This window comes from Pelophylax lessonae (genome assembly GCF_965119305.1).
Source record: "Pelophylax lessonae genome assembly, chromosome: 3".
In the NCBI taxonomy this organism is placed as follows: domain Eukaryota; kingdom Metazoa; phylum Chordata; class Amphibia; order Anura; family Ranidae; genus Pelophylax; species Pelophylax lessonae.
In genome coordinates this window covers 451,119,181-451,263,359 of record NC_138770.1, presented here as the reverse complement: position 1 = coordinate 451,263,359, position 144,179 = coordinate 451,119,181, and the positions used below count along the sequence as shown (strand labels likewise).

General features: G+C 42.3%; 3 protein-coding genes across 3 annotated transcripts in view; 1 reads left to right on the top strand and 2 right to left on the bottom strand.

Moving 5' to 3' along the window:
• Positions 1–25,448: 25,448 nt before the first annotated feature.
• On the bottom strand, positions 25,449–47,600 carry ADAT2 (adenosine deaminase tRNA specific 2). The gene is made up of 7 exons (XM_082248927.1): positions 47,496–47,600; positions 41,955–42,043; positions 36,968–37,072; positions 30,904–31,054; positions 28,350–28,456; positions 25,722–25,794; positions 25,449–25,640 (listed from the first exon to the last, which is right to left on the bottom strand). Exons 2-7 carry the CDS (start codon positions 42,033–42,035, stop codon positions 25,609–25,611), a joined length of 549 nt encoding a protein of 182 aa, XP_082105053.1. The 5' UTR covers positions 42,036–42,043; positions 47,496–47,600; the 3' UTR covers positions 25,449–25,608.
• A 210-nt stretch (positions 47,601–47,810) lies between these two features.
• On the top strand, positions 47,811–101,360 carry PEX3 (peroxisomal biogenesis factor 3). Its single transcript, XM_082249938.1, has 13 exons — positions 47,811–47,935; positions 51,010–51,096; positions 62,135–62,266; positions 65,844–65,925; positions 76,316–76,359; positions 78,963–79,087; positions 82,930–82,996; positions 83,119–83,173; positions 89,068–89,236; positions 89,419–89,489; positions 93,233–93,355; positions 95,686–95,782; positions 100,798–101,360. The coding sequence occupies exons 2-13, from the start codon at positions 51,027–51,029 to the stop codon at positions 100,879–100,881; spliced, it is 1,119 nt and encodes a 372-aa protein (XP_082106064.1). The 5' UTR covers positions 47,811–47,935; positions 51,010–51,026; the 3' UTR covers positions 100,882–101,360.
• Positions 101,361–123,007: 21,647 nt separating this feature from the next.
• FUCA2 (alpha-L-fucosidase 2) overlaps positions 123,008–144,179 on the bottom strand; it is a 22,218-nt gene continuing 1,046 nt past the window's right edge. Inside the window, exons 2-7 of the mRNA XM_082250009.1 lie at positions 136,429–136,616; positions 134,610–134,949; positions 133,244–133,454; positions 131,564–131,754; positions 126,790–126,895; positions 123,008–123,179 (exon numbers count right to left, since the gene is read on the bottom strand). Of these exons, the coding sequence (XP_082106135.1) occupies positions 123,045–123,179; positions 126,790–126,895; positions 131,564–131,754; positions 133,244–133,454; positions 134,610–134,949; positions 136,429–136,616 (1,171 nt within the window). The 3' untranslated portion in view covers positions 123,008–123,044. The remainder of the gene's footprint in view (positions 123,180–126,789; positions 126,896–131,563; positions 131,755–133,243; positions 133,455–134,609; positions 134,950–136,428; positions 136,617–144,179) is intronic.

Genomic DNA, 144,179 nt, shown 5'->3' with positions numbered 1-144,179 from the left:
TTATCCATCTTTTATCTGGGAGAGAGATGAACTAGGAAACTTAAGTTGTAGATGCTTGCATCTATCAGGGTGCTGGGATATGAGTAGTTTTCTAGGACTAGGTGATCCAGTTGTAAAGTAGACTAAACATTGAAAGGGAAATTTTAAATTATCTGCAAGTAAGATTTTAGCATGGGCCCAGAGTACAATTTTAAAGTGATTGTAAATTTATTATTTTTTTTTTTACTTACAAACATGCCTATATGTACCTGCACTGTGCAATCGTTTTGCACAGAGCATGCCCAATCCTCTTCTTCTGGGGTCCCCTGCTGGTGCACCAGGCCCCTCCTCTTAATCGGGTGCCCCCATGGTCAGCTGCTTTCCATGGGGGGCACTCATGTGTGCTTGCTCCAGAATCCTGTTGCTGCATCCATTGACACAGACAGTGGGACTCGGCCCTGCCCTCTGCTTCCATGTCACAGGATTTGATTGACAGCATGTGTTCTCAACCCTCTAACTGCCACTGTTAAAGAATAACAGACTTACTAGCAGGATCAAAAGGTGCAGAGGTTATGGGAAAAGTAGTTAGGATGTAATTCACCCATCAAGGGTACATGAAGATTATTCAAATATTACTGTGCAAAAACACAGTTAGGAAATATATAAACGTTAGTCTAGAGCTCCCAGGTCCTGCTACATCAAACCTTTACCCGGAAGCCATTACCCAAAATCCTTGTACATGGTTATTGTAGCACAGGTGTGCATTCCTATTCCTTGGCAAAAAAAAAAAAAACAGGTGCCTACACTAAAAGAACGGTTCCTGCATTTGGACAGAGTAACTAAGTATCCAACAACATAGACATGAAGGCTAACATTACTAAATCTACCCCATTGTGTTTAAACTAATGTCTTCAAAGTAAAGGCAAATAGACTGTGCACTTTGCAAGTGCACTTGCTCCATAGCTTAGTAAATGAGGCAAAAGTTCACTTTGCAAAGAATATCCTATCACATACAAGGAAAATTAAAAAAAAAAACTGAATTATTACTTGCACATGATTGGATGATGGAATTCAGCAGATCTTCTCCTCATTTAATAAGCTCTCTCTGGAGCAACTGAACTTGCAAAGTGTACAGTCCGCCTTCAGTAAATCCATCCCAAAAATTTTCTAGCCCATTTTTGTCTCCCTCCCTCCCAACCTTCACCCACCCCCACTCCCACTCCCACTCCCACTCCCACAAGCATACACCTATTTTTTTTTCTCTTGTTGCTATCTGTCTCCCTTCCTATCTTGCGTCCAAGGATCCCCACGTGGTCTCTCTTTTGGTCACCTGGAGATCCACACTTTCTTTATTTCAAAGCATATAGCCTCACTCATTAAGAGGAGCAGCTGTAGGGAGTGGTTCCCAGGAATTAGAACCTTGGGTTATCTGTTAAAAGTTTCCAGTGTTCATTTAACCACTTCAGTACCATGCTAAAGCCAAAAGATGGCTACAGGGAGGTACTATAGTTCTGGGAGGGCATCAATAGACCTTCTTCCAGAACCCTGCCCCCTGTGGTGCACATCAGGCAAGCTCTGTGTCCTACAGAAACCACTGATCACAGATCAGGGTAAAGGGCCAATCAAAATGACCATGTGATCAGCTGTGTTCAATCACAGCTGATAACACTTAAACAGACTTGCCAATTATCGGCAGTCCTTTTCTTACACGCTGTGTCTGTGTGAGGAAAGGAGTACCGATAATCAGCAAGCTTGTTAGCACACTATTCTCACTGATAATCGGGGCACTGATCATCAGTGTCCTGATTGTTAGTTCAGCCCTATTAGTGCAGTCTATCAGTACCCATCAGTGCTGCCAATCAGTGCCACCTATCAGTGCCCATCAGTACCACCTCATCGGTGCAGCCTCATCAGCAATGAAGCAAAATTACTTATTTGCAAAATTTGAAAACAGAAAACTAGAAAAAAATGTTTTTCTTTCAAAAATGTCTGTCTTTTTTCATTTGTTTAGTAAAAAAAATAATAAAAACCTATTGGTCTGTCTCAAAAGAATGATACAACTTTTATATGTTTAGTAAAAAATTAAAAACCTAGTGGTCTGTCTCAAAAGAATGATACACATTTTTTTAAAGGTACAGTGTTGGCCTGAGCAGGAAGGGGGAGAAAGTGCCCAGTATTGAAGTGGTTAATGTATGCCTCTTGGAAACATTGCGTAGACGATTTTCCCTAATCTCTCATTTCTGTCCTCCGTGGTTTCCCTGTTTTGCTTTAATGCAAATAAAAACTCAGTAAAGACCCTTTCACACGAGTAACCCGATAGGTCAGCCTATCAGTTTTTTGGGTGGGCCTGATCAGAGGCCTATGGTGTGCTATTCACATTTTGCTGGTGAGCAAGGCAGTTTGACTCTCTGGAGTGGGGGATTTTAATACAGCGGAGACAGCCCAATTTAAAAAAAGGCTTGTGAAAAAAAGCAATTGCACCCTGTGTTCCCCACCACTTCCAGTGGTTCTTCCAACTCCTTTATCACAAGAGCCAACAGTTTACAGAGGATGGAACACAGGGTATGTCAGGGGACACAGGTATCCAACATTCCCGGAAGTATTGAATGCCCAAGACACTGGCAGAGGCTGCAGTGCTGTGACAAAATGGAGATAGAGTACATGGGCCACTGGAGTTGTGTGTATAAAGATGTGTGGTTTTCTTCTTTTGCATGGTACTTTCATCCTATTGTTTTTTTTTTTTTTGGTAAACTGACTGGATCTGTTTAATTGATCTCAGGATACAATGTACAATCCTATCTGGGATCTCCTTGGTGAGTTATTACTCAATGTTTGAAAACCTGGAAATTAGAACAATGTAGTTAGGAAAGATTTCAGTTCACAAATATCTATAAACCATAAAATATATCAAATCATCACTATGATTGACTTTAAATCCAGCTACACACTACAGTTTTTTTTTTTTTTTTCATGCAATCCAGTGACAAATCCAAACCTGACAGCTCCAGTCGGAGCCGCTGTACTAAGCATGCGAAGTTAGTTCAGCAATCTCCCGCGCTGAGCTGATGTGTTCTGACAGGGGGACGACCCCCCCTGCCAGAACACTCCGATCAGCGCTCTCTGCCATTGGGAGTCAGCCGGATATTGGTTTTCCGGCATGCACGTCTGAAAAAAGTCGGTCAAATGGCTGACTTCTTTCGAATAGACCGACATACACACGGGCCAATTGTCGGACGTTTTTTTTTTAAATGCCCGTCATCTCCTGACATTCGGCCTGTGTGTACGGGGGTTAAAGTATAAATAAAGGCAAAACATTTTTAGGGAAGAGTGAAGAGGGAATAGAAATCGCGTTCGTTTTTTATTCATGCCTGTTACCCCCATTAGGGAGATCTACCCTCTCTATTTGTCCTGTTTACCATTATCATTCAAAGTGAAAGTAAAAGAAAATTCCACATTTTGGGTTGTCCCCAAAAAAGTATTAGAGCGGAAATATTCCAGTGGGGACACTAGTTCTGCTGACCTGAGGGTCTCCAAGGGATTCCCTTAGTTTGCAGGGATTTCCTCTCACTTCCTGTTTGACTATGGGACAGAAAGTAAAAGGAAATCTCTGCAATGGGACACAGATGGTGAAAAAAAAATCTGACGGGTTATAATCCTCGCTTGCTCAATCTAAACTAAAAACAAAAAAGTTTTGCCTATAGTTCTACTTAAAAGGCTTGGTCCAAACACAATTCTGATGTAACCTTGGCTGTTCGGGCATTTGGCAGGAGCCTAACCTCATGTATAATAGTGGTATTACTTTGATACATGGCAACTTACTGTTGTCAATGGTGGTTAATTAAGGAGGGAACCCAATGCTGTTTTTTTTAGTGTACAGGTGTCCCCAATTAACATCTTTACTAGACCCTCATCTAGGATGAAGGTTTTGTATAGATGAAGGGATCCCACCTGCTTTTTTTTTTTAACCAACAGAACAGGTCAGGTCAGGGCACCCCCTTTCTTTCACTTTTCTTTCATCTTTAACTTTAAAGCGTAACTCCATTTTGTTGAGAAAAAAACATTCTTCTCTGGGTGATCTATGTACATTACAAGGATTTTAACAAACTGTTGCAGATTCCTACTTTTTGTTATTCTGAAGAAATCCATGTTTTTTCCTCTGTGCCTCTGTGCTGAGTGGGTCTAATGAGAGTGGTTTCATAATTATCTATCGGCTGTGGCACCTGCAGGGCTCTAATGAGGAAAGCTGCTGGGCCTGCTTCCTTTTAGACGTGTTCCTGTTGGAAGTATCTCACCAAAAATGTTTTTTGTTGCAGGGGATGCCAGAAATCTGACTTGTATCTTAGGCAGACTCCTGGGAAAATTGGTGAGCCAATCACACAAGCAGGAAATTATGTTTCTGGGGTGTGGTCAGTATACATTCTGTGTACAGAACAACTCCAGGTAGCCATATTGCATTGCAATTTCAGAAAATTACAACAGTTGCCGATTGAAAAGGAAAGGTAATTTTTAATAACATTCATTTACAATACGGCTTGTGTTGCAATCGTATACGCTATATTGTTTTCTCCTTATTTGCTACTTTTTTCCCCCATGAAAGTGGAGTTACCCTTTAACCACTTTACCACCGGAGGATTTTCCTGCTAAAAGACCAGGGGTTATTTTGCGATTTTTTACTGCGTGACTTTAACGGACAATCGCGCGGTCGTGCGACGCTGTACCTAAACGAATTTCACGTCCTTTTTTTCCCACAAACAGAGCTTTCTTTTGGTGGTATTTGATCACCTGTGCGATTTTTTGATCACGCGCTATAAACAAAAAAAGAGCGTAATTTTTGCAAAAACAACAATATTTTTCACTTTTTTTTATATGAAATTCCCCCAAAAAAAAATGTAAAAATCAAAATTTTTTAAAATTTTCGGCCAATTTGTTTTACGCTACCTATGTTTGGTAAAAAAAATCGCAAAAAGCGTATTTTGATTGGTTTGCGCAAAAGTTATCGCGTTTACTAACAAAGGGAAAGATTTTTGTCATTTTTGGTGTTTTTTTTTTTTTAACGAGTAATGGCGGCGATCTGCGATTTTTTTTGCGGTACTGCGACATTGCGGCGGACAGATCGGACCCTTGACTGACATTTGTGACACTTTTGGGGGTACCAGTGACATTACTGCAGTAATCAGTGCTATATATATGCACTGTTACTGCAAAAATGACACTGGCAGGGAAGGGGTTAACAGTATTGGACAGGGAGGGGTTAAGTGTGTCCTAGGGGCGTGATTCTAACTGTGCAGGGACAGGTCTACTAGTGTAAAAACAAAGATCAACAGTTCTACATAGTAGAACTGTTTGATCTTCACTTTTACACAGGGAGAACTGACAGGTGGCTTGTTTACACAAGCCGCTCTGTCTTTCTCCCGCTGTACCGACGATCGTAGTGTGACCGGCGGACATCGGGTCCGCCAGTCACACTCCCGCACTCCTCCGTGAACGACCTGAGGCGGGCGCGCGCCTCAGCGGGCGCGCGCCCGCCCGCTATTGGCTCTGGAAGGAGTGACAGGCGAGCGACGTAGACCTACGTCACTCTGCCTGGCCGGGGCCGACTGCCGCAGTAAATATACTGTGCGCAGTCGGCAAGCGGTTAAGCATTATGAAAACTACTGCTAGCCAAACTAAATTATTTTTGCTTTGGTACATTGCTCACCCTCCATGCCATTTGTTAGATAATCTCTTCCCTTTTTAGCCTAGTAAATAGCCATGTTTGTTTTCTTTTTTATATATACATTTAGCTCCCATTGACTTCAATGGGGTTTGTATATGCCACCCAAACTTTGATCACATTTGTGGAACTTCTCCCAATCAACATTGATTATGTTTAATCTTCATGCTGCTGGCATTAGTAATAAGATAGGAAAATATATCACATGTACTTGTTTTCAACTTTTTTTTTTTTTTTTAATTTCTTTAGTTACTTCCTGGTTCCTTGCCTAGGCAAATAATGTAGCACATCCCACTAGTCTTCAAGAGGGGAGGAGAGGAGATAAGGACAGATGGATTCCAGGAAGTAAATGCTACATGAATCATGTGCCTTTAACTGAAGCTGGCCATGGCTAGAAATGCTGTTTTTCAAAGTGATTTATCAACAAAATAAAGCATAGAGACATGGATGGGGGAATTTGCTTTGAATATTAAAGTTAATTAAATAGAGTTTTTGGTTTGTGGTGCTCAGATGTAGTGCAGATCCTCTTTAACTACTTGCCGACCATCCGCCGTACTTATATAGCAGCAGCTCGGCTCTGTCCCGCGAAATGACGTACATGTTGTTTTTCGCGGGACAGCCAGTGGGGGCGCACGCACACGCCGTTTAGCCACAGGGGGAGCCAATCAGCAGGTTCGGCGGCCGTAATGTCTGCCAGGCACCCACGAACGCTACCTGGGGAGACAGAGCGGCAGTTTGCCGATGTAAACATGGCAGACCGCTGTTCTGTCAGTTATGAACACAGGGATCCTGTGTTCTTCCTATTTAGGAACACCAGTCTGTGTTCATCCAGCAAGCCTATCCCCCACACAGTTAGAAAGCACCCCCTAGGGACACATTTAACCCTTTGATCGCCCCTGGTGTTAACCCTTCCCTGCCAGTGTCATTAGTACAGTAACAGTGTATATTTTTAGCACTGATTACTAGAGTAATGTCACTGGTCCCCACAAAAGTGTCAGTTAGGTGTCTGATCTGTCCACCGCAATGTCATAGTCCCGCTAAAAATTGCTGATCACCGCCATTACTATTAAAAATAAATAAATAAATAAAAATTACATAAATCTTTCCCCTAGTTTGTAGACGTGATAACTTTTGCGCAAACCAATCAATATACACTTATTGGGATTTTTTTTACCAAAAATATGTAGCAGAATATTGGCCTAAAATGATGAAAATTTTTGATTTTAAATTTTTTTTTATTGGGAATGTTTTATAGCAGAAAGTAAAAAATATTGTTTTTTTTTTCAGAATTGTCACTTTTTTGTTTATAGCACAAAAAATAAAAATCACACAGGTGATCAAATACCACCAAAAGAAAGCGTTGCACGACCGCGCAATTGTCAGTTAAAGAAATTTTTCACAGAAGGAGAATCTACAATTTTTTCACTCTTCAATCCAAAAAATATTCTCCTCTGTTTTGATTCTATAAGTGTCAGTTCATTTCGAATATGTGTCTCTGGTGATACCAAAGAACAGATAAGACAGTTTGATAGCTGTTCTTTGAAACTAAAGTGAGATGACAAAGTCATTTTCAATTTTCAAAATATAAACCTGACTTGATCATCTACTAAAGCAGATGAACCGATGAAAATGAAATTTGACAAAGCGTTATTTCATTCAAATTAATATCAATTTCATAGCTTTAGTTGCTATGAGCCTTATAATGGTCTCTTTTAATAGACATAAAATGTTCCTTTAACTGTTTTCCTATGTATTTAGACAAATCTGGGTTGATATACAATCTAAAAAATGGTGATGCTGATGGGAGGTTAGTTGTATAAAGCGAATAGATCAAATCCCTCTGTCAATGCAAAATGCCTTAATAAATGAAAAATAAATATTGTAATTTAACTGTCTTCAAAGGGGTTACATTCTGCATGGAAGCTACTTGCATGAACACCCTACTAGTGGGGAGTCGGTGTGTATGTACATTGCATCGGTTTTGATCAATGACACTGAAACATACATACAGTAAACAAATGCTCCCATCTGTTAGTGCAGCACACGTACTGTACTGAGAACCACATGTTGCCTTGTGGTGCAAAAAAAGTGAACGGGTATAGTTTTCTTCGACATGCATGGAGGGTCCACTTAACCACTTGCCGACTGCTCACTGAGCTGCTACTGCGGCAAAGTGGCTCGATATCGTCTGGCGACGTAGACCTATGTCACCAGACTCTCCCCTCTCTCGGCAGCGCACAAATGCCGCCGGAGGCTCGCTCCCGCTGTATTTATGAAACAGCGGGAGTCGGGCCAGGGGAGGAGAGGCGGTGATCACCGTCGCTCTTCCCCGATTGTCGGGGATCGAGTGAGGAAATCCGCCCGCTTGTGTAAACAAAGCGGGCGGATCTCCTATGTGACAGGGCAGATTACAGGATTCAGCATAGCTGAACCTGCGATCTGTGTCTGTGTCACACAATCCCCTCCCCCCACACACGTCAGTAAGCATGAGGCATACATTTAACCCCTTGATCACCAACAGTGTTAACCCCTTCCCTGCCAGTGTCATTATTACAGTAACAGTGCATATTTATAGCACTGATTACTGTAGTAATGTCACTGGTACCCCCAAAAGTGTCAAAAATGTCAGTTAGGGGTCCAATCTGTCCACTGCAATGTCACAGTCCCGCAAAAAAAATCACAGATCGCCGCCACTACTAGTAAAAAAAAATAAACAATAAAAATGACAAATCTTTCCCATAGTTAGTAAACGCAATACTTTTGCGCAAACCAATCAAAATACGCTTATTGTGATTTTTTTTTACCAAAAATGTGTAGCAGAAAACAAATTGGCCTAAAATGTTAAAAAATTTTGATTTATAAATTTTTTTGGGGAATGTTATATATCATAATGTAAAAAATATTGTTTTTTTTTTTTTCAAAATTGTCGCTCTTTTTTTAAAAAAATTAAAAAATCGCACAGGTGATCAAATACCACCAAAAAAAAGCTCTATTTGTGGGGAAAAAAAGGACTTAAATTTAATTTGGGTACAGCATCGCACGACCGCGCAATTGTCCGTTAAAATAACGCAGTGCCGAATCGCAAAATATAGCCTGGTCAGGAATGGGGTAAAATCTTTCGGTCTTAAAGTGGTTAAAAATACGCTCACTGAGAATTTTTTTGTCAAAGACATGTAGCTAAATACATTTTGGCCTAAATATATGACAAAAATTTAATATATTGGATATTTTTTAAATGTAAAAGTAGAAAATGTCAATTTTTTCACAAACTTTTCGCTCTTTTTTTATTAATATCGCAAAAAATGAAAAGAGCAGAGGTGACCAAATACCACCAAAAGAAAGCTCTGTTTGTGGGAAAAAAAGGACGTAAATTTTGTTTGGGTACAGGGTTGCATGACCACACAATTGTCAGTTAAACTCGTGCAGTGCCAAGTTGCAAAAAGTGACCTGGACGTTAAGCAGGAAAATTCTCCGGTGGTAAAGTGGTTAAGTCAGTGGTGTATTTTGGTTTTGTGCTGCCCTAGGCAAGACTAAAATTGGGCCCCCCCCCATGTAAATTTGCCCCACTCCTTTTTTAACGGATATGACTCCCTCCAAAATTGAAGGGCTACAAGTCCCAGCATCAACCTCTGAGATCTCACAAGGGGGGGGGGAATGTGAGGGGGTGGGAGAGAGAGAAGGGGGTGGGAGAGGGAGAGAGAGGTGGGGGATGAAAGAGTGAGGGGGAGAGAGAAAGAGAGAGAGAGAGGGGGGGATCAGAGAGTGAGATGATGAGAGAGGGGATGAGAGAGAGAGGGGGGATGAGAGAGAGCGAGAGAGGGGGGGATGAGAGAGAAAGAGAGAGGGGGGATGAGAGAGAGAGAGAGGGGGGGGAGAGAGAGAGGGGGGTGAGAGAGAGAGAGAGGGGGGATGAGGGAGAGAGGGGGGATGAGAGAGAGAGGGGGGGATGAGAGAGAGAGGGGGATGAGAGAGAGGGGGAGATGAGAGAGAGAAAGAGGGGGATGAGAGAGAGAGAGGGGGGATGAGAGAGGGGGGGATGAGACAGAGGGGGATGAGAGAGAGAGAGAGAGAGGGGGGGATGAGAGAGAGGGGGGATGAGAGAGAGAGGGGGGATGAGAGAGAGAGGGGGGATGAGAGAGAGGGGAATGAGAGAGAGAGAGAGAGAGGGTGATGAGAGAGAGAGAGAGCGAGAGAGAGAGAGAGAGGGGTGTGATAGAGAAGAGGGGTTAGAGAGAGAGGGGGGGTGGTGAGTGAGAGGGGGTGAGAGAGGCGACTCTAGCAACCAGTGGACAATAGAGTCTCAGGTGGAGGGGGGTGGCTTTTTTGCTGCCCCCCTGCAAAGTGCTGCCCTAGGCCTGGGCCTTGTTGACCTAGGCCAAAATACAGCAGTGGGTTAAGTAATGGGCAACATGCTGCAACTTGAATTAATGTGAGCATAAATTTGAATATGCCCTTTCCCTAATAGGCTTTGCCAACTTTTGACTTTTTTCTGATATTACTTACTAGCACACTAGATCAGTGAAAATGCCCACTAAAAATTGAATAAATTGCATTCAGTGCATTCATTTATTTTATTATTTCACATGCTTTTATGCATACAGTTCATATCTACAGCAGACCTAGCCATCCAGCTGTCTGCTGCAAGGGGTGTTTGAATGGGTACCCTTGATTCTCATGATTGAAATCTTTCTTAAAAGGGAACACTTAGTAGTTTTGAATAAATTTCTTCCATTATTATATAAAAATAGCATTTTTATTTTAGTCAGGTAAATATGAAATATTGCACGAATATTTTAAGCATTTCATTTTTTTAGTATTTTACTTCCAGCCAGCATACAAGCTAGTTTTCACCAGTTGTCCATGCTATCCTTAAAGTGTAACTAAAGGCAAAACCTCTTTTATTTTTAATTATTTTTATTTTTAAATAATTTTTCTCTTTTTAGTTTTAGTTTGGTTTAGTAGAGAGGGATTAGAACTGTTGGTTTTTATTGCTGTCTGTGCCCATGTTAGCGAGATTCGCCCTGTCACTTTGTCCTGTTTAACGTTATCATTGAAACTGAAAGTAAAAGAAAATCCAAAATTTGGGATTGACACCAGAGCAGTAATAGAGAAGAAATCTTCCAATGGAAACACAAATTCTGGTGACACCCAGTGATTCCTTCACTTTGGAGGGCTTTTCTCTTACTTCTTGTTTTGGCTATGAAACAGGAAGTGAAGGGAAATCTCCCGAATGGGACACAGATAGTTTTTTTTTTTTTTGCTAACAGGGGGGTATAGCCCTCCTTTACTCTATCCAAAATGAAAAAAAAATGCCTTTTGTTACACTTTACCGGTTTTACTAAAAAGCCTTTCTGCAGAGGTCAATAATCCAAGCTCAAATTTACACACATAATTGAAAAACAGGTGACTGCTGTGTGTAGAGAGGGCTAAACAGTTTCAATCTGATGGATCGAAATTTGGCTAGTTTAAGAGGAACCAAACGAATATTGATCTATCTATGGGTAGGCTGGTTGTACTGAAGTCGATCTATCGATCAACTTTAGTACAACTGGCTGGTCAAGTTTTTTTCATGCGATTACTGTCAGGGCCTCTATCAGAATACAATAGAGCAGCAGGAGGGATCCCCCCTAAACACGTAATGTTTTGATGGAGGAATTGTGTGATTTTCTTTCCTTCAACCCATGGCATGATCTATGGCTTCCTTAAGACTTCATTTACACTTGCAAATGGTGTAATTTACAATTACCAACGGGAATCTATGTGAATAGGTACAGGATGAAAACCCCATTAAAAGCAATTGGAGCCTGATAGCACCTGCATCTATATGTGGATATTTGCATGTAATTGAGTGTTTGCTTTCAGGGACTATTATCTGCAGGTAATCATAGCTTGACCAATCATAAATGGCCCCATTTTCAGGGGCATATCAATAGTGAAATAAAAAAAGGTAAAGTTGTCAGTTTGAATACTAATAAAATAATATTTAAATAACATTGACCCAAAATCTTTATAGCAGCCTTTCTCAACCAGAGTTATGTAGAACCCTAGGGTTCCTCCAGAGGTTGCTACGGGTTTATTGAACAATGACAATTTCTGCCTATCAGTTAAGTAACCATGGATCCCAGTGATGTTTTAAGCTTTTCTTCCCACTGATCATCGATGTAAGAAGCATTCTTCCCTTTGTCCACCAATGTAAGAAGACTTCTTTTCCCCAGAGTAAGCAGCATTCTACCAACTAACCACCAGTATAGGGGGGACCTTCTACCAAAATAGGTGTTCTTCTTCCACCAGAGTAAGGAGCATTCTTCCCACTAACCAACAGTATAGGGGGGGACCTTCTACCAAAAATCGGATTTTTGTAAGATCTTACCGTAAAATCCTTTTCTCTTAGCTCATTGACAGACGTAGTCCTCTTTGATTCACATCAATTGGGTTATGTTGTCTCCGCAGGAGTAGGACTAGGCAGAAAGAAAAAACGTTCTGGCTCCACCCTAGGGGCAGTCCCAGAGGGTATATCCTCCCTCTCTCTGCTACAGGAAATCAGTTCTGTTGTAAAGCAGTAACAGAGAATTTAACCCAACCCAACTCAATGATAGAGGGGCGGGTACTACGTCTGTCAATGAGCTAAGAGAAAAGGATTTTACGGTAAGATCTTACAAAAATCCGATTTTCTCTGTCGCTCATTGACAGACGTAGTCCTCTTTGATTCACATCAATTGGGACATCCAGAAGCAGTGCCACAAATGAGGGGTGGGATTGACAGAAATCAAAATCCAATCTAGAAGGCCCAACCGGTGCCAACTAGAAGCTTTAAAGGCTCATTATAAACAAAGAATGAGACTCAAATAAAAATTTCCAACGGAAAAAAACCCTCGAGGTAGACCACTGGTCTCCTCAAATTGCGGCCTGCAAAGCCTTGCGGCCAAACGAGGCATCCGACGATGCCATTACATCAACTTTATAATGTTTTGTAAAGGTATTTACCGACGACCAGGTAGCTGCCTTGCACACCTGGACCACTGACGCCTGATGGCGAAAAGCCCATGACGCACTAAGTGCCCGAGTGGAGTGCGCCTTAACAGGGAACGGGGGCTCCCGACCCTTAATAGAATAAGCCTGTACCACCGTCTGCCTGATCCATTTGGAAATAGTCGCAGCAGATGCAGGCAACCCCTTTTTGGGTCCATCCGGGACCACAAAAAGTGAATCCGTCTTGCGAAACGAGTCTGTCGTTTTCAAGTATACCCTGATCGCCCGGACCACATCCAAGGAGTGTAAAGCAAACTCCCGAGGATGACTGGGCTTAGGACACAGGGAAGGTAATACAATTTCTTCATTCAGATGAAATTCTGAAACCACTTTTGGTAGGAAGGATGGATTCGGACGAAGAACCACCTTATCTCTATGAACCACCAGATATGGGGAACGACGAGATAATGCAGCCAGTTCTGACACCCTGCGTGCAGAAGTGATAGCCACCAAGAAGGCCACCTTCTGGGACAACGTAGGTAGAGGAATCTCCCTAATATCTTCAAAGGGAGGTTTCTGAAGAACCGACAATACTAAATTAAGATCCCAGGGTGGTAACGGCACGCGCACTGGCGGAGCCAGATGTCGCACCCCCTGGATGAAATTCCGCACCAAGGAATGAGTAGCCAAAGGCTTCTGAAAGAAGATAGCTAATGCTGAGACCTGACCCTTGATAGTGCTCAAGGCCAGTTTCTGCTCAACCCCTTGTTGCAGAAAAGCTAATATTCGACTAACCGAATAAGATTGTGGGTGGAACCCCAGGGGTTCACACCATGCAATGTAGGACTTCCATGTGCGATGATAAATCTTTCTGGAAGTCGCTTTCCTTGCTTTAACTAGAGTAGGAATAACTGAAGCTGACAAACCCTTGTCCTTCAGCACCTGGGTCTCAATAGCCAGGCCGTTAAAGCCAGCGATCGTAAAGCAGGATGGAAGATCGGTCCCTGAGACAGTACGTCCTCCCTGAGAGGAAGTCTCCACGGGACGTCCGCCACCAGTCTGACCAAGTCGGCGTACCAAGCTCGGCGAGGCCAGTCCGGAGCTACCAGGATTACTGGAATTCCTTCCTCCTCTATCCTGCGAAGAAGTCTTGGCAGTAACCCGAGAGGAGGGAAGGCATACATTAGCTGGTATTGCCCCCACGGGGCGACCAGCGCGTCTGCGGTCTCTGCTAGAGGATCGCGGGAGCGAGCCACAAATCTCTGTACTTTTCTGTTGAATCGTGATGCCAACAGATCCACATCCGGGGTGCCCCAACGTAGGCACAACTGGTGGAAAACTTCTGGATGGAGGGACCATTCCCCCTAATCCAGAGTCTGACGGCTGAGATAATCTGCCTGCCAATTCTCCACCCCCGGAATGAACACCGCAGAGATAGCTGGAACAAACCTTTCCGCCCAGCGAAGAATGCAAGCCACTTCCTTGGCCGCCCGGACACTCTTGGTGCCCCCCTGGTGATTGACATAAGCCACAGCCGTGGCGTTGTCCGACTGGATCCGAACCGGGCTGCCCTGGAGCTGCTCGGTCCAGTGAATCAGACAAAGTCTGATCGCTCTCAGTTCCAATACATTTATCGGTAACCTGGATTCTTCCGGGGACCAAAGTCCCTGAACGGATAACTGACCAAGAATTCCTCCCAATCCGGATAGGCTGGCATCTGTGGTCACTATCGTCCAATATATTGGCAAAAATGACTTTCCCTGGCTGAGCATCGGAGACCGAAGCCACCAGACCAGAGACTCTCTGGTCTGTTTTCTCAATCGGATCCGATAGTCCAGGGATTCCGGATTCCGATTCCATCTGAGAAGAACCTCTTGCTAAAGGATTCGGGTATGGGACTGGGCAAATGGGACTGCTTGGAAGGAAGCCACCATCAACCCCAGAACCCTCATGCAAGTCCGAAGGGAAGACCAGCTGTTGGATAGTAACAACTAGACTGCTGATTGAATCTTCCGGAGTTTCCCTACCGGAAGGAAAACTCTTGTCCTGAATGTGTCTAGAATTAGACCCAGATATTCGAGCCTCTGGGTGGGAACCAGAAATGACTTCTGCTGGTTCACCAGCCACCCGAATTCCTGTAAAGAAATTATAGTAATTTCTATGTTTTGTAGCAGGGTCTGTGGAGACTCTGCATGAAGCAGGAGATCGTCTAGGTAACCTAGAATCGATATGCCTCTTTGGCGCAGTAGTGCCAACATTGGGGCCAACACCTTCGTGAAGACCCGAGGAGCCGTGGCAAGACCGAAAGGTAACGCCACAAACTGATAGTGGTTCTCTTCTACGGAAAAACGTAGAAACCGCTGATGTCCTGCGTAAATGGGAATGTGAAGATAGGCGTCCTTGATGTCTATGGACGCTAGGACATCCCCTGAATGCAGGAAGGCTGCTACTGTGCGAATGGATTCCATTTTGAATTTTCTTATGTTGACAAAGGAATTGAGTGCCCTTAAGTCCAGAATTGGACGCACTTTGCCCTCTTTCCTGGCTATTGTAAATAGGTTTGAATAAAACCCTTGAAAACGTTCTGTCCAAGGAACGTGGACTACCACTCCTTGTTGTAGTAAATCCGTGACTGCTCTCCGCAGATCTTCTAAACGATCCGGGGATAGTCGGATATTGGAAGGGAAGAATCGCGCCGGTGGGAGAGATCGAAACTCGATCTTGTACCCTGACCTTATGACTTCGCAAACCCACTTGTCCGGGATTCTGGAGAGCCATGGATCCGGGAACCCGCGAAGACGTCCCCCCACCCCAGTTATGGGTGGGGGCGCACCTTCAGGGTTTAGTAGACTTATCGTCTTTGATGAGGTCCTTTACCCTTAGCATTTTGCGGTAAAAAGGTGCTCTTTCCTCCCGTGAGATCCTTAATGATCTCATCTAAGTTGGCTCCAAATAAACGCTCTCCTGAAAAGGGGATATTAGCCAATGCTTTTTTGGAACCTTGGTCGGCTAACCAACCTTTTAGCCACAGTGTACATCTGAGAACCACTGCTGAAACTGATGCTCGCGCCAATAATGGAGTGGCGTCTAACGCCGCATCACACACAAACTGTAACCCCTGTATCATCTGTTCCAACAAATCTGATACCGCCTGAGGGACCTCTTCTAAGTCCCGGCGTAACCATTTGGTCCATTCAGTTACAGTCTGTGAAACCAGCCCAATAGCAATTATTGGTCTGAAAGCTGATCCAATCAAGGAAAACATGGTGCGAGACATAGCTTCTATCTTGCGATCCACCGGATCCTTAAAAGACGGAGCATCTTCTAATGGAATAACCGTGGCTTTATTCAATCTAGCAATCTGTCCATTTCTTAATGAGGGTTTCCTCAAACGGATAACGCCTGTTAATGCGTTTAGAAATAGCAGAAGTGCGTTTTGGCAGATTCCATTCTTCTTTGATCGGATTGCCAAAACATTTGGGCAATGGAAAAACCTTCGCCACTTTGATGCGTTTTTTAGTCCCAAAAGGGATCTCAGTCTCAGCTACTTCCAACGGAAAACCCTGTAATCTTAAGGTTTCTTGAACAGATACAATTAGCGCGTTTACCAACGCTTCCTCTCGGGCTATGGCTGATGCCGAAACATCCTCCTCACTGTCTGAAGAGACAGTACCCGAGACACCAATCCCAGATGAGGTACCTGCAACTGCAGAAATAGGCTCAGATTCTGAATCCGAAGTTTCAGATAACATGGGGTTAGGCGGGGGTCGCTTCCTTGCGCCCTGTCCCTGACAAGCCACTTCCACCCGGGACACAAAGGTCCCCATAATAGCTGACAATGATTCAATCGTAAGCGGGGTGCTGGAGGATCCTGCAGACACCTCGAGGGGATCCGGTGGAGATACATGAGTGGCAGGGTCCATGTTAACCCAGGACACTTTGCCAGAAAAAAACTTTTTTTTTTTTTTTATATGTATCCCCCTAGCGCAATAGCGCCCCTCAGTGTACCTGCTTCTTGACCCCCACAGAGAGAGAGAGAGAGAGGGACCCTCAAGGCTCACCACCCGATGCAGAGAAGTTTCCTAACAACTGCAGTCAGCGTTTGTCTCTTACAGACTGGGAAGAACTGTGTTCGTTTTCCCGGGTAGAAGGAAGTGGCTCCGCCCCCTGTGTACGCCTTCCGGCGTTCCCAGCTCTCCTCGAGGTTAGCTGGGCTCTTCAAACATGGCCACCCCCATACGGGAGACAATAGACTCCAAAAAAATGGCGGCCAGCGTGACCTGCGGACATTCGTGTACCTGGTCTACAGCAAAATGGCGGCGGATTGCCGAAGTATCGTCTTCCCAGCACATCCACCTGCATACCACGCTAATGGCGGTTTATCGCTCTGCAGGAGGTCCACTACAGTCAAGGTAGGATTGTACCTCCTATGTCTGCTGTAATACTGCAGTCTGCTGGGTAGAGTGTTAGCTCCCAAACCAAGTCCGCTTGCCCACCAAACACATGCTGTATTTACAAGGGGGACTTTTAGTGTTAGAAAGATACTGACCATGTATGGAGGGGCCCATATTCCAAAATGCCTCATAACGAGGAAAAGGAAACATTTACTCACCATACCGAACCGACAGGCACCCTCTCTTCACAATACCCTCTCCACCGGGGTGGGGGGTTGTTGACCACTCCGGACGCCTCGACTCTCTGGTTCCTGGCGTCCAAGCGAGACTTTTAACTCGCAAGGTCAGTCCCTCCAATGGGACTCTGTCGCGGCCGACCCAGCGCGGAGCTCTGGTCTGCATGCGCTCGTAGGCAGAACCGGGGTGACCACTGGATCTCAACATCCAGCCCGTCGCCCGGCCCCGCATACTTACTTGAATGTGTCGCGGCCGACCAAGCGCGATGCAATGGTCTGCGCGCGCTCGTAGGCCGGCTGGGGTGACCACAAGTGTCGCCCAGATCCGGCGTAATTTGCTTGAAGATCTCACAGGAAAAAACACTGGAGAAACTACCTAAAAAAATATTTTTTCTAAAAAAAAATCTTGCCAGGACCAGAGATCCCAGCAAGGAACTTAGGTCCTTACTCCTGACTAGACAGAAAAAAACTGATTTCCTGTAGCAGAGAGAGGGAGGATATACCCTCTGGGACTGCCCCTAGGGTGGAGCCAGAACGTTTTTTCTTTCTGCCTAGTCCTACTCCTGCGGAGACAACATAACCCAATTGATGTGAATCAAAGAGGACTACGTCTGTCAATGAGCGACAGAGAAATAGGTGTTCTTCTTTCCCCCAGAGTAAGGAGCATTCTTCCCACTAACCATCAGTATAGAGGGGACCTTCTACCAAAATAGGTGTTCTTCTTCCCCCAGAGTAAGGAGCATTCTTCCCACAAACCATCAGTATAGAGGGGACCTTCTACCAAAATAGGTGATCTTCTTTCCCCCAGAGTAAGGAACATTCTTCCCACTAACCACCTGTATAGAGGGGACCTTCTACCAAAATAGGTGTTCTTCTTCCCCCAGAGTAAGGAGCATTCTTCCCACTAACCATCAGTATAGAGGGGACCTTCTACCAAAATAGGTGTTCTTCTTCCCCCATAGTAAGGAGCATTCTTCCCACTAACCACCAGTATAGGGGGGACCTTCTACCAAAATAGGTGTTCTTCCCCCAGAGTAAGGAACATTCTTCCCACTAACCACCAGTATAGGGGGGGGGACCTTCTACCAAAATAGGTGTTCTTCTTCCCCCAGAGTAAGGAGCATTCTTCCCACTAACCATCAGTATAGAGGGGACCTTCTACCAAAATAGGTGTTCTTCTTCCCCCAGAGTAAGGAGCATTCTTCCCACTAACCATCAGTATAGAGGGGACCTTCTACCAAAATAGGTGTTCTTCTTCCCCCAGAGTAAGGAGCATTCTTCCCACAAACTATCAGTATAGAGGGGACCTTCTACCAAAATAGGTGTTCTTCTTCCCCCAGAGTAAGGAGCATTCTTCCCACAAACCATCAGTATAGAGGGGACCTTCTACCAAAATAGGTGTTCCTCTTCCCCCAGAGTAAGGAGCATTCTTCCCACTAACAATCAGTATAGGGGGGGACCGTCTACCAAAATAGGTGTTCTTCTTTCCCCCAGATGAAGGAACATTCTTCCCACTAACCACCAGTATAGGGGGGACCTTCTACCAAAATAGGTGTTTCCCAATCTAAGAGTCCCTTTCTCCACTGACTGCCAATGTAAGGAAGCATTTCATAGGCACTAATAACGTAAGAGGAAACTTTTTCATGGCACACCAATTCAAGGAAATTTCATTTCTGGATATTATTTTTGTTTCAATATGGTTACTAAAAAATTTGCTGTATAGAGTATCCCTGGGATTTGAAATATGAGAAGTGCATTTTTAAATAAATTCCTACACCTTAAAATATGCCTAATGCCAATGCACCCTGCACATATACTAATCATTAGAAGTGGTTCCCTGAGACCTTAAACTTATTTCAAGGGTTCCTCAATGTTTAAACTTTTGGGAACGCCTGCTTTATGATTTCCATTAAAAAATATTATCCTGTAAACATTTACGAACCCCTGGCAATTTGTCCTAAAACCTGTCACTGTCTGTATTTAAACGTGAAAAAAGGCATCAGGAATAAAAAAAAAAAGTCACAATGTGTACACTAATAAAACACAATCTTTACTGGAAATGAACAGGGCTTCAATAAATGTTTTATACAGAAGTAACCGATTTATCTTTTGCACATATGCCCTCCCTGTGTGTCTGGGCACTGTTGTGTGGATGCTCTGCAGGTCAGTTAGAAATCCTTCTGTAGCTTGTGTTTTTCTGTTCTGATAGCAGTAAACCTAGAAGTGACAGCAGCCCCTGCTATCTGCCGGAAAAAGGTGTCAAGCTGCATCTCAGCTTAAAATCCTATGTGCAGACTGTCACTCACAGCCATCATCCACAGCCATAACTCTGTGTGCTGCTCCTTCAGGGTGAGAGATGCTGTGACAAGGACATGCAAGTACAATGAGCAATGTCAGCTTAATAGGTGAATATATAAACAGAAAGCATTAACATTCATAGACTGAGATTTCATTTCCCCCAAGGACTTAAAATGAAATAGATTTTGTTTTTGTGCAGAAAATGTGTCTTATTTTAGATCAGGATGGAAGATGATACTGTGCACAAATGCTATCTACTCAGTGGAAAATTAAATGTCCAAAGAGCCGTGAGTGATATTTAAGCTTGATCCTTACTCCATGCATTACTTGTGAATTAGAGTCCTTCATTAACCTATAGTCATGTGATTATGTCTTGCTAATACAGTAAATAAGCATTTTCAGAAGGATACTTTTAAGATGAGCAAGAGACTTTTCAAGTATAAAATATCTGGGCTTCCAACCTTGCATCTTTGGGTCCTAGCACATTGCCTGTCCATTTTGTGAAAAAATAAATAAATAAATAAACAAACATAGTACAGTTTTCAAATGGTGTGAATGTTGGGTGATAAAAAGCAACATCTGACTTAAAGTAGTACTCCAGTGAAAACCTTTTGTTTTAGAGTGGGGAAGAATTAGAACCTGGGCCAGATTTCTGCCAAAGGCACATACACTATATTACCAAAATGATTGGGACCCCTGCCTTTACATGCCCATGAACATTAATGGCATACCAGTCTTAGTCTGTATGGTTCAATATTGAATTGGCCCATCCTTTGAAGCTATAATAGCTTCAACTCTTCTGGGAAGGCTGTCCACAAGGTTTAGGAGTGTGTATATGGGAATGTTTGACCATTCTTACAGAAGCGCATTTGTGAGGCCAGGCACTGATGTTTGAGAGAAGGCCTGGCTCGCAGTCTCCATTCTAATTCATCCCAAAGGTGTTCTAGTGGGCTGAGGTTAGCACTCTGTGCAGGCCAGTCAAGTTCCTCCACCCCAAACTCTCTTATCCATGTCTTTATAAACCTTGCTTTATGCACTGGTCCAAATCATTTGGTGGAGGGGAGATTATGGTGTGGGGTTGTTTTTCAGGGGTTGGGCTTGACCCCTTAGTTCCAGTGAAGGAAACTCTTAAGGCATTAGCATACCAAGACAATTCCATGCTCCCAACTTTGTGGGAACAGTTTGGGGATGCCTACTAGTGCACAAAGCAAGGTCCATAAAGACATGGATGAGCGAGTTTGGGATGGAGGAACTTGACTGGCCTGCACAAAGTTCTGACCTCAACCTGATAGAACACTTTTGGAATAATTTAGAGCAGAGAATATGAGCAAGGCCTTCTCCTCCACACCAGTGCCTGACCTCACAAATGCGCTTCTGGAAGAAGGGTCAAACATTCTGATAGAAACACTCCTAAACCTTGTGGGCAGCCTTCCCAGAAGAATTGAAGCTGTTATAGCTGCAAAGGACGGGCCAACTCAATATTGAACCCTGGCAGGTTGGTGCCTGGCTGACCTGCCCACATGAATGCATTCAACTCTCACATTTTGTCTGACTGTTCTAATTGTTATGACTTCTGCTGCCTGGACCTGAACACTGCAACTCTATGGCCCCTTTCAGATGAAGCGGATCGGCCTGCTCAGCAGGGGTCTCTTTGCCGATCCCCACTAAGCAGGTGAATGACAGGTCTGTGTTTATTCCACTATGCAGAGTGGACACACACAGCCCACTCTCCTCTATGGTGCAGCCAGATGGAAATGGACTGCATGTCTGTTTCCATCTGATTGTCATCTGATCTGATCCGCCGGAAGGATGGCAAACCTATCGCCCATATGTCTATTTTTAGCAGATTTTATCAGGTCAGATGCCTGACGGGTGTCCACTGACATCCACCACCCCACAGAGAACAATGGGTGGTCTGATCAGGCCTGCCTGAAAAACAGACAGGTGGACCTGATCGGTCCGCTCGTGTGAGAAAGTCCTATGAGTTCTATCTCTTGTTCTTTGTTTACAGTGACAGAATTCTCTGCATGCCCTTACCCTAATGATGAAAAAATGGAGTGGTGCAAGCACAGGCTGTGCTTTTTAGCCTGCAGATTTGCCAGCATAGTGACAGAGTAGCTGTCTGTTGTCCAGGACCTGGTCTGAGAGTGTGGAGGAGAGATCTTAAGTGCAGGGTATGAGTGTGAAATTGAAATCAACGAGGAGGGAAAAGAAGTCCCAGGAGCTGCAAATCACACAAAATGGGCCCTGTGGGCATGGAAAAACATGTCAGTGGTGTGACCTGGATGAAGTTTAGGCTGAGGCTGCTTCCACTCTTTACATAACGGTTTTGTTTGTCAGCATATAATGACCTACTAGAGCCTGAAGTGGCACCCTTAATTTCTTTGTATGGAGTCACTGTGAAATTTAAGTGCATCTGTGAAATGTTTCTAATGTTCTACATTTCTGCTGTGGTGCTGCAGTACTGTTTCAGGTTATGTCAGTACCTAACTGATCTTAGCAGTGCAGTCATGTTTTAGATTTTGTTAGTAAAGTGCTGATGCTGGTACTGTGGTCCTATTGCTGGTCATGTCAGCACATTACTGGTCATGGGGCCACTGTTATATTTCTGGTTATGTCAGTATAGTACTGATTGTGGCACTGCTTTTACGGTTCTGAATAAGTGATTATTACACAGGATTTATATAGCGCCAACAATTTGCGCAGCGCTTTACAACACAGGGCAATTCAATACAGGACGAATCAAGATGGCCCTGCTCATTAGAGTTTACAATCTAAGAGGGAAAGGCAAGTGATACAAAAGGTAATTAACTGTGGGGGTTGAGCTGATGGAGAAAGTAAAAGTACAGTTGTTAGGTAGAGGCAGGATAGGTTTCTATGAAGAGAAGGGTTTTCAGGGATCATTTGAAAGTAGACAGAGTAGGCCAGATTGGGGTAGGGAGTTCTGTAGGATAGAAGAGGCTAGGGAAAAGTCCTGGAGGCGAGCATGGTGACAAGAGAGGTAGAGAGCAGGAGGTCTTGGGAGGAACAAAGAGGATTATTTGGTTGGTAATTTGAGACTAAGTTAATGATGTAGCTGGGGGCCTAGTTGTAGGTGGCTTTGTAAGTTGTTGTTCGTATTTTGAATTCAATTTATGGAGTGAGTAAAAGCCAGTGAAGGGATTGGCAGAGAGGAGTGGCAGACAGTGAGCAGTGGGTAGGGTGGATGAGTCTGGCCGCAGCATTCATGATGGGCTGAAGAGGGGATGACCTATGTAAAATAAGCTAATGAGAGAGTTGCAATAGTCGAGGCAAGAGATGACCAGGGAGTGAGTTGGAGGCTTTGTGTTGTCATTGGTTATGAAGGGGCGTATTTTAGAGAGGTTGCATAGGTTGAGGAGGCAAGCTTTAGACAGTGATTGGATGTGGGGCTGAAAGGATAGTTCAGAGCCCAGGATTACACCTTGCAGCTTGGCATGTAGGGACGGGTTGATAGTTGTGCCATCGATCGGGGGAGGAAATATTATGAGCTCAGTTTTGAATAGATGGAGTTTGAGAAAGTGGTGTGACATTCAGGTGGATATGTCGGTCAATAAATTAGTGATGTGTGTGGAGACCGATGGAGTAAGCTGAGGGGTACAGCGAAAGATTTGGGAGGCATCATCAGCGCAGAAATGGTATTGGAAGCCTATCAACTGACCCAGGGAGGAGGTGTAAATCACAAAAAGGAAAGGTCAAAGAACAGAACCTTGGGGGACCTGGATGGAGGAGAAGGGAAGAGGAAGTAAAATTGTAAGTGACGCTGAAAGTGCATTAGAATAAGTAGGATGAGAACCAGAGAAGAGTACAGTCAAGGAGACTAAAGGAGTGGAGTTTTTTGAAGGAGCGGGAGGGGTCCACTGTGTCAAAGGCAGCAGAGAGGTCCAGAAGTAGGAATACAGAATAGTCTCCATTGGTTTTAGCCATTAGTAGATCATTTGTGAGTTTTAGAAGAGCAGTTTCTGTGGAGTGTTGAGGACGGAATCCAGACGGAAGGGGATAAAGGCAGCCACTATACGGTTTCCAAACAACCCCAAGTAACAGCTGCGTGCCCCTGCCACATATGCTGGGATGGGTAGAGGGGAGGAAACAGAGCTAACATTCATCTGCTCCCTTTCCTTTCTTCTGGCTGACTCAAAAAGTGATGTGCGTTCTGGGTCCCCTTTCACTTTCCCCAGCCTGTATGGTTGGGGCAGAAGCTGCATTCCATCATCTTCACTGGTGAACAGGTGAAACATCAGGGGTCTTTTAGACTATAGTGTCTCATTAATGAGAAACAGTCACCAAAAAAATCATCACATAGGGGACTTTGCCCCTCAAGTGATACATTTTATTTTATTTTTTTAAATTAAAAGTTGCAAACACAAACTTGAAATCCCCTCCAAAATTTTTACAGGCCCACCCAACCCCCACAGTATGCACATACAAACTTAAATGCAAGTGTCAGGGGCACCTATGCACAAAAACGTTGATGGCGCTACACATTACATATCCCCATGCATGCAGGATTAACAGCAATAATTATAGGCCCATTATTAGCTCTAAACTGACCATGTGTATGGGGCTTTTAAAGCATCGCCTATAGGGAATAATGAGTATTAAGGCTTGTTGCCATTTCACGGGCGCACGCATTTTTAAGGTTAATATTGGGTATTTACTCATCTATTATATTTTACCAACAAATTGGGTAATTTATTGTGTTTGTGTGCCCTACAGTTATTACAATTAAATAAACTGGGAAAACCCCTTATATCAACAATGATACATACCTAAAATGTACAAAAGTGAAATGCAGAGAGGAGGGAAAAAAAGTGTGAAAATGTATATACGTATTGCTAAATGGGAAGTCATTTATGTATAACACTGAAGTAAAAGTAAATAAATAAAAACTTAGACATGTATTAAAATATTTTATTCCATAGAGAGTAAACTGTAGGCAGTTCCTTACGCACACAAATCATATAGAAATATACACAAAATAATTTTTCCCCAAAAAAATAAGACATATGATCAGTAAAGTTTTGGCTGAAAACAACTTCTGAAAAAGCTAGTTGCCTGGTTGTCATGCTTACCATCCTGCTGAAAATTCGAGTCACTAACCCTAAATATCTACATAGACAAGGGCCTCTAGATTTTTCTATCAGCCACTAGGCAAAAAAAAATAAAATTATATATATATTTTATCAGATTCTCCTATCCACACAGTCGAGATCGGTAGAGTTAATCTTCCCACTGTGCCATTGTATTCTGACAGCGGCACTATCCACTGTCAGAATACATTGACAGTGGAGTGCAGCCGATGATCAACATAAGTTTTTCAACATTACCTTTCAACAGAAGTCGAAAGTTCAACTTCTGGCAAGCGGAAATGGCCAGGGGATTGAAATTCAACTGGTCCTTGCTGAACTGGCTGAATTTCGATCCATCTATGGACAGCTTAACTTTACTTTCTAGGTGTGTTCCAGGTCAGTGACACTATATATTAAAGCCATTGGTTACAGTAACAGGTAAGATTACATTTTCAGAACAAAGTCAACATTTCTCTTATGGCAGATTTCCTTAGTTGTATTTCTACTGCTGAACGGTAAAATGCATACTACATGGTTCACTTCAGGATAGGAATGTGTAGCATCCAGAAACCAGTTTCCTCTGTGTTGCTGTGTGTGTGCTTGTAGCTGTGCTGACCTCTTCTGGTCTGCTTTGTATTACTGAATGCCTTATGCAGAACATAAATTTGGCTTTTCAAACACAAGCACAAGAGACACTATTTGTAAAAAAACAAAAAAAACAAAAGTTACTTTATATCAGAAACATTAAATAATACGAGTTTAATGATTGTTTCTTAATCAAAAAACACTTGTTAATCTGCCAAGTAGGCAGCTTGGGTCAGTAGGTCCTAATGAGGTAGATAAGATTATACACTTCTGCTCATCAGGTTTTACTGGTGGTGTGATGCTGCATTGCAGCTACAAAGCAATGGTTATATGTTTTCAGTTGAGGTTTACTCTTTTTTGCGAACTTTTGATTTTGGTGCTGAAAAATAAAGCAAGAAAAATGTTAATTCTGGAACGATCTAATGTACTTGCTTACTGAATATAGAAATGAGGCACTAACCATTAGGGTTTTCCTGCCTATAGAAGGTTTTCAGCATTTCCACTGCTTTCTTAGCACTGTATCCTTTAATACACTGTTTTTGAAAAGTAAATATAAATTTAGAAAATGCATGAGTAAAAACAGGTATCTGAAATCTTAAAACAGGAATATACATCAGTGTCTTTATATGAAGGTAAACTTCAAGTATATCTCAACAAAACAATATATGCTCATCAGTGTGCAACTAATCAACAGTGATAAAACTAAGAATACATAAAAAATATACAGAATATTAGACAACATAGCAAATTGTGATTATAATGATTGGAAACCAATTTTTCAAAGTGATTGCAAAGTCTCTTTTTTTTTTCCTAAGAAAATAACAAACAAGTTATACTTACCTCCTCTGTGCAGTTGGTTTTGCACAGAGCAGATCCTCCTTTATCTTGGGTCCCTCTTCTGCTCTCCTGGCCCCTCCCTCCTGTTCAGTGCCCCCACAGCAAGCTGCTTGCTATGGGGGCACCCGAGCCGAGTCACAGCTCACTGTGTCCATTCAGACACGGAGCCCCGACCTGGCCCCACACCCCCTCTCTTCCTTGAATGGCTAGGTGATTTTGATTGCCATCAGGAGGGAGAATCTCGGGCAGCTGAAACACTCATGGGCATCGCTGGACAGAGAGAGACCTCAGGTAAATGTTAGGATAAAAAAAGCTTCCGCCTTTACAACTCAACAAACGTGTCATACTTGCAATGGTTTTGCACAGAGCAACCCAAATCCCCCCCCCCCCAGCTGCCTCCAGAGCAAATTGCTTGTTATGGGAGCCCTTGTGCAGGCTCGATCCCGAGCAATGGTCTGTGTGTACATTGACACACACAGTGTGGTTTGGCCCTGCCCCCTTCTCTCTGTTTACTTGCTGTGATTGACACCAGTAGGAGCCAATGGCACCCGCTGCTGCCTCTCTGTCCAGTGAGGAGAGACAAAAGAGAGAGACCTACTGCTTTTGGGCACAGCATTGGATCGAGATTGGGCTCAGGAAAGTTTAAGGGAAGGAGCTGCATGCAGGTGTTTTTTTTTACCTTATTGCAGGAATTGCAATAAGGTAAAAAACCTTCTGCCCTTAGAACCACTTTAAGTACATTGCCAATAAATCCTGGTATGTTTCATGTAAACTTAAAAATAGCTTTGATCATAACTACATTGGAACAAACAAGTGGCCTCAGATCAGCAATAATTCAGAAATTCCATAAAAGCAGCAACGGGGTTATATAGTTTTACTGCATTGTGTGTGTAAAATGTTGGGGGTATTTTCATTCCCTTTAATAAATATTTAGTGAATATTTGCTTTTTTACAAATAGTGAAAACCTAGCCCTTTACTTTTCTGAAGGTTATCTTTAGCTCACATGTTCTACTGTATAACAGATGTTTTTCTTTAAGAGATTCCATCGCACATCTGAGCAATTCAAACTAAACACTTAATGCACATAATACAAAGGCTGTACAAATACAGAGGTTGTTTACAGTACAAACCACACGCTTGTACATCCAGAGATGTAGCTGAAGTTATATGGAAAACTTGACATGTACAATAAAAGTCGAGCTTGGCCCTGCCACCTCCCAAGCCTCTCTATTGATCATTGAGGTCAACCACATTAAAGAACCCATAGAGAGGCAGGGGGTGGCAGAGTCAATTTCAACCAATTTTCTGTGGTCTTTCATCATATGCCCAGTTTAAACTGTCTACATTTTAATACCAGTTTTAACCACATCCAAGAGCAGCTGATATGTTTATGCTTCGATAGCTATAAGGCAAAGTTAGGAAAATCTGAAATCATATGAAATAATATCACTTATATCATAATAGGGTACATTGCCAAAACCTGGCCTGGTCATTGACAGCAAAAATATTAGATCATGGAGGAGCCAAACATCATTGTAGCTCTGATGTGAAATTTCATGTTATAATTAGGTCAACCCTCCATTTACCTTTCTGAAGTTCACAGTTTACTCTTTTGGGAACACCTAAGATTTCACTTTAAGAGAACTCATTGCCTTGCCATTAAAATTCTTGACAGCCTTCTAACTCTCTTATGCGTGGCTATTCTTGGTGATGATCATATTATTGACATCACAGAATGACTTTTGCTTCAATGCTTTTTTATGACCAACGATAAACGATCATTTCTTGAACATGGGAGTTTTGTTACCTTTTTATTTCAAGTAAACCCTGGTTCACACTATAACCCATACGTGAATTGCACAGGAAACGCAATGCATTTCTGTGCAATTCACATGTGATTCAGCATGATGCGATTTGAGCTCATTCATTTTGAATGGGCTCAAATCGACTCAAAGACATGCCGGCACCTTTTTTGGAGCTGCACTGCAACCGGATTGCATAGTGGTTTTGTATCATGCGATTCCAGTGCAGGCAAACCGCACCAAGTTTGCAATACATTTGGGTTGTTGTTTGCCGTTGGATGCAGGTGTCAATACAAAGCTAACACAGTGCGATTGCAATACAGTGCGGGAAACGTGCAGGGATTGTGGCATTTTCCACACCGCATGTGTGAACCAGGGCTAAATTAGAGGGTTTTAGTTACAAACGCAAAGTTTCATTTATAACAGTTAAAAAAAAAAAATTCCGTACCTTAAAATGTTCCCCTGTAGCTGGAATGTCATCTGCAGCCACATTCAAAACTGACCCACATCCACCAAATCGATCATTGTGGCAACCGTATACTACCAATGGAATTCCTAATTCTTTGTTAAGGAATGAAATATGAATATTTTATAGCATTCGGATTCATACATGAAATAGCTACATAAAAATTACTGAGGGCATGCTCTTGCCAAGTATCCCATTGAAGCCTAAGGACCCTTTCACACGGGCGTTCCGTTTTTTTTTTTCTCCGATCGGTTCATTTTTTTTTTTTTAACAGACACGGATGACACATTGGAGTGTCCGTTCCGTATGTCCGTTTATCATCCCATCCGTTTGCGGATGATAAACGGACATAATGTATGTCTATGTAAATGCAGATCTCAAACGGATGACACCACTGACATTTTGCGTCCGCTCCTTTTTTTAAATGGAAGAAAAAATAGGGTTCTCTTCCGTTCAAAAAAACGGAACTGAACAGAACGGACCCAAACGGATGTCAGCGGATGGTCATCCGCTGACATCCGTATTTACATAAACATGCATTGTGTCCGTTTTTCATCCGCAAACGGATGGGATGAAAAACGGACATACGGAACGCCCGTGTGAAAGAGGCCTAAAGCTGGGTACACACTATCACAATCGTCTGGTTTTCTTTGATTGTTAGTAGAAGGTTAGTAATAAATTTGACCTGGTGCAAACTGTAAAAAAATTCTCTTACGACGAAGGCATTTTTTGTGTTGACGTAGGAACATTGTAGCATGAATGAGGGAGTGATGTAATGTACATGTGACCTTGTAGCCATGCCTTTCAGTGCCATACGGTCTGAGTGTTTAAGATTATTCCTTCTCTCGCTGTCGAGGGGGGTGGAACCACTGTTCACTGACATTCATGTCTTTTTGATTGCTATTATGTTTACGAATATTTCTTTGTGTTTATTTTATAGATGTTCTTCCGGGTCGTACACTGCTTCATGATCATGCGCAGTCTTTCGTATCTGATTTTTCTTGTACGAATACAGTACACATTAAAAGAAAATCGGTAGTTCTGTTCGTGTACGAGAAACATTTTGGCGTTTGTTCCTTTGAGAATTTTCGTTTGGGAGGTCTGAATTGGATGTCAAAAGTTGTGTACGCACTAAGCGAACATTGAACGATCTGTCCGAATACAGAATTGTTCGTCCGATTTTCTTAGATAATTTGTACCCAGCTTTACAATGACTTAATATTTGTTACTTTCGCTAATTTAAACATTTTTGTTTACTTTTGTTTTCAGTAGAATAGATGCAGAGTGAGCATTCAAAAAGCATCACTAAAATACATCAAATTACAAAACATATGCAATATTTTAATCGCTGTGTATTATTTGCCAGTGTTTTAATTTCTTTTTTTTATTCATCAAAGTTTTTAGCTCACAGATCTGCTGAAACGACTGCATGTACAATACATTTATCAATTTTGTGGTATTTTGTATGTGAAATTTACAATAACTAGGTATCAATACTGGTAGCTTCTGACAAAACAGTGGTCTGTATCAGGGAGAGCAGAAAAACGTTGCTGTTTGAGATAGACATGCAGTAAAATAGCAGTTCATTAGAAATTTACATTTCTATAACCATGAGAAATGTTATTGTAATCTACAGGTATCTTTCTATATTACAACCTAGCTATTCCTACCTAAAGAGGAACGTCACACCCCCCTCCCCATTTATTTATTTTTTTTCTTATATCCCTGTTTACCCAATGCTGGTTTTCCTCAACTCAGATACTCACCCACCCAGCAGATCCAGCATTTACCTGCTGCATCCCATTTTTCTGCTGATGCCACTAAGGGATCCTGCACCGCCATCTTCTTTTCTATGAAGTCATCAGGAGGCAGCTATCTCTTCAGGTTTGGGAAGCTTTTTTGATGACATGCTGGTTTTATGATGACATGCTGCTTGGCCGCCCTTCTCCTCCCGTCTGCTATGAATAAGAGTGATGCATATCCAAGGAGTCACCAGGAGCAGGGCAAGTAGATTTTTATGTTGTTGAGGGGGGAAAGGTATGAGGGGAGGAAAGTAATCTTGATGTCGATGCCCACAATATCAAAGGAGACTTGCATTGTATAAATGTACTGTAATATAAAAAATACAGAGGGGTTGATTTACTAAAACTGGAGAGTGCAAAATCTGGAGAAGCTGTGCATGGGAACCAATCAGCTTCCAATTTTTTTTGTCAAAGCTTAATTGAACAAGTTAAAGTTAGAAGTTGATTGGCTAAAATGCACAGCTGCACCAGATTTGGCATTCACCAGTTTTAGCAAATCAGCCCCACAGTTTTGTAAATATTTCTTCACTGGTTAGTTCTGACTGCTAATGCTCTGTAATAAGTTTCACGTACTAATTCTGTCATTACTACTAGACCGATTAGGGAGTTAAGAAGATTACAAAAGCCTTATCACTTAATCATTCAGTACATATGCACAGCACGCTTATTTTGCTTCTTATGCATGTCATTCATATCTTATTACATGGGACATACCAGTCCAATGAGAAGGATACTGAGTAGACGCAGAGCCCCAGCACACATGATGCATGGTTCAACTGTCACATATAAAATGGTGTTTTCAAAAACCTGTGCCGAATTCTTGTCATTCTTCCTGCACCAGTCCAGAACCTGATCCACCGCAACCATTTCTGCATGGCGTGTAGCCTGTAACAGAAAAGAAGTTTAAAATCAGAAACACATTATTTTCCCTGAGCTTTCAATGCTGGCAAATTTACCAATGAAAATAACCCTGCAAACAATTACATCAACCCAACCCAACTACACATAAAAAAATATGGTGACCTTTGAGAATATAAAGCAGGTTCCAAAACCCATAGCAATGAATCAGAATACTTTATATAATTACTCTACTAATGAACTGCTGCAATCTTGATGGGCTGCTTTGGGTAACTGTATTATTATCATTACTTAGGCTAAGACAATTGGGCATTTTATTAAGGAAAAGAAAATTGTGCATACTAAAGTAATCCATAGCAACCAACTGCTGATCTTATTCCAGTTAAGCGAAATCTGATTTGATGCTAAAAGTTACTGCACTTTACACTGCATATTAAGTCTGAATGTGTGAGTCAAGCATACCTACTTCAGATATAACGGGAAACAGAAAAGAAAGCATAGAAATAGTTGGCATTTCCATAGCAACCAAACAGATTCTGTCATCTTCTCGAGCAGTGTAGAACATTAAAACAAATATCTGGTTGGCATGGTTACCAATTTTCATAAATGACTGTAATGTATATTTGAGCTATTAGAGAAAATGAAGAATTACTATGTAAACTAAAGGAGCAAATAGGGGTTTGTTGAAAGTTGCATGTGAATTTACAAAAAGATAAAATCAGGAGATAATCTGTTTTACTATTCTTAAAGTGAACCTTTCCATTTCCCAGTCATATAAACACAATGGTACCTTGAGCAGAATCCACTCTCCATCAGCTGAATTAAATGTCATTTTCCTAAAATGCAAAGCCTAAAGGGCCGTACACACTTGACGAAAATCGGACGAAATATCCTCAGATTTTTCTCTCTCCTGCTCAGCGTTCATTACCGTTTTTAGTTGACAGTGCATAAATAGTCACTAAATTTCTCGTCTGATTTTTCTTTTTTTGGCACATTTGTTCCTAGACTTCCGGGTTGTCAGCAACTTCAGATCATGCGTGGTCTTTCGTATCCGATTTTTCACGGAAGTACTGCATACACATTAAACGAAAATTGGTCGTCTGGGGACAGACGATAAAAATTTTGGTGTTTGTCCCTCCGTTTCTTTTCGTTGAAAATGTCGGCATCGGCTGCTGAAAGTTGTGTACACACTAGGCGAAAATCGGACGATTTTACCTCGGACAGGAATTTTTTTCGGCAGATTTTCTACTAGTGTGTACCCACTTAAGCAGACTAAATAACTCTGCTACTGGTGTCCAGATTTTGAAATGCTGTCAAATGTCAGCAGCTAAGCCCTCTCAGACTCCTGATATGTGCCGAAAGCAGTCACAGCACCAAAAAGAGCAGAGGTAACTTTGATATGCAAGGTGTGACAGAAAACATGGCTACAACTATGCAAGAGTAACAATGGCAGCACCCAATGGGTGAACAACTGGGTCTGTGGGGGCAGGATATGCAATGTTCAGTTATATAAAATGTTAATGGTTCACACTTGGCAGTTATTTTACTCAATTCCCAGGAAAGAAGAAATGTAAAGAAGATGAGTAACCTAAAGTGACTGGCCTCAGACGACGCACAGAGATGAAAAAAATCCTCCTACATATGTTGTACCTGTTTATCTGGCGCTGTCTTTCCAGTACATCCATTAAAAGTGCAGAATTTACACAGGATCTCTCAGCTCTGGAAAGCAGGGGCAGAGAGCTGAAATTACATCAATGATAAAAGCTCTGAGAGCTGATTGGAGGAAAGGGACACACCCCTCTTCACACAGCACACAGGAACAGAGATGAGGCTGTCAATCAGCTGGAGTTCCCTCCCCTGTCACGTTTTTTCTCTTGGTGTCAGGAACACTTGTCTCCAGTAAGAGCACTAAGTGTAATTTCTGTCCATGAGTCACTTCTGACAAGTACACACTATTGAGGGATATGCTTTGCTCATATTTCACGTCTGAGGTTTACAACTACTTTATTTTTTTTTGGGGGGGGGGGGGGGAGAGTATGTTTTGAACCACCAGAGCCTACAGCAACCGCATGTATTGAATTTGCAGGCCCTGCTTTTTGTTTTATATTAGAGTTGTGTATTTATCATCAATTGTTGCAATTGATTGGCTGAAATGGTGCATTTATTTAGCAAAATGGAAGTTATTATAAACCATTGTTGTCTCTTTTTACTTCTGCCAAATTAGTTTTATGGTAATGATTGGGAAAAAATGTTTATACACTTCTTCACAATGTATATATTAATCATTTGATAAAAACTAGGCTACAATGCAAAATATAGTAAAACTAAGCACCTAGCTAATATATCGCTGTTTAGGGGCAAAACAAATTGTCATAAATTAGCTGCATGTATTGTTTATTTTCCACTGTCTTGTACTAATCACTTGAGCTAACATTAAACACTGCAACTTCAGATAAGGTAAGTTAAACATTTAAAAAACATTTATTGTCGCACACTCCTTTTTTACTGAATGTTCCTTTCCTTGTAAGAAATCATTTGGCAAGAGCAATGGCGCTTTTCCACTGCATGGAACCGAACAGTTCGGCTCGCTTTTGTGCTTTTCCACTGCTGGTACCGCATGGTACGGTGTAGGAACGGTTCGGTACAGTACGGCGGCGCTTTTCCACTGCATGGAACCGAACAGTTCGGCTCGCTTTTGTGCTTTTCCACTGCTGGTACCGCATGGTACGGTGTAGGAACGGTTCGGTACGGTACGGCGGCGCTTTTCCACTGCATGGAATCGAACGGTACGGCTCTCTAAAACAGTACCACCTCGATTGTGGTTCCAAGAGGTACCATGCCCGGTACCATATCCCACAATCCTTTGCATGCAGTCACTACTAGCCACTGATTGGTCAGAGAATCCCACCCACCCAGTTGTTATCCCACCCACTTAACTTTAGTACTACTTTAGTGGAAAAGAAAACCATACCATACCGTACCGAACCGAACCGTTCCAACACCGTACCATGCGGTACCAGCAGTGGAAAAGCAAACCGGGGCAAGCAGGGCCGAGTAGAGCTGAGCCGGTACTTGCAGTGGAAAAGTGCCACAAGAGTCTATGGTGCATACTAGAAGGTCCAATCAAGCTGAATCCCCTAAAGTGTCATTAAACCCACATCATAAAAAATTATCAATAAATGCTGTACTACATGCTATTCATACTCAGTCAGTCACTAGGGGATTATTTTGTGTATTAATGCGTTATTATATTATATATAGAAACGTAGAAAAGGGATGGCAGAAAAAAGACCAAGTAATCATCAAATCAGTCCATTTTTTGTTTTGTTTTCTTTTTTTTGTTAGTTTTTTTCTTTTTTTTCCATTTAGGCTCCTTTCACACATACTGTACGTTTGTCCGTTTTTCATCCATCCGTTGACGGATGAAAAACGGAAATCAATGCATCTCTATGTAAAAACGAATGACAACGGATGATCTTCCGTTAGCATCCGTTTTCATCCGCTTCAGTCAATGTCTGTTTTTTGGAACGGATGAATTCCCTATTTTTCATCCGTCAAAAAAACGGAGTGGACAAAAAAACGGATGTAAACGGACAAATGGTCCGTTTTTGCATTGGTAGTGGATGTAAAAAAAACGGATGAAAAAAACTGATACATTTTGACATGACTGAACGGACCGTATGTGTGAAAGAGTATAGAACTATGTTTGTCCCAAGCATGTTTGAAGTAATTTACTGTCTCACTACCTCTGCTAGAAGTCTATTTTAAGCATCAACTAACCTTTCAGTAAAATAATACTTTCTAAGATTAGTTTTGAACTTTCCTCCAGTTAGTTTGAGGTCATATCCCGTGCTCTTGATTTTGGATTCATATTGAAAAAACTGCCCTCTTGAATCTTATTTACCCCCTTGATGTATTTAAAGGTTTTAATCATGTCTCCCCTTTCCCTTCTTTTCTCCAGATTGTACATATTAAGTTCCTGATATCTTTTCCCAAAACCTTTCACCATTTTTGTTACTCGCCTCTGGACTCGTTCTATTTTATCATCATCTTTCTGTAAGTAAGGTCTCCAGAATAAGACACAGTATTCTAAATTAGGTCTCAATAAAGATCTATATAGGGGAATCAGAACCTGTCTCCTCCTACTGGAGATCCCTCTAGTGATATAAAGATCTACAGGTGCATCTCATAAAATTAGAATATCATCAAAAAGTTAAATTATTTCAGTACTTTAATTCAGAAAGTGACTCATATTTGATATAAATGCGTTACACACAGACTGATATATTTCAAGCCCTTATTTCTTTTGATGTTGATGATTATGGCTTACAGCTAGTGAAATTCCGAAATTCAGGATCTCAGAAAATTAGAATATTACAAGTCCAAAGTCAGCACAGCCCTCTATCAGGAGATTCTAGAGCACTTCATGCTTTCCTCTGCTGACCTTATGAAGATGCTGATTTAATTTTCCAGCAGGACTTAGCACCTGCCCACACTGCCAAAAGTACCAATACCAGGTTTAATGATCATGGTATCACTGTATTTTATTGGCCAACAAACTCGCCTGTCCTAAACCCCATAGAGAATCTGTGGGATATTGTCAAGAGAAAGATGAGAGACACCAGACCCAACAATGCAGATGAGCTGAAGGCCGCTATCAAAGACACCTGGGCTTCCATAACATCTCAGCAGTGCCACAGGCTGATCGCCTCCATGCCACGCCGCATTGATGCAGTAATTTATGCAAAAGGAGCCTCGACCAAATATTGAGTGGATACTATACTGTACATGGACATACTTTTCAGTTAGCAAATATTTCTGAATTAAAAATCTTTTTTTTTTTTTTTTTTTTTTTTTATATTAGTCTTCTGTAATATTCTAATTTTCGAACATACTGAATTTTGGGTTTTTACTAGTTGTAAGCCATAATCATGCACATACCCATAACACTACATTTTTATTTTTTTAAGAGAATCTTTAACAACTTAAAACATTGAAGGTAAAAGCGTAAAAACTCAAGTATTTTAAATGCTTACTTGCAGCATTTTTCTTTCCATACAATTTTTTACCCACTTGCAATGTGCATTGGAATTTCTTAGAAAATGTAATTCCCTAGCACAGCCCCCTACTTCCTAGGACAAAATTCAATTCCCTCGCACAGCCCCTTCCCTCTTTGCACATCACAGCCTTCTCCACTTTTAGAGTCTCCAAATTCTATCTGGGCTGGCCTTCATAACCATTTATATAGCAGCTGGGGGGAGAAATGAACACAGTGGAGTGACACCCAGAGTCCGCTGGACCTGCTCTCATCACATCCAAGATGGTGAAGTCCAGATTAATTCTCATGGCTTATGAAGGCCTACACAAAGGGGATTTAAAGGTAAATAATGTGCAAAATGTATACATTAAAGCTTTTTTTTTTTATATATATTAAAAAAAGTCAATACTCCTGCTTTGGAGTCCCTAACCTCCTCATCTGGATTCCCCTGTTGACACTCTCTGCTCCTTCCTGCTTGTGACCCAATACCAACCTGTGTGCTATAGGAACACCCCCATGCGGATATGCTAACAAACTAGGCTGTGCGTCCATAGGCACACTCCCCACTTCCTCCACGCAGGATCAGGAGTCTATGGCTTCTGCCTGTCTCTCCTATGAGACAGCACTATATCGCTGACAGGACTCAGATGAGAGTTGGGGGTGGGGGTTAGAGGAAACAGTTATTGGGGAGGTTTTTACCTTAATGCAGGAAATGCACCAAGGTAAACTGTTAGACTTTAGAGCTACTTTAAATGAATATAAAATATTATTGGAAGACTTTTGTTAAAATCTGGGCAACAGGGTTTCTTTAAGCCGTCCAGCATAATTTCATATCCATTCAGAGGAAACCCACAATCTTATGCTATAAAAACATATTTACAGTCAACATTATCTAAACTTACATTCTTGGTCTCATTAACTTCATTTCTTCCTTGTCCTACAAGCTGATTGTCATATACCATGAGACATCCAACAGGGACCTCACCATTGTCCAAAGCATCTTGGGCCTAAAACAGAAAATATATAAATGACAATTCAATTAAAACAAGTAAACCCCACCTCTCATACTCCTAACTATAATTTTCTTTAGTCTGCACATGTCTAATTACTTCTTTGGAGACTTCAGTAAAATCTGTGCCACCATTTTAAAGTAGATGTCATGAGTGACTGTCTTCTTCCATGTCTGAGCTGACCCACCAATGATATATATGCTATATGAGATCTGGTGCTTAGTGCTATTTATTACACCTTGCCCTAGCTTTAACCTGAACAGCGCCAAACTCAAGTTGCTGCAGCCATTACAAAATAAAAATAATGACTATGACTACATGTAAATAAAAAATACAAAAAGAAGCTCTTTGTCCTGAGTTTTTTGGGATTCTAAACAGAATATGTGAACAAGCACCTACAGTAGAGGTGCCAGGTACATAGACCTGGGTTCATCTTACAAAGCAGGGTTTGTCCATAAGTTCTCTTTACTGTACCTGTGTACAAACAGGAAAATTAATTGCAAACTGTTCTCTTTAACACATTCGTTGGCCATAATTTTAGGAATATCTGCTTGCTATTGCAAAGAACCAATAGCAAGTTATGTGGTTCCAACTCAATACATAAAAACATACAGATATGGTCAAGATGTTTAGTTGTTTGACCACACATCAGAATGGGACGAAGTGTGATCTAAGCAACTTTGACTGTCAGCACTATATATGGTTGTTGCATTAGATTCTAGAGTTTGCAGAGGATGAGAAAAGAAGCCCAGTAAGTGGCAGATCTGTGAATAAAAACACTTTAAGGAGCAGAGAATGGCCAGTGTTGTGTAAGCTGACAAGAAGTCAAAAACTGTTCAAAAAGGAAAAAAAACACAAACGCACTCTATACCACAGTAATACACAGACAGGCATCTTTTCTTTAAAAGTACGGCAAACCAAATTTGAGCAGGACGGACCACAGCAGCAGAAGACCATGCATGGTTCCATTCTTGTCAGCCAAGAACAGATAACTGAAGCTAAGCGGCCACGAACCACTAAACACAGTTTCTCTGATAAATTTCTGCTTTCTCTTTAAAAGACAGGGTAAGGTTAAAATTTGGCAGAAAAAATGAATCCATGGATCTATCCTGTTTTGTTTCATTGGTTAAGGCTGGTAGCATATTATTGATGCTTTTAAGTCAGCATGGACCAAAAGGTAAATTTCCAGAACTTTGTTGAATCAATGCCATGAAGAACCAAGGTTAATCTTTAGGCAAAAAAGGAAATTCCCAGTACTGGGAAAAGATGAGACACTACATCAGGCACAGTAAAATAGCAAGTGATTGGGCATTATATTCCTGGTAAACAAAGACAATATGATAAAATGACCCATGTATGAAACATTGGTAAAAATTCATTTTACCCCCTGGACCCAGGAACTCCACCAGCTGGCTGTAGCCCGGTCCAGTGCTCACCATTTCTGGGGCCCCTGGTTTCTGCCAAATCCGTTCTGGCTATTACCGGGTTAACATTCGGCTGTGCCTTTACAGGGAGTGCAGAATTATTAGGCAAATGAGTATTTTTGAGGATTAATTTTATTATTGAACAACAACCATGTTCTCAATGAACCCAAAAAAACTAATTAATATCAAAGCTGACTATTTTTGGAAGTAGTTTTTAGTTTGTTTTTAGTTTTAGCTATTTTAGGGGGATATCTGTGTGTGCAGGTGACTATTACTGTGCATAATTATTAGGCAACTTAACAAAAATCAAATATACAGTATACCCATTTCAATTATTTATTTTTACCAGTGAAACCAATATCACATCTCAACATTCACAAATATACATTTCTGACATTCAAAAACAAAACAAAAACAAATCAGTGACCAATATAGCCACCTTTCTTTGCAAGGACACTCAAAAGCCTGCCATCCATGGATTCTGTCAGTGTTTTGATCTGTTCACCATCAACATTGCGTGCAGCAGCAACCACAGCCTCCCAGACACTGTTCAGAGAGGTGTACTGTTTTCCCTCCTTGTAAATCTCACATTTGATGATGGACCACAGGTTCTCAATGGGGTTCAGATCAGGTGAACAAGGAGGCCATGTCATTAGCTTTTCTTCTTTTATACCCTTTCTTGCCAGCCACGCTGTGGAGTACTTGGACGCGTGTGATGGAGCATTGTCCTGCATGAAAATCATGTTTTTCTTGAAGGATGCAGACTTCTTCCTGTACCACTGCTTGAAGAAGGTGTCTTCCAGAAACTGGCAGTAGGACTGGGAGTTGAGCTCGACTCCATCCTCAACCCGAAAAGGCCCCACAAGCTCATCTTTGATGATACCAGCCCAAACCAGTACTCCACATCCACCTTGCTGGCGTCTGAGTCGGACTGGAGCTCTCTGCCCTTTACCAATCCAGCCACGGGCCGATCCATCTGGCCCATCAAGACTCACTCTCATTTCATCAGTCCATAAAACCTTTGAAAAATCAGTCTTGAGATATTTCTTGGCCCAGTCTTGACGTTTCAACTTGTGTGTCTTGTTCAGTGGTGGTCGTCTTTCAGCCTTTCTTACCTTGGCCATCTCTCTGAGTATTGCACACCTTGTGCTTTTGGGCACTCCAGTGATGTTGCAGCTCTGAAATATGGCCAAACTGGTGGCAAGTGGCATCTTGGCAGCTGCACGCTTGACTTTTCTCAGTTATTTTGTGCCTTGGTTTTTCCACACGCTTCTTGCGACCCTGTTGACTATTTTGAATGAAATGCTTGATTGTTCGATGATCACGCTTCAGAAGCTTTGCAATTTTAAGAGTGCTGCATCCCTCTGCAAGATATCTCACTATTATTGACTTTTCTGAGCCTGTCAAGTCCTTCTTTTGACCCATTTTGCCCAAGGAAAGGAAGTTGCCTAATAATTATGCACACCTGATATAGGGTGTTGATGTCATTAGACCACACCCCTTCTCATTACAGAGATGCACATCACCTAATATGCTTAATTGGTAGTAGGCTTTCGAGCCTATACAGCTTGGAGTAAGACAACATGCATAAAGAGGATGATGAGGGCAAAATACTCATTTGCCTAATAATTCTGCACTCCCTGTATACCATGAGTTGCCGTCACTTTCAGCAGATGTCATATCCTGTATGAAATGAATTAGTCCCTGAAGAAGCCACTTTATGAGGATTTATACCTCGGTGAAACATGTAGGACCTATGTGATCCATATCACTGTTTATCTTCCTTACTATGTTTGGATATGTAACCTCTTGCCCAATTATGTTTTTAACATTTGTATGTGTACATTGAATTAAAAGATCTTCTTTTATAACTGTTTTTTTTGTTACAATTTCTTACCAAATTCACAGACCATATCATTGCCCTTGAAAATCCCATGCTTTTAGGGAGGTGCAGATCTGGTAGCCCTCCAGCCCTTGGTTTGGTCGAGTGCAAAGGCTGCCCCTAACTCCTTTTATTTATTTTTTGTCCATGTATGAACTAGACATATGCCGGTTTTCGGTAATTCGATATATCGCGGTATTGCATAGCCACGGTATTGTTATTGTGGCATTTTTAAAATACCGAGTTTCTCTGTCAAGTCTGCCTGACTTGTGAATTGATACATTTCAGTGAGCTGGATGACTCATTCACTCACACAGCTAACCCCTTTCAGCATTAAGTCTCCCAGTTAACTATAAACAAAAATGATTACATTTGTATCTTTTCCTTCCCTCTGCCAGGGAGAAAGGAAGTTTAACCTCTTAAAGACTGGATCTTTTTCTGACACTTGTTGTTTGCAAGTTAAAATCAGTTTTTTTTGCTAGAAAAGTACTTAGAACCCCCAAACATTTTAAATATTTTTTTAGCAGAGACCCTACAGAATAAAATGGCAATTGTTGTAATATTTTATGTCACACTGTATTTGCGCAGCAGTCTTTCAAACGCAATGATTAGACTTTAATCATTTAATAAAAAAAAAATCGTAACAGTAAAGTTATCCCAATTTTTTTTTTTTGTTACACAGAGAATCGTGAGAGAATCGTGATCTTTATTCCAAGCTAAAAAATCGTGATTCTCATTTTGGCCAGAATCGTGCAGCTCTAATAAATATATACACACACGCATAGCAGCCCACATTACATTATTATATAGCCATCAAGCAGTGTCTACAAAAAATGCAGAAAGCTTGCCAGAGCAGGAACTGCAGGTTAGTCGTATGGTGCAAAAGCAGGATGGATTTCAAGGCCACTGAATTTTAAAAAAATGCTGCATGCACCTTTTTTCTGCGGAAAATGAGGGCATAGCAGCCCGTTCAAATCAACGGGCTGCTATGCCTGTGCAAATGTGGGCCGCCAACCCGCATACATGTGAACCACCAACCCGCATACATGTGAACCACCAACCCGCATACATGTGAACCACCAACCCGCATACATGTGAACCAGGCCTAAAGCAATAGTAAAGTCATTTATAAACAACACCTCCTTCAGGTTTAACCACTTCTTGACCACAAGGATTTGCCCTCTTAATGACCAGGCCATCGGATCGGAGCCGAGCGCCAGGACCAGTTATCACCAGTTAGGCCAGACACTGCTTGATGACCTATTTTAGGCCTGGTTCACAGAGTCTGTACTGACTGACTATATAATAATGTGCATAAGTGAACCAAAGCCCCTAAATTCAGCAATGAAATTGAAGTGAGGTGGAAATTTAATAATTTAAATTTAATAATAGAATACCGTGATAATACCGTATACCGTGGCAAAACCTTAATCAATTAATCGCAGCATGAAAATCTGATACCGTCACAAGCCTAGTATGAACACGGAGGAAAAATTACATGCATTGCAAATCTGAATAAAGTAAGTGAGCGTTAAATAGAGAGGTGTTAAATGCCTTTTGCATTTGTTCCTACCATCTGAAAGGCCTTCTCCATCCAACTTTTCATCTCTTCAGTCATATCGGGTGGCTCCTCCAAATATTGGGTTGTATCCATCTGGACTTCTTTTCACAGCAATACCACTGAAAACAAATCAGAAAAATAACAATTGTATGTCCAAATGCAAAAACCTCCCATATAATGCTAAAAGCCAAGGGTAAGCATTTCCATTGTTTTCAAGATCTGCTTCTAACCATGGAGCAAATCGTTTCCAAATATAATGGGGTTGATTTACTAAAACTGGAGAGTGCAAAATCTGGTACCAACCAATCAGCTTTAAGGGTTTTAGTGTAAAAGCTTAATTGAACAAGCTTCATTTAGAAACTGATTGGTTACTGTGCAGAGCTGCACTAGGTTTTGCACTTTCCAGTTTTAGTAAATCAACCCCAATGGGTCCTAGCAGTGCAGAAAAGCGATTGTTTAAAGAACTTTCACATCACAGGTGGGGCCAGCTTCAATGATACCACTAAATTGAAGTAAGCCAGAACAGATCATACCAGCTGTCAGATGGACTTACACTGCCTTGCAAGAGTCAATTATCTTGGTTTTTAGATCCATGCTATGCGGCTTAGTAAAAGCCTATAGCAGTTAGGGGTAAACCAAAGCCTTGTACTCGTGCAAATGCTCCAATACTAAAACCGATACCTTTAAGTCTGCGATTTCATTGTGACTTGCATTTGCTTCTGTTAAAGGGTAACTCCACTTTCATGGGGAAAAAAAATAGCAAATAAAGAATAATAATAAAGTGTATACAATTGTGACACAAAACATATTATAATTGAATGTTATTAAAATGACCTTTCCTTTTCAATCTGTAGCCGCTGCAATTTTCTGAAAAAGCAATGCGATTTGGCTACCTGGAGCTGTTTTGTATACAGAATGTGTACTGACCACACCCCAGAAACATAACTTCCTGCTTGTGCGATTGGCTCGCCAACTTTCCCAGAAGGCTGCCTAAGATACAAGTCAGATTTCAGGCATCCCCTGCAACAAAAATGTCATTTTTGGTGAGATACTCCCAATAAGAACACGTCTAAAGGGATGCAGGCTCAGCAGATTTCCCTCATTAGTGCTCTGCAGCTGCACAGCTGATTGATAAATATGAAACCACTCCCATTAGACCAACTTGGCACAGAGGAACAAACAGGGATTTCTTCAGAATAACAAAAGATAGCAATCTGCAACAAAGGTTGGGATAAACCTTGCAATGTACATAGATCACCCAGAGGGGAATGTTTTTGTTTTAAATCAAGTAGTAAGCTGCAATGAAATCGAATGTCCAGATCTCACTTATCTGCGGCTTTGAAATTGTGCTGTAGTAGCATGAATTTAAAGCTGCATGCAATATCAATTTCAGTGCACTGCTATATATATATATATATATATACATACATATATATATATATATATATATATATATATATACACACATACAGGGCTTTTTTTCAGCGAGAACGTGGGGGAATGCAGTTGCGGCACCTCCAGCACTGAATGTATTGTTGTAATGGTAAGGGGTAATGGGGTGTACTGGAGGGTCGATTGATGCGGACTGCTGGGGGATCTATTGTTGCTGGAGGGGATCTAGTTTTTCATTGTAGTCTATTGTTGCTGGTTTGCTGGGGGGCAGGCTTATGTTGTTAGGGGTCAATTGTAGCTGGAAGGGATCTGCTGGTTAAGGGAGGGGTCTATTGATGCTGGCTGTTGGGAAATCTGTTGTTGCTGCTCAAGGTCTTTTGTTGCTTAGGTGGCATTTTTTCAGGGGTCCATTGTTGCTGGAGATGCTCTATTGTTGCTTGCTGCAGGGGGTCTATTTTACTGCTAGGTGGGGGTGGAATCAAGAACGGTTGCTCAGAGGTGGATAGGGGTGGAGACAAGCATTGACTCACAAAGGGGGAGTTCCTGCACCTATTCATTAAGAAAAAAAGCCCTGTATATATATATATATATATATACACACACACACATATACACCAGCCACTTTTATTAGGTACACCTGTTCAAATGCTTGGTAACAAAATCTGCTAATCAGCCAATCACATGGCAGCAACTCAATGCAATTAGGCATCTGGATGTGGTGAAGACCACTTGCTGAAGTTCAAACCAAGCAGGCATTGTTGTTGGTATCAGGGGGGCTGGTCTGAGTATTTAAAAACTGCTGATCTACTGGGATTTTCACAAACAATAAAAAAAAAAGGGAAAATATCAATTGAGCAGCAGTTGTGTGGACAAAAATGCAATACTGATGTCAGAGGAGAATGGGCAGACTGGTTTGAGATGATAGAAAGGCAATAGTAGCTCAAATAATCACTCAATACAACCAAGGTATGCAGAACACCATCTCTGAACACACCACACATTGAACCTTGAAGCAGATGGGCTACAGCAGTAGAAGACCACACCGGGTGCCACTCCTGTCAGCTAAGAACAGGAAACTAATGCCCCGTACACATGTGCAGATTGTCGGCCGAAAAGATTCGGCCGATTGTAGGCTTGTTAGTATGATGCTTCCGAAAGCCGACAGCGCACTTTCGGCCGAAAAGAATCTGTCGTGCAAGCATTAAAATTTTTGTATGCCGACACCAGAGCGGCCGATTGTTCGCCAGTCAATACAGAATTCGGCCGACAGACAGCAGATTTGCAAGACTGGGCATGCTCAGAAAAGAAAAAACACAGGGAAAGTTAACCATTACATGACATCACTTCTGCAGTCGGCTGTAGTCGGCGGACAAAATTCTTGTGCAGTCTTTTGCACTTTTCAACAGACACCGACAGCCCGGGGACAAAAGACGGCCGATCTGCACGTGTGTATGAGGCATAAGGCTACAATGCACACAAGCTCATCAAAATTGGACAATAGAAGATTGGAAAAACGTTGCCTGGTCTGATGAGTTTTGATTTCAGCTGCGAAATTCAGATGGTAGGATCAGAATTTGGCATAAACAACATGAAAGCATGGGTCCACCCTGCCTTGTATCAATGGTTCAGACTAGTGGTGGTGTAATGGCGTGGAGGATATTTCCCTGGTGTTCTTTGGGCCCCTTAGTACCAATTAAGCATTGTTTAAATACCACAGCCTATCTGAGTATTGTTGCTGACCATATCCATCCCTTTATGACTACAGTGTAGAGTCCTCCGCGGGACTGTTTTATTAAACCCGCACCCGCTGAATGTATGACCAGGACCGCCCGCACCCGCAATGTTTGTGTCCACTCCTGCGGTTTTGTCCTATACGCACTGTATAAGACTACCACCTCTTCTGAGCCAACACCATTTCATAACATCAGTGGAGCCATCACTTCCCTATTAAATATTTTAGCCCGCTGGATGTGCCCTAATATGTACTGTAGCTTCTGCTACATACAGAACTTCTCTATTATTAATATTTTAGCCCGCTGGATGTGCCCTAATATGTACTGTAGCTCAGGGCTTGACAAACCCTGGGCGCCAGGTCACATTGGCGACTAGAATTAGCGACCTGGTGCCTAGGGTGCACTGCAAGAGATGTCCTGTCCCTTTTGCGTCCCCCCCCCCAACCACTCACCGAGTGCACGGACTACCGCGCCGTACGTAAACTGAGGCCGCGGCTTTTCGGCCTTCTTCAGTGAGAGAACGGGGAACTGGCGCCCTCTTGTGGTGGCCGGGAGTTTGACAAGCAGTAACTAATGGCTGTTTCCCCTGCCTGTCCTCAATGCCTGTCCATCTCCTTCCCCAAGAGGAGATCAGAGGGAAGTTTTTGCAGGCTTCATCTCCCTGTCCACTTACCTTTGCTTAAAAGGTAAGTGGACAGGGAGTGTGTTTTTTTTTTATTATTATTATTATTCATTTATTTTTTTTAATTATTAAAAAAAATAATTATTATTTTTCTTTTTTTTAATTATTATTAATAAAAAATTATTTTTATTTTTTCAATTATAAAAAAAAAATGTATTTTTCTATTTTTTTTTCAATTATTATAAAAAAATTATATATTATATAGTAATATATCATTTTTTTTTTTTTTTTTCCTCATCGCCATGCCACAGCCGAAGGCCCCTTTCACACGGGCTGTCTGATCAGGTCTGCCTGTCAGTTTTTCAGGCAGATCTGATCGGACCCTTCAGTCTCCTCTATGGAGCAGTAATCTGCCGCCATCTGATCCTGTCTGCCAAAAACAGACGGATGGTGGTTCTATTTTCTATCCATCCTGTGGATCGGATCAGATGGCATCGGATGGAAACAGACAGACAGTCTGTTTCCATCTGATTGCGCTATAAAGGAGAGCGGGGTTCTAGTCGTCTTTATGTGTAAATTTAGTATGTTATTTTTTTGGAAATAAAGCTTGGTTGTTTGTTAAAAAAAAAAAAAAAACTAACTCCTAACTTTTTTAGCTGGCTCCTAGATTTCAGGAAAATTTGTCAAGCCCTGCTGTGGCTTCTGTTACAAACAGAACTTCCCTATTATTAATAGTTTAGCCCGCTGGATGTGTATACAGTAAGCTTTGGCTACTTACAGAACATCCCTGTGCTGTAATACTCGATGTACCACGCTGAGCCAATCACGGCAAGTTGTGTATTCTATTATTGCATACAAAGCCTGCTCGGATTGGCAAAGGTTGTATAAGCCCTCCTCTCTGACTCAGCCAATCCGAGCAGGCTTTGTATGTATTAATAGAATACACCGCTTGCCGTGATTGGCTCAGCACAGGGACATTCTGTAAGTTGCCAAAGCTTACTGTAGTGTATACACATCCAGCGGGCTAACATTTTTAATAGGGATGTTCTGTAACTAGCTGAAGCTACAGTACCTGGCGTATAAGACAACCCCCGATTTTTGGGGTATATTTTTTTATTATAAAAAAAAGTTGTCTTATATGCCGGAAAATACGTTACACCAAATTGCACTGTTCCCTGCGGGTCTCCACAAAATGTTTTGACTCCCACCCGCAGCAGAGGTAAAACCACCCACACCCGCAAGATTTGCATTGGGTCCCGCGGGAGCCCAAACCCAATGCAGCCCTCTACAACAGTGTACCCATCTTCTGATGGTTCCTTCCAGCAGGATAATGCATCATGGCACAAAGCTCAAATCACCTCACCACTAGTTTCTAGAACATGACAATGAGGTCACTGTACTCCAATGGCCTCCACAGTCACCAGATCTCAGTCCTATGGAGCACCTTTGGGATGTGGAATGGGAGATTCGCATCAAGGATGTGCAGCCAACAAATCTGCAGCAACTGCATGATGCTATCATGTCAATATGGACCAAAATCTCTGAGAAATGTTTCCAACACCTTGTCAAATCTATACCACAAAGCATTAGAGCAGTTCTGAAGGCAAAAGGGGGTCCAACCTAGTACTAGCAAGGTGTACCTAATAAAGTGGCCAGTGAGTGTGTATGTGTGTATGTGTGTGTGTGTGTGTGTGTGTATATATATATATATATATATATATATATATATATATATATATATACACACACATATGTGGTCTTTTTTATCATTCCCTGCTCTCTTAAACAAAATGTAACAACTACTACCTCGTCTCCGGATTATTTCTCTATTCTCAGGTTCTCTTCCACGCCTCCAATATCTCCCATGCCTCTCTCCTATTTCCTGTTTCTGCGTTCCACGCCTCGTTCTCGTTGTTTCTCCTTCCACATTCTGAAAATATAAAAGGAAAATATTTTATCATCCTGCTTGCTATATTGGAATTATGATTTAATACTTACACATCTGAAGAAAGTTTTGTTTTGAACCCGCACAAGGTTGCAGGGTTTGGGGTAAAGGGAGAGGCGAGACAGAGTAGTAGATGGAAGATGAAAGGGAGGTGTGGAACGCGGAAATAGTCACCACCAGAACGAGGCTTGGAGCGCAGAAGGAGGCAAGAGAGGAGACACACTGGAGTAGTGGAAGAAAGAAGCTGCTGAATACCAGATTAACTAGTCAGGGGAGGGAGAGGAGAGAATCCAGAGAGAAGGTATTGTTACACGGCTGTATAAGAGAGCAGCAGGGGGTGTAATGATAAGGTACATGAATTGCCCAATTCTGCACACGTGTACCCCCTGTTCACCTGCTGTGACCTGGGATAATGGAAAGCTGCTCTGAGACCAGGGTGTTGTCCTGCTTTCAGACCCTGGGGGACAGAGAGCTAGGAGCTATGTGTGACACTTTACACAGCACCATACCTTACCAGTATCTGCAACCTGGCAGTAGTATGTCTGCATACAACTTAGAGGCTGGGTATACAGCAGCATTGCCATCAACACTCATTGCAGGCACTGTGCATAAGGAACTGCCACTTACTAAGGGCGTTCTGCATATGCCAGCATTGCCACCAACACTCATTGCAGGCACTATGCATAAGGAACTGCCACTTAATAAGGGCGCTCTGCATATGCCGGCATTGCCATTTACACATACTATAAGAGCTGTGCATACACCGGTATGTGCACTGCCTCTACATGCCAGAGTTGTCAACAGAGCAGTATTAGCATTGCAACTCACTACCGATACTGTGCATACACCAGCATTGCCATTTACATTGGGCACAGTGCATACACTAGCATTGCCACTGTCACTGCAAGCGCTGTACATACAGCAACATTGCCAATTACTGTGGACGCTGTGCATGCAGTAGGATTGCTACTGGCTTTCCTTAATATTACTGTTTATACAGCACTGCCATTTAATGCAGGTACTGTGCAAACACCAGCATCTGCACTGACACTTACTGTGGGCACTGTGCATACACCAGCATTGCCACTGCTATACCCTACGGGTGCTCTGCATACTGCAGCATTGGCACTCTTATTCACAATGATCACTGTGCATACACCAGCATTGCCATTGCAACTCCCAGTTCCTGATTTGCATACAGAATCATTAGCACTCCTATTCTTTGTGGATACTGTGCATACACCAGCATTGCCACTGTCATGCACTGTTGATACAGCAGCATTGGCACTGCATATACAGCAGGATTGGCACTGTCACAAAATATAGATGTCGTGCATACAGCAATATTGCAATTGCCACTTACTATGGGTGCATATACTGGTATTGCCACTGCCACTTGTCATGGGTGCTTTGTATACACCATCATGTGCACTACCACTGCCCATGGAGCTTTGTATACAGCAGCATTAGCACTGCCACTTACTGCAGACACCATGTATACATCAGAATTTGCACTGCCACTTGCTGCAGCCACTGTGCATACAGCAACAGTGTGATTGCCACATAGTGTAGGCACCATCAGCATTGTCAGTGCCATTTGCTGTGAGTGCGGTACATACACCAGCGTTGCCATTTCCACTCACTGTGGATACTCTGCATACATCAACATAGCCAATGCCACTTCCTGTGGTCACTACACATACAGTAGCATTGGCACTGCTGTTCACTGTCGGAACTGTGCATACATTATAATATGCACTGCTACTGTGGGGGCTGTACATACACCAGCATTGCTATTGTCCATAGTATTTGTCAATAGCGTTGCTGTTGAATATTACTGTGAGCGCTGTGCACACACTGGAATTGCTCCTGCCACATGCAGTGGGTACTGTGCATACCCTAGTATGTGCACTGCCTCTACCTGCTAGAGCTATTTATTCAGCAGTATTAGCACTGCCATTTGCTGCAGGTACTGTGCATACACCAGCATTTGCACGGACACTTACTGTGGGCACTGTGCATACACTCGCATTGCCTCTTCCATTCCCTGCGGGTGTTCTGCATACTGCAGCATTGGTTATGTCATTCACAGTGATCACTGTGCGCATGCCAGCATAGGCACGGTCTTTCACTGTGGGCTCTGTGCATACAATAGCATTGCCATTGCAACTCTTAGTGCGTGCTTTGCATACAGAAGCATTGGCACTCCCATTTTCTGTAGGCACTGTGCATACACTAACATTGCCACTGTTATGCACTGTGGGTGCTGTGCTTACAGCACCATTGGCACTGGAAACACTGTGTATACAGCAGGATTGGCACTATCACTCACTATATGTGTTGTGCATATAGCAATATTTCCATTGCCACTTACTATAAATGCATATACTGGTATTGCCACTTGCCATGGGTGATGTGCATACACCATCATGTGCACTGCCACTGCCCATGGAGCTGTGCATACAGCAGTATTCGCACTGCCACTTACTGCAGGCACCATATATACACCAGCATTTGCACTGCTACTTGCTGCAGTCACTGCACATACAGCAACAGTGTGCTTGCCACATAGTGAAGGCAATGTGCATACACCAGCATTGGCAGTGCCATTCACTGTGGGTGCTGTACATAGAACAGCGTTGCCATTTCTGCTCACTGTGGATGCTCTGCAATTCATACATCAACATTGCCAGTGCCACTTCCCGTGGTTGCTACACATAAAGCAGCATTGACACTGCTATTCACTGTAGTCACTGTGCATACAGCAACATTGCCATTGCCACTCACTAGGCACAGTGTATACTGCGGCATGTGTACTGCCACTCACTGTGAGTACCCTTTAGGTTACTCCCTCAGAAGCTTGAGATTATAAAGGTTTTCTGTTATTCATACTTTGATTTTTAGTCTTTTTTCGCACTGCTTTGGGTTCCTGCTTTAGCTGCTCTATTTCATCTAGGAGCTAGTTGTACTGCTTATATTAACCTGTCAGATACAAGTCTGTTCAAGAGTGTTTTCTCCTAAACCTATTGATATGTAACTCCCAGCACTCAAGTCCCTTGTTCTGGGCACCATGGATCCAGTTGCAGTGGCTTACCCAAATTGCTTCGCTTGTAACTGGAACTTGGTAAGGCATGACAACATGTGTTTGTTGTAAGATAATAGGGGATCCCTCTTATTAATTTTTTAGTGGCATTTATTGGTATGTTCAGTGACTCTTCTGTGAATTTAATAACAAGCCCCATAATAAAAAAAAGTCAGTTGGATTTGTTGTGGTATTAGGTGAAAATGTAAAAACCTTTTTTTAACCTTGCCAATGTGCCATAAAATAAAATGATTTTATCTCACTTTATCCTTTTGTTTGTTTCATTCTAGACCACCTTTTAACAATAGCAATGCTGTCTGTCTGGAATTTCTTGAAGCGTCATAAGAAAAAATTCTTCTTCTTTGGTGCATTTGCAGGAGGTAATTTTTTATTATCAGCTTAAATGCTAGTGTATGGTGCAGTGCAATTGTAAAAACAACAGCTACCCTCAACTTGTTTTTTATGTTGCTTTACTGCATGTATTGGCAGAAAAAAAAAAAAACTATAAAAAATTAAGATTTCTGTTGAACTAATAAAATAAATTGTGTGTATTACCTATGTAGCAGGATTTCCAAGCATTGGGCCTGATATGGGTCTGCCATTGTTACCGGTAATACCTTCAGCCCGTTTAAGCTAAATACCCAAGTGTGAAAGCTGAGACAATGACCATTCCGGCATCTTTGGTTTGTTTTGTTTATTTTATAATGGGGATGGGAGAAGGGAATGAGTGGGATACTACTCTGGCTTAACTAGGTATAACTGGGTCACATTGCAGAAAAATGCCTGTTAGCGCTGTCTTGACGCCAGCTGGATGCCGACCAATGCTTACTGGCGCTTGAAAAATGCTGTCCTGCTGAACTGTGCTAGAACTTGACTTGTAACCCTCTGATTAACTCAAAAGATCCTGGACTGTAGTGAAACTTGACTCTTGACACTCTGTTTAGCTCAAAAGTCCAGTAAACAGTTCCTTCCAGCCCTTCATTGACTGAGGTAGCTCTCTGTAACTGCTGGTGCTGCTGCAACTCTCAACACTGTACACTGCACGCTGTACACATTAACTCTTCAGGGCCCAACTGCTGGCACCCTCTTTACTCTTCAGGGTCCTCTCCCGAGGCACCCCCTCTACACTTCAGGGTCCTCTCTCTAGGCACCCTCTCTGACTCTTCAGGGTCACACTGGCACCCCCTTTACCGCTAGCTAATTCCTGGATCCCTTGGACCTTCATCGGAGCGGCCCCTCTCAGCTAGGCAGACCCCAGGGGCAGTTACAGTGCTCACGAACTTGGAATGCTTTCCTGCAACTGAACCCCTCTACTCCGCTGGACTTTGGCACACCGGATCCTCTCTGCAGCTCAGCTGAGCTCTCTGTCCCCTCAGGCAAGCCACCTGGGACACCCGATCCTTCTGACAGGAGGAGAGGCAGCCATACTCTCCCTCCTGGGACTCTGCTTCCCACCAAAGACGCTGCGTCATGCGCTCCCTTCAAACTTATGCCCACTCCCAGAATCCTGTGCGGCAGAATCTGCCTTTCTGGGGTAGATACAAGCCTGAATTTGCCACTGATTGGGTTTCCTCCACTGCCCAATGAGAACCCTCTCATTGAGCCAGTGGGGAAACTCCCCACCCTCAATAGCAACACCTTGGAGACATGACAGCCCAGCTGAAAATCATGGCCCTGCTGTTAGGCAACCAAGGCCCACTAAACTTTTGCCTAGCGTCTACCTTGTAGGGTGCTACATCTAGATTAGTGACATGGCTGCATTTATACTGTCAAAAGTCCCCATGTTTTTTGGCAGCACGTGTCCTTTAGACATTCACCTCCTCTGTATTTTATGTGATCCGTTTATTCATAGTAATGGCACTGACAATTGTTTCCAAAATGTCTTTTGCTATATAAAAATGTGTTTAATTTCTGTCCAGTACTTTTTAGCGAAGGCTGAACTTTGGGATTGGGGATTAATTTTTTCAGTTGATTTCATATATGCCAAGGCAATAGGGTATACCTATGTGTTGAAATATTGCCTGGCTGCTTTAATGCCTTCAGATACAAACGATTGAGTCCATGAGGTTGATCTACTAAAGCCAAAAAGGATGTTTACTTTGCAAGGGGATTTTCACTTAGTTTAGTGAATGTGGTGATAATTCATTTTGCAAAGAATACCCAATCATGTGCATTGAGAACAAAAAAAAAGTTTGCTTGCACATATTTAGATGATTAATAAACCAGTGTGTGTTATCCCACGCACCATTAACTTCTACGTGATAAGTGCTATCAGATGGCAGTGTGCTAATTGGGCCTAATTTGGACACTTTCACTTAGGTTTGTACTCACTTTTGTTGCCAGTGGTTTAGACATTAATGGCTGTGTGTTGAGTTATTTTGGGGGTACAGCAAATTTACACTGTTATACAAGCCATACACTCACTACTTTACATTGTAGCAAAGTGTCATTTCTTCAGTGCTGTCACATGAAAAGATATAATAAAATATTTACAAAAATTTGAGGGGTGTACTCACTTTTGTGAGATACTGTATATGTTGCCTGTGCCTCTCATAAATAAAAAAAAAAAAACAAAAAAAAAAAAAACAAATTAAACTTCACCGTGTGTAATACATATGCAATAAAAATCTATCAAAATAAATGAATTAGTAACATGATCAATTTCTTTCCTTCCTCCACTTTCCGCAATGGATATGCACTTTTCTGGGTAAGCCTCGTATGGCCCTTTTGGTCTGCAACCCTCTATCTTCCACCATTAACCTCATTAAAGACAAATGTACTCCCATGTTGTAGTATTTTAAAAAGCGGCCCTGCTGTATGCCTTTATATACCAGCGCATTATTTCTGTTTTAAATGGATGTGTGAATTACTTTAATAAATGTGGAAGTTTTAAAATATTACACCATGGGAGTCCATTTGTCCTAAATGAAGTTAACGGTGGAAAAAAAAGGATTGCAGACCAAAAGGGCCATACGAGGTATACCCAGAAAAGTGTATATCCATTGTGGAAAGCAGAGGAAGGAAGGAGACTACCTAGCAGAGAAGCCTGGATATATACCCCGGAAGGGGAAGGCACTTCTAGACCTGGGAAGAGGTCTATATTGGTGGTAAGCACAATGGTGAAAGGTGGTGGGAGTCGCAGCATACTAATGTCATTGAAGACTCACAAGGGTGAAGGATTAAAGAAGATTGGCACAAGGTGTACACCAATAAGAAAAGCTGTCATATGAGTGGAAGAGGAATGTGTCACATATGAATTGTGTGTTCACATATAAACTGTGTATTTTGCTTTCAAATGTGAAAAAATGTATCATGTCACTGAATAATTTATTTTGATTGATTTGCATTGCATATGTATACACACACTGAAGTTTTAATTCATTTTTTTTTTATGAAAGCAACAGCCAACATATACATAACATTTTATAATTAGATGATTGAAGTCTGCACAGATTCACCTTATTCACTAAGCTAATTGAAGATTCCCCTGCACAGAAAACAGCCTATTTACCTTTCCTAAATCCGCCCCCGCGTCTCTAACCCAATTGTGCCCAAACCAATGTTTTTGTATTCGCTAAGGTACAATGTTTTGTATTCACAGACATGCCAGTCCTTTCCCTTACTATTTTACAGACATTTGTGATTAGATTGACTTAAATAAAATAAAGACTAATACAATAAAAACTAATGGGTTGATTTACTAAAACTAGAGTGCAAAATCTGGCGCAGCTCTGCATAGAAACCAATCGGCTTCCAGGTTTTTTTTTTGTCAAAGCTTAACCTCCCTGGCCATCTGATTATGTACAGATTTCAGTGCTAAAAGCGGTACATTCTTTTACATGGAAATCTGTTGTTAAAACTCACCTTCCCCTGCGATCCCCCACCGTCCTCCTGCTGTTTGCTCGACTGATGCCGGCACCTGTCTTCCACTTCCCTTCCCTGCGAGCGTTGTGACCCAGGGGGGTGGGACCGGCGGCAGTTTAAAAAATGTAAGCACACTAAATTACATGATACAAAGCTGTGATCCTAACGGATTACACTGTATCATGCCATTTCACCACAGGATTTCACCTGGTGACTTTTCCAGTGCCCTGCCTGTGCTTTTCCAGTTCTTTGTGCCTGAAAAATTGAGAAATATGGCGTCCAAAAAGTGTTTTTTTGCGCAAAATCGCTTTTAGACAAACTGATAAACAGCGACAGTGAAACTGAGTTATTGAAGGACTGAGCTATAGCGATTCGTGGGAAAATTTGTCATCAGGTACAGAAAGTGACGACAGCGACTATTCTGATGTCTCTTTCTGGCACATGGCTCTGTTGGAAATTGTGAAGAATCATTTTATATACTTCCCAAATTCCACAAGCTATGTGCCAGAAAGACCAACAAGAAAAAAGTGCAGCGCTCAAATGGTCAATAAATATCTAAAAATCATTCATAAAAGATCATTCATAAAAGATCGCTGTAATACTTCTTAAAAATGAGGGAGGGAGGGGTTAAAACAGTCCAAGAAAGTCCAAGGGAAAAAGTGCACAGTGCTTGACAATATCCAGATACAAGGTGCTCACACTCAGTGCTAATATCCTCCACCAGTGGTTTTAGCCTCTCACCTGAAGGCTGAGAGTAAGCAGCCTTATTCAATAATCAGCATAGTCAAATCTCCACACTGGATCATCGGACCTTTTACATGTATCCCCTTCTCCCAAGTTCAGATGAAGATATTTCCCAGAAAAAGCAAGAGGCGGATCATAGCGTATTATGCATGTAATACCACATTTATTGAAAAACAATAAGACAGCCTCTTGCTTGATTCAGAAGGAAAAACAGCATTATCAGCAAACAAGACAAACAGAGCCACGCTCCGCTGACAGGGACTGCGGGTGACGTCACGATCTCCTCCCTCTTCCGCACGCGTTACGTCCGTGGGCGGGACTTCTTCAGCATATCTTGTTGGACTTTTTAAGGTTTTCTGTATTTTTACCTTGGTGTCAGCTGCTTTGTAATATTTGTTCTCTTGCTTGCGCTGATATATTTTTCTGCTATGTGCCAGAAAGAGACATCAGAATCATCGCTGTGATCACTTTCCGTACCTGATGACGACATTTTCCACTGATCGCTATCGCTCAGTTCTTCAAGTTACCCAGTTTGGCTGTCGCTGTTTTCCAGTTCTTCTAAAAGTGCTTTTGCGCAAAAAGAACGAAAAGCACAGGCAAGGCACCGCAAAAGTCACCAGGTGCAATCCTGTGCTGAAATGGCATGATACAGTGTAATCCGTTAGGATCACAGCTTTGTATCATGTCATTTGTGTTTTTACACTTTTGAATTTGCCGCCGGTTCCACCCCCTGCGTTGCAACGCTCGCAGGAGGGAACCGGAAGGCAAGTGCCGGCAATCGGCCATGCACAGAGTGGGGAGAGACTGTCAGGATGCCGGGGAGAATGCCGGGGAGGTTGGCAGGGGAGCGCAGGGAAGGCGAGTAACATTGTGGGGTAATCCTGAGTGTGGCTCGGGGGTTACCACTTTTGGTACTGAAAGTTAACCCCGGGAATACCGCTAGGGGTTTAATTGAACAAGCTGAAGTTAGAAGCTGATTGGCTGCCATGGACAGCTGCACCAGATTTTGCACTCTCCAGTTTCAGTAAATCAAACCCTAAATATTGAACAAATCCATTGTCGAATTTGTCTGTGCTCTAGATCAGCAATTGCCAACTAGTTATCCGTGGACCAATGATGGTCCACAAGGAAATTTTGGTGGTCCCCAGGAATTCTGCCACAAGTCAACATTTTTGAGGATTTATACCACCCAATGTTGTTTCCAGTGTTGTTCTCAAATCTCAATGTGTGCTGACAGTCAAAACTGTCAGCGCACATTGATACCTGATGCTTCCGCTGTAGTTCTAGCTCCTGTAAACTCCGAGAGAGGTGAGTGCAGATAGCAGGAGGTGAAGAAGGAGAGGACTTCCAATGGCAGTGCTGATCACAGGCTGTGGGAGGAAGCACGGAGCTCAAGCACGTGGGTGGATAAGGAAGTGAGATCCAATGATGATTCTGTGTAAGGCAGCAGTGTTGCAGAGACCTCGAGCATTGTGTGTATAAGACAGCAGTGTGATCCAGGGGGAGAGGGGCAAGGAGCCTGAGCATTGTTTGTATAAGGCATGTAAAATTCATGTTAGTGGTCCGAGGGATTCAAAAATGTGAGTTAAGTGGTCCATGAGGCCCGATAGGTTGTCGACCACTGCTCAAGACCAATTAAACCTTCTGTCTGAATTGGTGTTGGAAGTAAAACTGATTTGGGATACAGATTATTTTTTAACCAATTTTTTTTTGTTTAGTAAGTGATTTTGTTATACTGACAGATGTAATCTGAGACTGAGACCCATTTCACATCAGCAGAGCAATTGGGCCCGCCTGTCCGTTTTTCCAGCAGACCTGATCGGACCACCCATTGTTCTTTCTGGTCCGCTGACATCCGACTGCCCCATAGAGAACATCAGTCTGTGTCCGTCTGCATAGTGGCGCGGACACAGACCTGTCATCTGCCTGCTCAGCGGGGATTAACGGAGAGATCCCCCCCCCCCCCCACTGAGCAGGCAAATCCTGAATCACTCATGCATCTGATCATCAATGTTAACCACTTCCCGCAAACTGACATAGCCCTACGTCGGCTGCAAGAAGTGGTTCTGGAGCCACTCGGTTGTTACCTCAGCAAGCATAAGGGGACGCCCCCCTCCCGTCGCCTTCCGCGGCTCTGCCCGGGTCTCCTGGCCCATCGGGAGATCAGAGCAACCAGCTGGCACCTCCGCCGGCTGTTTGGCGTCCCTAACAAAGCCAGATTCGGCTTCGATCGGGTCTCTGATGATGTAACCCGGAAGCGGTGTTTATGACAACACATCCGGGTTACTCGGCGGTTAAAGGCGCCGAATTTAAAAAAGTGACAGTATTCAAAAATGCAGCTTTCGGCATTTTGAATACATTGAAGTGCAGTGGAGGGGTCTGGGGTCTTTTAGACCCCAGATCCATCCATAAAGAGTATCTGTGACTGCCTTTTGCTGTCACAAGGGATGTTTACATTGCTTGTGACTGCAATAAAAGCGATTCAATTTTTTTATTTTTTTTAAAAAAACCTGTGCTAAAATTAAAAAATTAAATAAAAAAAATTATTTTAAAGCTCCCCCATCGCCGAGAGCTTGCGCACAAAAGAAAACATATATGAAAGTCGCGCCCACAAATAAAAGCGCTGTTCAAACCACACATGTGAGGTATCGCCGCGGTCGCCAGAGTGAGAGCAATAATTAAAAAAGCAAAAAGGGCTACTCTGTAACTCTAAACTGGTAACCGTTAAAAAAATGTTAAAACGTTGACTATGGAGATTTTTATTGACCATAGTTTGTCACCATTCCGCAGGTGTGCGCAATTTTAAACCGTAACATGTTAGGTATCTGTTTACTTGGCATGACATCATCCTTTACAATACTGTTTAGTTTTTTTTTAAATGCAGTGGAATGTAATTTTTCCAAAAAAATGGCGTTTGAAAGACCGCTGTGCAAATACCGCGTGACAAAAAATATTGCAACGACCGCCATTTTATTCTCCACAGGCTTTGCTAAAAAAAAAAAAATATATATATATAATGTTTGGAGGTTCTAAGTAATTTTCTAGCTAAAAATACAGATTTTTACCTGTAAACAACATGTGTCAGAAATGGGCTCTACCGGTTCATTGACCTCCAATGAACATACTTCTCATTTCCTTAGGTTTTTTTTCTCAATGGCTACCCTATTAGGTATATTCAGTCATTAACAGAGATAGCCACATGGAGACTTAGAGGTGCATCTCATAAAATAAGAATATCATCGAAAAGTTAATTTATTTCAGTAATTTAATTCAAAAAGTGAAACTCCTATATTTTATATAGATGCGTTACACACAGAGTGATATCTTTCAAGCATTTCTTTCTTTTAATTTTGATGATTATGGCTTACAGCTAGTGAAAACCCAAAATTCAGTATTTCAGAAAATTTGAATATTACATAAGACCAATAAAAAGAAAAAGGTTTTCTAATACAGAAATGTTGGCTTACTGAAAAGTATGTCCATGTACAGTATAGTATGCACTCCATACTTGGTCGGGGCTCCTTTTGCATAAATGACTGCATCAGTGCGGCATGGCATGGAGGCGATCAGCCTGTGGCACTGCTGAGGTGTTATGGAAGCCCAGGCTTCTTTGATAGCAGCTTTCAGCTCATCTGCATTGTTGGTTCTGGTGTCTTTCATCTTCCTCTTGACAATACCCCACAGATTCTCTATGGGGTTTAGGTCAGGCGAATTTGCTGGCCAATCAAGCACAGTAATACCATAATCATTAAACCAGGTATTGGTACTTTTGGCAGTGTGGGTAGGTGCCAAGTTCTGCTGGAAAATGAAATCAGCTTTTCCAAAAAGCTGGTCAGCAGAGAAAAAGCATGAAGTGCTTTATAATTTCCTGGTAGAGGGCTGCGCTAATTTTGGGCTTGATAAAACGCAGTGGACCAACACCAGCAGATGACATTTCTCCCTAAATCATCACTGACTGTGGAAACTTCACACTAGACCTCATGCAACTTGGATTCTGTGCCTCTCCACTCTTCCAGACTCTGGGACCTTGATTTCCAAATGAAGTGCAAAACTTTCCACAGTCCGTGACATTCTACTTTTATGAGATGCACCTGTATATATCTACAAATCATTACATAAAGCTTCCATACATGTTTGGTTCGGTTACCAAGCTATTTATCATCTTATGCATGTGTAGCTAGATGTTACCATGTGGTGCTGAACTGGCTAACGGCTATCTCAGCAAGAGGAGGGAGCTGCTGAACAGAAAGAGTTCAATAGACCACGTAAGGTAGCACTGCGGTGGTGTACTTTGTGCAGTGATGTGTACTCTGCGGTTTCCTTCATGGCAAGAGGAATCTGTGTCCTGTACAGCCTGGGAAAAATGCAGCTCTTTCCACTCCTACCAGCAATCTCCTCTAGTAGAGTCTCTCCTCAGGACTACAGTTACAACAGTGCAGTGCTACCTGTATGCGGGGGGGGGACCCTTGGAGTAATGTTACTTTGGATTCAAGTCCACATTTCCCCAAGACATACATACTCTGGGACTCTAGGCCTAGGATTCATGTTAAAGGTCTAGCTGCTTATTGCCCAAGGGGACTGCTCCGCACAGTCATACTCATGGCAGATGCTAATGTCATCAACTCAACCACCTGTACATTGTTGATTGTTGTGATTAACTCACCTATTGTCCACTGTGGGGAAGTGTTTACACTTATAATAATGAATATTGTACTTCATGAGCTCGATGATGGCAAGTCTGCTAGTTAGCTCAAGGTAATTAGGGATAGACCGATTATCGGCGGCCGATATGCACTTTCCCCGATATATCGGTATCGGCCCTGGAACTGGCCGATATTGCCGATATTTTTGTGATGTCATTCTGCCTTCTAAGGCCACCTCCCTCGCCTTGGACAGCCTCATCTAGAGTTGGGACTAGTCTCGTGGGAGTGTATCACAGCCATAGACCCCACCCACAGCAGCCTGGTGCCAGCCAGGCACCCACACCCACAGGCCCTGTACCAGCCAGCCGCCCACAGGTCCTGTACCAGCCAGCCGCCCACAGGCCCTGTACCAGCAGCCAGCCACCCACCACAATGTGCCAGCCAGCCACCCACCACAATGTGCCAGCCACCCACCACAGGGTGCCAGCCAGCCACCCACCACAGGGTGCCAGCCAGCCAGCCACCTACCACAGGGTGCCAGCCAGCCACCCACCACAGGGTGCCAGCCACCTACCACAGGGTGCCAGCAGTTAAGCATTAAACAAAAATGAACATTTTCAGTACCAGATTTGTGTCAAAAATTGTATTTATTTTTCAAAACTTTAAATGTACAAAATATTGGCCCATATCGTTCGATAGCGATATGTTGTGACCAAAATATCGGTATCGGCCCTGAAAAAAACCTTATCGGTCTATCCCTGAATTAAATCACCGTCATCTATTAGTTGCTAGTGGGAAAGTAGAATACTGTTTGTTTTGGTTGCTCCTTAGATATGTTAATTATAGTTCTGTACACAATTTCATCTGCATATGATAATGTAATCAGGCACCTGACCTGCTGTGGTATATATTTGGTGTGAGTTTGTTTAACAAATGTTCCAGATCTTATTCAAGCTATTCTCAACTAGTTTAGTATGTGGGCGGTTAAAATATCTGATATCTATGTTAAAGATTGAAGGAAGCGGTATTCTGATGGAAGCCCAAAAGCGCATTGTGGGGTCACAGTTCCGTTACACCCCCCAAAATTCTTCTTTGATAATACAACTTTACAACAATCAATAACATTATTTGGTAAAAATAGCAACCGCTGTGTACGGAATCAGGGCACAAATTTGTGTGAAGCAGATATCACACGATTGGCTCATGACTATTTTGTAAGCCAACAGTACCAGCAATTTCAGTTCTATATTGTATATTTATATTCTTTTGCTTGAGGTACTTGAGCACCTGGCTTTTTCTTCTGCTTCCTCCAATACCCCCTCTATAGGGTTGGTGTTAAAGAGCAAACTGAATAATTGACTTCATTTTCTTAAAGGAATGTGCAATATGGTTTGGTGTCTACACCCCCTTAGGCAATGAGGTCAGAATTAATGTTTATGCTGGTTCTTGTACTTGTTCAGAAAATACTGAAATCTTTATATTAGCTGGGCAGCCAGGCAACTAGAATTTTTACAATGCAGGATTAGCAACTGCAGCTTCTGTATTTCTTTAAAGAGTTACTAAACTCAGGAGCCTGCATTCACTATATCTGTTCTCCCACAGTACACAGAACATGGAAATGAAATTGTTTTAGTAAATATAAACTGCTAAATACCTTTTCTCATCAGCAGTATATAGCAGTCTTGTGACTTCTATCAGTGTCTGGTTAAAGCTTGTAGGAGGAGTTTTCATTCTCCTCTGACTGGCTGCAGGACCCCTGACTATCTGCCTGGACTGTGCTGATTGGCCCTGTGCTGATCACATGCACTCTCCCAAGTAAAAAAGAACTCTCTAGCAATACACAGCAAACTGAGCATGTGCAGAGTGACTCTAAAGGCTCTGTCTTATCAGGAGATTAATTGGGGACAGTGGAAGAAGGGGAGGATCACAGGATCAAACAGCCTTTTTCCACAGTGCGCAGGATTAATCACTTAGGTTCCACAGTGAGTATATCAAGCATGCTTTACTGTATATACAGACTGATTTTACTTTTGTGGGTTTAGTAACGCTTTAAATATTTCCTTTTACTTTTTACAGGGATCAGGAGAGAGTGAGGGGCATGCAATCTGTGTGGATATTTTTTAAATGGTATGCAAGATAATCCATTAAGTTTTTTTTTTTTTTCTAGGTGTTTATCTTCTGGGGAAGTACGCGCAGAAGAAAATAAGAGAAATCCAGGAGAGAGAAGCTGCTGAGTACATTGCCCAGGCACGGAGGCAGTATCATTTTGAAAGCAACCAGAGAACATGCAACATGACAGGTTATTATTTTTTTTTAATCTGCCCACACTTTATCAAACTGATAAAGCTATAATATTTAATTGAGAGTCGTACAGATGTGAATAAAATAAATCGAAATAGTAAATACACCACAGGGGCCTATTTATAAAGTAACGGTGTGCCTTAGGGTCCTTTGCGGACCGTTTTTTGATCCACTCTGGCACTTTTATTTTTACGGTCACGGATGACACTTGTGTTACCTGGTCCGTATGTCCGTTTATCATCCCATCCGTTTGCGGATGATATACGGAGATAATGCATGTCAATGGGATTGCGGATGTCAGCGGATGACACCGCTGACATCCGTTTTTTGGCGTCCGTTCCGTTTTTCTAAATGGAAGAAAAATAGGGTTCTCTTCAGTTCCAATGGAACTGATCAGAAAGGACGCAAATCGGATGTCAGCGGATGGTCATCCGCTGATATCCGCAATCCCATTGACATGCATTATGTCCGTTTTTCATCTGCAAAAAAATGGGATGAAAAACGGACATACGGACCGCCCGTGTGAAAGGACCCTTATGGTGCTTGGGGGAAAAAAACACACCCATTTGTTAAGCACAGCGCTGTGCTTTACAAATGTGTTTAGCACTTGCTTTGTTTGGGATTTAATCATTTCAAGGATTGAGGGATTAAAAAAACCTTGGAGGAAGAAAGTCTAGTCACATGACCTCTCAGTCATGGAACTGACTTCTTCACCATCATGGAGTGTACTCTGCAGCATTGTGGAGAAAACACTCATTGAGATGCCATAGGCTCCACAGCATGACCTGCGTTGTATGAACCACTCATGCATGCAGAGACAGTGTGGACTACACCCTGCAGTGTCCAGCGGGAGCAAATAGCAGTATCCACTTTCCACTATAAATGAGCCAATAGTAGCGCTGCACTGTGCTTACTTCATATAGGGAAAGTCAGCAGGGCCTAAATAAAATGACAGACCATGCAGTATATCAGTAGGCTTACGGAACATGCAGAGCTGTTTTATACTATTACAAAGGGTTGCCAGATACCAGACTTATTTCATTTAGTGTTTTTATTTTGTTAAACTGTCTTTGAATAGTGTATTATAATATTTACTGATCAGTCAAATTGTTGCTAGACTTATGTGCCCTTTTTCTGTGCTGAATGTTGCAGATCAGTTTCTGACATTTTTACAATTTTGTTTTTTTAGATAAGGAAGAAACATATCCTTGGACTGAATTCATTGCATGCAACATGTAGTCAAGATTACATGAAGCAGGATGCTGGCGGCTTTATCTTCTGCTTAAGTGCCAGTTCAAACTGGTGCGATGCGAGAACCCTGCAAATCCACTGCATCGCACCCGACTCGCAGGCAGTTCCCACTGCCATATGCAAACTGCTGGGAGTGTCAATACAAAGTTAATGACACCCCCAGATTAGTTTGCATATTGCAGTGTGAACTGTAAATTATTTGGACAGGAATCAAATTGCATAGGTGTGAACACCCATGCGGACCAAATCGCATAGGTGTGAACACTGGTGCGGACCAAAAAAAAGGGTCCTGAATAACTTTGGTCCAAATGCGATGCAAATCCAGCCATATCAATCTGTATGGCTGAATTTGCATCTCACAGACATTGCATGTGATTTGCAGAGCAGTGCGGTGGGAATCACATGCAATGTCTGACATCGCTATAGTGTGAACCCGGGACTTAGACTTATAATTTTGTGCAGCACGTTTTTTTTTTTCTTTAACTCCGTACTCCCCGTCTGCAGTAGGGAGAACAAAAGTCAAAGTAGTACATTCAGTTAGGCAAATCTGAGAGTTTTTTTTTTTTAACATTTGACGTAGGTAAAGGTTACACATTGTGATCTTTATATAAGCTGTAGGAGAGCCGTGTTTTCACATCTACAGTGCCTTGCGAAAGTATTCGACCCCCTTGAACTTTGCGAACTTTTGCCACATTTCAGGCTTCAAACATAAAGATATAAAACTGTAATTTTTTGTGAAGAATCAACAACAAGTGGGACACAATCATGAAGTGGAACGAAATTTATTGGATATTTCAAACTTTGTTAACAAAGAAAAAACTGAAAAATTGGGCGTGCAAAATTATTCAGCCCCTTAACTTTCAGTGCAGCAAACTCTCTCCAGAAGTTCAGTGAGGATCTCTGAATGATCCAATGTTGACCTAAATGACTAATGATGATAAATAGAATCCACCTGTGTGTAATCAAGTCTCCGTATAAGTGCACCTGCACTGTTATAGTCTCAGAGGTCCGTTTAAAGCGCAGAGAGCATCATGAAGAACAAGGAACACACCAGGCAGGTCCGAGATACTGTTGTGGAGAAGTTTAAAGCCGGATTTGGATATAAAAAGATTTCCCAAGCTTTAAACATCCCAAGGAGCACTGTGCAAGCGATAATATTGAAATGGAAGGAGTATCAGACCACTGCAAATCTACGAAGACCTGGCCGTCCCTGTAAACTTTCAGCTCATACAAGGAGAAGACTGATCAGAGATGCAGCCAAGAGGTCCATGATCACTCTGGATGAACTGCAGAGATCTACATCTGAGGTGGGAGACTCTGTCCATAGGACAACTATCAGTCGTATACTGCACAAATCTGGCCTTATGGAAGAGTGGCAAGAAGAAAGCCATTTCTTAAAGATATCCATAAAAAGTGTTGTTTAAAGTTTGCCACAAGCCACCTGGGAGACACACCAAACATGTGGAAGAAGGTGCTCTGTTCAGATGAAACCAAAATCGAACTTTTTGGCAACAATGCAAAACGTTATGTTTGGCGTAAAAGCAACACAGCTCATCACCCTGAACACACCATCCCCACTGTCAAACATGGTGGTGGCAGCATCATGGTTTGGGCCTGCTTTTCTTCAGCAGGGCAGGGAAGATTGTTAAAATTGATGGGAAGATGGATGGAGCCAAATACAGGACCATTCTGGAAGAAAACCTGATGGAGTCTGCAAAAGATCTGAGACTGGGACGGAGATTTGTCTTTCAACAAGACAATGATCCAAAACATAAAGCAAAATCTACAATGGAATGGTTCACAAATAAACATATCCAGGTGTTAGAATGGCCAAGTAAAAGTCCAGACCTGAGTCCAATCGAGAATTTGTGGAAAGAACTGAAAACTGCTGTTCACAAACGCTCTCCATCCAACCTCACTGAGCTGGAGCTGTTTTGCAAGGAGGAATGGGCAAAAATTTCAGTCTCTCAATACTTAAGGGGGCTGAATAATTTTGCACGCCCAATTTTTCCATTTTTTATTTGTTAACAAAGTTTGAAATATCCAATAAATTTCATTCCACTTCATGATTGTGTCCCACTTGTTGTTGATTCTTCACAAAAAATTACAGTTTTATATCTTTATGTTTAAAGCCTGAAATGTGGCAAAAAGTTCAAGGGGGCCGAATACTTTCGCAAGGCACTGTATCTGCATTTGCAATATTGCTCTTTGTGTTCAGTGCAACATAGTATGTGTCACAGAAGTTCATATTTTTTTTTTTTTTACCATGAAATAGCATTCTGGAACACTAATTTATTGAATTATTTGTCTCTTTCCCAATCTAGTTTTATCAATGCTCCCTGCTTTAAAGGAAGCTTTAATGCAACAACTGAATTCAGAGAGCCTAACAAGTCTTCTGAAAAGCAGGTATTGTTTTTACTATAGAAATAAAAAAAAAAAGCTTGTTTCAGTTCGTTTTACTGGGATTATGTACTTTTTTGCATTGTGAACCCTTTCTTACCTTGCTGCTGCCAATTTACAGGTTCAGGTAATTCAAAGGCAGTCCGCATCATGGCTTGTATTTTTCAGGTGTTAATTTAACAAATGATGGGAAATGTGTAGCTAATAACTTATATTTAGGACATACTGCCCACGGACCCTTTTACACAGGCAGACCTGATTGAACCCTCCATTCACCCCTATAGAGCGGCGAATGTCAACGGTGACATGTCCGCTGACATCTGCCGCTATCCGATCTGATCCTGTCTGCAAAATCCAGGTGCACAGTTGTTCTATTTTCCATCCATCTGTCTGGCAGATTGGATTAGATATGATGGATGAAAATGGAGTTTTCACCCGAACTTCCCATAGAGGAGAGCAGGACTGTGTCTGTCCATGCTCTGCACAGTGAGCAAATATGAACTTGTCATCACCTGCTCAACGGGGATCAGCGGAGCGATCTCCAGCTGAACAAGCGGATCCCACAAAACGGAAGCGCCCACGTGAAAGGGCCATACATGGGTCGAATTCCGAACAAATTTTCTTTTGAAAATCAGAAATTTTTATGCATTTTGCAAACCAATGGTGCCACCATTGATTTAGAAATTCGACCAACCAAGCCTTCAATTTCACCTCACTTTGCTACAGAAAATAGTTTTTGGGGCTGGGAAACTTCCTTTCTTTCCAGGAATCTTCCTTTTTTTGCACTCATGCGTATTTCTTTTTGCATTTATATTTCTTGCACAATTCTCCCGTCATTGATTAGAAAATAATTTTATTTTTTTTTTAATTTCCAACATGCCCGATCACTCAAATTCGATGGCCACACGAAAATAAGTCGTTGCTGCAGCCCACAGTGGTGCAAAATTTTTGAATGAAAATTCTTTTGAAATTTGACCCATGTATGGCTGGCCTTCTGGCCAAACACGCAATCAGAAAATCATACGAAAATTTCCACTTTCGAAGCGATCATAGGAGAATCTGATCGTTAGTACACAGCTTTCAAGAGCGATCACGACAGTTTATCTGATGGAACAACCACTCTAATTCATCCCCTGCTCTAGTTTCAGTGAAGGGAACTCTTAAGGCATCAGCATACCAAGACATTTTGGACGATTTCATGCTCTCAACTTTTTAGGAACAATTTGAGGATGGCCTCTTCCAGTGCACAAAGCAAGGTCCATAAAGACATGAATGAGCAAGTTTGGGGTGGAGGCTCTTGACTGGCCTACACAGAGTCCTGATCTCAACCCGATTATAACATCTTTGAGATGAATTAGAGCAGAGACTGCGAGCTAGGCCTTCTCATCCATATCAGTGCCTGACCTCATAAATGCGCTTCTGGAAGAATGGTCAAATCTTCCCATTTACACACTCCTAAACCTTTTGGACAGCCTTCCCAGAAGAGTTGAAGCTGTTATAGCTGCAAATTGTGGGCCAACTCAATATTGAACCCTACGGACTAAGACCGGGATGCCATTAAAGTTTATGTGCGTGTAAAGGCAGGTGTCACAATAACTTTGACAATATGGTGTATATATGTATATGTAAATTGGTGTTACTTAAATATATAGAAACCATCACCTTGTAAAACTCCTCATTCAGTTTAAAATAGAAATGCAAGGCAAAACAAGTATGCCTGTGTGTATAAATCAGTACACTGATCTTCCCAGTGAAGAACTGTGCAGGGGGGCATGTCAGTACAAGTCTTTGTCATTAAATGATAGGTAGGCTGTACTCCCAGCCAGAAAACTGACCACGCTTGGGAGGATCTGCTCTAATGCCTAGCAAGCTGAGTTTGAAATAGGAATGCCGGAGTCCCCTGCATGCTGGCTGCAGCTCCCTGACACCAAGTGCTGCGCCCACATGCGGGAGACTCCTGCACCTCGCAGGAGACTTGGGAACGGTGTCTGTCAGCTGTGACAGAACGGAGCCGATACTTCCTGTATAGGTCCGGCTCCGTCCTGTCACAAGTGGAGTGATATCAAATGCACTCCGCCTGTGAGAGGAGAAATACAGGAAGCATCGGCTCTGCATGCTTCCTCCACTCTCCGCCAGCATTTCCAGCCTGCAGTACCAGCCAGTAGTACCCGCCAGCAATATCCACAGCAGTACCCACCAGCAGTCTCGCCAGCAGTACCAGCCAGCAGTACACGCCAGCAATACCTGCCAGCAGTAAGTCACATATGCTAGGGGTGTAACTAGCCCCCAGCACATAATTCTAACTATCCCAGCATGTACACTGTTTCTGACTCCTACCACCATAACCACTTCAAATCACTGAAGTGGTCATGGTGGTTGGTGTGTTCCTTTAATACCTCTCAGAGGTAAACAAAGTACACACGGGTTAATGCGGGGCAACATCAGCCGATTAATTAAAAACTGGCGCCATTGGGCCCGTGTGTATGGCAACTGGTCCGACAGAAGCCATGCCTTCGGCATGCGCAAAAAAAACACTGGCTCCTAACTTTTTTTAGCTGGCTCCTAGATCTCAAGCCAATTTGTCAAGTCCTGCCTGAGCAGGTACTAACTAGGTAGTGAAGAGAAGTATGCCCCATACAAAGAAAATAGTATAACACCACTTTGCTCATGTACCAGGAACTCCCTCTGATTCTCTTCACCAATCCTAGTCAGTGATGGGGGAGAGAGAAAAGCTTATTAGGGGCACGAGCACAGCATCTGCAATGACATGCATGGTCCAGGTCATGACAAAGAAGACGGGGGCGCACATGACAAAGAAGAAGACGGGGGCGTGCAGAGCGCATTATCCTGCCACTGTCATATGACGTCCAGTTAGGATAATGTAACCACCTTTCCGCCGTCAATTGCTCCAGTTTGGAAATGGTTAACAGAGATCTTAAAGCAGTATTAATCCCCAAAACAAACATTTGTTATATTGCAGCTTACCAATTCTTAGATGTGATGGCTGCATTAAATTTCTTTAGGGCTTTCTTTCCTATATTTTAATGTGGTGATCTGGTAACAATGTTTTTCAAAAAGCTCTTCTGCAAATGTGTTTGTTTTCAGGGAAAAGACAAGCCATTTACTACTGACAGAGGTGCTTACAGTTGTCAAGTTTTTATTTATGTAAAACCTTTATCCTAAAAGTACAAAAAAAAAAACCCTGTTGCTGTAACTGTTAATAAACTATTAGATGGAGTTTTGCTTTAATTTGTTGGTGTATTTAAATCTGCTAGTATACACTAGCATTCAAAAGTGTGGGGTCACCCAGACAATTTCATGTTTTCCATGAAAACTTACACTTTTATTCATCAAATGAGTTGCAAAATGAATAGAAAATATAGTCAAGACATTGACTAGGTTAGAAATAATGATTTTTATTTGAAATAATAATTTTGTCCATAAAACTTTGCTTTCATCAAAGAATTCTCCATTTGCAGTAATTACAGCCTAGCAGACCTTTTGCTTTCTAGCTGTCAATTTGTTGAGGTTATCTGAAGAAATTTCACCCCACGCTTCTTGAAGCACCTCCCACAAGTTGGATTGGCTTGATGGGCACTTCTTACGTACCATACATTCAAGCTGCTCCCACAACAGCTCAATGGGGTTGAGATCTGTTGACTGCGCCAGCCACTACATTACAGACTGAATCCCAGCAGACTGCTTCTTCCCTAAATAGTTCTTGCATAGTTTGGAGTGTTGCTTTGGGCCATTGTAGGAGGAAATTGGCTCCAATCAAGTGCTGTCCACAGGGTGTGCCATGGCATTGCAAAATGGAGTGATAGCCTTCCTTATTCAAAATCCCTTTTACCCTTTACAAACCTCCCACTTTACCAGCACCAAAGCAGCCCCAGACCATCACATTACCTCCGCCATGCTTGACAGATGGTGTCAGGCACTCCCCCAGCATCTGTTCATTTGTTCTGCGTCTCACAAATGTTCTTCTGTGTGATCCAAACACCTCAAACTTAGATCCGTCTGTCCACACTTTTTTCCAATCTTCCTCTGTCCAATGTCTGTGTTCTTTAGCCCATCTTAGTCTTTTCCTTTTATTGGTCAGTCTCAGATATGGCTTTTTCTTTGCCACTCTGCCTAGAAGGCCTGGAGTCGCCTCTTCACTGTGGACGTTGAGACTGGCGAATTTGCAGGTACCATTTAATGAAGCTGCCAGCTAAGGCCCTGTGAGAGGCATCTATTTCTCAAACTAGAGACTGTATTATAATGTTGGAGCCAGTTTGTGCTGTTCTCTGATGAGAGTAGTACACACTGTTGTTGCAACTCTTGAGTGTCTTGGCAATTTCTCGCATGGAATAGCCTTCATTTCTCAGAACAAGAATAGACTGTTGAGTTTCAGAAGAAAGTTCTCTTTTTCTGGCCATTTTGAGAGTATAATCGAAACCACAAATGCTGATGCTCCAGATACTCAACTAGCTCAAAGGAGGGCCAGTTTTATAGCTTCTCTAATCAGCACAACAGTTTTCAGCTGTGCTAACATAATTACACAAGGGTTTTGTAATCATCCATTAGCCTTTTAACCACTTGCCTACTGTGCACTTAAACCCCCTTCCCATCCAGGCCAATTTTCAGCTTTCAGCGCTCTCACACTTTGAAGACAATTGCGCGGTCATGCTACACTGTACCCATATGAAATTTTTATCATTTTTTTCACAGAAATAGAGCTTTCTTTTGGTGGTATTTAATCATCTCTGGGTTTTTTATTTTTTAAAAGAAAAAAGACAGAAAATTTTGAAAAAAAAAAGTTTTTCTTATTTTCTGCGAGTAAATTTTGAAAATAAATTTTTCTCCTTCACTGATGTGCGCTGATGAGGCGGCACTGATAGGCTGCACTGATGAGGTGGCACTTATGGGCACTGATGAGGTGGCACTTATGGGCACTGATGAGGAGGTACTAATATGCCGCACTGATGAGCACTGATAGGCGCCACTGATGAGCACTGAGAGGTGGCACTACTGGGCACTGAGAGGTGGCACTGCTGGGCACTGAGAGGTGGCACTGCTGGGCACTGAGAGGTGGCACTGAGAGGTGGCACTGCTGGGCACTGAGAGACGGCACTGACGGGCGGCACTGATAGGCGGCACTGATGGACACTGACGGGTGGCACTGATGAGCACTGATGGGCGGCACTGACGGGCGGCACTGATGGACACTGACGGGTGGCACTGATGGACACTGATGGGCGGCACTGATGAGCACTGATGGGCAGCACCATCAGTGCCCATAGTGCTGCCAGTCAGTGCTCATCAGTGCCTAGATGAGCAGGCACTGATGGGCACTGATTGTGGGCATTGATGGGGGGCACTGATGGCGGGCACTGTGGGCACTTTGTGTATGTTTTTTTACCTCTAGTAATCAGGGCACTGGTGATCGGTGCCCTGATTACATTCCTGTGTGTCCCCGGCGGCTGACGGCTCTCCTCCTTCCTCACACTGCAGGCTCTGTGTGAGGAAGGAGCGCTGGCGATGAGAGATGATCTCATATGTTTACATATGAGATCATCTCTCATTGGATGGTCCGATCACATGGTGAATGGCCACTGTGATTGGCCATTCACCACGATCTGTGATCGGCTGTGTCCAAGGGACACGGCCGACACAGATTTTCCCCGATGCGCGCTCGCGGGAGCGCGCGGGGAGCGTGTTACTGGGAGGCCGTATAAAGACGGCCTCCCGAAAATGTGAGTCCGCGCTGCAGCCGTATATAGGCTGTAGCGCGGATGGGAAGAAGTTAACACGGTTAGCTAACACAATGTACCTTTTAGAACACAGGAGTGATGGTTGCTGGAAATGGGCCCCTGTACACCTATGTAGATATTACATTAAAAATCAGCAGTTTCCAGCTAGAATAGTTATTTACCACATTAATAATGTCTAGACTGTATTTCTGATTAATAAACTTCTGGACCGGAAAGTTTTACCCCCCTTAATGACCAGGCCATTTTTTGCAATTATGCACTGCGTTACTTTAACGGACAATTGCGCAGTCGTGCGACGCAGTACCCAAATAAAATTGATGTCCTTTTTTCCCACAAATAGAGCTTTCTTATAGTGGTATTTGATCACCTGTACGATTTTTTTTTTTTTGCGCTATGAATAAAAAAAGAGCGACAATTCTGGGGAAAAAAAAAACAATATTTTTCACTTTCTGCTATATAACATTCCCCCCAAAAAAATGTAAAAATCTAAATTTTTCATTCTTTTAGGCCAATTTGTATTCTGCTACATATTATTTGTAAAAGAAAATCGCAATAAGCGTATTTCGATGGGTTTCGCAAACGTTATCGCGTCTACAAACTAGAGAAAAGATTTTTTATTTATTTTTTTTTAATAGTAATAGCGGCGATCTGCGATTTTTAGCAGGACTGCGACATTGCGGCAGACAGATTGGACCCCTAACTGACGTTTTTTACACTTTTGGGGGAACCAGTGACATTACTACAGTAATCAGTGCCAAAAATATGCACTGTTACTGTAATAATGACACTGGCAGGGAAAGGGTTAACACAGTAATCAAAGGGTTAAGTGTGAACCCAGGGGAGTGTTTTCTAACTGTATGGGGGAGGGACTTGTGAAATTACCACAGCGACCTGTGATCCTAAATAGAAGGATCACAGGCGCTCTGTGTTCATTCCAGAGATAACAGAGGTCAGCTGTGTTTACAATAGCTGACCGTCCTCTCTGTGGGGAGCGATCGCGTGTGCCCAGCGGTAATCGTGGGCCCCGGTCCTGTGGTTTGGTATCCCTGCTTCCTAGGGGGGGGGGGGGGGCTGGAGAACGCCGCCGGCAGTGCGTGCTCGCCCCCAGCACAGCTCCCACGAACCGACGTACCCATATGTCGATTTGCGCAGCCGAGCCAGCCTGCCACATTGTATGTGCAGTGGGCAAGCGGTTAATGTTATCTTCATTGACCCCAAACTTTTGTACTCCTTCATCCAGAGTGGGGGATCTGTAATACAGGAATATAGAAGGTGTGTTACTGGCTCATCGGAGGGAAAAAGCCTAAAAAAACGAATCTAGCTACCACATCTAATGATTGGTTAGCTCCTATATATTAAATTTTTGGTTTTGGGTTTTTTACGACTTTAATGCAGGCTTTAAACATGTGGAAAGCAGGCTTTGGCACTACTTAAAACATGATTTATAGTCACCTAGGGGCTTGTTCAAAGTGACAGCCAGCAATCATGCATTTAACATCCATGAATGGGGATAAAGGTTACTTAAAAATCCTAAACAAAATAGCTGGAAGCTCTGTAAAAGCATTCTGTACACACTGCTCTTAAACAAACAAAAGCCCCCATATACAAGGCCGTCAGCTTTATACCATAATGACTTCATGTTTACTTTCTCCCAGTATAATTGGAATAAATATAATTAAGCTCTGGGCTGTATAAGAGAGACCCCTTTAGCTCAGAGGTCTGTGGCAAGCAACCCGGTTTGGGGCCCCCTGACAGTGGCGAAACGCCAGCGCCCGGTCGCAAGTGCGATCTTTGCGATCCTGGTAGTTCCACCACTGATGTAACTGTATGTGCCATTGGATTTTATGCTTTAGGATCATGTTCAAGAGTTTTCTAAATGTATAGGTCAAACAGGAGAACAGATTGGGCCACTTTAGCCCAGTGCTGTGTTTTTTGTTCTGGGGAGTGTATGAAGCATAAACCTGGGTTTGGACCAAATTATGTCAGAGAAGAACAAATTAAACATATTCTTTTTAAAAAATGTATCCTAATTTTAGCAGTTAATAACTTTGAGGAACTAACAATTTTAAATGTCAGAAAGTACCTACCACTATAATCATGTTCTACAATATATTTTATATAGGAGATGTTACTTTATACTATAATTATCCATAAGTGGCAGATACAGAGTGCCGCCTTCATCCCAGAAGGAAGGTGGCAGGGCTGCACATGATGCAAATAATTCCCCCTTCCATGTAGGTGCACTGTTGAAATCATGTACAGGCTGGGACTAGGAGGTACCATGGGGTCACAGGGATTGACTTGAAGCACGGAGGTGGAAACATTATGCTTTGGGGCAGTTTCTCTGCTAAAAGTACAGGCGAACTTTGCCTCATTGAGGTGCCAATGGACAGGGCCATGTATTGTATTGTAAAATCTTGGATTATAAACTTCTTCCCTCCAGAACACTGAAAATGGGTCGTGGATGGGTTCTTCTAGCGTGACAATGACCCAAAACATACTGGCAATGCAACAAAGGAGTGGCTCAAGAAGAAGCACATTACAGTAAGGTCATGGAGTGACCTAGTCAGTCTCCAGACCTTAATCCTATAGAAAATTTATGGAGGGAGCTGAAATTTCAAGTTGCCAAGAGACAGCCAAGAAACCTTAGTGATTTAGAGAAGATCTGTAAAGAAGAGTGGACCAAAATCCTTCCTAAGATGTGTGCAAACCTGGTAACCAACTACAAGAAAGGTCTTGCCTCTGTGTTTGCCCACAAGGGTTTCTCCACCAAGTACTAAGTCATTTTTTGCTTGTGTATCAAATACTTATTTTACTCTCTGAACTGCAACTTATTTTATAGCATTTGTTTTAATGCATTTTTCTCTAAATTTTTGGTTGATATTCTGTCTCCATCATTGCAAATACACCTATGATAAAAATATAAACCCTTTATTTCTTTGTAAGTGGGCAAACTTACAAAATCTGTAGGGGATTGCATAATTGTTTTCCCTGCTGTAAATCTTTATAAGACTATTTCTTTTTTTGTCCCTCACCACATGTGGATGTGTGGCAGGGGCCCAAAGATCTGGATTATGCCCCAGCATGTATTATAAAATAAATGTATTCAAGGTTTAACTGATTAAACCCTCCAGATACTTTGGACAATATGTTTGATTTACTAAAACTGGAGAGTGCAAAATCTGGTGCTGCTGTGCATGGTAGTCAGCTTCTAACTTCAGCTTGTTCAATCAAGCTTTGACAAAAAAAAAAAAAAAAAGAGAAGCTGATTGGTTTCCATTTATAGCTGCAACAGGTTTTCCTCTTTCCAGTTTTAGTAAATCAACCCCTATATGTTCGTGTGTTATTTCCCATCTTCAGATACAGTTAAAGCGTTTGTTACCCCAACACTTCATATATCTGATATGTGCATGCCGTACTATGTACTTGTATGAGAAAGTATCCTGTTCTTTTTGTATTGCTTCCTTTGTGTGAAATTCCTGGTGTTCCTGTTAGTCCCCTTGCTTTCCCCTTGCTTTTCCTCTTTCCTCTTGCTTGCCCCTACTGCACAGCCATTCACTGGGAAGCTCAGTGTACTGCTGATCCTCCACCCCCCAGCTCATATGCAGCTGAGAACAGAGGAAATGTGATCACTTAAAAAAAAGGGAAAAAGAGTATATATAATTTTCATATCTATACAAAAATGTTTTGCTTTTCATTTCTATTTTAAACTGTTGTTTGACAAGATGGTCGTTTACAGTCACTTTAAGCATCTGTATGATTTGTTCTACACAGTTTGTATGATTTGTTCTACACAGTACAGGCATACAAAAACTGTTCTGGAAGGGTCCAGCAAGGAAAGAAGGCCTTTTGGGGTGAACTGATAAAGACACAGAGAAATATAATACAAAAATTGTGTTTTATTTGTATAAAGTGTATCAAATAACTCTGTAATAAGGTGTGGTTCAATTAGATAAATGCAGTGTATTGATAAAAGTGCAGATCATCCAGAAAATGGTAACAGCATTGTAGTGATAAACTTGCAAAACAGAACAAAACAAAAACCAAACATGGATAATGGATAGCTGTAATCGTCCGGGAACCAGGAAGTATATGGCACTGTCAAACAATCCCACTTGGGGAATTGCCGTAGTGACCAACCTGGGATAATGGTATGTGGTGCCAAAAGGGAATAGATGAGAGTTCCTGTCCCAGGATAATATGGGCAACACAGTTCCAAGAGAACCTGCTGTTTAACTGAATTATATACCAGTGTCGCTTTGTAGTGGATAATGATTATCCAAAGAATGTCTTATTGGAAGTCTATTGGGGAAGCAGGAAAGAGGGAATCCAAATGCTGAGACAGGTTGAAAAGTGCATAATTCTAAAATTCTTTTTGCAGTTAGGGTACCTGATTCTTTGCTGCGTTCCTTTGTGTTCGTGCTGTCCAAGCTGTCTTATGAAAAGCATGGATGTATGGGATGGATGCATCACCCCTGCTTGATTTTCCAGAATACTTCCCTGTATTCCATGTACATGCGGGCTGTAAAGGGAGGATTCTTGGGTCCAGGAATAGAAACATTTTTCTTTGAATTCGTATTCATTAAAAATTGATTTGAGGTTAAAATATGTATTTACCTTAATTTATTTGTTTTGTGATGCAGACCAACAAACAAGATAGAAATTTGGGAAGATTTAAAGATTATGAGTAAGTATAATGTGAATTGTTCTTACAATGCCCTATCAAAAACTGCCTAGTTACCATTCTTTAAGTACTGTGGTATGTCATTCAATCAGAAATGATTCAATTCTTCATGGTTAAGATATTTCTTCAGTATACATTTCAGGCAAAAATTAGGTAGGAAAAGCTACCCCAGAAAATCTCAGATGGTAAATAAAATGTAAGCCTGCCCTATGTCCTTCTCTGTGAACACTCATGTTTCCTAAGACACCTTGATGTCCAATTCAAATATCCAATCCTATGGCCTTGTTCTGCAAGAAAACCCTGGTGGTCAGGGAAGAGGTTGGAGTGATATTTCAAAGACAATGTCAATGGTTAATCATGGCAATAATGTTGACTTTTAGCTAAAAGCTAAAGTCCATGCGTACTGTATATTGCCAAGCAACGAACAGCACTGATATCTCTGCATGGAAGGCCTCTTGCAGATGGGGTGATTTGAAATCGTATTTTGGGCACACATATTTTAATGGGGCGGGGAGTCTGCAGCAAATTCACCCTGCATCTAGTGTGAACTGGCCCTGAATTGTAAATTTAACAATTTGTTTTCAATTTTGTTGTGACCACTGTGACGGACGTGGGTATCAGATCCCTGCCCTTCTCACTAACTCGTGACAAAGGACCAGCCAATCTCACACCACGCAGTCACTTACGTAAAAATGCCACTCTCAGCTGCACCCTGCACAAAGATTTTCCAGCTTGCGGGACCACAATCTAAGTGCCAGCTGGCTGAGAGCGATTGTCACTGGGCTAATTAACCAATTAACCCTTCAACTGCCACCGCCTCTGTTGGTCCGAACCAGAGGAAGCTCGTACTTTTAGAAATACCAATTATGATTTTAGAATAATCGTTGGTAACACACACTGTCACCACAGACAGGAATGTTCATAGGATTTATTCTATACAGTAGCACTCTTTGTTAGTTTGCATTAGGAGCTTAGGGACAAGGCTAACACTTTTCAAAATAAAGTTTAATAATAAAAAGGTCAAAGTTGGTGCAAATAAAATGTTTACAGAAAAAAGGTGTTTCATAGAAATAGAGACACAGTTCAGCAATTAGAAAAATAAGGTAGAATTGAGGAGGAAGAATACTTGCAGTCAATGTCCTGGTTATTATCAGAGTTCAAGCGATGAGCCAGTTGTGATCGGTTCTCAAACTTGATAGATGTTCCTTCTTGATGTTACCATGAAAACTCCTCACTTGTTAGGAGTCAGCCTTTTTTCTTTGGGATAAAAGGGGTATTGACAGATGCCCCTGGCCAATTAAAATGGAGTGGCAATAGGCTGTCTTGGTGTTTTATGACCGTATCAGGACCCTCCTCTTTGGACAGATTTACACCACTATTCATATCTTGAAATATGTATTGGTTACATTCTTTCAACTGATAGTTTATCATTCAGCATGTCATTTCGCATCCAGGGATACCAAACACAGAATAGGTTAGATAAACTTGTCACCCAGGGAATATCTGGCAGCTATCTTCTATTCTATATGTGATAGGGCGGTCATGCATGGTCTTAATTCGATCAGTACGACATTTCTCATCCAAATATATACTTATTGTTAATGTGTCATGTTCCTGTCTGCATTTATGAATCGTGTGTGTATTTGTCAAGTTTTTAATGAGCAGCTGGTTGAGTGCTATTTACGACTCAGTTCTGGTAGTCCTTAATGGATTTGTTCAAAGTTTTACGACAGGCCTGTTTTGGAAAAAGCAACATCCTGCTAGAACTCAATTAGTGTTTTTAGGTCTCCGAGTTGAGATAGTGGTTCTTTTTGAAGTGTAAAACATATGCATTCCATGAGTTAACTGAGGTGGGGAGGGGGGAGATTATCACTGCGTGTATAACTGTTCTGCCTGTCATGGCTGACTTTTAATAACTGAACAACATGGTTGCTTGCGACAGCTTTTCGTATATCCAGTGCAGGATATCATTACAACCACGACACAAAGTTTTGTGGCATATATATACAGCACCCTCCAGCTGTATGGTAGATAGGTTTTAGTTGGATGGTTCAGTGGCCCATCTGCCTGTTATTGCCACCCTTACAGGCCATCCGTGAAAGAGGCCCCAGTTCATATTATCACATCGGATGTGATTTGCACAGGAATCACACCGCATTCCTGTAGAACGAGAAAATGTCACCATCATACCATAGATCTCCAAAATGGGTCCAAAGCTTTATTTGGCGATCACGTTGTTAGAGCAAAAAGCAACATTTCGGAGCCTTGCAGGACCCCATCACATGCCACGTGATGAAGGGGTCCTGCGAGGCTCCAAAACATTGCTATTTGCTGTAACAATGTGATCGTTAAAGCTTTGAACCCATTCTGGAGATCCATGGTGTGCTGGTGACATTGTCTTTCCCTGACAATTTACGGTTCCAGCCGGTGGTTTCAAATCAAGTTTTCCAATTTATGTACTAATACAACATAACTAATGTGAAATCTGATTGGGGGGTTTCCATTTTTCTACAATCATTAATTTAGGATGTCCATTTTGGTTATGTATGAATGGTATCAAATTTTAGCATTTTAACACAAGGGTTTACTACTCTGTAATTTCTCAGGTTTCACCAGGAGTATAGTAGCAGTTTATAGCACGTGTATGCTGGTTGTTCTACTTCGTGTTCAGCTAAATATTATCGGTGGATACATCTATCTGGATAACTCATCAGGAGGAAAACCCTGTAATGTAAGTCAAGAAACACACCTGCATATTGTCTGTTTATTGACTAAGCTAGGCCTTTATATAACCCAGTAGACTAGTCTATATACTTTAAGATTTAGGCATGTCCCTTAAACCATGCTCTATTTTATAAATTTTTTTTTCTTTTCTGTAGAAATTGCTGTAATGTAGGATACAATACTTTGTACCAATAGTACCAATACTTTCGGTCAAGTACTTGCTGATACCGAGTACCGATACTTTTTGTGATTTGCGTCAATACAAAATAAATGGGCTCAAATTGCACTGCAAACAATTGAATGTGATGTAATTCCTGTCCTGTCCTGTCCTGTCAGGTAAAAATGTTAGAACTTGCATTAAAGAGGAGTTCCGGTCAGCTGTGGTAAAAATAAAAGTCAGCAGCTAAAAGAAGTGTAGCTGCTGACTTTTAAAAACAGCCACTCACCTGTCCCAGGATCCAGCGGTGAGCTCACCCCAGTCCGTCTCACCCACTGTCTTCGATCCCGGCGCCGGCATCTTCACTATGGGCACCAAGCTGTGACAGCTTGCGGCTTCACAGCCGGATTCCCACTGCGCATGCGCGAGTCACGCTGCGCATCGTTATTGGTGGATGCAGTCTTTTGGGACCTGTCAGTGTCCCAGAAGACTGCAGGAGGAGGGAGGAAGGAGAACTTCCGTTGCCGAGCGGCGCTCAGACTGGAATTTGGAAGTGTATACCTGTCACAATCCGGTACCCACTCCTCAAAAGTGCCAATTGTTTGAGAGGAGCGAGGAACAAGTCCTTCCCCTGCAACTTCCCCTTTTGGGTGACGCTCTGCTTTAAGTACATATCTGGTCATATGCAAAATCTGCATATGTGGCCTGGTCCTGCCGATATAGAAAATCACAGCCCCTGGAGGTGCTCACAGGGCTGGAGGAGAAATTCCTGGACCCTTTGGGTATAGGGCGGAAGTGATGTCAACTTGGGGGCGGACCACTTATACATCTCCTTCAGCCCTGTGAGCACCTCCAGTGGCCATGATTTTATATCATTTGTGGGACCGGGACACCGATGCAGATTTTGCATTTGAACTGTACTTAACCACTTCCCGCAAACTGACGCACCTGTATGTCGGCTTGAGGAAGTGGTTGTACTGGGATGATGCCTGCAGCTAGCGGCACCACCCCGGTACCATTTTTTGGAGCCAGCGTTCGGTTTCTGGTGATAACAACGCATGCTGCTCAGCAGCCGTTCGGCCGTTATCCCAGGGAGCAGGAGGGGACTCCATTCCCCCCCCCCTCCTTCCGCCACTCTGCCCGGGTCTCCTGTCCCACCGGGAGACCCGAGCGACCAGCTGGCTTCGTTAGGATCTCCAGTAAAGTAACCAAAAAGCAACCTCACTTTCGGTTTACTCGGCTGCCAATGGCGATAATTTGAAAAAATTGTCAGTATTCAAAAATGCTGATTTTGCCGTTTTAAATACTTTTAAGTGCAAAGGAGGGATTTGGGGTCTTTTAGACCCCAAATCCCCCCATAAAGAATACCTGTCACTGCCTATTGTTTACATTCCTTGTAAAAGCAATAAAAGTGATCCGACTTTTTTTTTTTTTATTTTTTTTTTTTTGCAAAGCAATAGTGAAAAAAAAGAAAATAAACAGGGAAAAAATGTTTGAAACCGCCCCCTCTGATAGTGAGAATGACTCTTCCACATCTGCAACAGAGCACAAAAAGGTGCTGGTGGAAGCACTGATTGTATCTGTGCATGAGACCTTGAAGATGGAGGATGCAGGTGCGACGGAGGCGCAGGTTCCCATTGGCACTCACAAGCCATCCAGTGCGGCAAAGGTATTTTCTTTCCCCGCCTATTTTGACAGAATTTTCGCTAAAGAATGTGGACGACCAAAGCCCCCCCTTGGGGTCCCTAAGCGATTTTCAAGGTGCTACCCCTATGAGGAGTACCTTTTTAAAAATTGTACTGTTTCACCGGTGGTGGACCCTCCGGTTTCCAGATTGAACAAGGCAACCATGATTCCGGTTGAAAAGTCCCCGGCCTTTAAGTATCTGGCTGACAGGAAGACGGAGGCTGTGACCCGCAATATGTACACTCTGGTTAGTAAGGCACTGAAGCCGGTATTTACCATTGGCCTGGTGTCGCAAACTCTGACCGAGTGGGCAAAGCTTTTACCCCGTTACCAGGAAGGAGAACCGCTCCCCCTGCCTTTGCTGAGCTGGCGGACCGGCTGGTCCAGGGGCTGCAGTTTATCTGTGATGCCTCTTTGGATGTGGTTCCCCTAGTGGCTCTCTCTGTTTTGGCAGTGGTCCTTCGGCGTGTCTTTTGGCTGGTCTGTGGGCCAGACTTCTAAAAGGGCCTTGACTGATCTTTCCTTTTAAGGAGATCGTCTGTTTGGAGGTACCCTGGATGACATCATTAAAGGTCTCACAGGGGGGGAAGAGTACCTTTCTTCCGCAGGCTACTAAGGGAAAGGAACCTCGTGGTAGATGTGGGCCCTCCTTCTTGGCTCATAAGAAGTTATTTCGTCCCTCAGGGTCGACTGACAAGGGCTCAAAGTCTTTCAGGGCCTCCTCTGGAGAATCCAAACGAACCTGGTCTGGCAAGCCGAGAGTAGGCTTCTCCAGACCCGAGGACAAAGCTCCTTCAGTATGAAGGTGTGCCTTCACCGCTATTGGGGGTGGGGAGACGTCTTCTCTGGTTTCCGGACCCATGGACTTCCCTGGTACAAGACAAGTGGGTCCACAAAGTCATTTGGTTCAGCTACAAGATTGAGTTTCGCTCTTGTCTGCCGTCACGGTTCTTTACTTCCAACTTGCGCCTGTCCCGGGACAGTTTACAGGGTCTGTTTGGGGCAGTTCAAGACCTGTTGTTTCCAGGGGTGATTGTCCCGGTTCTGACTTCGGAACGTTTTCAGGGTTTTTACTCAAACCTGTTTACAGTTCCCAGGAAGGAAGGCAAAGTGCGTCCAATCCTGGACCTCAAGGCGCTGAACTGCTTTGTGCGGGTGCAGAAGTTGAGAATGGAGTCTATTCTCACAATGGTGGAATCCCTGCGTCAGGGGGATTTTCTTGCTTGCCTCTATCGAAATCAAGGATGCTTACCTTCACATTCAGATATGTGCCGGTTACCAGCCCTTCCTCCTCTTTGCCGTGGGAGAGATGCATTATCAGTTTGTGTCAATACCCTTTGGCTTCGCCTCGAGTCTTCACAAAAGTGTTAGCCCCGGTGCTAGCTTTGTTACGCCAACGGGGGATTGCGGTACTGGGCTACTTGGACGACCTCCTTCTGCGAGCGGAATCTCCTACTGCTCTGGTGGGGAAACCTGGAAATCTCTATGCGTACTCTGCGGGAGTACGGCTGGATTCTGAATTTTCATAAGTCTGCTCTGGTTCTGGACTATCTGGGTCTGACTCTGGACTCGGCATTAGCCAGAGTGCTCTTTCCTCTGGACAAACTCCAGAAATTGCAGGCTGCAATTCGTCTCCTGCTGTCCAGCAGATTGTCATCCCTCCGGACTTGCATGCGGGTGCTGGGCCTGATGGTGTCTACCTTTTTGAGGTGGTTCCGTTTGCACAGTTCCATGAGAGATCCCTGCAAAGGGAGATTCTGGCCAAATGGGACAAGACTCCGCAGTCTCTGAACAATCAGATCCAGCTGAGTCGGGGAATGAAGGCGTCCCTGATATGGTGGCTTTGTTCTCCGACACTTCGTCTGGGCAAAGGTAAATTGATTTTACTGTAAGTCAAAAATCCAATTTTTACTTTATTTTAACAGGAAAATAGTAAATGCTGCTTTTCCAATGTGTTACGCACATGGGTGACTTGACTGTAAAACATTATTTTATTCTTTTTCCAGGGTCTTCAAGCATCCCCAGAGGTGCAACAACAGTATTTGTCTAGTATTCAACACCTCCTAGGAGATGGTAGGATATAATTTCACACTTTGCTTTTTTTGATATATCTGATGTTAGGCTGTTTCTTCATGTCAGAATACCTGTGCTTATACCAGAAGTGGAGGGCATGATCTGTTATGTTTTTTCCTCAGGCCTGACAGAACTGATAACAATAGTGAAACAAGCAGTGCAGAAGGTGCTTGGCAGGTAAGTCTAATTGGAAGTAGATTTCATACAGATCACACACTTATGCCATTTCCTGTGAAGCAAACTTGATGTTAGTTTTTTTATACTATTTAATATACAGGTGCATCTAAAAAATTTTGAATAGCATCAAAAAGCTAATTTATTTCAGTTATTTAGTTCAAAAAGTGAAATTCGTATATTTTATAGATTCATTACACACAGATTGATATCTTTCAAGCATTTCTTTCTTTTAATATTGATTAAGGCTTATATCTAGTGAAAACCCAAAATTCAGTATATTAGAAAATTAGAATATTACATAGGACCAATAAAAAGAAAAAGGGTTTTAATACAGAAATGTTGGCTTACCGAAAAGTATGTCCATGTACAGTATAGTATGCACTTAATACTTGGTCGGGGTTCCTTTTGCATGAATTACTGCTCCAATGTGGTGTGGCATAGAGGCAATCAGCCTGTGGCACTGCTGAGGTGTTATGGAAGCCCAGGTTGCTTTTATATCAACCTTCAGCTCATCTCTATTGGGTCTGGTGTCTCTCATCTTCATGCATGAAGTGCTCTAGAATTTCCTGGTAGAGGGCTGCGCTGACTTTGGACTTGATAAAACACAGTGGACCAACACCAGCAGATGACATGGCTCCCCAAATCATCACTGATTATGGACATTACACACTGGACCCCATGCAACTTGGATTCTGGGCCTCTCCACTCTCCCTCCAGACTCTGGGACCTTGATCTTCAAATGAAATGCAAAATTTACTTTAATCTGAAAAAAGGACTTTGGACCGCTGAGCAACAGTCCAGTCCTTTTTCTCCTTAGCCCAGGTAAGGCGCTTCTGACGTTGTCTCTGGTTCAAGAGTGGCTTGACACAAGGAATGAGACAGTTTTAGCTCCTGTCCTGGATACATCTGTGTGTGGTGGCTCTTGAAGTCCGATAGTCGACTCCTTGTAAATTTTCCCCAAATTCTTGAATGGCCTTTTCTTCACAAGGCTGCGGTTATCCCTGTTGCTTGTGCACCTTTCTCTACCACACTTTTTCCTTCCACTCAACTTTCCATTAATATTCTTGGATACAGCACTCTGTGAACAGCCAGCTTCTTTAGCAATGACTTTTTGTGACTTGTGGAGGGTTGTCTTCTGGACAACTGTCATGTCAGCAGTCTTCCCCATGATTGCGTAAACTACTGAACCAGACTGAGAGACCATTTAATAACTCAGGAAACTTTCACAGATGTTTTGAGTTAATTAGCGGATTAAAGTGTGACACCATGAGTCTACATTATTGAACTTTTTCACCAATTTCTAATTTTCTAAGATCCTGAATTTTGGGTTTTTTAATCATCAAAACTAAAGGAAAGAAATGAAACTCTGTTTTAATGAATCCATATAAAATACGAGTTTAACTTTTTGAATTTAATTCCTGAAATAAATTAACTGATGATATTCCAAATATATTCGATACACCTGTATTTATTATTATTTTAAATTAAAACAAAGTCTTAATTTACTGTGATTTGTATTGTTGGTAAAATAGAATATTTAAAAACTTAAATAAGGGAGCCTGTGCATTTTGTAATCTTGAGATAGGCATTGGAAAAGTGGAGGTTGCCATTACTACCTAGATCTGGTTATTTGTTACAGGCCAATAATTTTAAAAGTATTGCAGCTTGTGGTACAGCATGACAGCCAGGCAACCAGAATTTTGTAGAAGCGGTTTAACAAGTGTGGCACTTGCATTTATTCCTGGAATGGAACCTGTCAGGTTTTTTTTGCTGTCTGTGCCTCCACTTGAGAGATTCACTCTCATTATTTATTCTGTTTACCACTATCACCAAGTGTGGAAATTAAAGAAAATTCCAAATCTAGGAAAGACATCAGAACAGTATTAGAAGGAAACTGTTCCAATGGGGACCCAGGTGACAACCAGGGATTCCCTCACTTTTTAAGTATATTGTAAAAATAATAAAAGCAGTTCTTGCTGTAATGATTGCCTCCCCCCCTGCACTGTCCTCCACAGACTAACTAGACGAGTGCCATTTCTCTTCTGGATTGAAAAATCCCAGTACCATTCATCCTGCTTCCTGTGAGTGTGGGCCCATTAAAGGTTGTGTCCCCACAGTGCTCCGCACTTGTAATTTGTTGATGCAGAGAATGATGCTCTTATCATGTAAGCAGTGCTCTCTGCAATATTAAATGCCATCCAATGCTGGAAAAGTGACCCTGCCTGTCACATGACCAGCTTGAATACCTCAGACAAAAGGAAGGTTCTTTTTTTTTTTGTAACCATTTGAACTCCGGAAGGTTTTACCCCCTTAATGACCAGGGCATTTTTTTGCTAATCAGCTACTTTAACTGGCAATTGCACGGTTATGCAATACTGTACGCAAATGTAATTTTTGTATCTCACATTCATAAAAAAGAGAGGAGTAGTAAGCCCAATGTATAGTGCAACATAAAAATGTATTATCATTATAGACAATACTAACACACGCTAAAGGTAAATGGGAATGTACAATCAGCAGCAAGGAGAGGAGAAGGGGGGGTGTAGAGGGTAAGGTCATAGGCAGCTTAAAACCCACAGTAATAATCTAGAAAGTATGAGCACAGCAGGGCATGTATCACATTGTGTCTACCTGTGCATCAACCCAACAGTTCCAGATTGTATCAAATTTGTGTGGGCAGTTCCTACTAGCGTATGTCAATTTATACAGGGGAAGAATTTCATTATTAGCCCTTTTCCATCGGCTCACAATGGGGAGGAGAAATTCTTCCCTACATGCATAATATGCTGTGTAGAACACAAAAAGTCATGTGTACCTGGCGGGCACCACTCCTTCCACCAGACCCAATAACCAAATGGTTGGATCCAATGGAAGTGAGAAACCACTTACATTGTAAACTGTATCCACCACTCCATTCCAATAAGGTTGTATAGCCAGGTATGACCAAAAAACATGAAAATAAGTACCAACCTCCGTGCCACAGTGAGAGCAAATATCTGAGGTCCCAGGGTATATAAAGGAAAGCCGTTGGGGTGTATAATAAACACGATGGAAAAATTTCAGTTGAAGTAACCATTCCCTAGAGGAAATCATGGTTTTTCAAGAAGTGAAATACGCAGTCTTCCCAGTCGTCCTCTGTCAGGGAGGGGATATCGGCCCGCCATTTGTTGTAAAAGATCAGGCATTTTGGGTAAGGTTAAGGGAATTAATTGAGAATTCATTGGGAATAGAGAGACGACAGCGGTTATGGAGATCTTCTGAAGACAATAGCTGTTCTAAGGGGTCAGAGGTCCATATGAGGTTACGAGGGAATTGTGCAGCAGCCGCATGTCGCAATTGGAGAAATCAGAAAAACATATGATTGGGCAATCGATAGGATTCTTAAGGCGTATTAAAGGACAGAAGGAAGCCCTGTAGTATAATATGCTTGAGTAGCATAATTCAATGTCTTGCCCATAGGTAAGGATCCAGGATTGTGTGGAAGTGAGAAAGATTGGGGTTGCCCCAAAAGGGAGTGAATGGAGAGTGTGTGTCATCTGCCACATATTGAGCTCTAGCTTTCTTTTAAACAAGAAGTGTTGTTTTCATCAGAGTAGTAAGAGCAGGGCTAGACTGGGGTCCTCCAAAATAGCAAATTACTGAGGGTAGCATTGGAGCCAAGTAACGCGGCCTCAAGTGTAACAGCAGCCTTGTCCCTGGGTTGTGCAAACCACCATTGAACTGTCACAAGGATGGCTGGCCAGTAATATAGCACAAAATTCGGGAGAGCTAAGCCACCACTGTCAAGCTGAAGGTACAATGTTGACTTGACTATTGTAGGGAGCCGCCCAGCCCATAGAAAGGAATTGTTTTTTCCAAATCAGCAAAAAATTACTTGGGTGTAAGTTCTGGGGGTTGATGAAAAAAGTACAAAACTTTAGGTAAAAATACAATTTATTTAAGATTTGCTCGACCAATAGTACTAAGAGGAAGAGATGCAAGTGTAGAGCATTTTCTAATGAAATTGTGAAGCAGTGGGAGATGATTATCTGTTCTAAAGAAAAATCTGGAAAGATTATGTTGAACCTCTATACCCAGGTAACAAAATTTAGTCACAACCTTAAGTGGAGGCACAGAGATTGTGGGCAGGGGTAATGGGGAAACACTAGGGACTTATCCCAGACTTATCCCAGTTAACCCAAAAGCCCCCCATATTTTCTACTTTTGTCATAAAATATAGCCAATAAAATCAAATTTCGTCAAAAATTTAGGCCAAAATGTATTCTGCTACATGTCTTTGGTTAAAAAAAAAAAAAAAATCCCAATAAGTGATCATTAATTGGTTTGTGTGAAAGTTGTAGCATCTATAAAACTATATCATATATATTTGAAAATTGATCTGTTCTGATGTACTGATTTCTTGAGGCCCTAACATCCTAGAAAGTACAAATTCCCCCACAAAGACCCCTTTTTGGAAAGTAGACAGTCTGAGGTATTTAGTAAGACGCATTCTGAAGCTGTAATTTTTTGTCACAGTTTTTTTGAAAATGAAAATTGAATACTTTTTTTTTTTTTTTTACATTGTCACCAGTGCAGTACAGCATCAAAATGACTGTGGCAGTGAGCAGAGATAAAGTGGTGGCAGTATATTTAAAAATGGAAATTAAGAATTTTTGCTTAGTTTTTTTTTAACATTATTGTTTTCATTTTTTACTTTTATTTTATTTATTTTTTACATACCTTAGTAACACTGTACTACTCTGTCGTGGTGATAAGGGTCTTGTTGGTTTTTTTTTTTTGTTTTTTTACACTTTGCTGTCACAATGAAGATCACTGTAACAGCAAAGTTTTCAATTGTCATGAACGGTTAACTATTTATGACAGCTGTGATCTTTAGTGATCTGTACAGGTAATCACATGGTACAAGATGCTGTGATTGACTCAGGTACAATGTGATAACTGTGGGGCAATTACAGCATAGGAAACACAGCTGTTATGAATGAATTCATTCTAACAGCTTTGTTGACATTGTGATCACGTGAGCGCATAGCAATCACATGATCACCAGCCCCCGAGTACCAGGATCCGCGGTGCAGCCCTAAACCTGGAGCAGGCACATGCCATACATGTATGAGATTGTGCCTGCATGTGCTGCCACACTGCAATATCTGTACTGTGGTGGGTCGGCAAGTGGTTAATACATGCTGGGGGTTGAACTTGGCTTAAATCCTATCACTGGCACATAAAATGTTAATTGTTTTTTATTTACAACACTTGTTAAAAATACATATGATATAAAATGAAATGATATATGAATTGCTTACCATACCATCACAAATACATGATAACACACAAAACATTACAGCTCCATCGTATATAGAATCTCTCCATTTAACACCTATTTCTTTATTATTTCAACCAATCCAAAGAGTAGTTTTCATTGGTGAAAGGCTTAATACCCTATATTTGAAATGCACACTGAATTTGTAAATCTTCTGGGGGTTCCACAGAAAGGGAGAGTAAAACCCCCATCCATACATACATTTTGGTATGTATAGGAATAGAAATCTGAATATACACGTACACCGATCGCTTGCTCCTGAGGGTTATCCCAGTGGGCTCTTCTCTTCCTCTTGGAGATGTGGATCTAAAGTCTGTTCATTTTTTCTGCCATTGAAGATAGTGGACAGTGTTTAAACTGATCTCATTTTACTGATCTCCTTAAACAAAAGTGCAAAGCACATTTTCCAGCACCTAAAAAGCCCCACTCAGTCTTCATTCATTTTCTTCATTGATAATATTGGGTGTGGTGCTTAAAACTCCCCGATCAACCAAATTGTATTTACGGTATCTCAAATTCATGTTAAGAGTCTTGGAAATATGTGACAGGTATATTGATTATCCTCTTTTAACAGCTTATCTCTAAAGCACTCTCTCTCTCTTATGGATTTGGAGAAACATATCAAAGAAATACAAAGGTTGGTGGAGGAACACGGTGAAACACCAGCTGTAGAGGCATCTCAAAGCAAGTCAATGTTGTGTCGATTTATGATGGCAGATGAAGAGAACCCATTAACATCTCAGGTATTTTCTATCCCACTTCTAGTTATATTTAGCTATGCCATTAAATAACCCCTTATAAACATAGCGGAATCAATGTTGCCTGTGTACTGTATTCTATTTAGAGAAATGAGATGAACATTAAATAGTTCAGAGCTGTAACCCTACTGTCTTTTCTGATTATGTATACTTTTTTTTTTTTTTAGGCATGTGGACTGACAGAAAAAGATGTCATCACAATACGGCTACTAAATGAAACCAGGGACATGTTAGAAAGGTAAAGGATCTATGTTTTGTCCTTTGCTTGCACGTAAGCTCTTTAAGTGTTTGGACATCTGTAATTTGCTCTCTTTTGATTTGTTCAGTATGCCATTGAAAGTGTTTTGTTATATGTGTTCCAGTAACAAAATATGTAGTGCAGCGTGTTCACTTAACCACTTCAATACAGGGCACTTTCACCCCCTTCCTGCCCAGGCCAATTTTCAGCTTTTAGCACTGTTGCATTTTGAATGACAATTGCGTGGTCATGCAACACTGTACATAAACCAAATTTATGTCATTTTTTTTCCCACAAATATAGCTTTCTTTTGGTGGTATTTGATCACCGCAAGGTTTTTTCGTTTTTGCTAAACAAATAAAAAAAGACAGAAAAGTTTAAAAAAAAAAAAAAGTTTTTTTGTCTATGTTATACAATTTTGTAAATGGATACGTTTTTTTCCTGCACTGATGAGGCCGCACTGACAGGCACTGATGAGGAGGCACTGATGGGGTGGCACTAATGGGGTGGCACGAATATCCGGCACTGATGGGCACTGAGAGGCGGCATTGATGGACACAGGTGGCACTGATGGGCACTGATAGGTGGCATTGATGGGCACTAATAGGTGGCACTGGTGGGCAATAATGGGCACTGGTGATGGGCACTGATAGATGGCACTGGGGGGCTCCCTGAGCCCTGATTGCCATCCCTGGTGGCCATGGTGGGCATCCCTGGTGGTTCTAGTGGCACTCCCTCCTAAGGATCTGCACTGGTAATCAATGCTCTGATTACCAGTGCAGACACCCCAAGCCCCCCCCCCCCCCCCCCCCCGTCAGGAGAGCCGCAAGTTGGCACTCCTCTACTCGTGCCTGTCAGGGACGAACTGAGAAAAGCCGATCAACGGCTCTTCCTGTGTACTATGTGGCCAGCTGTGATTGGACACAGCTGGTCACATGGTAAAGAGCCTACGTTAAGTGGTTCAATAGTGTTATCAGCCATTCACAGTTCACCTCTGTTAGCTACTTGGGATTGAGCAACTTAGGGTGACAAAGCTGTTCCCCCAGAGATGCAGTACAGTGAGTGCCACTGAGTTGTCACAGAGTCACTAGGTAAAAATAAATGAGAAAACACCCAGAAATAAAGAAAATGAATTCGATCACCACATCTGAGGACTGGTAAGCTGCAGGATGTAACATTTTTGTTCTTGAGTTTAGATACACCTTAAAAATCTAATAAAGAATGTAATAAAGAAACTTCCATAGACAACTGTATGCAGTAACACTTTTCATAAACACAAAGAGATTCTTTCAGATAACATGTAACATTACATTTGAAAAAGGTTTCTTCTATTAGGCTGAGAAATGGTTATCTTGGGTTCCTAAATTACATAGGGTATATTAACCTCTTGCCTAACGCAACTTTTTTTAATTCTTCAGAAAACTCCTACAGCACCACACAAAGCACCAGCTTAAACCCATCCAGTGGTTCTCGTTTGCAGAGGGTTGCCGGCATCCAGGAATCTCGTCCCGGCTTGCTATGAGCTACCTGATGACAAGAATAGGATGCTGCGCACCAAAGACACCTGATCTTTGAGTAAAGGAGTGGCTTCAATCTGTCTCCTCCCAGGCCATGCCTCTCTGTCCTTCCACAGGGCTTAAATGTAGAGTCTGTACAATTAAGCCCTGTGGGAAGACAAAATGTATCAGAGGGAAGTGGCCTGGGAGGCTGAAACCGCTCCTTTACTCACAGAGTGGGCTGTCTTTGGTGTGCAGCGCTCTATCCTTGTCATTAACCTTTTTCTTGCAGATCAGATATATGTGCCCTCAAAACGGGTGGGATTTAATTCCCACACACTGCACATATTCGTCTCTGGGTAGCCGATGTTTCTGGGCTGAGCTCTCCACTAGTTCGGAAATAAGACAAACTCAGAATGTGCAAAATCAGGACTGTAAGGTGGATGTCTAATGATTTTCCACCAAATTTCCGCAATGTTGCCTTTGATTGATGAGAGGAATGGGAAAAAGGGCATTGTTGTGGTGGAAGTTGACTCTGATGAAGTTTTCCACAGCACTTTTTGACTAGCTCTTTAGCTAATTTTTCCATAAACTTACATAATAAGCAGATGTTACCATCCTTTTTCTCTTCCAAAAAGTCAACTAACCAAGCATCCTAGAAAACAGTTACCATAGTCTTTGTTCCTGACAGGCTTGCTTTTTGCCATTTCCTTCCGTAGGTAGCCATTGCCTCCACTGAGCTTTGTCTTCAGGATCCTACTAAGAAAGCCAAGTTTCATCTCCAGTTATAATTCACATCAGGAAGTCCTTTGGATTTAGGGGAGGGTGGAGTGGAGGGAAAAGTGGTTGTTCTCCCCCCCCTTTTTTTTTTTTATGAAGAAGGAAAAGGGGAAATGAAAAGAAGGATAAGATATAAGCTGGAGACACCAAAAAATTCTATAGTCCTGTGAAAATCAATGTATTTTAATGTAATGTCATATTTATTTTTGTTATGTATGCGAAGAAATTTAATAAAAATATTTAAAAAAATAGAGAAAGTCCTTTGGATTTTGATCCCATTTGTTTAACACCTCTATTGATGAAAGCTCTGCTCTTGTCTGTTGCTGATCTTGGCACAACAGTTTTTGTACCCAACGAGCAGTTTGCTTTCACTATTATTTCTTAGATAAAATTGTGTGAACAGAACCTATTGAGATGTCTAGGATGTTATCTGTTTTTTCTGCCGTTAACTGTCGGTCATTCTCGTATAAATCTCGAACAGCATCAATTTTTTTTCTCACAAATTGATGTTGATGGTATGCTCTTTCATTCATCATCTTCAACTCTGTTTCATCCTTCTTTGAAACGGGGCTATCCATTTGTATATTGCAGAATGTTTTTGGTGAATCATCTCCATAAACTTTTATCAAAGTGGTGTCTTCATCCTTCCAACCAAGTTTCATACATTTGGTTTTAGGTCTTGCTTCAGTTTTGACAGAATTAATGTTTCTCCACAGAGGGTTGATTTTACACTTGCAAACGTTTCAAATCAATCTAACGCCATTAAATAGTACTCTGTTCATACATGTTACAACATGTAAGTCCAAGTTAACTCTTCCATAAGCAGATGTTAAAATGCTTGCTTAAGTTTTTTTTTTTTTTCTTAATGAAAAACTTTTTGAATGCTGCTCGTACATATGATCTAGCCGCATAGTAGTAAAGAGAATTTTTCTATAAAATGTATTTTTGTGCAGTAAAAGAGGAAAACAGGTAAGTATGAATGGGCCTGCAAGTTGTTTTATACAACTTTTTTAATGTGCTACAGCTTCACAAGTACTCTATAATGGTATATGGGAAATCTCATCAATAAAGATGGATGATCTGCTGTAATAATCTTCCTTTTTCTTTTAAAGAAAATGTTTCCAGGCTACTATGTGGCAGTATTCTATCGTTTATATAGGATCATCACCCCACTTATTTATCCCTTTGATTTCAATATTTTAGAGTGGTTCTTTTTTCAGACAAGCAATTGATTTCACAAGAATATATTTGTACATGAAATATCTGTCATAGAAATGTGAGGTGTTGCATCTTCCCACTGACATGCCAGAATGAAATTCTTGTTTTCCGGGGGCCAAATGTTACAAATTGTTGTGTTTTTTGCATGATGAAAACGTCCAAAAAAGCTACAGCTACAGTTACCTAGAAATGAAGAATGCATTCTGAAGTACACTATGTAATTTTATTATATGTCTTATGTTTTCACAGTCAGGATTTTAGCACAGTGCTGAATTCATGCTTAAGTCGAGGCTTTGGGAGGCTTCTTGACAGCATCGCGGAGTTCTTTCGACCTAATGACCAAGACCTTACCCAGCATAGTCCAGCAGACAGGTACTTTTTTCTTCTAAGTTTTGCTTTAAAACAGGAAAATTTAAATTGAAGCTCTGAAGCAGTATTTAGTTACAATTAACAATACTTTGTGCCAGTCTACCTAAAAAGCTGAAAACACTACATGAGTCATCCAAAAAAAATATACTGTGTATGTATGTGAAAGACTGTCTTCCTAACTATTGCATCACATACTAGCATTATGTAAAACTTACCTGCGAAGGAAGCCCTCCATCGATGCTTTGTCAGCGCTGGAGGATGCATCCATCTTTACCCGTCTTCCTTCTGGTTCCGGGAACTCCAGCTGTGTGACTGGCCGGAGCCACGTGACGTCACTACTGCAAATGTGTGCAGGAGCCGCCGATCATGACAGAGGACTCTGAAGGAGCGGCACAGGTGGCCGTTCCTTCAGAGCGCATGCGCCGATGACGTAATCGGCTGCATATACAGTAAATATCTCCTAAACGGTAAACTTTATTATTATAACTTATTATTAGACCTTATTATAGGCTTATCTATAAGTACAATTATTCAATGAGAGTGTTCAACCACTTTAATAATGAATAAAATGTTAAACCTTACTAAAATGTATCACTTTAAAATGCAATGTTCATTTGTGACATTAAACCTTTGGGTTTTTTTGTATTAAAATAATAAACATGCTATACTTTTCTGCTCTGTGCAATGGTTTTGCACAGAGCAGCCCCAATCCTCCTCTTCCAATGGCTCCCGCTGTTATCAATCTGCCCAGTGAGGAGGGAGTCAGCGCTGCTCTCTTGCACATCGGTGAATAAGAATCGGGCTCAGGTAAGTATAAGGGGAGGATTTTGCAGTACAGAAAGTTTTATTTTACCTTCCTGCAGGAAAAACCTTGAGGCTTTAGAGTCACTTTAAATCTTACTGTAATTACCGTATTTAAAGTGCATAATACAAATGATTTTATATATATATATATATATATATATATATATATATATATATATATATATATAGAGCCAAAAACCTATATTGCAATGAATTGCAATAAAGTGCATGGTGTATACAGTAAAATGGATTGATCAATTGATCAAAACAACTGTAAAATGCAAATGGCTGACAAAATGTGTCCACAGTTACACATAATGAGTTGTTGCAGGTGCAAAATGCTTTATACATATGCTCATTATCTTTGATATGCACAGAAAGAAAAAAGTCCCATAATTTATGTATTTACATATACAGTATGCTGCAATAAAAACTAGCTCTTGGTTTACTTATGAGTTCAAACAATATAAACTGGGGTGCAACCACCACCTTCCCCAGTGGACACACTCTCGTCTTGCTGGATGGATTTTCAGAATATAAAAGATCTAGCTGCAGATTCCCTGCAAGCTGTTAACAGCTATACCAGGATGTTGAGGATCAGAGTTTCAGAAGCATTTAAATAAGTGAAATGAAAAAAAAAAACATAGTGCACGCAATTAAAAAAAAAAATAAAAACAAATGCACACTCACGTGATTCTGTGCAATCAAACATACACTCGATACAATACACTTGCTGTATACAAAAGTGAACAAATCTCCCAGCAGGCAATATTGTGGCCAGGCTCCCTGCGTGTGAACCTCTTTAAAAGCTACCTCTCCTGCACCCTGAGATCCAGCCTTAAAGCTGTTAACCACCTTTCTTCCTGCTGAGGGACTAAAGTGCAGACTCCCAGACACAGAAACTTCCTGTAACATTGTTCTCATTCATGCTGTGACTAATGGGCAGAGAGGTATTAGCAAACTGAGGGACATCCATATACTGTTAAAAGGACAGCCCACAGTGGGGCAACACAGAACAAGTTAAAGCCTCAACGATATCTTAATTGAGTAAGTTTGGAAAAGGATACATTTGTATATCTTTTCTGTCATTGCTGCTGCTAAATGGCCACACATAGCTGAAAATATGTAGCTGGGTATTCATGTAAAGCCCAGTTCACACTGGTGCAACATGTGCTCCGACTTTAATAGCACATGTCGCATTACAAATTGCGCCCCAGGAAGTGCAATTGAACCGCCCTAATAGAAGCGACTTGAGTCGCTCCGACTTAGAAAAAGGCTCCTGCACTTTTGGTGCGACTTTGTCACGACTTACATCGACTTCTGTTAAAGAAGTTGTGCCGAAGTAGTGCTGGGATTTCCGCTTCAAAGTCGCAGCAGTGGGAATCGGGCCTAACTGTAACAGAGCATGGTACAGCAAATTTTTGAGATTTAGCCAGTGTTATACATTTTGTACAGAGACAATATATACGTAAGTATGTTGACACTTCACGGTGCTTTTCATTTCTCTTCTTTTCTTTTTTTTTTTAAAGCCTTTCTACTATTAGTCTTCCTCTGGCCAAAGTTATTCCAATTGTCAATGGACAGATCCACTCAATATGTAGCGAGATGCCCAATCACTTTGTGCAGGTATGTAAATTGTTAATGTATTTAGACACCACTATAGGCATATGGGCGTTCTTTCATTCCAAAGGTCAAATACCTAATTTATTCTGGCTATTGAAATGAATGAACACTCAAGCACTAAATGTGCCTGTCATTTAGGCACGTCAAGTGTTTCTTCTGCTCAAATGCTCCTCTACTGAACATGCAAGTAATGTGTTTTTTTTTTTTTTTTGTTCAGCCTCTAAACACTGCTCTTTTAATACACCTGTAAACGCCTCACATAGGCTAACATAGAGGTGCGTTTAAAGGCTGAAAACAAAACCGTGAAACGCCTGTGAAAGCAAAGTTTTTAACATCCTGTGAGCCCAAGGCATAAAACTTTTGTTAGACTTTTGCTGGATACTATCGGTAAAATCAAAAGTATAATTTTCTGGCATGGCTCTTTCTAGTAGTGTAATCTTCTGTGCAATGTTTGATTCAGTTGATATAGTTAAGAGATTTAAAAAGGAATTCTGGAACAAGATTGGCTTTTGCAGGTTTGTCATAAAGTTGAACATTCATATGACATTTGTAGTCATTTGTCTGCTACCTGTTTTGTGCTTATCTTGAGTATCAACTGCTTCCTATCCACTGTATGATATATAAACGCAACACTTTTGTTTTTGCCCTAATTTTTTCTGAGCTGAACTCAAAGATCTAAGACTTTTTCTATGTACACAAAAGGCCTATTTCTCTCAAATAGTGTTCACAAATCTGTTTAAATCTGTGTTAGTGAGCACTTCTCCTTTGCCAAGATAATCTATCCACTTCACAGGTGTGGCATATCAAGATGCTGATTAGACAGCATGATTATTGCACAGGTGTGCCTTAGGCTGGTCACAATAAAAGGTCAAAGGTCCCTCTAAAATGTGCAGTTTTATCACACAGCACAATGCCGCAGATGTCGCAAGTTTTGAGGGAGCGTGCAATTGGCATGCTGACTGCAGGAATGTCCACCAGAGCTGTTGCCCGTGAACTGAATGTTCATTTCTCTACCATAAGCTGTCTCCAAAGGTGTTTTAGAGAATTTGGCAGTACATCCAACCGGCCTCACAACCACCGACCACATGTAACCCCACCAGCCCAGGACCTCCACATCCAGCATTTTCACCTCCAAGATTGTCTCAGACCAGCCACCCAGACAGCTGCTGCAACAATCGGTTTGCATAACCAAAGAATTTCTGCACAAACTGTCAGAAACCATCTTAGGGAAGCTTATCTGCATGCTTGTCCTCATCGGGGTCTCAACCTGACTGCAGTTTGTCGTTGTAACCGACTTGAGTGGGCAAATGCTCACATTTGATGGCTTCTGGCACTTTGGAGAGGTGTTCACTTCAAGGATGAATCCCGGTTTTCTTAGATCTTTGAGTTCAGCTCATGGAAAATGGGGGCAAAAACAAGCGTTGCGTTTATAATTTTGCTCAGTATACATCCTGGGATGGGAACAGCGATATCTCGGTCATTGCTGCACCAATGATCAGGATATAATTTTTTAGAGCAGGTGATTCTGAATAAAGTAAAAGGGATCCAAGTGCCCATACAGCAACTGAATCACTTTTAACTGAATCACTTTACAGGGAGCGGAAGGGGGTCCTCCCTTCTCCTGCCGCCACCTGTACCAGGCTCTCCCATCTAATGAGGGAGCCTGGTAACAACATGACTGTCCACTTCCAATGTCTGGGACAGAGTGAGAGGAACTTCTCTTGTTCTTCCCCTTCTGTGACATCAGAAAACAAGAAATGACAAGCATTTTACCACGTCCGGTTTCAGTTGTTTACCGTTACCGGCCAGTGAAGCAGCCGATCAGGTTGATCTGTGTTTGATCGGCTGCATTGGAGGCCAGAGGAGAGATCTAGGGTCTAATATACCCCAGAGCTCTCCATAAAGAGGACCTGTCATGGGCTATGCCTTTACAAGGGATGTTGCTCATCCCTTGTAATAGCAATAAAGTTGATTAAAAAAAATGTAAAAGACTATAAGAAAAAAAGTGTAAATAAAATAAATAAAAAATGGAAAAAAAAAATGTAAGCAACCCCATTCCCATGTACCCACGTACAAATGCGAATGCGCATGCAGGTCCTGCACGTATGTGTAAATAGCAATCGCACCACATATGTAAGGTATTGTCGCAAATGTCAGGGTGAAGGCAGAAACAATTGTGTAATTCTAAACTGATAACCTGTTTTGAAGCGTCCCCTATGAAGATTTTTAAGTACCTTAGTTTGACCCCATTCCACAGGTGTGTGAAATTTTATTGTCTGACATGTTGTTGGATATCTATTTACTAGGAATAGCATCATCTTTTATAATTTATCAAAAAATTGGGTATCATATTGTTTTTTGTATGCACTAAAATTCTTAAAATGTATTTTTTCCTGAAAATTTGTGTTCTATAAACCAAATATCGTGCAACATAAATAATTGCAGCCACAACTATTTATTCTCCAGGGCCTCTGCTTCTAAAATATATAATGTTTGGGAGTGCTAAGAAATTTTCTAGCAATAAATGCAGATGTTTACATGTATAAGAGAAATGTCAGAATTGGTCCAGACTGGAAGTGGTTAATCATGATCTGTGTTACAGAATTCACAACTAGGAAAAGAATGAAGATTTTCAACTTTTTGTCCCTGTGTACACTTGCCTGTAGGGCCCTTTTAAACTAGGAACTGCATGTGAATTGCATAGGATCACTCTGAGTGTTCCTGTGCAATTCACATGCAGTTCTATGCAGTGCGATTTTCAGCCCAATAATCACACCATGCACTAATTTTGGAAATGCACTGCAACTGGATTGCAATCGTACATTTATACCAGTGTCGCCAAACGCACTGCATTTGGGGTGTTGTTACCTTTGCACTGACACCTGCTTCATATCGCAAGGGCAGTGCAATTTGAATGTGGTGCAGGAAACCAGCATGGAACGCGAGTTTCCCCGCACGGCATTATACTGTGAACGGGCCCTCAATATTCTTGGTGCTTGTATTTTTCCAATTGAAACTTTTTTTTTTCATTATAAAGTAAAAAACACAGCATTTACCATTACAACAGTAATTTCATAGCCGTGTTGTATTCAAGGAGTTTACATAAATGATAAATGCAGATATGCTACAAAACACTGCATGTTTTAAAACCGATTCTAATGAAATATGGAAACAGGGTGCTTGCATCTTCAAATTGTTGTTCATTACTGCATCTTTCCAGCAATTAAACTGTTTAGTATTGTTGTTGTTCTGTAATGGACAGCAATGTTTCCTAACAAACATTAACGCTGAATTCTGGAGGGGGAAAAAAAATGTCCCATGCAGTGGGGCTGTGCCTACACAGCATGGGTTAGCTGCTTGTTTCGTCCAGGGGCGCACAGAAAGGCTATACTTATGTGATCCGTCAATCCCCTGTGTCCAGCAGTGGACTGTTCCTTTCTGTCCTCATGTCCAGAGCCAGTCTATAGACATGATGACATCAAGAACAGTCCATCTAGAAGACCGCTAGTATGCGGGGGGATGGTCTTGCGCTCGGAGAATCGGTGGATTAGGTTAGCATATCTGCGCTCTCTTCACCCTTAGACACAAATTAGCAGTTAACCCATGCAGTGTGGGCACAGACCACTTAACTATAAATATAACTGTAAAATGCAATAACAGGATTGGTCCTTCATAGAAGTCATTACCTTGCTAAAAACTGCAGAGTATGATAAAATGAAACTCTGCTTTAACTATTTAACAAATTCTCAAATATCTTACCATTCTGTACATTCTAAAGAACAATATATAGGAGTTACCCTTGTTAGGAGTTGGCATTGTTTAGGGGTAAAGATTTATTTATTTATTTATTTTGAAAGTGCAGTCTTCCCAAGCAATATACCATTAATGTACTTCTGTTGCAGAAAAGAAAAAGTTGTTTCTATGTTCTGGGACAGGCTTCACCTCATTCTTCAGTTTTTTTCTATAGAAAACTCCTTCATGACTTCCTGGTATATGTCCTGCAGGATGGGAGAACTGTTAGATAGCCCATAGATAAATGGGTTGAACGAAAAAAAAAAGACTTGATTTCCCCACGCTTAGCCTTTGTATTCTGACAGTGGGGGACTTCCCTGCTGTCAGATTACACCGTCCAGCATTGCAGGCCATAGCCAGCGAAACCGATTGAGCTGGGAAAATCCGACAGAGCAGTTGTACAAAATTCAATTGGTAGATAAACTTCTGTACAAACTCCCTGCCCATACATAAATCGAAATTCAGCCAGTCCCTGCTGAACCAGATGAATTCCGATCCATGTATGGCCAGATTTAATAGACCAAGGAAGTATTTTAGCAGCTAACCTCATAAAAACACACCCTGCCCCCTCCAGTGGATTGCTTTCACCCACCTCTGTAGTTCCATGCTTCTCCAATGCAGTCATTGTTTGTAAGCAAGATTCTCCCCGAATATACAGCCAGTTTTGTCTTCTGATAATTAAAAGAGGCACATCTAAGTATGCAACTGTTCACATAGACCATCCTTCGCACCGCTGGCTCTCACCGATGTCAGTCTGCAATCGTGCCTGGGAAGACTACCCTGCAGTAGAGCTATCTGAAAGCAAGGCTTTAAGTGATGCATGGAGTGCAGAGTGGAAGGGATGACGTTGTTGGCGGTGCGGAGGACAGTCTATGTGGACAGCTTTACCACGGATGCCTGCATACCTAGATATGCCTGTTTTAATCATCAACCATGTGAGTTGCTAAATGTTGTACCTTCATTGAATGTAACCGTATTGCTACACTTAAAAGCACCTCTGAAAACATCGCTCATTTATCAAGTCAGAATTTATAAAAGAATTTTGCTTGTCTTGCAAAACACTCTCAGACCAAGTTACTCTCAAACCAAGGTTTTACTGTATCTCTCTAAAAGTGTTTGGTTGGATGTTATACTTGCAGCTGCAACAAAGATAGCAGCATTTTACAAATGATTTGCACCCTTTTACTATTTGTATGCACACTTATTTCATTGTGATCACTCTGCAGGAACTACTACTCATGGAACAAGTGAAGGACTTTGCTGCTAATGTGTATGAGGCTTTCAGCACACCCCAGCAACTAGAGAAGTAGTGTCACTCCACTGGGCACCAATGTGCCAGACCTCTCCTCAATCCAGAGGAAACAATAATGTTTACAGATTGTGCGTACCATTCCTTTTTAATTAAAGTAAAGTAAAATGACTGCATCCTGACCAGAAGAATGGATACTATGCCTAGCGTGACAATGGACATCAATTTTTTAATTAAGTCAGTGCAGAATCAAACCTCTGTTTTATATTTTCCATCATGTTATTTGCTGCAGGTTTGTGAGAAGTATTCAACTTATAAGTCTTTAATTAATAGTTTCAGTAATTTATTAATCTGCATTTTCATATAAGTGAGTCGGTAAAGTTATAAACAAAATGAATGTGGCATGGCTAACACACTGTGTTCAAATAAGACTTCTACTCGCCTTAATAGCCAATTCTTGTAACCAGCATATTGCTGCACTGTAAAATATTTTAATATTGCTAAACCTATTGATAATAAACATGGGATTTTATTGATGAATAGGCCTAGCTGCTTCCAGTAAGTACATATGTGATGAATATACCATATTCATGCTGCTTTTCTGGATTTAACACCTGCTTCTGCTCTGCTAGCTGTACCCACAGCAAGTTTTCGACAGTTTAGCCCATGTTTAATCAACTTTTGATAAAAATTGGTTGTGACAATTGCATGTCATTGGTTCTAAAATGCAGTACTGTGCAAAAATTTTAGGCAGGTGTGAAATGCTGTAAAGTAAGAATGCTTTCAAAAAGATATATTTTAATTTTTTTTTTAATCAACTTACAAACTGCAAAGTGAGCATACAGAAGAAAAATCTAAATCAAATCAAAGTTTGGTGTGACTAACCTTTGGTTTTAAACCGGCATTGATTCTTACACTTTGTGCACTTGCACAAAGTCAGGGATTTTTGTAGGATTAGAGTCAGGTGTATGATTAACTAGTTATACCAAGTAGGTGCTAATGATCATCGATCTCATATTTAGGTTGAAACACAGTCAAAGTTAAAATTTGGACACCTTGGTTACTGTATAGGAATTCTCTCTAAGCCTTTTTTTTTTTCACCCCCATCACTTTTCTTATCCACCTCCTGACTACTGTTTATTTTGCAGAAGTATAGATCTAGAAATCTAACAACTAATTTATTGCTAGATATTCCCTTAAATAAGATTTTTATTCATCTTATAGATATATCTGTAATATTGTTATTACCAAATTTTGTATTTTCTTGATGTTAAGTTTACCTGTTTTGTTTGTTTCTATATATCTGGAAAAATAAAGAATGTATATAAAAAAAAAAAAACACAGTCAATAACTGAAACAGAAACAGCTGTGTAGCGGGCTGGGTGAGGAACAGCCAAACTCTGCTACCAAGGTGAAATTTCATTTCATGTCACAGGACATACACCATGTCAATACTAAGCACAGCAACAAGACACAAGGTAGTTTTACTGCATTATCAAGGTCTTTCCCAGACAAAGATTTCAAAGCAGATTGAGGTTCAAGATGTGGTGTTCAAGCTCTTTTGAAAAAGCACAATGACACAGGCAAGGTTGAGGACCGTAGAGGCAGTGGACTATCAAGGAATCTTAATGCAGCAGCTGAAAGACTGTTGCGTTTGATATAAATATAGATCGGTTTTATGATTTTTTTTTTTTTAAACTTGCATAAGAGGAATATGCAGATATTTGTTTTGGAGACAAACATCAAGTTTCTTGCAGTGTTTTGAGTGGATACTTATCAAACAAATGCCCTGGATACAATGGTAACATATATATCATTGATGTATTTCAGTTGACAGTTGGATAAGTCTGTTGTTCTGCAACCTGGTCAAACACAGCTTGACCTTTTGACATATATGACCTATGGCATGTATGATACAACAGTGCCATCTAAAGGATAGATTACAGAATATGTCACCTATATCTGACATCAGTGTAATAAGGCAGAAAGGATACACCCAGGTGGGATGTCTTCTCAAAACTTTCCAAATAAACGGTCATCAGGCTAAGCTTACAGGGGGGACTCTATAATGACTTAACACCAAGGAAGGTCTGTACCAGCCCGAAGACGTTATACCTAAAGATGCTTTCGCCTGATCTTCAGCAACTGCTTATAGATTAAGGCTGGGATCCTTGTTGCCAATAGAGATCATGAACCCACTGTAACCTAAATTAAGTAACTTTTCAGCTTATTTCTACTGTTCACAGCCCATAGTTTCTGCTTATTTGCTAGAAAGTAGGTAGCATTTTGTTTGTTATATGTATATCTACCCGTCTTGTATTGTATTGCTAAAAAAAAAAAAAAAAAAAATGTAATGGTTTTGTATATACAGCATTTTTTTCCCCATTTAGTAAAAGCACAATAATACACTGCAGAAGTCTAAGCTTCCTTGAATTATTGCAACGTGACCCTAATAGACACGAAAGCAAAACAAATACGCATCATGCTTACTTCCTTTCTATATCAGATGTCCAGCAGTGCCATCGGAACTAGCAGAACCCAGGTACACCCATCTACTGTCCAGAGAAGTCTGGCCAGGAACAGTCTTCATGGGAGAATTGCGGCCAAAAAGCCATACTTCCGACATGAAAACAAGGCTAAACGCCTCAGCTATGCATGAAAACATAGCAACTAGGGTGCAGAAAAATGGCGGCAGGTTTTCTGGATGATGAGCCAAAATTTGAAATATTTGGCTGTAGCAGGAGGCAGTTGGTTCACCGAAAGGCTGGAGAGCGATACAGTAATGCAGTCAACAATAAAGCATGGTGGAGGTTACCTGCAATTTTGGGGCTGCATTTCTGCAAATTAATTTGTAGATTTGGTCAGAATCAGTGGTGTCCTGGATGCTGAGAAATACAGACAGATACTTCTCCATTATGCCATGCCATCAGGGAGCTGTATGATTGGCTCCAAATTTATTCTGCAGCAGGACAACTACCCCAAACATACAGCCAATGTCATGAGAAGTATCTTCAGTGTAAAGCAGAACAAGGAGTCCTGGAAGTGATGGTTTGGAACCAACAGAGCCTTAATCTCAACATCAAGTCTGAGATTACATGAAGAGGCAGAAGAATTTGAGGCAGCCTACATCCACAGAAGATCTGTGCTTAGTTCTTCAAGATGTTTGGAACCGTCTACCTGTCGAGTTTCTTTAAAAACTGTGTTCAAGTGTACCTAGAAGAAATGAAAGCAAATAAACAATGAGATTAAATTATTACGTATTGCAAGCTGAACACTAAGCTAGGAACATCACTAAGCCTAGAAGATGTACAAAAATACAAAAAAACAGTGCAGCGCAATAAGAAAATGTGTCTATATTACATCAAATACATATAGCAGTGAGGCCCAAAAGTCCCTTGGTAAACAGGTAAGGTCCAATGAAAGATAAGAAAGTGGGTGCCAGAGAAATGGATCCACTCCAGGTCACAAACCCTTCACCAATATGCAATCCACTGTAAGACCCCTGTGTTATCAACAGGTCAAACACACTTTAATCTATCAAATAGAAAGGTTGAAGGGATGAGTGGAAGATTAACCTCAGCATTCCACCTGCTCACAGCTTTGTGAATGGAAATCCCCTGTAGTATAAGGACCAGTCGTACCTCCCGTTTAACCAGTGAAATAATGTGTCAACCAGCCAGCACCTTGGTGTCCAGCTGGCTGTTTTGAAAACAACTTCTACATTACTTCCTGGACAGACCTTGGGATGTGACACAGGAAGGAGTTTACCAGCTCAGATATGAAAAAATGAAGGCAAAGGGTGGTCACCATATATTGATTCGATTTGGATTTTTCTTCATCTTTTTTCCATTTTGTTAACCGATAAATAAACTATTAACACTTCTAATTCTGAAAGCATTCTTCACACCTGCCTAAAACTTTTGCACAGTAGTGTACATTTTGAAGATAGGGCTGTGAATAAGCTTCTGTAGAGTGCAGCAACCAATAGCAGGGTTAGAAATCGCCTCATAACTGAGATAACTGTTTGGGTGCATGTTTTTTTGTACTGCTTTTGAAAAGTAAGCCTGATGGCATACTAAGTGTGGTGATGTGCATTAAAATATCAAAACTCTGCTTTCATTATTGCAGAACAATAAGAACAGTGAGCAATTCAGAATAATTGCTGTGGGATGATTCATTTTTCTTTATTAAATATATTGTGGATTTGCTGAGACATTTGTTAATAACTGTTTAAATATTCCAAACCAGTGCTGGCTAACCAATGGTCCACAAGCTTCTTAGACCCTCCAGAGCTTTAACTGTACTCTGCTGCGTAGCATCATCCTGGATTTTTATGTTGTCCAAGTGTACACAGCTGGACAAATGTAGTTTTGAGCTACCTGGGAATGGCAAGCCATGTTACTGGTAGATCAAAACAGGGCTTTGCTGTCTGTACCACCCCACTGAAAAGAAAAAAGACAGCAGCGTCAGTACTCCTGTCAGATAGTAGCCGGAGTGGCAAGTCGACCTTGGAAAAGCGGAAAAAGCCGTGATGAAGTGTGGGCTGCTCTCGCCTTCGCCAGGAACAATGTTGCATTTGGTCAGAGGGAGGAAAAGAAGAAAGTCCCTGCCACCTTTTCAGCTGCTTTACCAGTTACTGACCGCCTACCGCAGATTTACTGCGGCAGGCAGCCGCTCCTGAGCAAAGCGACGTAGGTATATGTCGCTCGTTCTCAGGAGGCTAGGGGGCGGGCGCGCTCCCGCTCATCAGCGGGGAAGCCGATGCTTGTGTCAGGCGGCTCCGATTACCGTCTCACACCCGTGATCGTTCCCCGCTGAGAGAGGAGGACAGTCAGCTGTTGTAAGCACAGCCGACCGTTGTCCTCCCTGGGATGATCATAGAGCCCATGTGATCCTGCTATATAGGATCACATGTCTCTATGGTCATTTCAGAAGCCCCCCCACAGTTAGAATCACTCTCCTAGGCTCACATTTCACCCATTGATCACCCATAGGGATAACCCCTTCCCTGCCAGTGTCATTATTACAGTAACCGTGCATATTTTTAGCACTGATAACTGTAGTAATGTCACTGGTACCTCCAAAAGTGTCAAAAATGTCAGTCAGGGGACCGATCTGTCCGCCGCAATGTCGCAGTCTCGCAAAAAATCGCAGATCGCCACCATTACTAGTAAAAACAAAAAAAAAAAAACAATAAAACTGACATAAATCTTTCCCGTAGTTAGTAGAAGCGATAACTTTTGCGCAAACCAATCAAAATACGCTTATTGCGATTTTTTATTTTTTTTACCAAAAATATGTAGCAGAAAACAAATTGGCCTAAAATGTTAAAAAAATTTGATTAAAATTTTTTTTTTTGAGAATGTCATATAGCGGAATGTGAACAATATTGTTTTTTTTTTTCAAAATTGTCGCTCTTTTTTTATTTATAGCGCAAAAAATAAAAATCGCACAGGTGATCAAATACCACCAAAAGAAAGCTCTATTTGTGGGGGGAAAAAAGAATGTCAATTATATTTGGTTACAGCGTCGCACGACCAAGCAATTGTCCGTTAAAGTGCCGAATCGCAAAATAGGGCCTGGTCAGGAAGGGGGTAAATCCTTCCGGTCTTAAAGTTGTTAATGGGTGCACTGTGTTGTGTGCTTCCTGCATAACCATAAAAAGCTGTAAAGATGTTTCAGGGATGTGAGTGGCTATGTTCAGTAAATCAGGAGGGAAGTAGATGTAGGGTGACATGGCGGGTTCAGAGGGGTGGGTGAGGTAGCTAGTGGTTGGACTTTTCTTTCTCTACTCGTCATAGTTTATGTGGCCATGCTAAGCTATCTCCTTCATAAGTGCTCCACCTTTTCATCTCTTGTTGTTCAGGTATATTTCCACCTCTCCAGGGTTCACAGACAATTCATGTTCATATATATATATATATATATATATATATATATATATATATCCCCTAGCCATCCTCCGCCCAAAGAATAATATGTGTCTAAAGCAGTGGTGTCCAGCCCAAGGGCCGCATGTGGCCCAGGAGAATGCTGCATGCAGCCCGGGCAAGTCTGAAGGAATGCCCTTCAAGAATAGACAGCGGTCGGTAGGGACAAGCCGGCAGAGGCACCTATGGAGCGATGCAGGGGATGTGGTATAAGCAGAGAGGCCTCTGCAGCCATCGGAGAATCCAGGATCAGGCACAGCTGAAGGAATGCCGGGGGGTGCCATTTTGTAAAAGCACCAGCAACCGCAAATGCAGGGACTCCACATAGCGCCAGGCAAGTAAATGCTGTATCAGGAGGGTGCTGGTGTGGGCTGCACCCCACCCAGATTTCAGTTGGGCCCCCCGCTCACAACCTCCCTTCTACCTCCCCACACAGAACATACCATATCAATGAAATTTAGGACAGTTTGTAAAATCCATGATTTTTTTTATCTGTCCATGTATGTCCGTTACGAACGCATCTAAAAACGAAGCGCATTTTCAGGTGTGGGAACTGCCGGGAAATTGCATGGTGCAAAAGCACTATGCGATTTCCCGACCACTGCGGTTAAAAACTTGGTGCAGGAACCTTTTCCTGCATCGAACGCAAGCACAGTAGCCCATTCAAATGAATGGACTGTCGTGCCTGAGCAAATGCAGCCTGAGACAATTCCTCTTTTTCCTATGTGACCCAGTAATGTCAAAAGCTTGGACCCCCCTGGTCTAAAGGATGTCATAAGAGAGAGAGCTTAATGTCCTGTACATTGTGAAGAACATCTACTAAAGGAGGTGGATAAGGCTTGTCATACACGTGGCATGTAAAAACCAGAAGAGGAAAAAGAAAGGACTAGCGAGTGTAAAATCAACAGGCTATAAGCCAGTTATTACACCCACAGTGCGTTGTAGTCCTGGTATAGTGGCGCTATCCTTGCTAGTCGCAAACTAAGATTTTACTGTAGTTTAAAAATATAATCTATGAAATTGCTTTGGAGGAAACTGCTAATCTGTACTGTAAACTAGCAGTAAAAGCAAATAAAACATTTACTATTTGCAGGAGGTTATTATATTAACCACTTGCCGACCGCCACACTACTATTTACTGCGGCAGTCAGCCCCTACTGGGCAAAGCGACGTAGTACTACGTCGCTCGCCTACGAGCCTCTAGGGGGCGAGCTCCCACCCCCGCTTGTTCACTAACATCCCCGCGCGAGTGACCGGCGGCTCCGATGTCCACCGGCCACTCGCGATCTCCTGCTGGAGAGAGAGACAGGCAGGCGGCTAATGTAAACAGAGCCGGCTGTCATTCTCCCTGGTATAACAGCAGAGACTATACGATCCTGCTATGTAGGATCGTATGTCTCTGTGGTTACATCACAAGCCTCGCCCCCCACAGTTAGAATCACACCCCTAGGGATGCATTTAACCCACTGATCATCAATAAAGTTAACACCTTCCCTGCCAGTGTCATTTTTACAGTAACAGTGCATATTTATAGCACTGATTACTGTAGTAATGTCACTGGTACCCTCAAAAATGTCAGTCAAGGGTCCGATCTGTCCGCCGCAATGTCGCAGTCCCGCAAAAAAAATCGCAGATCGCTGCCATTACTAGTTAAAAAAAACAAACAATAAAAATGACATAAATCTTTCCTGTAGTTAGTAAACGCAATAACTTTTGCGCAAACCAATTAAAATATGCCTTTTGCGATTTTGTTTCACCAAAAATATGTAGCAGAAAATATAGTAGATTAAAAAAAAGCATTGGATGTAAAATGATCTGTCTGGTCATTGATATACAGTATATAAGCACTGGCCTAAAATGTTAAATTTTGATTTTTACTTTTTTTTTTTGGGGGGGGGAATTTCATATAAAAAAATGTTATTTTTTTCAAAATTGTCGCTCTTTTTTTGTTTATAGCGCAAAAAGTAAAAATAGCACAGGTGATCAAATACCACCAAAAGAAAGCTCTGTTTCTCTATCGCTCATTGACAGACATAGTCTTCTTGATTCTCAAGAGCTGGGTTATGTTGTCTCCGCAGGAGTAGGACTAGGCAGAAAGACAAAACGTTCTGGCTCCACCTTAGGGGCAGTCCCTGAGGGTATATCTTCCCTCTCTCTGCTACAGGGAATCAGTTTTTTTCTAGATTGGATTTTGATTTTTGTCAATCCCACCCCTCATTTGTGGCACTGCTTCTGGATGTCCCAGCTCTTGAGAATCAAGAAGACTACGTCTGTCAATGAGCGATAGAGAAAAATGGATTTTTGTAAGATCTTACCGTAAAATCCTTTTCTCTTAAGCTCATTGACAGACGTAGTACCCGCCCCTCTATCATTGAGTTGGGTTGGGTTAAATTCTCTGTTACTGCTTTAGAACAGAACTGATTCCCTGTAGCAGAGAGAGGGAGGATATACCCTCAGGGACTGCCCCTAAGGTGGAGCCAGAACGTTTTGTCTTTCTGCCTAGTCCTACTCCTGCGGAGACAACATAACCCAGCTCTTGAGAATCAAGAAGACTACGTCTGTCAATGAGCTTAAGAGAAAAGGATTTTACGGTAAGATCTTACAAAAATCCATTTTTGTGGGAAAAAAGGATGTCAATTTCATTTGGGTACAGCGTCGCACAACCACGCAATTGTCAGTTAAAGTCACGTAGTGCCGAATCGCAAAATAGGGCCTGGTCTTTGAGCAGCCAAATCCTTCGGGGCTTAAATGGTTAAGATAGGGCATTCTGTTTTATTTTAATGTGTTTTTCAATAAAGGTATTACTTATTTTTGGAACAACATACTTTATAAGTTGCAATAATAAATGTCCCAGTCAACTATGAACTGTATCTACAAGGGTACATGACCTATCTAGGTTGATTACTTATAAAGTATTAGAGCCATAAAAGCCACGTATACAAGCAGTGCTTATATACTGTATATTATTGGCCCGACAGATCATTCTACATCCAATGTTTTTTTTTTTATCTACTATATGGAGACAAAGGTGAATCCAATTCCCAGCATAAATGAATATAGAATCGGCCTCTTGGCAATCCAGTGAATCAATTTAAATGCACAATTATCCATTTAAAGTTTATGTAGCCTAATTGTTTAGGGCTTGTTTACACATGCGGCAAGGACTGCATTTGACATGCATTAAGAAGGCGATGTGTCACCTCCTCACCACCTGCTGTACCCCAAAATTACATGTGGTAGGGGAGCGGTTGCAGGACGGTCCTATTCACTTGAATAGGTCACGTTCCACTCGCAGTAGTGCCCGCAAAATATGACAGGGGGTTTGATTCCTGATGCCAAGTAAAGCATCATGGATGCGGCATGTGTACACCCCTGGCCACTGCCTTTGCAGTTTAAGGGGGGAACGGTTGGGAGGGGGCAGTAAAAACATGGTTCAGCCATGTGTCTTTGCTGTCCCCAACCGCAAGTGTAAGCAAACCCATAAAGTAAACTTTTACCTATAGAAAGATGTGGGCTACTGTCTCAGAAAATTGCTTTCTCCCTGGCTGTCATTATTAACAGTTGACTTCAGCGATTGCTGACTCACTAATTCACCATAATTATGCATATTAGTAAAGGCAAAAATACTTGTCTGTTTACTTGTTCTAGCTTAGGGACTTAAAAAATTATAGTAATTGATTCAGCATGACAGCCTGGCAGCTACCATTTTGCAGACTTAAAAAAATCAGCAAAGGTACTTTTCATATCTAGCTCAGTAAAGATTTCTATTAAAAATCTGGCTGTTGATTTTCTTTCTTTCTAATCCTGTATGTGAAGGATGTGTTTGAACCTTGTAGAGAAACGATGGCACATATTCCTGTACTTTTTTTCTATTTTTGTCCATTTCTTTCATTGTAATGCCTGCTACACATGTTACGTTTTTTTGGGTTTTTTTTTGTTTTTTTTTCCTGTTCAATCCAGTGAGCTAAACAAAAAAAACAAAAAAATGAGGAGGTCACTGTACTAACTGTGTGATGTTAGTACAGTGTTCTCCTTGCTATGCTATTGTTTTCTGACAGGGGGATCGTTCGACCCCCCCCCCCCCCCCCCCACCCGGCTTCTGTCAGACAAGGAGCTGCACACATGGCTGGTTTCTAGTGTACCAGCTGATTTCAGCTGATATTCCTGATATTCGGCCCAAGTCTAGGGGGCTTAACGAGCATCTCCAGTCATTTCTATGCAAAAAAAAAAAAGTGTAACTGCTGATTTTTAATAAACACACACTCACCTCTCCCACGATCAAGCAATGTGGTCACCCGAGTCATCGCTGCTCTCCCTCTTCTCGCCGGCATTTCAATTGTGGACACTGTAACAGCTTGTGGCTTCACAGCCAGGTGCATGCGCGAGCCATGCTGCGTGTCCTGAATCATCTGGGACCTAGAACGTGTCCCAGATGACTGCAGGGAGGGAGGAGAAGAGGAGAATTAGGCAATCCAAGCGGAATTTGGAGCAGGTACCGGTCAAGACTAGGTACCTGTCACCCCCCCCCCAAAATAATGGCATGCCAAAAGTGGCAGGGGAGGGGGGATGAGTATTAAAAGCGTAACTTGCCCGTTTGGGTGGAGCTTCGCTTTAACATAAAAATTCAGTACAAGGTGCTACAACATTATAGGAGGCAAATTAAGAGTATGCTGAAACCAAGTACAAATAATAAACACATACCTACAGGGAGTGCAGAATTATTAGGCAAATGAGTATTTTGACCACATCATTCTCTTTATGCATGTTGTCTTACTCCAAGCTGTATAGGCTCGAAAGCCTACTACCAATTAAGCATATTAGGTGATGTGCATCTCTGTAATGAGAAGGGGTGTGGTCTAATGACATCAACACCCTATATCAGGTGTGCATAATTATTAGGCAACTTCCTTTCCTTGGGCAAAATGGGTCAAAAGAAGGACTTGACAGGCTCAGAAAAGTCAAAAATAGTGAGATATCTTGCAGAGGGATGCAGCACTCTTAAAATTGCAAAGCTTCTGAAGCGTGATCATCGAACAATCAAGCATTTCATTCAAAATAGTCAACAGGGTCGTAAGAAGCGTGTGGAAAAACCAAGGCGCAAAATAACAGCCCATGAACTGAGAAAAGTCAAGCGTGCAGCTGCCAAGATGCCACTTGCCACCAGTTTGGCCATATTTCAGAGCTGCAACATCACTGGAGTGCCCAAAAGCACAAGGTGTGCAATACTCAGAGACATGGCCAAGGTAAGAAAGGCTGAAAGACGACCACCACTGAACAAGACACACAAGCTGAAACGTCAAGACTGGGCCAAGAAATATCTCAAGACTGATTTTTCAAAGGTTTTATGGACTGATAAAATGAGAGTGAGTCTTGATGGGCCAGATGGATGGGCCCGTGGCTGGATTGGTAAAGGGCAGAGAGCTGCAGTCCGACTCAGACGCCAGCAAGGTGGAGGTGGAGTACTGGTTTGGGCTGGTATCATCAAAGATGAGCTTGTGGGGCCTTTTCGGGTTGAGGATGGAGTCAAGCTCAACTCCCAGTCCTACTGCCAGTTTCTGGAAGACACCTTCTTCAAGCAGTGGTACAGGAAGAAGTCTGCATCCTTCAAGAAAAACATGATTTTCATGCAGGACAATGCTCCATCACACGCGTCCAAGTACTCCACAGCGTGGCTAGCAAGAAAGGGTATAAAAGAAGAAAAGCTAATGACATGGCCTCCTTGTTCACCTGATCTGAACCCCATTGAGAACCTGTGGTCCATCATCAAATGTGAGATTTACAAGGAGGGAAAACAGTACACCTCTCTGAACAGTGTCTGGGAGGCTGTGGTTGCTGCTGCACGCAATGTTGATGGTGAACAGATCAAAACACTGACAGAATCCATGGATGGCAGGCTTTTGAGTGTCCTTGCAAAGAAAGGTGGCTATATTGGTCACTGATTTGTTTTTGAATGTCAGAAATGTATATTTGTGAATGTTGAGATGTTATATTGGTTTCACTGGTAAAAAAAAATAATTGAAATGGGTATACTGTATATTTGATTTTTGTTAAGTTGCCTAATAATTATGCACAGTAATAGTCACCTGCACACACAGATATCCCCCTAAAATAGCTAAAACTAAAAACTACTTCCAAAAATAGTCAGCTTTGATATTAATAAGTTTTTTTGGGTTCATTGAGAACATGGTTGTTGTTCAATAATAAAATTAATCCTCAAAAATACTCATTTGCCTAATAATTCTGCACTCCCTGTATATGAACTGCACACTAAAATAAACTCCATACGCGTGTATGTACATGGACCCTAACGCGGACAGTGTGAGTTCCGGACATGCACCCACATGGATGCCAAGTGGCTGTGTCCATACAGTTGCTGCATCTCAATTGACATAAATAGGACTGCCTGCACAGGAATGCACGGATCACCTGTCCATTTCCGTGCAGCTGCTGTGTCCCAATTGACATCAATGGGACTGCCTGTATGGGAATGCATGGAACACCTGTGCATCCCTCTACAGCCAAACACAGTCCTGTAGTAGTATGCCCCACGTGAACAAGGCCTTAGGCTTTGTTTAGACTTACAGTTGGGGGCGCAGCAAAAATGCACAATTGAGCTGCGTTTTTGCAATGGGCAGCAGACGGGGGTGTTTTCATGCTGGAGCTTCAATGCTTTGCACAGTGGCAAAATTGACCTGACTTGTAGCGATGCCGCCTGCCGAACGCTAGACATTCAAATTAATGAGGAAGCGCCACAGTCGCCCCGCAACTGCGTACAATGCATACAGTTGCGGCATATTTGTCGGCAAGAATTAGGTTAAAACAGGCATTGCATTGCTTCCTCATTGGCTGTCAGTAGGCTTTGGAGCGTAGCTTTATGCCACGTACACACGTGCAGATTATCTGAAGACTTTTTCCCTCAGATTTACCTTTTCTATGTAGTGCAAGGGCCTGCCGGATTGCATACAAATTGAAAGTGTTTAGGTTTGACCTCATATTATATGGTTTTGGTAAGTCTACAGACAAAAGTCTTCAGATAATCTGCACGTGTGTACGGGGCATAATGCTTCAGAGGCAAGGGCGATTTAGACGCATGTGTAAATCTACCCTTAGGCCCCTTTCACATGGGCTGTCTGATCAGGTTCTCCTGTCATTTTTTTTCAGGCAGCCCTAATCTCCCCTATGGAGAGGCAGATTACAGAGGTGACATGTCCACTGACATCTGCCGCTATCCAATCCGATCCTGCCTGCAAGAAACAGGCAGACAGAGGTCCTATTTTCCATCCGTCTGATGGATCAGGTGAAAACGTACAGGTGCTCTGTTTTCACCCCATCTCCCCACAGAGAAGAGCGGGACTCTGCACAGTGGAGCAGACACGGACATGTCATCCACCTGCTCAGTGGAGATCAGCAGAGTGATCCCCCGTTAAGCAAGCGGATTTCGTTCCACAGAGGCACCTGTGTGAAAGGGGCCTTACCATGATTTTTTTTTTTTTTCCAATTCTTTTTTTTTTAAACCGATACATTTTATTTATTTTTTTCCATTTTTTTTTTTTTGGGGGGGAGGAGGGGGGGTTTGGGGAGAAAACAGGGGTCTTAACATACCTCTCTGTCTCTTTTTTTAGACAGAGAAAGGGACTGAACTCTTCAGCTGCAATATTTATGAATAAAGGGACGCCTCTGCATAACGGCTCCCATTCATTCATACACTGGGGCATAGTAAACACTGTTTACTATCCCACAGTGACAGGTAACCATAGGAGCGATCGGTACCGATCGCTCACTATGTTCACTTAGGAAAGGAAAGGGGCTGGTAAGCATGTTTACGGACCTGGCAGTAAAAGGGTTCAATAAACAAATCCAGAAATACATGTGTTCATATCAGTTTTGTAGCCCAGAAGAGTACCAAGACTACTATTAATAGTTTTTGGACTTTCCAGACTGGTGGTCTCATAAGACTTTTCAAAAGCACTGTTTGAGGGAAACCCCATTTTTATGTCAACTGGCCTCAACAAAACCATTGTGCCCTATCACAATCTGACCAATTCAGCACCTCATATCTATATGTTCCAGGTTTTCATTGTTGTGTCTTCCTCACAGAGATTATTTCTCTCTAATTGTCCTGATCACCAATGTCATAGTGAATTAAAGTGATCGTAAATCCAAAAGTTTGGGTTGCTACTGGAAAAGGAACAAAGGAAAACACTATTGGAGGATTTACGCTGACAGCTACATCAGAGGAGAATTTCTATACACTGGAAAGCTACCTTCCCAGTTTCTGTTACGTCTACAAGACAGGACATAAAAGGAAAATACCTAATATGACGAAAAAACAAAAAGGATAGGCGCCTCTATTCAAAATGAAAGTGTTGTCTTTGAAAATTTCCAAGTGTTTGCATTTGCCTCTTTTAGAGTTAGTTTTAGGATGAACTTCTACTTTAAAGCTCAATCTACTCGCAGCCAGATTCTAAAACAAATCTAGCTAACCCTGTAAAGCAAACAATTTGGTCTGATCAGTATTTATTTGGACTATCATTCAGCAGATCGCCAGAGGAATCTAATGTGCCATTCAACAATTCAGAGCACTATGGAATCTGGTTGTCCCTGCAATCCTGGGCACCCTGTCTTAGAAGTCCTGATCAGATGATCCTCTATGTTGGACAGAACTTCTGATTCCAGCTTTGTCTGAACATACAAAAGACTGCTAGTCCCGCATTCATTAGTTAGGACTTCTGTACAAGGTGTGTCTCATGTTGTTCCTTCTGTAAAACCTCCTATGATTCCATGGGTCTTTAACTTGGTTCTGTCAGCTGTTCAACCCCCCCCCCCCCTTTTTGACCTATCTGGGATATTCCCTGTACACTCATTCACAGGGTTGCATTGCTTGCTGCTATCACCTCCTGAGTGTGTCTAAGCTGGTGGCCTTATTTGCACTCTCCTAAATCTGTGATTCTTGAGTTTTTAGGCATCAGGCAACTTTCCCATACTTGAGCAAGCTTCAGGCATACCTCTGGTTTACTGTTTTTTTTTTTTTTTTATATGGGCCTAAAAAAAAAAAATCTCTGAATACTGAGTCACTTAATGAAAAGAAGGAAAAACAAGATTTTTGTACTTACCTTAAAATCCTTTTCATGGGAGTTCATTAAGGGATGCAGGTCTCATATCTATATTTATTATCTGAAGGGGACTGCACTGTAATGATTACAGTGCTGTCCCCTTTATATCACAGTGCCTCTTGCAGTCATGATCCCCTTCCCCCATCACAGTCCCCCTTGCAGTCATGGCCTCTCCCTTCCGCTAACAGCATAGTGCCCCTTCCAATCTCTGCCTCCCCTGCACAGTCTTACCTTTGGCAGGGCAGAGGTAGCTATCAGCCTGTGTCTATTCTCCCAGGTTTCCTGCCCAGCCACCAATGTCATCCCATTAGCAGGGCAGGGGGAGGGAGGAGCTGCAGATAGGGATGGAGGACAGACGCTGCCAAACGTATCATGGTAACAAGCCGGTGGATTACCCGTTGTTAAATATGAAAAGTCACCCCCTCTCTGTCCCGATCTGCAGCTCCGCCCGCCCCCTACCCTGCTAATAGAATGACATTGGTGGCTTGGATGGGAGACCTGGGAGAATAGACATGGGCTGCTAAATTACATGCCCGTGGTCCATGATAGGACTGTTACGGACCGTGGTTGCCACTTACCTCCTGCTGTGCAGTGGCCCGCATATCAACAGGCCATGGACCAGTACTGGTCCACGGCTTGGGGGTTGGGGACCCCTGCATTAATACACTCTATGAATCTTTTACAGAAAGTACAAAAATCCTGTTTTTTTTTAAAACTAAGCTGTTTACTAAACTTCAGATGAGATTTAGCAGAGTTTGAAAATGTTTTTTCTCTATCGTTCAATGACAGACGCAGCTTCATATCTTCTTAGCCATTGGGTTATGCTCCTCCCATCAGGAATAAGACACTAGGCAGGAAAAAGCTTTCACCATGCCTATGGGGCTGTCCCTGCAGGCTTAACCCCACACACTCTGCTACAGCCCTCAGTTTGGTTCTGTCTAGTTTAGGAGTAGGACCTAGTGTCCTGCTGGGACTTCGGTCTTAGCTGGTATTTTTTGTGAACCTTTTTTTGTACTTTATGTAGAGTTCCTGGAGAACTACAAGTAACAGCTGGCTTGGTTTCGGACTGGATATTCTAGATACTTAAGGTCTCACAGCCTGGCCAGCGAGCATGAGCAGGTTATAGTCCAGCACTAGGTCTTGCCACGACAGAGACCTAATGGACTGTGACGAGCCCGCAAGTGGACCGTCTCGCTGGGACGCAAACGACCTGGAACGTTCTGAGTCGCAGTGTACACCTTGGCTGACAGCACCCACATCCCAGGTGGGAGGTAGTCTGCTTGGAGTGGCACCCACCTGATCCGTGGTATGGTGAGTAAGGGTCTCGGATGGACATGGGCTCCCTCCATAGAATAGTCGGACCCTCGGGTATCCCTCGGTTCCCCTGGCCTCTCTGACATACCAGGCCCACCCTTCAGCTGTTCCCCCCTCCCATTACAGGTTCCTACCTTTGGGGGGCGGATATATTGCAGCCTCTGAGGTGGTTCTGCAGGGGGGGCATTTTTTCTGGTGGGGTCCCCTCCAGATGCCATCCAATGCCTTTTTTGGTGACACCCCCTGGGGGTCCTGGAGACCACATGGCGCACTGTGGGGGCTTCCATTTTGCTGTAGACTTGCCCTGCATTAATGTCAGAATCCCTCATTGTAATGTATGGGCAGCCATTTTCTAAATCTTCCCCATAGGAATGCATAGGGCGGCCATTTTCTTGTGGTCCATGGTGCTGGACAGCAAAGGCAGGCATCAGACACTTTAGGCATGACCCAGGTGCTTTCACTTCCTGTGTCAGATCATTTTTCTCTGTTGTACAGATCATTCCTGCAAGCCTCCTGATCGGTTTGGTAATGTTTTTTGGGGTCTCTTGTGGGATTCCTCACACACACTGCTAACAGACTGTTAGGCTGGGACTTGCTGTACCACCAGTGCGATCGAGTTTTTGCAACTTTTTTAAAGTGACACTACATCTTTTTAAAATTAGTGAACATGGAGTCCCAGGACAAAATTTCACCTACAGACCCTCACAGTGCGACTGCGGAACCTTCTGGGTTTCTTCCCCTGCCAGCTCTTACAGCAGTTTTGGAAAGCCTAGTGTCAAAAGTGGATTTAGTGTTAAAAAGTAACACTAGCCGTAAGCGCCTTTTGCCTTCATCCCCCTCTGTTGTATCTTCAGATTCAGAGGAAGATGCGGCCACCGCAGACGCACCCCACCCTGGTGGCTCAATGTCGTCGCATTCTGTTGGTGAAGAGGACCTGTCTTCATCAGCCGCTGCGCGGGAAAGTGCCTTGGTGGAAGCACTTATAGTTTCAGTGCAAGAAACTTTAAAAATGGCAGATGAGTCTACAGTGTCGGGAACGCAGGTGTCTTTTGGCACCCGCAAATCCCAACTTTTTCACAATATTGTCAATGAACAGTGGGGGCTTATTAAGCACTTTAGTGGCGCCCAAGTGTTTTTAAACGCCATTATCCCTTTGCGGATAAAGTTTCCACTCGGTGGACCCTGCCACCAAAGGTGGATCATCCTGTTTCCAGACCGAATAAGTTTACGGTGGTCCCGGTGGAAGAATCCCTGGCCTTTACGGACCCTGTTGATAGATGGATTGAGTCTCTGTCCCACCATTTACATGTGATAGCGAGCTCCATATTGAAACCAATTTTTGTGAATACCCTGGTGTCGCAGACCGTCACTGAATGGGTGAAGTTACTAAAAGGTGTCTTGGAAACTGAACAGCTCTCCCTGGGGCTGATTAAGTTCTTGGATCAAATGGCTCAAACCCTTCTGTGTATATATGCGATGCGTCGCTGTATGCGGCTCCACTGGTAGCCAGAGTGTCCGCGGTGGGGATTGCTATTAGACACCTGGTGTGGCTAAAAAGCTGGTCTGCAGATCAGGCTTCCAAAAATGCTCTTTCTGACCTTCCCTTTTATGGGGGAGAAGTTGTTTGGATCCTTCCTGAATGAGTTGATCAAAGGTCTTACGGATGGGAAGAGTACTCTTCTCCTTCAACCCCATAAGGGTAAGGAACCACGTGCTAGACAGGGGCCTTCTTTTACTGCTCATAGGTGGCTTTTTCATACCTCCGGGTCGCAAATAAAAGGAAAGCCATTCAGGTCTTCTGGAAGTTTCAAGAAGATGTGGTCAGGCAAACCGAAGTCATGCTAATCTGGATCTGGAGACAAATCCTCGTCTGCATGAAGGAGCACCCTCACCCGATTCTGGGGTGGGAGGACGACTTCGCTTCTTTCCGGAACCATGGACTTCCTTGTTTCAGGACAAATGGGTTCCGATCAGGGTACAAGATCAAATTCCGGTCTCGACCATCGTATAGGTTCTTCCCGTCCAATCTGCGCCTATCTCCAGACTGTTTAAGGGCGATACAAGATCTGCTGTCGCAAAGGGTGATTGTGCCGGTTCCCTCTCAGGAACGTTTAAGGGTTTTAGTCAAACCGGTTAACTGTGCCAAGGAAGGAAGGCAAAGTGCTTCCAATCCTGGACCTCAAGGCTTTGAACCGCTTTGTGCGGGTACAGAGGTTTCAAATGGAGTCTATTCGCACGGTATTGGCGTCCCTACACCCAGGAGACTTCTTGGCCTCCATAGATATCAAGGACGCATATCTACACATGCCTATCTACGCTGGACACTTTGATGTTCCAACCGAGCTCTTGCAGTGTTTGAACAGTGACAGTCAATTTAAAAAAAATCTGCCCTGATACCTTCAATGAGACTGAAATATCTGGGCCTGACTCTGGACTCCGCTTTGGCGAGGGTCTTTCTTCCCCGGACAAGTTGCAAAAATTGCAGGGGCTGACCCGGTTGTTGTTAGTAAACAATCTGTCCTCTCTGCGGACTTGCATGCGGGCCTTGGGTCTGATGGTATCAACCTTCAAGGCGGTTCCGTTTTCTCAGTTCCACACAGTACCCTTACAAAAGTAGATTCTCGTGAAATGGAACACGGATCAAAAATCCTTGGATACTTTGATTTGTTTGAGTCGCAATACAAATTCTGCTCTTCTGTGGTGGCTTCACTTGTCAGCACTTCAAGGCAAGTCCTTCCTGCCGTTGTATTGGACAGTGGTTACCACGGATGCCAGCCTGTCACCTGGGGGAGGAGTGCTGGGGAAACTATGCACCCAGCGGTCCTGGATGGTGGAAGAGTCCAATCTGCCGATAAATATCTTGGCGCTCAGAGCGATAAAGTTTTGCCTGGGTCATTGGACGGCTCGTCTGCAAGGTTGCCCGGTCCGGATTCAATCGGACAATGCCACGGCCGTGGCGTACATCATCTAGGGGGCACCAAGAATGTCTTGGTGGCCGAGATTCTGGATTGGGCGGAGAAGTATGTCCCAGCTCTTTCTGCTGTGCACATCCCCGGGGTGGATAACTGGCAGGCGGATTACCTGAGTTGTCAGATGTTGGATCAGGGGGAGTGGTCCCTGCACCCAGAGGTGTTTCACCTACTGTGTGTCTGGTGGAGGGACACCCGATGTTGACCTGTTTTCTTCTCGTCTCAAAAAGAAGGTTCAGAGGTTTGTGGCCAGGTCAAGGGATCCTCTGGCCGACACCACAGACGCACTGGTGGCTCCTTGGGGTCGTTATCGGCTGATCTATGCGTTTCCTCCGCTGAAACTCCTGCGCAGAATAGAGGTGGAAAGGATTCCGGTCATTCTAGTGGTCCCAGACTGGCCTCGCTGGTATTGGTACACAGACCTGGCAAGGTTGGTCGAAGACTCTCCTTGGAGGTTTCCTCCCAGGGAAAATCTGCTGTCTCAAGGAACGATCTTCCATCCTGCTTTACAGTCGCTAGCTTTAACGTTGTGGCTGTTGAAAGAGGTCTGACTCTGTGATTCCTACACTGTTGAAGGCCAGGAAGTCTACTTCCAGGAAGATCTACCATCATACATTTCATGGTGTGAATCATTGAAAGTGCATCCTCGCTTGTTTTCGGTAGGTAGGGTTTTGACTTTTCTTCAAAAAGGGGTTGAACAGCGTTTGGCTTTGGGCACTATCAAAGGCCAAGTGTCAGCTTTGGCTGTGTTTTTCCAACGCCTTTTAGCTGCACATGCCCTGATTTGCACTTTTTTATTCAGGAGGTGCGTCATATGGCGCCTCAGGGACGATCCCCATTACCTTCGTGGGATCTGAATTTGGTGTTATCGGTTCTTCAAAAACCTCCCTTTGAGAACATTAGGGAGATTCCCCTGCTTTTATTATCTCAGAAGGTTGCCTTTTTGGTGGCGATCACTTCTGCCCGCAGGGTGTCTGAACTGGCGGCGTTGTCCTGCCGTTCGCCTTATCTGGTGGTCCACAGAGATAAAGTGGTACTTCGACCTAATCCATCGTTTCTTCCTAAGGTGGTTTCAGATTTCCATTTGAATGAAGACATTGTGCTGCCTTCACTCTGTCCTAAGCCCAAGCATCCCAAAGAAATTGCTTTGCATTCTTTGGATGTGGTTCGGGCAATTATAGTTTACCTGGCGGCTACTGAATGTTTCAGGAAATCGGAATCTTTTTGTCCTTACCAAAGGATCTCGAAAAGGGTTGGCTGCGTCTGCTGTGACCATATCCAGATGGATCAGGCTTATTCACTAAAGGGTCGGGTTACTCCTTTCCCAGTGAAGGCACATTCTACTAGAGCAGTGGTCTTCAACGCTGGTCCTCGGGGCCCACTAACAGGCCATGTTTGCAGGATAACTAAATTACATCACAGGTGATCTCATTTGCTGCTCAGTGATTGCATTATTCTAGTCTGCATCTCCCCAAGGTAATACTTAAAATCTGGCCTGTTAGTGGCCCCCGAGGACCGGAGTTGAGGACCACTGTACTAGAGCACTGAGTGACTCTTGGGCTTTTTGCCATCAGGCGTCAGTGATGCAAGTTTGCAAGGCGGCAACTTGGTCGTCAGTGCACAGGTTTACAAAATTCTACAAGGTAGATGTGTTGGCATCTTCGGATGCCTCTTTTGGCCACAAGGTTTTGCATGCTGCTGTTTAAAAGAGATCTTTTTTACTCTTTGAGGGTGTATGTTTTTCCTAGGTGAGCTCCAGTTGTTCCTGGTTGATCTCCTTGTTACCTGGTTGGCTACGTTTTGCCTTTGGGAAATTACGTTCTTTGCCTTGTTCTTCCCACCTCCTCATGAAATTACTGCTTTGAGACTTCCCAATGGCTAAGAAGATATGAAGCAGTGTCTGTCAATAAATGATAGAGAAAATTGGATTTTTGACTTACCGTAAAATCTTTTTCGCTGAAGTTCATTGACAGACGCAGCACCCGCCCCAATACTTATGAGTGTGATGAAGTTGTTGTCTTCTAAACACTGCTTGCAGCAAAACTGAGGGCTGTAGCAGAGTGTGTGGGGTTATGCCTGCAGGGACAGCCCCATAGGCATGGTGAAAGCTTTTTCCTGCCTAGTGTCCTATTCCTGATGGGAGGAGCATAACCCAATGGCTAGGAAGATATATAGCTGCGTTTGTCCATGAACTTCAGATAAAAGAATTTTATGGCAAGTCAAAAATCCAGTTTTGTTTACTAGTTCTGTGTTTTTAACTATGTTATTAAAGATAGAACAATGACTTGTCCACTAAACTACCAATTAATGCAAATGCAGTATATAGCTATAAGAAGGTACTATAACAGAAATGGACTTATTCATCTGCAATCGCTTTCATGAAAATTAGGCCTGTACAGACCATGTCTGATAATTGTCTTTCATACACAAGTATTATCAATCAGAGGTTACTATGAATATGCTTGTTATGTTATGCATTAGCTTCCTGTAGCTTCCTAATGAAGTTGAAAAGCAGCCATAGATCAATTCTAAGCAGCGTGTCAACAGAGGAGCCATCTGGAAAGTGCAGACCACCAAATGGATAAAGAATAAATACAGCAAAGAACTTTTTTTTAAAAGTATGTTTGTTTTATTCATTTTACAAAAAAAGTAGTCTTAAGTAAAATAATCATAAGGCATATTCTTCATTATGAAAAAGTAAATCCCACTTCCACTGGAAAATCAGAGCACTAGGTGCATCATCATAAAATATTATATGTCTTTTTCCCTGAGTTGTAACTGCACAAGTAGAGTGCTTTTTTTTTTGGTAGGTAAAATATGTACAGTTCTCCCAGCTGTGTCTACAGCCATGGGGCTTTCTCCCAGCTGTGTCTACAGCCATGGGGCTTTTTCTACAAATTAATTTAGGTTCGATATCTTGAGAGACCACCCCCAAGAAGGAGTTGCAGGTCCAAGTCTGGGTAACAGAACAACCATTCCTTTGTCTCCAAGCGATATCCATTCAAGCTGTCCTTTATACCCCAACAAGTAAACCTGAAAAAAAAAAAGCATGTTTACTGTACGTTAGTTTACTAGACTAATCCTAACTTGTCCATAGAGAAACCTCAGAAGAAAAATGCATGCATGGAAAAAAAAAAAAAACAATAATTGACCAAATAAACATCTTATTTGTCTTACAGGTACATATTTAATTTCAGGTTAAAGGGGATTTATACTGTAGATCAAATCTCATTAAGAACTTAAGGTACAAGCATGGATGTTTTAAACAGTTAATGGCAATAGTCCAAAGTACTGGCCAGCAAGATATTAAACCGGAGCTCCACCCAAAAGGGGAAGCTCAGTCTGTTCGCACCCTCCACTGCCACATTTGGCACTTTTGGGGGGGGGAAGCAGATACCTGGTTTTGACAGGTACCCACTCCCACTTCCGGGTAAGATTGCCTATCGGCGATCTACATCATGTCTGGCCCCTCCTCCTCCCCCTGCTGCTTTCTGGGACCTGTGTGTGTCACAGAAGATGGCAGGGCCATTTAAAAAAATGCAATGTAGTAGGAAACTACTGAAGGATTCACTGTCAGTTTCCTTTACTTACAATTCTGGTGCCGGCACCCAAAGCAGATTTACAAATCAGCCTGGGATGCCGACATTGCAGGGTCCCTGGACAGGTGGGTGTCCTTATATTAAAAGTCAGCAGCTACAGCTATTTGTAGCTCCTGACTTTTAATTATTTATTTTTTTCTTTAGATTGGAGCTCCGCTTTAAACACTGGGCAATGCCATCCAGGTAATATGCTATATGGTCCCCAAAATTCAACACACTAAACATCTGTGAGCCACACATCGTTGGGCACGTTCTATAACAAACAGCAAGGCCACAGCCCTGCACTGCACTTATGGCTTCTGTTAGAGATCCCCTTCGCAGGAAGTCAGAAAACATAAGCTATAAATATAACAAAAATATACCTCCTCTGGTGGCTTTAAAAACCAGCATGCTTGTTTGTATACAAACTGGCTATATAGAGTCAAAGCTCCACAAGGAAACCACAGCTGATGGTGAGACTATCACTCTCAAATGCATACAACCATGTTATGTCATGTATGTTCTATAACGGTGATGGTGAACCTTGGCACACCAGATGTTTTGGAACTACATTTCCCATGATGCTTATGCACTCTGCAGTGTAGTTGAGCATCATTGGAAATGTAGTCCCAAAACATCTGGGGTGCCAAGGTTCGCCATCACTGTTCTATACTAAAGTCTTGTGAGAAAATAGGCCATTCAAGATAAAGTTTGTTGAGAATATATACTTTTTACATAACATTGAATTACAGTAGGTTTCAATTTTTAAACCTGTGAACAGCAATCAACGTGAAAACAGATCTCTGCAAACTGATTTAAAATTATTTACACAAAGACATATCTAACTCCATAAGTATACACTCCATTCTACTCCTCTACAGGGATTTCAGCCTTGCTCTGCCACTGAGCGCAGGGGCTTCAGGAGAGCTATACAGATGAGGGGGGAAAGGGACACCCGCCTAGCCAATCAGATCAGCCCATACAAACACTAGCGATCAATGAGGTGACAGATGTCACACCAAATCACCCTCACATCCATACACTCCATTCCAATTAATATCTAGTAGATGCAATTTTGGTAACAATTCCAACCTTAGTCTGTGTGGAGGAGAATCTATGAGCTTTTACTAAGCAAAACAGTCCAGCCACAAACTCTACTGGACTGACATCTGGCTTCTCAGATCTCCAGAACTTTAATGCTCTTGTTTTTAAGTGGAAGCAAACCCTCCTATGGTTTTCAGCCAAGGAAGCTGCCATCTTGGCCTCTGTTTAATCTTCAGCTGCCATGATGCTGCACATGTGATCAGTTATGACAGTGGTCCTCAACTCCGGTCTTTAGGACCCACTAACAGGCCAGATTTTAAGTATTACCTTGGGGAGATGCAGACTAGAGTACTGCAATCACTGAGCAGCAAATGATATCACCTGGGATGTATTTCAGTTATCTTGCAAATCTGGCCTGTTAGTGGGCTCTGTAGGCCAGGGTTGAGGACCACTGAGTTATGACACCAGCCATTGGATGTTTTGACAATTTGATTGAGAGCACAACCAATGTGACAGTTATATTCCTGGTACACGGAATGTAACGTTTTTTTTGAAGCTAATAAATCGATTGGTTTACTTGTCTTAAGCAACTGTGTAGTTTTGGCTTTATGCTTGGGGTAATTGTCAAATTGTCTACCTCTACTCAGATTTCTTTAAAAAAAAAAAAATAAATAATCAGATTTTCTTACATCCTTGTATTTTGCTTTATTCGTTATACCCCCTACACTCACCGGCTAAAGATTAAAGGCAATATTAACCAACCAAAGCCAAAAATGTAATAAATTTGAGCTTACCAGTCATTAAATGTGGTGGCTGCATCTGTTTCATTTCTTTGTCTTTTTCCCCTCTGTTTTCACCTGGTGATCTAGCCAGTATCACACCTCATGTATTAGAGTACCCCCCTCCCCCCGGATGAAAGAGTACAGGGGGCAACTTTGGACAGCAATACTGTCAATATGGGGGGGGGGGGGGAGTGTTAAATTTACTATTAGAATTAAGTACACTAGCAAATTGAAGCTTAACTCCAGATAATACGTTATAAGCAGTTACAGCAATTTTTTTTTTCCCTTTTTGGATAAAGGTTTTACATAAAAAAAAAGCAAATAATTGTAAGCACCCCTGCTAGTGGTAAATGGTTTGTCTCATCTCTGTAACTGATACATTTTGCTGAAGAGCTTGTTCTTGTGAAAAACTAGGCTTACTGATTGGATCACCAGGTGAAAATAGAAGAAAGCCAAAAATAAATAAATAAATAAAAGAAAACCAATGCAGCCATCACATCTAAGAAATGGTAAGCAGCAATATAACAAATGTTTGCTTTGGGGTTTAATAGTGTTTTAAAGTGGGGTGGGTGTGGGGTGTTTATAATGATTGGCAAAAAACGTAAGCTGGATACACACGATACAACTTTTGTTGTTCGATTTCCTTTAGATTTACCTTCAACTATGTAGTGCAAGGGCCTGTCTGATTGCATACAAATTGAAAGTGTTTAGATTTGATCTAATATTATATGGTTTTGGTAAATCTAAAGGAAAAATGTAAAGGAAATTGTATAGTGTGTATCCAGCTTTAGTTTTAGTCTCATCATACTACCACATACCTTCTTCCAGTTATTTTTAGCTATTCTCCCGCTATCTGGAGTCTGCCAGGTGCCTTGCAGCGAAGTGCAGGTGAGATATCATGTGAGTTTTAGATAGATTTCTTTTACCTCGCTCTAAGGAAATTGTGATGGTGACGCACCTACAGTATGCATAATATTAAAGGATTTTTTTACTTGTACAGTTTTTTTTCTAATTAATTGAAATCAACTCACAGAGAGGTTTTAACTTTGAAAATGAAATAGTATATTTATGTTTATTAGTGTAAAAAAAAAAAAAAGAAAAGTGAATCAATGTTCTATGCCAAAACATTAAAACTTTCAAGTGGTGAATACTTTTTATAGCTACTGTAACTGTTTGCACTGAAAAAAAAAATGTTAGCGTGTAAAATCCACATATACAATGGTGAAACAAGCTACTAACCTCTGTTCCTTCAGAAGCTCTGGGTTCTCCTAGCACAATATTCCGGTTGGTGGGCCACTTGAAAAATACAGCAAACACGGCTTGTTCTTTAGGCTTGCATGTATACCTGTTGGTTACAATTTCTTTTAATACGTTGTATATTTTTCATTAAACCTACGATTTCAGTGGTTTTCGATTTACTCGTTATATGCTGCACATAAACTTAAGTGCATTGTAATCCTACAGAAACCCAGCAAAGATTGCAGACAGGCAACAGGAAATGGCACAGAGCCAAAGGGAAAGAAAAAGGGGGAGATACATTGAGGATTCCCTGTACAAGGGTGTTGATCAAGGAATGAAAAACCTAAAGGTCTCTGAAACAAGATAAAAAGAACAGAAAACTGACCTCCAATACTGCTAACAGCCAAACACTGCTCACTGTAGGAAGGAGAGGATTCATCCCACAGAGAAGCTCCTAGGATGGAAGCCACGAGAATCACGCTAAGTAAAGTGTGCCTTCCATTTTTTACACAGCAGAGCTGAAGAAAGGAAGTTGATCCTCCTAAGTCACTAGCAATTAGCTAAGACACAGTTGTAGAAGGAAGGGTTATCCTGGGCTGCCCTACAGTTTTTGTCTTTTGTTTACTAGTGCTCAATCGTTCTATAGGTGGCTGTATAATCCAAAAAGTGAATGGCTTCCTGAGTCCCTCAATAGAAGAGATAGAAACAAAGTTTGTTTTCTCTGAACCTTAAAGCGGAGTTCCACCCATTTTTGTGTTTATTAGAAGTCACTTTTAATAAACAAGACTAGGGATGCACTGATCCGATATTAGGATCGGATATCGGCGCCGATATGGCCATAATAGCTGGATCGGGGGATCGGTAAAATGAACAGATCCACGGGCCAATCCGGTTTTGCTCTTTACATATATATGAGGGAGCAGAGAACAGCTGTCAAAGAAAAAAAAAAGAGCCTCCTGCAAATGCCTGTCAGTCTCCCAGTTAAGTAAACACAATGCATACAATGTATCTTTTCGTTCCGTCTGCCAGAGGAGGGACGTTTAACCTCTTAAATGCACAATGTTATAAGGTGTCTGCCGATACCGATCCAGAAGTATTATTTTGTTATAAGCTCACAAAACAGTACTTCCGGATCGGACTCGGGATCGGCGATTTCACAAAGCAAAAGATCAGGATCGGGACCAAAAAAGTCGGATCGGGGCATCCCTAAACAAGACTTAATAAACAAGACTTTTAATAAACATACACTTACCTGTCCCACGGTCCAGCGATGCAACCGGCTGGAGCCTTGGTTCTCTCCCTCTTCTCCCTGTAGCGCCGGCATCTCTAGTGTATGCTCCCGGCTGTGGCAGCATGCAGCTTCTTAGCCTGGTGCACACGCTCATGTCGCGATGCACGTCCTGAGTGGAAGGGCAATCTTCTGGGGCCTTTGACGTGTCCCGGAAGATTGCAGGAAGGGAGCGGAAGTGTGAGTGCATACCTGCCAAATCTAGGTACCTGCCCCCCCCCCCCCAAAAGAAAATGATATGCCAAATGTGGCATGTTAGGGGGCCTTAAAGCGGAAGTTCCATTTTTGGTTGGAACTCCGCTTTAAGTCTGGAGGCTTTGTAGAGCTTTGGGTGGGATAAAAACCTCCATTTGTGGGTCTGCATCCTACCTGGTAGCCAGAACTCTTTGTCTCAGCTTTGCAGAGGCCTTTATATATCCAAGCTGACTGGTGCTTAGGTATCTCTCCTATCTGCCGTGGGAACCAGCTGCAAGATGAAAAGGCCAAGTGCCAACTAAACACTAAAAAAAGGAACAAGTGATGCCTGTTTTGTGTGTTGGGAACCCATTGAGAGGCACCCTGTTAGTCAGAAACTGATCTGAGCTTAGTTACTAGCTTGGATAGGCAGATGTTTTTGTTTTATTTATGTTGTGGGCTTACTGTAAAAACCCATCCTGCATTTAAACTGTGTTTGTCTGCTGCCCTACTGAATAGAGTGCAGGGCAAACCCGATTGGTCCTAGGAGTCCAGTGCATGGTTTAGCGCTGCCAACACTTATTAAGCCTATGCCCCTTACCACACACATTTATACTAACTTTTTTATGGATTGTAAACTAGAAAATGTTTTTTTTTTTTTTTTTATCAGTTCACTAAAACTACCTCCAAAGTCCATGCTCCATACCAGGAATCCTGCTAATTTACTGCCCAGAAAATCATGACAGGATTTAAAACGGTTCTCTAGTGGGGAAGTTTTCTCGAATTGTACGTTAGAAAGTCGGAAGTTCAGGGTGTGGGAATGTGGGCTTTTGGGATAGCCATTATATACTGCTAAGGCTCCTTTTCCACTAGTGTGACTTGTCATGCGACTTTGGACCTGTAACTTTACTACCTAGCTTCCACTGCCACCTGATCTTTACATGGTGTACATAATTTACATACCATAAAAAAGGACAAAAAAAGTCAATGTAATTGGCCGTCAGGTGGAGCAAAAGGCTCCTTTTTGCCCAGACTTTGTGTACTTGATAAAAAAGCTTTTTTTAGAGAACCTATTGGTTCAAGCTGAAATGTACATACAAGTGGATTAGGCATCAGAAATGTGACATCCCTCTATCCAAAGTTTCAGTCAAACAAAGTGTGTCTCAAGGCAGGTTGCTTCTGTGGTGTTATCTCATAAACTAAAGCCATGGTGCTCTAGAAATTGTTCGTCATAGATTATTGTAATTTCTTTGCCTTTTTACTACCTGAATACAATCTATAAACAGCTTGAAAACTCATGAACAAAAAAAAAAAAAATTATATTATATTATATTATATATATATATATATATATATATATATATATATATATATACACATACACACACACACACACACACACACATATATACACACACACAGCTCAAAAAAATTAAAGGAAATACTGGGTCTGGGTAACGAAAGGATGCCACATCATTTAATGGAAATTACCTACAGAGGGCTGAATTCAAAGACACCCCGAAAATCAAAGTGAAAAAATGATGCAGCAGGCTAGTCCATTTTGCTGAAATTTTATTGCAGCAACTCAAAATGGTAGTCGGTAGTTTGTATGGCCCCCACATGCTTGTATGCATGCCTAACAATATTGGGGCATGCTCCTTTTGAGACGACGATGGTGTCCTGGGGTATATCCTCTCAGATCTGGACCACAGCATCACTGAGCTACTGAACAGACTGAAATGCAAACTCGCGGTGTCAAATGGACCAAAACATAATGTCCCAGAAGTGTTCTATTGGATTTAGGTCAGGCAAGCGTGTGGGCCATTCAATGCTATCAATTCCTTCATCCTCCAGGAACTGGCTGCATACTCTCGCCACATGAGGCTGGGCATTTTCTACCAGGAGGAACCCAAAACCCATTGCACCAAAGTAGAGTCTAACCATGGGTCCAAGGATTTCATCCCAATACCTGACAGTCAGGGTGCCATTGTCTAGCCTGTAGAGGTCTGTGCGTCCCTCCATGGATATGCCTCCCCAGATCAACACTGACCCACCACCAAGCTGGTTATGCTGAACAATTTTACAGGCAGCATAACATTCTCCACAGCTTCTCCAGACCCTTTTACATCTGTCACATGTGCTCAGGGTGCACCTGCTCTCATATGTGAAAAGCACAGGGTGCCAGTGGCGGATCTGTAAATTCTGGTGTTCAATGGCAAATGCCAATTAAGCTCCACAGTGCTGGGCAGTGAGCACAGGGCCCACTAGAGGACGTCGGGCCCTCAGGCCACCATCCTGAAGTCTGTTTCTGATTGTTTGGTCAGAGACATTCACACCAGTGGCCTGCTGGAGGTAATTTTGTAGGACCTTCTATGGCCCTGTCCAGCCCTCCTAGAATGTCTCCTGGAATCTCCTCCATGCTCTTGAGACTGTGGTGGGAGACACAGCAAACCTGACAATGGCACGTATTGATGTGCCATCCTGGAGGAGATGGACTGCCTGTGCAACCTCTATAGGGTCCAGGTATCGCCTCATGCTACCAGTAGTGACACTGACCCTAGCCAATGGCAAAACTAGTGAAAAACAGTCAGAAAAAATGCGTAGGGAAAAACATTTCAGTGGCCACCATCTGTAAAACCATTCTGTTTTGGGGGTAATTTTATGGTTGCACATCCAGTGCACCTGTTGTTAATTTTATTAACACCAAAGCAGCTGAAACTGATTAACAACCCCCTTTGCTACTTAACTGACTAGATCAATATCCCAGGAGTCTATTTACCTTGATGTTTCCTTTCATTTTTGGGATCTCTCTCATATTATATATATATAATGAAAATAACCCAAAAGGCCTCCTTGGGCATATGTGCTGTGGTAATGTGTGTTTACTGTATTGACTCACAGTAACACATGGCACTTTAGGCAGTGCTTTGCAGTGACATTTATTTGGAATGGCACCCCAAAAAAGTAAAGTAAGCTGTATACTGCAGAACCTAAAAAACAGAAAAAGTAAGAAATGCAGTATATGGTCAAATTTAGCAACAGTAATAGCTGTATTACTGCTTATCTAGAAAAAAACAAAAAAAAAAAAAAAACACACCACACACACACACATGCATTGTTATTGGATAAAGCAGCATACAACTGTTCTGTGGATAAAATTGTATCCAGTGTACACAATACAGTTTCTTACCAAGGGAGAAAAAAAAAGAGAATCTATTTAAGAAACGGGACAAACAAGACGTGCCATTCTAAACAGTACAAATATATCACAGGTTTGTTCTACTGATCTTTTTAATGTGTTCTCATTCTCACCAGACTTCTGGAGTCACGGAATCATTCTGTGCTCTCCAAGGCTTTGTGCTGTAAATAGCTTCTCCATTTACTTCAAGCCATTTGCCCATTTGCCTCAATCGCTCCTCGAATACTACAGGGATTCGGCCGTCATGCGTTGGACCAATGTTCAACAACAGATTCCCACCACAGGATACAGTTTCAACTAACTCCTAGAAAGTGAGAAAAACAGTTATTAAACACCAGTGTACTACACATTGACACATGCATGCCAGCGCAGAGAGTTATATTATGAAATGCCTGATTTCAAATGTCATATTTCCAAAGCTGGAAAAAAAAAAAACGGTTAACAGTATTGAGAGTGCTGGGATCAGTTACCATAAGGGACACTAACTACCCTTTTGTTTTCCCTGTTGCATAGGGTTTTTTTTTCTTGCTGGCTCCAGAGTAATCCCTGGTAGGTTAACTGGCATCCCCCAATTCACCCTCGAGGTGTGTGCCTTATTCTCCATTGCAGATATTAGATTGTAAGCTCCTTTGGGTCAGTGAATGATTTCAATGCTTCAGTTGCTGTTGCCATTAGAAAACATTAAATGTTTGAAAAGGCGTTTAAAATTAAAGTGTATCTATAACCCCCCTTTTTTTTTTATACGCTTTGAGTGGAGCAAGAACATTTTGACAGTTTTTTTCCTGTTCAGGTACCGAAATCTCTCAAATAAGGGGAAGTCTCCTTTTTAGACAGCTATCCCATTGGAAGTTTTCCCCTGGAGTAGAGCACAGACAAATTCGACAATGGATTTGTTCAATATTTAGGGGTTGATTTACTAAAAATGGAGTGTGCAAAACCTGGTGAAGTTGTGCATGGCAGCCAATCAGCTTCCAACTTCAGCTTGTTCAGTTAGGCTTTGACGGAAAAAACTGGATGCTGACTGGTTTCTATGCAGAGCTTCTCAAGATTTTGCAGTTTTATCAAATCAACTCCTTTGACTAAGCCCCCGTTCACATTAGGTCGCTCCGACTTAGGGGGCGACCTGTGAAGTCGCGTGCAGCGTGACTTCGGCGCGACTTGCACGGACTTCATAACATGAATATCTTTGCAAGTCGCCTCCAGGTCGCCCCAAAGTAGTACAGGACCCTTTTTCTAAGTCGGAGCGATTTGTGACGCTCCTATTAGAATGGCTCCTGTACTACACTATGGGAGCGACGGTGCACGACTTGTCAGACTGACCAAGTCGTACCAATGTGAATGGACACTTACGGTTTATTTATGAAACACACATAATCCTGTTCGCAAAAGTCGTACGCACACAGGGTTTTTCAACTGTATATTACTTGTTCATTTACAGATCAAAGCACATGTGCTATATTAGTGATATGTAATATTTGAGGGTTTGTTTGTAGAAAAAGACAAATGGTTTTCCTCCTAAAAATATTTCTAGCTTCTGGTTAAGTTTTTATGAGGCATCTATTGAGTCAAGCAGAAAAAAGGAGCAGCTTCAATCAGTGATAAATAACCACTGATGAGACATAATAGCTTTCAATAATTAAAGGTTTGTTTCACGTGGGGAAAATAAGATTTCCACATTGATGTACTATTTTTGATGTGAAAATTATGAGATGTAATAATCAGCACTTGTAAAATAACTCATGCGGCTTTGTAAACTGACCCCACAGAGATGCAGAATGTTTGGAAGAACCCACCTTTACCAGGTCTCCAATGGTCAGCATTTCAGAGATTAAAGCATTCCTCCTGTATCCCCAGGAATATTTGTCAATGGTCATGCAGTTCTCCCATTTGTGAGGTAGCAGATGTCCAGGATTGTAACGATCACTACATGTGTAATAGCCACCATGTTTACAGATGCTGCCATATCCCCATCGGTCATTAGTTACAACGAAGTCCCGAACTGGGCTAAAATTATGAAATTAGGTAAAATAAATAAATATGATTAAGAAATGCTCTGTGATCACAACTGAAGAATAACCTGCTATAATATACATAGTATTGTGTATAGCAGGCCACACACACTTCAGTGATTTGTACTGGGATTTTTCTGGATGCTTGGAGTTGTTCCTTCAAAAGACTTTGCTGAATCAGTGCAAGGTGACAGGTATTCATAAAAGCCAATTCCTCCCTACCCATTGACTTTTGCTATGCTCACCAGCCGCTCCCTTTATCTATTAGAGCCCTTCAAAATATCCAAAGCATCTGGGTATACAATATTATGTGATCGTCTCTCGTCTCTCCTTCTGGCTGAAAGTCTATTTTGATGGATTTTATCCCAATGTGCAAAAAAAACTGGTGTATGTATAATCCTGCAGTGGTGCCAACCTTATTTGATGAGGGTGTTACTGGATGGCCTAAATGGGCAATAGTGTGAGCACCCGTGCGCTTTGTGTACTGTGTTAACGAGGCACATACAAAGGAGAGGTGGAACCATACAAAGGAGAGGTGGAACCACACGGAAAGCATCTCAATTTTAAACATGATAGGAAGGTTTCAGCTCCACCCTCTACCACTTTGAACCACACCCCTCTAATGCATTTCACCTGTCATGGGTTTGATTGTAGAGGTCATCTCTTTGTTTAAGCCCATGATGGGAGAAGCGCGTTAGAGGGACGTGAAATTGACCAGCTTTCAGTGTGCACTTCCACCTCTCCTTTGTATGTTCCTAGTTAAACACAATACGCAAAGATCTGCAAAGCTCCACAAGCAGATCCCAGTGCCTGCAGGTCACTTTCATTAAGGGACACAGGATTGTGGAGCCTGCTTTGAAAGAGAAAGGAAAGCTTTTTGCTTCCTAGTTAATGGCACAATTTGCTATCAATTCCTACACGTCAGCTCTGAAAATTCATACAGGAGTTTTTGCATTATCAGTTCTTACACAGTCTGTCTGGATATAATTAAATTATCCCTCCTTTCCTAGTTAGCTGGAATTCTTTTTTTTCCCCTCTATTGGCTGAAAATAGTCTATTTTCCCTTTCTTTGTCCCACATTTCCCTATTGGCTGAAATAATTTAAGTTAAGTGGATGTTTACTATGTGTTTTAAATAATGGTCATCATACCTTTCATTATAGAGCCAAGCCAAAAAACCAGTACTGTTCCAGTATGTGTCTGGGGCATCACCATCTCCATCTGACCACAGAATTTCCGGCTTGTATTCCATCACAAGTTCATACAGTTCAGGCAAGGACTTTGCATTGGGAAAAGTGCGTGTTTTAAAAGAATTGGATTTATCAAAAAGGAACAGAGGGTTGAACCACTCAAATAGAGAGTGATAGAGTCCAAAATGCATGTCTGTGGTATTCCTGATGGCCTCAGCCAGCTCCCCAACAAGATCCCGCTTTGATCCTACCTCCACAGAATTCCAGTTCCATGAAAACTTAGAGCCCCACAAAGTGTAACCTAGAAGGACAGAAATGCTTGTAAAATATTGTCTCCAAAGACAAAACTATCAGAGTAAAAAAGATCATTTCTGGACATGTGTATAATGAGGATGCATCAGTGTATGATTGTTTTTGTCTTAACCCACACAATGAGCTTGGAGGTAAAGAAAAATCTGTTAGATCTGCCCATGGATGTGGTTGCCATATCTTTAGGGTGGCATTCACACCTTTGCGTGAGAAGAATACAGTTTGTTTATGCAATTCCGACATGTCTTACATGTGTGATCATACATCCCTATGGAAAGTGCATTTTCCTGGAAACTTCAACAAGTAGGGTTTTGTTTAATTGACTGCAATGTACCAAAATGCAGAGGCAACCTTACCACTGGTGCCTTATATTTAGTTACACAGCACACCTTTGACATGGGCCCATCTAGCCGTCAGCAGCAGCTGGCCCACAGTTAGGCGATAGGAGGGGATATGCTGCATCCCGCATGCCTGTTTGAAGAGGGATTTCACGCTGAAGCCCCATTTACATCTATAGGAGGGTCAGTGCATGTGGTATGCCTAGCAAAAACATGACATGTCCGTATATTTCTGCTGTACATAGTATACTGTAGCTTTGCGTTTGCAGCAATGTGTAAAGGGCTTTCTGGCAGCTATTGCATGGTTTTATGAACAGAACATATCCCTCTATAATGTTTACTTTTCTCAATTAAAAGCACTAAGTGTCTTTTCTGTCTGCTGCTTCGCTCCTTTGTTATCGGCAAGAATCACTTCTGACAAGTTTTCCTGACACCAAGAGAAAAATGGTGACGGGGGAGGGAGCGCCAGCTGATTGACAGCCTCAGCTCTGTTCCTGTGAGCTGTGTAAAGGGGGGTGTCCCTTGCCACCAATCAGCTCTCAGGGCTCTCCTCACTGAGCTCTGTAAAGTAACTGCAGCTTTCCGAACCCTTTTTAACTCTTTGATAGGCTTTAAAAAATTCAGAACTTTGAATGGATGTAAAGAAGATAAAAACTACAGATAAAGAAGTACAACTTATGTAGGAGGATTTGTTTCAACTCTGTATCACCTGATGCCAGTCACTTCACTGCGTATATATGTAAAGGTTTACAACCCTGGTATTGCTGGCTGAAGGTGCCCATGTGAAAGGGTTGTAGATGAACAAATGCAGCATGCTTTCAGGTGCTTCTAACCTGCATGTGACCTCCTTTTAGGCTGCAGCAAACTGCTACTGACTAGAAAAAACAGGGCAGAACAAGCCAGAATCAAGCTAGCTAGACCATAGAAAACGTTGGTGAAAAGTAATTTGCCCTATGCCTACCATTTTTGAGGGTACAGTTTCCAGAATTCAGTCCCTTTTTAAGAAAATAATCCATAATGGTTTAAGACAGCTAGAACTGTATACAATAAATAGGTTTTTGACATAAATAATTTCACTGTAGGTATATGTTGGTGCATTGTCAATAATAAACAAAATGTATCCTCGGATTTACCTTCATGGTGTTTTGAAGTAAGAACAACATACTTGGCCCCTGATGCTTTTAATGTATTCGCCCACTGCCCTGGATCATAAAACTCTGCTGTGAACTGGGGCCCAAAGTTCTCATAACTGAAGCCAGGTGGATAATTTTTAGTCATAAAATCAACATAAGGCTGCAACTTTGCCCCCTGCCAATACCACCTAAAATAGATCAAAAGCAAAAAATACAAAATTACGTTTTGTAATTAAAATTTGGGCATGCTTGGGTAGATAGAAACATGCAAAAAACATGCAAAATACAGACTGCATAAAAAGCAAAACCAACAAATATTATATATGGTACCTGGAAACACAGTTAGAAGACCAGTTATCTTGAAATACAACTTAGCTTATACTTTTAAAAAAATGTATTTCCTTTCACACTAACAAAGCACGGTGATCCTCTTTCCTCAGGAGTCTGGAAAACCCTTTTATCTACTTCCTTGACTAAGATACTGGCCCTATAACACACATTTAAAACACTTAAGGTGATATTAAATGCTACATTTGTTTTTGTAAATTAAAATAAAAAAAGATATACCTACTTTCTGTGTGCAACAGTATTGCACAGAGCAGTTCCTTACCTCCCCTTCTGGAAGTCCCCTGCTGGTGCTGTCCTCTTCTCCCTGATCTGGTGCCTTCTTAGCAAGTTATGTGCTATGGGGGCACCTGTACGGACATGCTCCGTACCTGGGCTGTGTACATCCATAGACACAAACAGCGCAGGTAAGCCACGCCCCCACTCCCACGTACTGGAGTTTGGCTGACATCAGAAGGAACCTATGGCTTTGCAGCCCTTAGTGTCTCCTGTGAGACCAGCAAGAGAGGAGAGCATGCTGCAGCGGGGACAGTGATGAATTAGTGAGAGGAGTCAGGTAAGTGTCTATGTATTGAGGGGGGTGGATACAGTTAGTGGGTTTGTTTATTACCTTAATGCAAGGAAGGTAAAAAAACAGTTTGACTTTAGAACCACTTTAACCCCTAAGTCCTGGTTCACACTACCGCGACTTGTCAGGCGACTTGGTCGCCTGAAAAGTCACGGTCCATTCAGTGCTATGGGAACCGTTCTAATAGGAGCGACTAAAGTCGCTCCGACTTAGAAAATAGTTCCTGCACTACTAACGAAGTCAGAGTGACTTGCATTGACTTCTTTTATGTGAAGTCCGTGCAAGTCGCGCCGAAGTCGCAGTGCACGGCGACTACACTAGTCGCCCTCGAAGTCGGATCGCCATAGTGTAAACCGACACTTAGTGTGAGGGTAAAACAAATGTTAATGCCTAAACACAATTTTCCAGGAAAAATAGGTCTTTCTTTTGGTATAAATGGTAACAGATATCTCCTGATTTGCTTTTGTTTTTTTATTATCAAAGGAAAACTGACCCAAATTATAAATAAATATATACATGTATTTTTTAAAATTTATCTGTATATTTCTTGCTAATTTACCATCTAAGAACACCCCAAAATAAATTCTCCTGTGACATACACACCACACATCTCTCCTGTGCTCAAAGGTGGGCTCCACAATGGTGTTATTCTAGGTCCTTGACCTGGTGAATCCAGATAAATGCCACCTTGCTGCCCTCTCAAAACTGGGGGTGTCTAGATGCACAGAAATTAAGAAATACACAGAGGGCGCACCAGCCTAGTGCATTATCCTCAATAAAATACTTTATTAGGAAAAAGAATAATACTTATAAACATGTGAGAACCCTGAAGAAGAGGTGACACCTCAAAACACGTCAGCCAGTCATACTGTGGGACGTTACATCTATAACGCGTTACCATGGACGGTTAGCTGCTTACTATTTAATATGCTGTTTTCACATGCATGTTTGTGAGTATTATTCTTTTACCTAATAAATTAATTTATAGAGGATAATGCACTAGGCCGGTGCGTCCTGTTTATTTCTTAATTTCATTAAATTCTCCTGCTTCCGACGATGGCAGTGATACCACATATGTGTAAGTGACTTGTTGTTTGTACCCGTAGCATGGCCCAGAAACATGACAGTGACCTTTGACCCTGACCTTGACCCTAACACTAACCCTGGCAAACCTTTTATTTTTTTCATTTAAAATTTATTTTTTTTTTTTTTTGCACACACTTTTGTTTGTTTCTTCCTCCCGTGCAAGAAGAGAAAGATACAATGGATGTTTATTTTCATTCAGAAGAGGAAGTAAACACAGGGGCGGGCCCACAGGGACTGACCACTCTAATGAAAAGGGTTTGTTGTATGGGCGCTTCCGTGGAATACAGCAGGCTTTAGGTGAGACACTGCACTTCGGCAGCACTGGAGAGGAGAAGCTGCTCTGAAAGTGATAAAGATAAAAAGACAAGGCGCCTCTAAGTGCAGTAGGCTCTGAGTATTTATTAGGTTAAAAGTATAAAAGCACTCACATTTGGTAAGTATGACATGGGCATAGCAAAGATCTGTCTGGAGTCTGGAGTCTATCCGCTGTGCTGAGTGGTTGCAATGGGGACATCCGGTGATCCGCTTCCTGTAGATGCGTCCTTTCGTCTGTGTCTCAGCCTGGTCGGCATGAGATTTCCTGAAGGCAGGGTGTAGACGCAGCGGCTGGTGTCCAATAGAGCGGGTGGTGGGCAACTTTTATGCTTTTAACCTAATAAATACTCAGAGCCTACTGCACTTAGAGGCGCCTTGTCTTTTTATCTTTACTGACCACTCTAATGGTGCTTTTCCACTGCATGGAACCGAACGGTTCGGCTCGCTTTTGTGCTTTTCCACTGCTGGTACCGCATGGTATAGTGTAGGAACGGTTCGGTAGGGTACGGTATGGCGGCGCTTTTCCACTGCATGGAACCGAATGGTACGGCTCTCTAAAACAGTACCTACTCGATTGTGGTTCCAAGAGGTACCATACCCGGTACCATATCCCACAATCCTTTGCATGCAGTCACTACTAGCCTCTGATTGGTCAGAGTATCCCACCCACCCCGTTTTTATCCCACCCACTTAACTTTAGTACTACTTTAGTGGAAAAGCAAACCGTACCGTACCGAACCGTTCCAACACCGTACCATGCAGTACCAGCAGTGGAAAAGCAAACTGGGCCAAGCAGGGCCGAGTAGAGCCGAGCCGGTAATTGCAGTGGAAAAGTGCCATAATAGCCAATCAGTAGGCTATCACAGCAACTGGGAGTCCCGGGTCCTGATCGTTAGTACGATACACACATATATATGCGGCCCCATGGATAAACACCCACTTCCGTGAGGCTGCGTATGGTCAGCACGAAGAGGTTAACATCCTACTACAGGTTCTTGTTACAATGCGTGGTCTGAATGTGGGAGACGACCCCCCCAACTAAATGAAAGTTGTAATTATTCCCTGAGGGTGGAACTGGAATGCCTACCCAAGCACAAAGTAAGCAAAGTAATTGAGGATTTATTGACGGCAGTCATGTGAGAATGGTGCCGTCATTCTAATTTGTGATACCAGTCTAAACCTGACTTTATATTCATATTACCTCATGGTTACACAAACTTCAGCCAATAAACTCGTCCTTACATTTCATGGTGTATAGATCTCATAGAACTGCCTGGATGGCATATCCAGATATGCCCTGATACAAACTCATATTTACACTTGAAAGAGCTACAGAGGGAAGTGGCATGGGAGGTTTCCAGTCACATGTCTGTCTGCTGACAACTCCAACTATTGTGCAACTCAGACCTTTGTGCTTTTTCTGAGTGGCACAATAGCTGGTAAATATTAAATATCATGAAAACGGGGATTCCAAATGCAAATAATAAATTCAAAACCCTGCATCTAAATGCATACCCTCAATGGACATGGCTCAAAGCTACAGCTTTAGTCAGCACTGGTGGCTTCAAGTGAATTTCTCCAAGAACTTAGACTTGATCACCATTTTTGTAATTTCAGGATAAAGCCATAAACAGAAAAATTACCTAGTATAACATTTTTAGGCTATTAAAGCAGAGTTCCAGTCATTTTTGTGTTTATTAAATGTCAGCAGCTACAAAAAATGTAGATGCTAACTTTTAATAAACAGCCACTCATCTTTCCCAGGATCCAGCGATGTTCTCACCCCAGTTGCGTTATCCATGTGTCTTCCCTCGGCTGTGCCAGCATCTTTACTATGGGCACCTGACTGACAGCTTGCGGCTTCACAGCCAGGTGGCTACTGCGCATGCGCTGCGCTCTGTGACCAGTCCTGAAGTCTTCTAGGACCGGTTATGTGTCCCAGAAGACTTCAGGAAGAAAGGAGGGGGGGGGGGGGAGAACTCTCAATTTCAATCACCTAAGGTGCCCAGAAACAAAGTGGTAAGCAGGGCAAAATCTGGTACCTGCTCTCCTCCTCCCCAAAAGTTTTACAAAAAGAAACTGGGGAGGAGGCCTTCAAGCGGAACTTCCCCTTTTGGGTGGAGCTCTGCTTTAATAACATGCCATGGTGTGTTGCTATTCTTATTTAGTTACATAGTTAACTAGAAAAAGTGTGCACATTTGGGACCGAGTAAAGTGGTTGTGAACCTTTGTTTGTTTGTTTTTTACAAACAAAACAAACATGTTATACTTACCTGCTCTGTGCAATGGTTTTGCACAGAGCAGCCCCAATCCACCTCTTCTGGGGTCCCCCTCCAGTACTCCAGGCTTCTTCTCTTCATCGGGTGCCCCCATGGCAAGACACTTTCTATGGGGGCACCCGTGCAGGCTCGCTCCTAAATCTCACTGCTGAGTCCATTGACACAGACAGCAGGACTTGGCCCCACCCCCCGCGTCACAGGATTTGATTGCCAATGGCTCCTGCTGCTATCAATCTGTCTAATGAGGAGAGAGACAGGGGATGGAGCCACTGTGCTTGTGAACATTGCTGGATTGGGCTCAGGTAAAAATATGGAGGGGCACTTGGGGGGGGGGGGGAGCTGCAGCACAGAAGGTTTTTTTTACCCCAATGCATAAAATGCTTTAGAACCAATTTAACATGGAATAGCATTTAAGACATCCATGCACACAGGATGTTTTTTTATCTCCTCCCCTGGAAGCCTTTGTCCAATGAGAGGAAAAAGCAGCATTAAAAACGCACCTAAAGCCGCATTTTGCAAAAGTGTTTAGGCGAATCAAGTGTCTGTGCGTTCATTCATTTCTCTGGCTGGAATATTCATTTATTTTGGCCATTGGAATGAACACTCAAGCGACAAACATGCCTAGCGTTTAGGCGCATTTAGACACGTTTAGGTGCAAAACGCTATTCTGCAAAATGCGCAAGTGATGGTGTTTTTTGCGGGTGCCAGTCTTTGGCCATCTTGGTTGCCTGGTGCACTGGATTACAAACACACTTCATCTGTGCTTTGGTTTGGTACAGCACAAGTCGGTCAGCAGGTCCAAGCCAATGAGTTATGGCCAGGACCTGCTGATTGGCTTAGCGGATCAGAGTACAGAGCCCTGTAACACACTGACACTAAAAAGATAACCTTTTAACTTTTTTTCAATCTACCTAAAACACACTGGTTGTGACACTATCCTGAAGCAAGCACTAGTGTAGTTATTTTATCATATATTTATATTGCGCAGACTTTATTTTGTTTGTCTACATTCTTCTTTGACTAGGAGAAAAAGATACATAGGGGTGGATTTACTAAAGGCAAATAGACTGTGCAGGTGCTCCACCTCATTTACTAAGCTCTGGAGCAACCGCACTTGCATACTTCTTGCATTCACACAGCGCAGTGCGGTTTGTTCATAAGCAGTTTGAAGCCGCAAGGCGTCACAGCCGGCTTCCCACAGTAACCATGGCAGTGCTGGGGATCGGCAAAGAACCGGCCCAGGTGGGGACAGCTCTGAATCCCTGGACAGTAGGGATGGGCTCAGGCAAGTTTGGATCGTAGTCACAACCCTCCTAAGCAGTCCTGCCAGAAAGCCGTCACTGCACACCGCCAATCATAGGCAGCTTCGGGCCGCCAGGAAATGCCTCACTGCCTAGAATTGGTGGTGTGCAGTGATGGCTTCCTGGCAGGACTGCTTAGGAGGGTTGGGACTACCATCCGTAACACACCTGAGCCCATCCCTACTGGACAGGTAAGTGTCCTTTTATTAAAAGTCAGGAGCTACAGTATTTGTTTCTTCCTAGGGTGAAGATCCTTTTTAACCCACCACAGTACATTTACTCTGATAGGTCAACCCATACAGGCACAATCACGGAGGACTGCTGTTATTCGCTGCAGTACAAGCCGATCAATGGGTCCCAGACAGTGACTAATGGCTGAGACCTGCTGATTGGCTCAGCGAATCACTGAAGAGAGCCCTGTGTTGGTAAACAACACAGGGCTCTCTTCATACAGTTTTTTTCTCCCTGTGACTAAGAAACGGCACTTAGCTTAGTAAAATCAGCACACACACTGAACATTGTAAGGCACATATTTAACCCCTCGATTGCCCTAGATGTTAACCCCTTCCCTAGCCAGTGTCATTATAATAGTGTCAGTGTACATTATTAGCACTGATCACTGTATTAGTGTCACTGGAGATGTCAGTAGCAGTCAAGCCTTGTGCACGCTGAATTATTATTTTTTCCTTCAACCCAGCGCGCTAAATGACAAAAACTGAGGAGCTCAGGAGGAGCCGTTGTACTAACAATCCAATGTTAGTACAGTGATCGTCCCGCTGAGCTATTGTGTTCTGTCCTAAGCAACCAATTAATTACTTCATTGCGGACCTGCCACACCGCCTGGCTTCCATCTGTGTCATTTTTCATACAGCGTGTCTGTGTAAGCCGGGGCGGGAGCCGGGAAGCACAAGCAGTCTAACTACTGCTACAGGCACACAGCATAAGTAAAGGACACCGATGTAATCGGGAAATGCGAGGTGGACACAAGTAGGCAGAGAGACTGATAGGCCTAGAAAGGACTGGAGGACATGATCGGGACACGTGTATTGGTGCTATGATGGAGACACATTTGTGTGGGGGAAGGTGTGATGAGGACACGCGTGTGAGAGCGCCCTGATGAGGACGCGTGTGTGGGGCTGCCCTAGTGGGAACCCGGGCGGACGCATGATGTTGCCCTTGTGGGGACACGGGCGCAGGTCGGCTCTGTCCCGTGAAATGACGTACCTATACGCCGTTTCGCAGGACCTCTAGCGGGGGCGTTTATGCCCATTCACCACAGGGGGGAGCTAAAAAGTGGGTCCGGCGGCTGCGATTGCTGCCGGTCACCTGTGATCACTCCTCGTGGAGACAGAACTGCGGTCTTCCGTTCTAAACACGGCACACTGCTGTCCTGTCAGTAATGAACACAGGGATTCTGTGATCCTCTTATTTAGGAATTCAGGTCTCTGTGTTCATTCAGCAAGCCCATCCCCTCCACAGTTAGAAAGCACCCCCTAGGGACACATTTAACCCTTTGATCGCCCCCTGGTGTTAACCCCTTCCCTGCCAGTGTCATTAGTACAGTAACAGTGCATATTTTTAGCACTGATTACTGTGGTAATGTCACTGGTCCCCCCAAAAGTGTCAAAAATGTCAGTTGAGTGTCTGATCTGTCCGCCGCAATGTTGCAGTCCTGCTAAAAATCACTGATTGCAGCCATTACTAGTAAAAAAAAAATAATAATAATTATAAATGCCATAAATCTTTCCCCTAGTTTGTGGATGCGATAACTTTAGCGCAAACAAATCAATTCTACACTTATTGCGATTTTTTTTTTTTTTTTTACCAAAAATATGTGGCAGAATACATTTTGGCCTA

Coding starts and splice junctions, on each gene's coding strand:
- ADAT2 (XM_082248927.1), bottom strand. CDS start 42,035: ATGGATACAACCCAATATTTGGAGGAGCCACCCGATATGACTGAAGAG. Junction 37,073..41,954: donor TGGAGAAGGCCTTTCAGATG/GTAGGAACAAAT, acceptor TTTCTGTTTTAG/GCCCAAGATGCTTTGGACAA. Junction 28,457..30,903: donor TGGGGCTCTGCGTCTACTCA/GTATCCTTCTCA, acceptor ACAAAGAATTAG/GAATTCCATTGGTAGTATAC.
- PEX3 (XM_082249938.1), top strand. CDS start 51,027: ATGCTGTCTGTCTGGAATTTCTTGAAGCGTCATAAGAAAAAATTCTTC. Junction 82,997..83,118: donor TCAACACCTCCTAGGAGATG/GTAGGATATAAT, acceptor TTTTTTCCTCAG/GCCTGACAGAACTGATAACA. Junction 83,174..89,067: donor GTGCAGAAGGTGCTTGGCAG/GTAAGTCTAATT, acceptor CTCTTTTAACAG/CTTATCTCTAAAGCACTCTC.